This window comes from Triturus cristatus, chromosome 12 (genome assembly GCF_964204655.1).
Source record: "Triturus cristatus chromosome 12, aTriCri1.1, whole genome shotgun sequence".
Taxonomy (NCBI): domain Eukaryota; kingdom Metazoa; phylum Chordata; class Amphibia; order Caudata; family Salamandridae; genus Triturus; species Triturus cristatus.
The window spans coordinates 851,464,491-851,608,669 of record NC_140595.1 but is presented as its reverse complement, the minus strand read 5'-3'; positions in this window follow the sequence as shown (position 1 = coordinate 851,608,669).

The window sequence follows — 144,179 nt, the reverse complement described above, 5'->3', positions numbered from 1 at the left end:
CCCATGCTCGTACCTGACACTTGTAAGAAGATCTTGTCCTCAAATTTGAAGAAATTCTCCTTCATGGCCATGCGTGCCAGGTCCATGATGAATTTGACCGGAGTGATGGAATTGAGTTCTGTTTCTCTCAGAATAGAGGCAATTGTATCTAACGTTTCATCTTGTGGAATAGAGGTGTAGAGTGATTCTACATCAAATGAAACAAGTAGATCTAGACTAGAGTCAAAATCTACAGTAGGAAGCAGACGTAGTACGTCTTTCGTGTCCTGGAGATAAGTAGGCATCAAACACACCAGTGGTCTAAGGAAGAAATCTACAAATGTAGATAAAGGTTCAAGCAGAGAACCAATCCCGGAGATGATGGGTCTTCCGGGAGGTGGTCTCTGCAGCTTGTGTATCTTGGGAAGTATATAGAAGTATGGCATGACCGGATGAGCAGTTTGTAAAAAATCTTTTTCATGAGGTGTAATCCATCCTTCATTGAAAGCTTCCTCTACCTTGTTGGTAATGATTCTACTGATCCTATCTGTAGGGTCTTCCTTGAGTAGTCGGTAGAACCTCTTGTCATCTAGTTGTCTCAAGCACTCGGTGCGATATACTTTCGTGTCTAAAATCACTATGGCACCGCCTTTATCTGCAGGTTTAATAGTGATTTCTCTGTCCTCTGTTAATGCATGAAGTGCCAACTGTTCATTTCTGGGTATATTGCTATAACCACCTCTGTTGTTTTGACACAGGGTATTGACTTCATCAAGAACTGCTCTCTCGAAAGCAAGTACCTGGGGAGGGATAGCATGTGTAGGTGGATTGAAGGTTGAGAGTTTTTTCAGGCCAGTGTTGATGTTGCCTGTTGAGGGCTCAATCTCTTCTTTGTCTTTAAAGAAATGATGAAGCCGAACCTTCCGAAAAAATTTTGCAAGTTCACATTGAACTTGGAAGTTGTCGCCTGTCGATGTTGTCACAAATCCAAGCCCTTTGTTCAAAACTGTAATCTCAGCCTGGGTAAGAATCTTAGTACTCAAATTCTCAATCAAGTCTCCTGTGTGTTCTGTTCGGATGTTGGAGGGTTCTGTTTGGCCCTGCTCCGGGTGTTCATTTGAGGAGCAGTTGGGGTCTGTTGATCGTTCCAATGAACTTGAGCTTGTCGGTTTCTCCTCCTGCCTCTTGTTCTGCCTGGGCCTACCCCTAAAAAAGACTGGTTGTTAAAGTCTTGGGGGTACATCTGATAGGCTGCATTGGGTGGTTGAAACTGCTGTGGGGGAAAGCCCCATGGAGTCGGAGGCCACCATTGTTGGAATTGCGGCATCGGGTACCCCCTCCAAGGGCGTCTCATACCTCTACCTCTAAATTGTTGTTTATTAGTTGTGGGGGTATCTGGGTCACTCAAATCCTCTTCGGAACTGCTTCCTGAGTAAGTTGACCCATATCTTTTGCCTTTTTTATTAAATTCAGCTGGTGTATAACCCTCACTGGTATAGGGGTAGACTACTTCTAGTTTAAATTTGGCCAAGTCTTTTTTGAATTTCTCAATCTTCGAAAGAAGAATGGTCTCTTTGAAGTCTTTATTCGATTTATTTGCTTCATCTTGTTGTTTTTTAAACAGTGTGCTGGTAATAGTTGTTTTGATTTGAGCCTCGTTAATTTGGATCTCGACCAAGATAGCATCCGCTGCACGCTTGGCCGCGCTGATTATGAGAATCAGCCAATCGCGCGTGCAGCGCCATGCTATCAGTGACCAATCCTTTAGAAATTTCTTATCTTGAAGAAATAGTCGAGAGACATTAGTCACGATCAGGCCTGGGGGTGCGCAGTTGCTGCGTAGATACTCTGCCATTATCGCACCATGGATGACCATTCCTCCTCCTTAGACCCTTCCTTAGCTTGAATGTCCCTATGCAGGAGTTTGAAAACGTCCACAAACTCATGTTCCCAAATCTTCTTTTTTGTTTTATCCGCCAGATGTGTCCCCAATGGCATAGCTAAACTCATATAAGGGAGCTTCTTATGGATGGGTTTAACAACAACCGATTCCTGCGCCAAAGAGGATTGAACCACATATTAAACCTGTTTGGCTTGACTTAAAACCTTATTTGACTCTGAAACACCAGTGCTGAAATGTGCCAGCTCTGCTGTTTTCACCACCTTCTCCCCCGCCCGCAAACCCGAAACCTCATTCACAGATGCATCACCAACAACCACAGAACACATGTCGTGCTTCCCGCCAAAGGTTGTAACCAAGAAGCCCAACACTGAGGCCTACCTGACGTCAACTGAGCAGCGGGTTTCTGGCATTCTCGTGGATCATCCTGACAACGATGATCGTGAAGCCGTTCTTGATCCATCACAGTGTCCGCTCTTGACTTCTGCAAAATACTTTAAGAGTTGTTTGACCCCGAAACCCTCCGTGACAAAATCTATCCGTGACCCATAGATCTTGTATTAACATCCACACTTTCCACAAATAACCCTTCATTTATATTTTCAGCCACCATCCCTTGATCTGCATGCGCCACTGGTATTACCGACTCAGCATTGCTGCTGCTCGGCATTTCCCCATCTCCCACCCCGCCATCATAGATAACCCAATTGGTCACAGGCCGCCGCTCGGAGTGCCCGGCCGTCACAGAAAAATCCGCACCTGATCCGCTCTGTGTACTAGCAATCTTACCCAAAGCCGCAACCTGCTTCGCATTCACAAGCCTGAAAACACCAGACGCTAGCTGAGAGACTGTAGAAGATGAAGACTTCCAGCCACTCTTGCCAGGAGACGTTACAAACTTACCAACGCCACCAGCCTGTGCCAAGCTGTCAAGTGTAGATGATGAAGGAGCAGAATGTTCGACCCAGACCCACTGCCCACGCTGTGACCCTAATGCAGAGTCAAAAGAGTTCTGTGAGAAACGAGGGGGGGAGCCAGAATCTGGAAAAATAGACTCAATCCCTGCAGAACAACTAGCAAGGTCAAATTGTGAAGAAACATGTTCGCTGCGGGGCCATACTTCAACATCATCAAACAGCTCCTGAACATCCTCACCCATGGCTGGCTCCGCTAAATCAAAATGGCCAGATGTACCCTGCTCTTGAAGGTATAAACCAGAATGTGTCCCAGGAGGGCCTCTAGGCACAGGAGACAGTACCATCTCGCAAACCGCCCCATCCAATGCAGGTCCCACAACCTGTGTATTACTATGAACATTAACATTGTTAAGCGCGGGGGACAAAATTTGCACCTCAGCATCCTCTTCCCCACTGTCACTAGAATAATCCACCAATACAGCAGAGCATCCCTCATGAGAAACAGGTGGCGCTATGTTAATTAAATTCACACCCTCATTCGAATGTGCACTGTTCCTGAGTGCCTTACCATTTAAATGCGCCCTCTTAGCAGGAAAAGGGGAATCCGGTAAAGCAAATGCCTGAAAAGCCAATTTGCCAGAGTCCCTCCCCTTCTCACTGCTCCCCATGTAACTGAAGCAGGCAGGCTCCTGGAGGCGGTACCACCCTTGCCCTGAACACGCCTCCTTAACCGGCCCACACGAGGGGCAGATACTGCCCCCAACTGACCTGTTTCCACCTCAGAAAGAGAAGAGCAACATGGAGCATGGAGCCTTCCCCCACCGCTCCGACTTGAAGGAAGACCTCGTTCATGAAAATGCAGAGTTACCATGTCAGCGCGAGCCTCCGCTGTCTGCGACCGGCTTCTGGCTGGTAAACATGCCGCCACCACTTCTGTAACCCCCAGCGCCGCATCTCGCTTTGGGCATCTTCTGCTCTCTGCAAAAAACGCTGCTGCACCAGGACACAAAAGGTCTTCACAGCCCACCTCATAAAGAACACGGAGCACGTCCTTGACAGCCGCTGACTCCGACATTACCCCCAAAAAAGGCTGGCAAATAAACAATAATGAAAAAAGGCTGGCGCCAATGAAAAAACGCACGCCTTCAATTCTCCTCAGAATGACGCTCCCTCCAACCGTCACCACTCGAACTATCCGCTCCAAGCCCCGCCCCATACCTGCCTGACCCTCACGTGCTGTGTGGATCGAAACACCCCAGTTGGACACCGGCTCACGTCGCAATCCCCCTGGGTCCCCAGTGCCGGATGCTGCCTTCGTGCACCCAAACACCTTAAACATACCTTAGCGCGCCAATAGCTGCTGGTGTCTCAAACACTCTGTTTACTCTGTAATCCGAAAGACCAGCAGCTTGAGGAAACCACCAGCGTTTAACCACAGTATGACGTCGGTGTCTTATCTAATGAAAACTAAAAACAGACCACGTTAGACAAGTCTGAATCTCGTGCACTGGAACGCACCATGATAGTGCTTATAACCAAATGTACACTGATGCTCATTGCCGAGTCTGCTAATTCACGTTTGATCAAGACTGGACACATGTATTAAGTAGATTCAAATATATGTGTGGAAAAAACATGTAAACAACTGAACAGTAGTGTCGTATTGAGTATCTGGCGAGATGGAACGTTATGAAAACACAAGATGAAGCACAGATATGTTGAGACTTTGACATAACATATAAAATGCATTGGACATACAGCGATATGATAACATAGTCTAGAATTATTCAATACAGTCAATGGACAGTGGAATGTCCTATCAACATATCAAAACAGATAATTGGTTAAGAAGTGTCAGACATAACTCAAGTTTGTAATGTGTGCAGTATGTAAACAAAGCCTAATTATAGAAAGCAGTTCATGTCAATGTTGTCATTGAGACCTTTTGGGGTCAAGAAGGCAAAAGGTTTTATCCAGTATATTTCTCACTGTAGCAACATCTTTGCATTATTATAGCTAGTTTTTAGTGTTCGGTACTTCTATGGCCTGAAAACACAACTGGGCAATTGTATGTCTAAAGTTTACCCAATGAGAGACCAGATTTGAATTCATGCTTTTAGTACGGATTATGCTTTCTTGCTCAGCAATTCATGTTTCAACTTTTCTTTTGGTTTTCCCAATATACATCAGCCCCCATGGGCATTTGATGCTGCAAATCAAGTTGGTTGGATGGTGCACTTCACCCGTATTTGGGTGCATCATGAACTTGCCTGTCATCACATTATTACAATTGATACAACTATGTTGTTTCTTTGTGCCTTCAGTTGGCTTTGTCTCTGGTGGCTTTGGTGATGACAAGATTCCTTTTAGATTTTCAGGTCTAGTGTAAGCATGTAAAGGTTTGTGAGTGAACACTCCTTGAAATTCTGGCTCATTCTTTGGTAGTTCCCAACGTCTTTTGAAATTCTTCTGATTTCTGTTGATCTCATGGAAAATCTTGATACAAAGACTACACATTCTGTGGAAGGTGAAGGTTTCTTGTCTAGTAGTATTCTGCGTTCAATGGCTATGGCTCGAGTTTCTGAGTCATTGAATATCTTTGATGGATATCCCCTGGCTGAATCTTTTTATTTCTGCTCCTCCAGGTTATATTTGCAAGATGTAAAGTTCAAAGAAATTCTTCTGATTCTCAGGCACTGTGAATAAGGTAAATTTGGGATCAGACTGAATGGATGAGAGCAAAGTGTTGTTTCTATCTGTTTGTTTTTCGAACAGACTTGTGGTTGCTCCAATTTCTACAATTTTCACCCAAACATCCAGAAATGAAAGATGAATGTCATTGATGGTTTTGATAAATTGAATCCTGGGATTCCTTGTATTCAACACACAGAACTCGCCTTTAAAACTTTCTTTAGTGTTTTTCCAAATTAGAAAAATGTCAATGTATCAACAATTGGTGATTAAATTCTCTTGCCATGAGGGATCTTCATATATTTAGTCTTGTTCGAATTTCACCATAAATGTATTCGCGTACGATGGTGCTCACGCAAATCCCATGGATGCTGCACGGAGCTGAAGGGAATGTTGCGCATCTCATTTAAAGTAGCTGTGGTGTAAACGAAAGAGCCCAATCTCTAGAAGAAATTCTTTGTGTGCTCTTAGCCTGATTGTTGCACTTGTGCCCCTTCAATGGCTTCAAGACCTTCTTGTTGAGGAATAGAGGTGTATAGGGCTGTGACATCCATTGTACAGAGCCACCATTTTCTACTACCTTTTAGAAGGAGTTCTCTCAACCGAAGTAGAAAATCAGTGGTGATTTTAACATAGGACCTCCGTGATTAAACAAAGGGTTGTAAAAAAACATCCAAATATCTACCCAACTACAGCCAGAGATACTAGGTTGAAATTGCAGATCCAAGGTGCTTTTGCAGATATTTGGCAACATATAAAGCTGTGGTCTTCGTGGGTCAGTGGTGGTTAAGAAAGATTTGGTGGACGTACTGAAGCATTCTAACTTGAGTGCCTTATCAAATATTTTATCAAGAGTTGCACAGAGCATATTGACAAAACCTTCGCTGTGGTTGCTCCAGGTTGTAGACTAAACTTCTGTGAGAAGATTTACTGTTCACAAAGCCTGTGCCTGGAGAGTACACTTGTAAGATGAATCACCCCAAATCAGTTCTGAGAAGGCAGACAGGGGATCTACTCACTCACTTGGCTGATTCTGCTCCAAGCTTTATAGGACCAAGGTAATGAGAGCTCCAAGGAGTACAGCGGGGATTGCTGTGCAAGCAGAGCAGGTGTGTGTCTAATGGGAAATTTACTTTACCATGAAGTCTTACCAATCTATGCCTTTACCACAAAGTCTTAAACCACTGGTAAGTCTTTACAACGCATGACTTTACTATGCATTTACCATTACCACAAATGTCTTAAATACCCATGCCTTTACCAAACATTTTAGGTTTGGACAATTACCATGCATGCCTTTACCACGCATATAATATGTAAGTGTGTAGGTAAGTATGTTGGTAAGTGTACAATATAGAGTTCATATATTAATAGTTATATTAAGTTAGCATTTTTTTAATTTATGAAATAAACAATTCTTAAATTCCAGTGAAACCAAGCTTTTTGGGGTAGAATGTGAGGCTTATCATGGGTAATGCAGATGAAGTGCATTAAAACTCAAGAATTCATTTGAATACCTGAGTATTAATTACAAGGTGTCTAAAACATGTTTAATTTTAATTTCTCCATTAAACTTCAAAAGTATTGAAACTCTTACCTTTAAGGATGGGATACAAGGGACATAGGGGTAATGGGTGGGAAAGTGTGTTAATACCTAGGTATTAATTTTAATACATTGGTATTAATTACTAGGCATTCACATACATGTAAATTTGATATTATCACTCAACCTAATATTTTTATTCTGCAACACTCACATTTAGGGGCAGGATACATGGGATATAGGGGTAATGGGTGGGGAAATGTATTGATCCCAAGGTATTAATTTAAATACCTGAGTATTAATTACTTGATGTTGAAACACTATTTAATGTAATATAATCAATAAACTTAAATATGTTTTTTAAAAACACTACAACACTCACCTTTAGCGATGGGATGCACGGGATATAGGGGTAATGGTTGGGGAAGTGTATTAATACTTTGGTGTAAATTTTAATACCTGTGATTAATATAGACTAATTAGTAACCCTGGGCGTAGGACTACGCTACGCTTGCGTAGTTTGTGCAACTACGCGCTACATGAATTGCACGTAGCACAGTGCAAAAATGCTTAGCGTAGTGTAGCGGACATTTTTTGCTTGCTCGCGGTCCTCAACGTCAAGTTGGCAACCGCGAGCGAGCACAATGATATCCTGGCGAGACTTTTTCCTCGTTTGCGATCAGCTACATCAAGTTGCCGATCGTGAGCATGGAAAATAAACCTCCCGCCGAGATTCTCAACGCGGGGAGGTCAGGTTTCTCATTGCGAGTGGTCGCGCATGCTCGCGACAGCTCGTGATGAGAAACTACCAGTTCGCATTGAGAAAACTGCCGCTTGAATACAAATCTACTCGAGCGGCAGAAAATGACCACTTGCACTGTGCAAGATGCCGTTTGCAATGATTGCACAGTGCGGACAAGCATCCGGCACTGTGCAATCAGTGCGAACAGCATTTTCCCTACCGCACTACGCAGCTCGCGTAGCTTGCGTAGTGCGAAGTGCATTTCGCGTAGCGTAGCGCTACTACGCAAACTACGCCCAGGGTTACCAATTAGCATTAGAATTTTCTTAGAAACACACATGAGCACAATAAATAGTGAGAATATTTTAGAAGATTCAATTTTAAAACACAACTTTAAATTTAAAATAATAATTACAGTGATAGACACTTTACTACACTTAAGATGTATGAGACAAATAAAAAAATTAGGTTCATAATTTTTTAAGTTTTTTACAAATAGAAAAAACTGACAAACATTGAAACAAAATGAAACTTCTTTTAGAAAATATTTTTATTGCAACAAATTACGTTTAAAAAATATGTGGAAAGTTGTTTCCCATGTTTTTACATTGGTTTCAATGGTGAAAATTGTCTTTGTTTCTTTCGGCTGTTAGGCCTCACACATACGTTTGTGCATCTGTTTTCACATCCGTGGAGCATTGAGGTCAGGATCAGAAGCAAGGAAGAACTGCAGTCAGGTAAGAACGATTTTACTTATAAGTCTAATGTAAGGATGGAAGGGGGAGATAGTTACAGTATAGTTAGTAGGAAAACTAATGTCTGTGTTGTTTTTACAACATTTTAATTCCCATACAGGTTATGTTTGCATGCCCACATTAACCCCTTCTGTGCTCACGACGGCCGGGAGCCGTCATGAGTCACAGTGGGTTGTGCTCATGACGGCTCCCGGCCGTCGCAACACCCACCCACAGGGGAAGCACTGGGGCCATTTACTTCCAGCACGTTGGGAAAGAAAGGTGAGTTTTTCACCATGGAGGGTGGGGGTATTTTTAAAAAGGCATCGGAAGAAAGGAAAGGGTTTTCCTTTCCTCTGATGTCTTTTTAAAAAGTATTCCTGCTGCACGATCGCACTGGGGCGCGATCGTGCACCAGGAATGCTTTATTTTTGTATTTTTATTTGCCAAATTGTGTCGGGCAGTGGCCCCTTGGGCAAGGGCCGCTCCCCTTGGGGGTGATTTGTATGTCGTTGGGTCTGCCCCCCCTTTGGAGGGCAGATCCTTTAATTATTTACCTAATTTTAAGGTGTGTATGCCCCACTGAGCCACCAGGGATTTTTTTTTCATTTAAAGCCCTAATTGTGTCGGGGAGTGGCCCCTTGGGCAAGGGTCGCTCTCCTTGGGGGTCATTTGTAGGTGTTTGGGTCTGCCCCCCCTTTGGGGGGCAGATCCATTATTTATTTTTATAATTTTACAGGTGTGTGTGCCCCCACTGGGCCACCAGGGATTTTTTAAAGCCCAATTTGTGTCGGGGAGCGGCCCCTTGGGCAAGGGTCGCTCCCCTTAGGGGTCATATGTATGTAGTTGGGTCTGCCCCCCCTTTGGGGGGCAGATCTATTAATTATTTTTAAAATTTAAAAGGTGGGTGTGCCCCCACTGGGCCACCAGAGATTATTCTTTTTTTAAAGCCCAAATTGTGTCGGGGAGCGGCCCCTTGGGCAAGGGTCGCTCCCCTTGGGGGTGATATTTATGCAGTTGGGTCTGCCCCCTTTGGGGGGCAGATCTTTATTATTTTATATTAAAAAAATGTGTGTGTGCCCCCAATGGGCAGATCTATTTAAAAAAAATAAAAAAATAAGTAGGTGTGTGCCCACTAGGCCACCAGGGATGTTTTTTGTGTGTCGGGGAGCGGCCCCTTGGGCAAGGGTTACTCCCCTTAGGGGAGCAATTTGTTTAGGGTGGTCTGCCCCCTGTGTCCACTAGGCCACCATGGATTTTTTTTAAAAATTAGATTATGTTTTTGGGGAGCGTCCCTTTAGGTAACGGTCGCTCCCCTTTATCGGGATCATTTATTTTGGCCCTTTCTGCCCCCTTTGGGGGCAGATTGGCCTTGTGAGTCTAGGCCCATCCACCCCCACGGGGGGAAGAAGCTATTAGACACCAGGGATTCTTTTGGGGAGCATTTATTTGGGCCGTTTCTGACCCCTTGGAAGGGCAGATCGACTCAAACAGTTTTATGGTATGCCCACTGGGCCACCAGGGATTGTTTTTGTGTTGTTGGGAGCGGCCCCTTGGGCAAGGGTCGCTCCCCTTTATCGGGTAATTATTGTGGGGCTTTCTGCCCCTTTGGGGGCAGATCGGCCATATGTTTTCATGCCCATCTGTCCCCTAGGGGGGCAGAAGCCCGTAGACACTAGGGCTTTTTAAATGTTGGTGTTGGGGAGTGACCCCTTGGGTAAGGGTCGCTCCCCCTTTATGAGGGTACATTTTTGGCCTGTTTCTGCTTCCTGTGGGGGCAGATTGGCCTTATTCTTTTAGGCCCACCTACCACCTTTGCTTGGCTGGTTGATAGTATGTGGACTAGTGCATTATTTGTATATGTGATTGTAATGTCTTATTTTTCCTTTTTATTCTAGTGTAAAGCTTTTGATTCCTGTTTGCGGTTTCGGCAGTGGTTGTTCTGCAGATTTGCATAGTTGCATTTTTTTGGTAAGAAAATCTTTTTTGTTGTATTTACTCCAAATGAGTATTATTGTCATGCATGAATGAATTTTTTTGCAAGTGGTGTCATAATGGCAGCATTTATAGGTAGTGTTTTGAGCATGAAATTCTTTGCAATGTGTTTTGCATTCTCTCGTGTAATTTTCTTTTCTTTTTCTTTTTTAGTGGGATATTGTTGATCCTTACTGTGTCTGTGCAGAGTAGGTGGTGGTGAGTCTAGCTGCTTCTGGCAAGTGAGTGGTATCGTTTTGGAGTATATAGGTATTTCTGATAGACGCATTTTGTCTATTACTTATTTTTCAAAGTGTTTGTTGTTGTTGACTTGTTTGACAAGTTACCTTTATTAGTAAGGATTATGGCTAGCCGTAGAATGACTGCTCAGCAGGTTGTTGGTATGCTGCTTGAATGAGACTGACAGGGCATCTGAGGGAGAGGAGGGAGGGGAAGATTCAGGCAGTGAGTTATCTCTCCACATGGAATCATCGGATGATGAAGATACTCTCAGTGCGTATGAAGGTACTCTCAGTGCGGATGAAGTGCCTGTTTTAGAGGGGGACACTGATGTGCCAATGGTGCAGCAAGAGACTTCGGTATTGCAGCCTGAGGCTGCAAGGCTTCCTACTGGAAGTGCTGGACTCTGGGTTGATCCTAACATGGTGCAGCCGGTGTTGCCTGCCTTTAGTGTGGATGCAGGGTGTAGAGTATTGCAACATTTTTTTGCCTATACAGTTCTTTCAGTTGTTTATGGATGATGTATTTTTGGCTGAGATTGTTGAGCAGACTAATTTGTATGCTGAACAGTGTTTGAGGGACCACAGTGCCACACTTAAGCCTCACTCTAGAGCTACCCGGTGGACTCCCATAAATCTGGATGAGATGAAGAAGTTTTTGGGTTTGACTTTTTTGATGGGCTTGATAAGGAAGCCGTTCACGGCTTCATATTGGTCTACCAGTCCCTTGATGGCAACGGCCGTATTTCCTGCGATTATGACCCATGATCGGTATTTACTTTTGCTTCGGGTGCTGCATTTTGTTGATAATACTTTGGCATTGGCAAGAGATTACCCTGACTGTGACCGTCTTTTTAAGATACGGCCTGTTCTTGATCACTTTGTAGATCGATTTTCAGAGATCTATACTCCAGGGAAAGAAATATCTATTGATGAGTCTTTAGTCCTGTTCAAGGGTCGTTTGGTTTTTAGGCAGTACATCCCTAGCAAGAGGGCACGTTATGGAATTAAGCTGTAGATGTTGTCTGAGAGTTGGACAGGATATGTTTTTAATTTCCGTGTGTACACGGGTAGGGATTCCACCATTGACCCCCCTGGTTTTCCATCCACTTTTGGAGTTTCAGAGAAAAATGTGTGGGATCTTGCTAGAGGACTGTTTAACAGAGGCCACCATTTGTACCTTGATAACTTCTACACTGCTGTGCAATTGTTTAAGGAATTGTTCAAAGTGGACACTTTTGCTTGTGGCACAATCCGCTCTAATCGTAAAGGTTATCCAAAAGAGCTTGTTTAAAAAAAACTTCAGAGGGGGCAGAGCAGTTCCTTGCGTAGTGATGAACTACTTACTGTGAAATTTGTGGACAGAAGGGATGGGTACATGCTGACTACCATCCATGATGAGAGTACTTCACCTGTGGCTGTTTGGGGTCAGTTTGCTGAAGTACGCAAACCGGTGTGCATTTTAGACTACAATAAGCACATGGGCGGTGTTGATAGAGTAGATCAGAGGTTGGAACCTTACACTGCTATTCGTAAGGCATACATTTGGTTCAAAAAGTTGGCCAACCATCTCTTCAATTTAGCAACTTTCAATGCTTTTGTTGTGTACAAGGAGTGTTGTCCTGAGTCAAAGTTGACTTTTGTTCAATTTCAGCAGTCTGTGATAAAAAGCTTTGTTGTTGTGGAACAGGCAAGTGTTCCTAGAGTTGGAGTGGTGGAGGATGTGGCTGGATTGAAAGATCGCCACTTTCCTGATTTAATTCCTCCCACGCCCAAAAAAAACAATCCCTGTAAGAGATGTAGAGTCTGCTTGCGTAGAGGTGTGCGGAAGGAGAGTCGTATGCACTGTGCCGATTGTCCTTCTCATCCTGAGCTGTGTGTGCCCTCATGTTTCAGATTGCATCACACTAAAAAGAGTTTTTGGGAGCCACCGTTAGTCTAATAGTGTACTGCCTGGTCTGCATGGTTTGATATAGTTGTTCAGTTTCACGTTTGGCAATAGAATGATGCCTTTAGTTTCTGCTGTTGTTTTTGTAGTTATAGTTTGGTATCTAGTTGCAATTGGTTTCTGTTTTCTTTCTTGTTTAAAAAAAATTTATGACGTGTGTACGTGGACTGGCGGTTGGCTGGCGGTGTGCGTGGACTGGCGCTTGGCTGGCGGTGTGTGTGGACTGGCGCTTGGCTGGTGGTGAGTGGACTGGCACTTGGTTGGCAGTGTGCGTGGACTGATGCTTGGCTTGCGGTGTGTGTGGATTAGCGCTTAGCTGGCAGTGTGCGTGGACTGGCCTTGGCTGGTGGTTTGCGTGGACTGCCACTTGGCTGACGGTGAGTGGACTTGTGCTTGGCTGGCAGTGTGCGTGGACAGGCACCTGGCTGGCGGTGTGCATGGACTGGTGCCTGGCTGACGGTGTGCGTGGACTGGTGCTTGGCTGGTGGTGAGTGGGCTGGCGCTTGGCTGGCAGTGTGCATGGACTGGTGCTTGGCTGGCGGTGAGTGGGCTGGCACTTGGCTGGCGGTGTGGGAGTAGTGACTAGCTGCTGGTCACTACACACACTGTTAGCCAAATGCCACTCTACGCAATCCGTGAGCTGCTGTGGTTGCTGTGTCAAGAATGTGAGCGTGTGAAAGTGATGGGCCCTTGAATGGCGCTGTCTGCTGGTGTGAATGTTGTAATGTGCTGGGCCCGCGGCTGGCGGTGTGAATGGTTTTGTATGTGTCACACGTATGAAAGGTGTATGAATGGCCTGTAAAGAGGTTGGTGCCTTGTCGTGGTTTTACAGCTCACGAGCTGTGAGTCAGTGGTTCAGTTTCTCGTACGTTCAATTATTAACAGTGAATTTCTTTTTTTGTGAAATCTCTGGTTAATACAAGTAGATATACTGAACCATCGCTCACCCTCGTGCCAAATCCAACCAGTATGTATGTTTGCTTCAGGAATTGATGGTTGTGTAGAAAAAAAAATCTATTCTGTTTTTGTCAAACAGGGTGTACCTTGTCCCTTTTTGTGAATGTTGTAATGTGTTGGTTTTGTGCCTGGTGGTGTGAACCGGCTTGTGTGTATCATGTATGAAAGGTGTGTGAATGGCCTGTAAAGCGGTCGGTGCCTTGACGCGGCTTTAAAGCTCACAAGCTGCGAGTCATTGGTTCAGTTTTTTGTCTTTTCAATTATTGACAGTGCATTTCATTTTTGTGAAATCTCTTGTTCATAAAATTTTATATACTGAACCATCACTCGCCTTCATGCCAAATCCAACCAGTATGCGTGTGTGCTTGAGGAATAGATGGCTGTGCAGTAATCTTTGTCTGTTTTGTCTCTTTGCCAAGCTGTACATTTCATTTAAGAATAACCTAACAACTGTAGTTTTCGTCATAAACTAAACACCCAACGGAGTGCATGGTGAGGTCTCTCTTGTGGATCCCAACAAGTTATCTTACCCACAATGGGGCATTATATCAAGCCAGGCGATAAAATTATCGCCGCTTTAGCGCCAGAAAACTGCCGTTAAAACGGCGATAATGGACTTGATAATATGCTCTATGGAATTCCAATTAAAGCCCATGTTAGATGTGAAGGGCACCTAACATGAGCTTCAATTGGAATTCCATAGAGCATATTATCAAGCCCATTATCGACGTTTTAGCGGCAGTTTTCTGCCGCTAAAGCGGCGATAATTTTATCGCCTGGCTTGATAGTATGCCCCAATGTCCTATAAACCTCAAAATGTGACATTTTCCTTGCATTATTGTGCCCAAATTTTCACGCGGCGGAAAGTAACAACAAATTTCAAACCCCCCTGCATTTCTCCAAGTATCCCAATAGAAATGGTACCTCACTTTTATGGGTGGCGCAAGTACCCACAGCAGGGAAGGGCCCAAAATTGCCTATCGCAAACCAACCTGGTTTTGCAAGGGGGGTCCCAAGAGTTTTTGGTCAGGGGCGCGGCGGCCATCTAGGGAAACCTACCAAACCCACACATTTCTGAAAACTAGACACCCGGGGGCTTCCAGGGAGGTATGGCTTGCGTGGATCCCCCAACGGTTCCTTACCCAGAATCCCCTGCAAACCTCAATTTTAGCTGAAAAAAAACACTTTTTCGACACATTTTTGTGTGGGAAAATTGTGGCATCACCGGGCTCACACAAATTTTACACCACCCAGCGTTCCCCCAGGTCTACTGATAAAAATGGTGCCTCACTTGTGTGGGAGGCCCAAGTACACGCGACAGGCAAGGGCCCAAAACGTAGTGAGGCGACATCAAAATTGCCTATCTCAAAACCACCTGGTTTTGCAAGGGGGTCACCTGGGTTTTTGGCCCCGTACTCGGCGGCCAGCTAGGGAAACCTACCAAACCCACACATTTCTGAAAACTAGATACCCGACAGCTTCCAGGGAGGTATGGCTTGCGTGGATCCCCCAACGTTTTCTTACCCAGAATCCCCTGCAAACCTCAATTTTAGCTGAAAAAATCACTTTTTCCACACATTTTTGTGTGGGAAAATTGTGGCACCACCGGGCTCACACAAATTTTACACCACCCAGCGTTCCCCCAGGTCTACCGAAAAAAATGGTGCCTCACTTGTGTGGGAGCCCCAAGTACCCGCGACAGGCAAGGGGCCAAAATGTAGTGAGGCGACATCAAAGTTGCCTATCTGAAAACCACCTGGTTTTGCAAGGGGGGGTCACCTGGGTTTTTGGCCCCGTACTCGGCGGCCATCTAGGGAAACCTACCAAACCCACACATTTCTGAAAGCTAGACACCCGGCGGCTTCCAGGGAGGTATGGCTTGCGTGGATCCCCCGAAGTTTCGTTACCCAGAATCCCCTGCAAACCTCAATTTTAGCTGAAAAAAATCACTTTTTTCACACATTTTTGTGTGGGAAAGTTGTGGCATCACCGGGCTCACACAAATTTCCCACCACCCAGCGTTCCCCCAGGTCTCCCAATACAAATGGTGCCTCACTTGTGTGGGAGGCCCAAGTACCCGCGACAGGCAAGGGCCCAAAACGTAGTGAGGCATTATCAACATTGCCTATCAAAAAATGTTTCCAAAGGTGCTGGCAGAGCTAGGGTTCAAAAACTACAGCTAAGCACTTTGCCAAAAAAGGGTCATTTTTCACTGCGAAATTGAGGTGTGTCCATGTTGCATTTTGCGAAATGGAGGTGTGTCCATGTTGCATTTTGCACCGTTTCCTGTTGCAGACACTAGGTCGACCCACACAAGTGAGGTACCATTTTTCCCGTAAGACTTTGGGGAGCGCGGGGTGGATGGAAATTTGTGGATCCACGCAGATTCCAGAACTTTCCACCACAGAAATGTGGGGAAAATGTGGCTTTTATGTCAATTTTTTAGGTTTGCAAGGGATTCTGGGTAACAGAACCTGGTGGGAGGCAGTCAAGTGTCCACATCCTGGATTCCCCTGGGTGTCTAGTTTTAAAAAATGTATAGGTTTGGTAGGTTTCCAAAGGTGCCGGCAGAGCTAGGGTTCAAAAACTACAGCTAAGCACTTTGCCAAAAAAGGGTCATTTTTCACTGCGAAATTGAGGTGTGTCCATGTTGCATTTTGCACCATTTCCTGTCGCGGGCACTTGGCCGACCCACGCAAGTGAGGTATCATTTTTCTCGTAAGACTTTGGGGAACGCGGGGTGGGTGGAAATTTGTGGATCCACGTAGATTCCAGAACTTTCCACCGCAGAAATGTGGGGAAAATCTGATTTTTTTGACAATTGTTTAGGTTTGCAGGGGATTCTGGGTAACAGAACATGGTGAGAGGCAGTCAAGTCACCCCATCCTGGATTCCCCTGGGTGTCTAGTTTTCAAAAATGTTTAGGTTTGCTAGGATTCCCTAGGTGCCGGCAGAGCTAGTGTTTAAAAACTACAGCTAGACACTTCGCACAAAAAGTGTAAATCTTCATTGTGAAAATGCGGTGTGTTCACGTTGGGTTTTGAGCCATTTCCTGTCGTGGGCACTATGCCTACCCACACAAGTGAGGTACCATTTTTATCGGGAGACTTAGGGTAGTTCAGATTTGTAAAGTAACTGTTATTACCTATTGATTTTTGACGCATGTCTCCCTTCCAAATGAAAGACATTGAGTAAAAAAAAAGTCATTTTGAAAAATGACCAATAATTCTCATGCTAGTATGAGTATTCCCAATTTCGAAAATGTGCAAATATTTACTGTTTCTAAACTTCATAATTTGTTCTCATTTCAGAAATACATAGGTGTCTTTCATACCGATTTTTGCATGTACACATTTTCCCACAATAATTGGTATATACCCAGAACAAAATAAAAAACCATTACAAATTGCTGCTCAGTTTTTTACTCTGGGTTCGTTGGGTTCTTGGTGAACCTACAAGTCCTATATATCCCCACAACCAGGAAGTTCCACCGTATGTAACGATGTATTGCTTTCATAATTAGAAGAAGTTACATGTGAAAACGTTGACAAAAAAGACCGTTTTTTTTCAACTAATTTTTCAATTTTTCCTTTTTTTAACTGTTAGTTTCTATAAAGAAACCTTGATGGATCTACACAAATGACCCCTTGCTGAATTCAGAATTTTGTCTACTTTTCTAAAATGTATAGCTTTCCAGGATCCATTATTGCTTTCACACACATTTCTACCATTAACTGGAAGGAGGTTGAAAGCACAAAAAATAGCAAAAATAGGCTATGTCCCAGAAAAATGCCAACATTGTGTAAAAATGTTTGGTTTTCTGACAAAATTCTGTCATTCCCTAAAAGCTGGGGAAATGGTGATTTCAGCCCCATAAACCCTTTTTAGATACCATTTGCAGAGAAAAACCCAGACGCTTTGATTTGCAGCCCGTTTTTCCCATTTTTCACAAAAAAAACTAAATGTTGCTGTATTTTGGCTAATTTCTGGGAACCCTCCAGGGGAATCCATAAGCCCTGGGTACCTTTAGCATCCCCATGATGTTGGAAGAAAAGGACGCAAATTTGGCGTCGATACCTAATGTGGTAAAAAAGTTACAGGGGCCTAAGCACGCACTACCCCAAATAGCCCAAAAAAGGCTTAGCACAGGGGGGAAATGGCCTAGCATAGAAGGGGCTAAGACAGTTGTTTTTTTCCAAACGTAGGTTTAAAAAGTGGCTAAAAAAATGTATATCACTTTATAAAACCTATTTCCAATAAAAGTAACATTTTGATTTGTTTTGCAGCTTGTTATTTTACAAATTGAATACAGTTGTTTTCGGAAAAGGAAGGCCATGTTGCTACTTGGGAGAATTGGAAAATTGTACACCATATGCAAAATCACATTTTTTGGGGAAGACCGATACTTTGGATATGTTTAAAGGTATTTTACTTCTGAAAAGGTTGTTAAAAATTCTTTTTTTGGTTGCCAAATTTTGTTTTTTGGTAAAGCGGACCTACCAATGGAGTGAAGATGACAGTGACTGTACAATGTTAGTTTTACTCACTCTGAGGCCCTCATTATGATGTTGTTTGTACCGCAACAGACAGACAGTCGGTTGCATTCTGACTGACATCTAGTGCTGAGGCTGCATGCGGAGGGACTGATTGACGATTCGGACTGGCTCAAGGAGCCCATCTGCCGTTGGTCGGAAAGTAATTCCCTACAATAGGGCAGTGCCTTCTCAGGCACCACCTTAGGGATTACAGTGTGCCTGTCATACAGCCTTTCTATGGTGGTCCGACCGCTATAGAAAGGCAGTCGGAAATAGACTTTGGGGGTGGTATTGTGCCTGGCACACGGTGCATGGATGTTTGTTTACATGCCCTTTGCCATTGTGGCTTGTGCTGCTGCGCTTTTCTGTCCACCAGCACATGTCGCAATAAAAAAAGGAATGGAATTAGTGCCTTCAATATTTTGAGGAACTTTGGTTGTGGGAGTTTTTTACAAAGATGGTTGTACTGGAGTAACTATATTTTTCAGGATTTGATTTTTTTTATTTATGTCGATTTTCCTGTATGGAATGTTGGACTAAAGGCGCCTCTTGGTGACAGGGGTTTTTAAGAAGTCGCCAAGGGTTGAAAAAAAAGGACAGATACAGGTAGGATAACCACAATTCCTTTAATTTAGATAAAAATAAATGCAAAAATATCAAATGAATTGTAGTGTGTTTTTAAAACTGGCAAGAAATGTAGTTAGTTGTTAGCAAGGATTAGAATGTAATATGTATGGAAGTTTGTCTAAGTCTGAAGCTATCAGTACTGAAAATTGTTAAATTTAACCCAATAGTCTCTTGGACATTTCTTTACTTTTGTTTAACACACTTGGGTTCATTCTAACTGACAGTGATTGGGTAAGTCTCATTTCTTGGGAACTTTGTTCCTTCTTCAAGATTTCCAAGAAATTATATAGGTTTGGTTGATGTCTGCCAATTGATTTGTTGAAGGAATTCTGCCATCCCTCTATGCCATTGTTAGTCTTTGCACCACCCTCTAAGCAGATTATGATGCAGTTTCACCATTCAAGGGAAAACCTAGGCTCCCTCCTGTCAACTGACCTGCTTAGACAGCCAATCCATGTATCTTCAAAGTAATTTCTTAAGGATGCCAATTTTTGTACACTTTGTGTAAAACAATTCTGATTCAGTAATTGAAGTGTAGAACTCATAGACACTTTTAAGTGGCACAAAGCATAACACAGTTTATTCTTAACTGATACTGTAATCCCCAACTAAGGCTGCTTTTTGAATTGTTGCCAATATGCCTGTAAAAAGTCAAAATATCTCCTGAATTTGTATATCAGGGTGCAAATTTGTTACTGTACTAATCACTATCAACTCAAAATAAATGATCACTTTTCTAGGACTTTTATTAATTGTTTTTGTATGTAAATACTTTTAAAACTCAGTGCAAGTTGAGGATTGCTTGTCAGGGAGTAAACTCTACACTAATGGAAAAGTGTTATTTATGTTGCCATGAATAGTGTAAATGTGGATGAGCGGATTGGGTGTTGAGCTAAATGTTTCATCCATCATCCACATTTGACTTTTTCTCAATGGTAACCAGGTTACGGGTTATTCTACAAATTAAGATTCTTTTCTGAGGGTTTTCATTGCCATGCAGGAGAAAAAGTTCTTCATAGAAAGTCACAATTAATTTGAGGAATTGGGGGGGTGGTAATATCGCCATAGGTTTGGGGGCTGCACGATGGGGATTACTTGCCAGTTTTGGTCTCTGTCCCATTCTCTTAAGGTTGGGTATGGTGGCATGCTAGTAGCAACATTCACGGGAGATGTGTGCTAGTAGTTTAATGTGCTGTACATTTTCCTGTACTTAAATTTCCATTGCAGAGGCAGAGGGGCTATGCTCAGTTGTCCTAACAATGGCAGCTTCCAGAGTAACTGCTCTGCCTGTGCCTGTGCAATGGGAAGAGAATTACTGCACACACCTCCAATGACTCCTGGGCTCAGGCAATCTCTCCTTTCAGGAGAGATCGCCACCATACTTTAACAGACTGTTTACTCCATGCAACTTTACCAAAGTTGATTGACAAGCTATGGACATTGCTGGTAAATCTGCTGAAATGGTAAAAAAGAAAAATGGATAAGTATATTTGTTTTATGTTTATGCATTCTGGCTACTGGTGTTTTGCCAGGTTAGAGAAAGAGAGAACTTTGCTAATTTTTGTAGCCTGTGGAGAAAAGGAACAGTTGCAAAACTCTCATGAACTTAAAAATGTTATGGAGTGTTGACTCCATTGGTTTGCCAACTATCTAGGTTAGGCTTTTGAATATTTACAGTGTACATTATTACCTGAGGATGAAATGGATTGTGAATTGTTGAAGGAAAGATGGTTGGTTCTCTGAGTTGTTAGTTGTTTTTGAGATAAAACTGGCACTTTTGGATACTCTTTACGTCTGTGGAAGAAGGAAAAATATGATTTTATTTTTTGAAAAGTATGAAAATATAAGGTGGTTTTGTTTTTATACTCTTTGCTTTCGAGCTATGTTTACTTTATTTGTACATTTCCTGTGAAATCAGTTATGGTTTCAGATGCTTTTCCAAATGTATGAAGGTGATCTCTGTTTTTGAAAAATGTAAAATGCTTAGAATCTGTATTATTTCATAATGTAATTTAAAACCACAGTCTCTCTCCAACACTTGCCCTGCGGTACGTACTCAGCTGAGTTAGAATAGTAATTTTGTTCCGGGTCACTATCTATCACCTTGCCTGAGGTAATTACAAAGCAAGTAAGAATAGTAGTTTTGCCCTGAGTCACTAGCCAGCACCTGCCCTGAGGTAAGTGCCCAACAGACATGGAATAGTAATGTTGCCCCCAGTCACTGTCCAGCACCTGCCCTGAGGTAAGTACCTGGTGCAGTTAGAATACTAATTTGTTTCCCCAGTTACTAACCAGCACCCGTCTGGGGTAAGTGTCCAGCAGAGTTCGAATAGTAATTTTGCCTCCAGGCACTGTGCAGCACCCTCTCTGAGGTAAGTGCCCATTGGAGTTAGAATAGTAATTTTGCCTCCAGTCACTGTGCAGCACCCACCCTGAGGGAAGTGTCCAGCAGAGTTTGAATAGTAATTTTACCCTGTGGTCACTGTCCAGCATGTGTATTGTGTTGTAGAAATAATTGGAAGGTCTACTCTGCAACTGACACATCAGGAAACCCGTTTATCTAAATCTAATGTGTATTTGGTCACGTTTCACTGACAAAGTTCAGAAAGTCTTGCTCCTAATTTTAGTGCAAATTTTACATTTTCCTTGGAAGTGGAACTAAAACAAAGATATTTTTTGGGAGGTGGAAGTGTATTACTACTGTATTTTCAATATATGCATAGTATCGGTATGCATGGTAAAGGCATGTGTGGTAATGATATGCGTAGTAAAGGTACATGCAATGTTTCCCTATGTATATGCGAGGTAGAGGCATGCATGCTAAAGACTTGCATTGTACTGGTAGGGTCATTGTAGCAGTTGCATTGTAAATGCATGCCTGGTTAAAGCATTTGTTGGTCTGTCATACAATACCCTTTGCTGAAAAGCTGTTCATCTATCCTGAAATGCCTAGAAGACAGACTGCCTACTCAGTGAGGGAACAGGCCTGGAGACCCTGCAGAAGGAGTAATTGTCCAGGAAGAGTAAAGTGCAGCATGAGCCTGGTGTGGCTGGTCAGCAGAAGCAGAAGACTATGAAGAGTGATCTGTGTGCCCTGATGTCGACAGGCGCCAGACTCCTGCCTGTGATTCTAATTGGAAATTGTGAAGCTGCAGCATGAGCTGTGGTGTTGTGCCAGAAGCATGAACCTGCGGCCTGACTTGAGCTGCTGTGCTATTCTCTATCCTATGGCAAGACCCAAAATACTGTGCCCAAATGTGTAGCTGCCAAGTGGCCTGATCTGCTGTGCCTGAATTGTGAAGTTGTGACATGACTTGATCAATTGTGAAGATGTGCTGTGACCTAAGCCATTACCCACAGTGTGGCATGGACTTACCTGTGGTTCCCACCCCCAGCTAGAGGCCTGAGCAAAGCATTACCTTCTGCTTAAGCCTGGTCTGTAAATGACTACACCAATCCAGATGCAAACAGCCCGAGCAGGACTGCACAGTGCACCTATGGGACTAGTCATGAAAAACCAGCAACAGCTGTTGTCAACCCAGAGTAGCCTCATCTTTGCAGTTGTGACTGTAAAGGAAGCAAAGAGAAACTGCTGACTCACTCTTAGCCCAGAAGAATGGAAGTGGGCATGTCCAGGAGGAGCAAGGCGGCCGCTAATAACACTGTCCCGAACACGGATGGTGAACTTGTTAGATGAGAAACCCTGATTTCAAAAGACTCATATTTACAAGGCTATTGAGGGGGCAATCTGTAGGAGTGGAAAACATTTGCATTATATAGGCTTCACCTTACACAATTTTGGTAATTTTGTAATTTCGCATTAATCTTGGTATATCAAATTTCTGAAATAATGCTATTGACCCATGGTACATAATTTGATGCTGTTGATGGTAAATTGTAGTGCAAGCGCATGAAAACAATACAAACAACATAACAAGAGCAGCTGTTGTTCACAGTGCTTCTGTTTTTTTGTGCTATTGATTAGCACAGAATGCATCTTTAGCTACAAAATAGACATACACACACATTTAGCTCTAAAATCTAGGGGAAGTGCTGTTTTGTCATTTACTAATGTATAATTTATCAGAAATGTCACATTATTGTGCAAATTTCACATACCCTAGTAATCTGCACATAAGCCTAATCTCAATAAGCATTGATCTAGGGGGACTTCAAACTGGACCATAAGGGTGTTTCAGGGCCAATATCGGGGAGGCGCGCAGGCTTATTCCAGCCAAAGACAGTAATTCCATTGTGTACATTTTCATATGTGTAGAATTTAGCTCCAGTGTGCAATAAAGTCCTTTTTTGTCTTGAAAATGAAGCACTGAGTTGGACAGCCGTTATTATCCTAATGTGTGGTTGTTGAGCACCACCATTTTGAATCCATGAGACACCGGTGACTGCTCACCACCGCTACCACAGAGCCAGGTGCTCACAGGGTGATGCTTTCCTCAGTTTTCGGGACCAAATTTGAATGGACAATTGGAGGGTGAGGCAACTGACCTCTATAGTGAAGGTTCAAGCCCAGTCGCATCTGCTGGCCTGCTTCATAGCCCTCCCTCTATGGAGCCTGACTGTGTCCCTTCATGAATGCCCATCCACACATTGAACTCACCTGGAGGCGACTCAGTTTACAATATGCGCTGTATAAGAGTTGCATGTTGCAGGAAAACAAATCTTCAGAGGCACTTCATCTAAGGAAAGGAGATTTTCTCTTTCTAAATGGGCCTAACACTTCTAACACCTCAATGGTGGGAGTTTGGGCTGTCAAAAATCCAAAAGAAAGACATAAGAGATGACTGATAAACCTGAAAACCTCCAGGGCCTGGTGAGTGGGGGGTGGTGACAACAGCAATACTAGAACAGGGACCAGCCTCCTTCCCTTCAGACTCAAGGGGACATGCCCACTGTAAGTCATCTCAAGTTCAGTAAGGTTACATCCACATCTACTCCAGTAGTGCTACAGCCCCCAGCTACAGAGGCAGAGAATAACACTAGCAGCTCAAGGCTCAACATCCAAAAATATGGTTGTATAATGTTATATATTGCATTGAGCTGCATGCATCACATTGTAGAAATATTGAAATATATTTAAAAAATAAACTAAAAAGATAAAATGTATGTAAAAATAGTGATGTCAATCACCCATGCAAATTACATTATCAAATATAAACATAACATAACATAACAATAAACATCTGTTATTCAGTGCGAAAAAACCCTTCACAGGGAGTGTGTACTTTACAAATACACATCCTATGTTATGTTATGCTACATTATGTTATTTACTCAAACTCAAACACAACTCACTTCACATCTAATGTTGCGCTACATACACTCAAAAGCAAAGCCTAATACATTGTGTGAAGGATTGGACAGGATTAGTGGAATTTGGTTCCACAGAATTCAGTGGAATTACATTAAAATCCAGTGAGATTCTTTGGAATTCCGGTAGGGCGGAGAGGGTATTTGGTGGTATTTTCTTAGCACAAATTGCACTGCTGCAGCCAAAAATGTATGTTAGGGTGCTTTTTGTGTTTCGAAATAGCACTGCGAAGTACCAAATGCACTACAGTAGATACCCCTCCATGCCTTTAGAAACTCTGCAGTGTTTACTGCAGAGTAAGAATCATCAGGGTTGTATAGCGTGGCTTGTCAACCAGGGGTTGTCTCCTGGCATTGAGTGGTGTAAGCAATCCTTGGTAGTAGAGAGGTGGACGTTGAAAAAACAGGTCTTCAGCTTCTTGATGTGCGCAAGTGGTGGGGGAGGTCATTCCAGAACTTTGAGGGAAGGTAGGAGAAAGAGCAGCCATCGTATCGGCTGTCACGTATTTTTGTGGGACGTGGGTTAGGGAAGCAGAGCGGAGTTCTCTGGTCGGTTGGTAGAAGGTCAGGCAGTTGTAGATGTAGGTGGGCCTGGTTTTGTGGAGGGCTTTGTAGGCATGAGTGAGGAGCTTTAAGAGGCATATCTTCTGAACGGGGAGCCAGTGGAGGGCTCTGAGGTGAGGTTGAGGATGAGTCTTTCCGCTGAGTTCTGGATGGTTTGGAGGTAACTGAGGAGCTCTTTGGTGATTCTGGTATAGAGGGTGTTGCAATAGTGGAGGTGGCTGGAGATGAGGGCCTGGGTTACCATCTTTCTGGTAGAGATGGGAATCTACTGGAAGATCTTGCAGAGGGTGTGAAAGCAGGCAGAGGATACTACACTGATCTGTTTTTTCATGGTGAGATGGGTGTCCAGGATGATGCCAAGGTTGTTTGTGTGATCTGATACCAGAAGGTGATGGGCCGAGTGTGGAGGGCCACAAGGTGTCGTTCCAAGGGGAGGGTTTGTTTCTGAAATTATGACATTTGTTTTGTCTGAGTTGAGTTTTAGGCAGTTGGCTTTAATCCAGGTGGAGATGTTGGTAATGCTGATTTGTAAATTGAGTCTGGTGGTGTCTGGGTCTTCTAAGAAGGATAGGATAAGCTGGGTGTCGTCAGCATAGGAGATGATGTTGAGTTTGTGAGTGCAGGCGATGTTGGCCTGAGGTGTGTTGTATGTGTTGAAGAGAGTGGGGCTGAAGGAGGAGCCTGGAGGATGGCGCTAATGATGTCTTTGGGTGCAGAGGAGAATGGTGGATGGTAATCACTGCAGATTATGTAAGGGTGCTGAGATATGCTCCTAGGAAAGGTAACCCCCTCTAAGGGTGAATTAGGCCAGGGAGAAAAGGGGGACAACCACAGCCAACATAATATTTTATAAACCTTCCACTTGACCTCTATTTCTTTAACGTATGGGCTAAATCTGCTAAATCTAGCCCATACGTTAAAGAAATAGAGGTCAAGTGGGAGGTTTATAAAATACTAAGGGTGCCAATATATATGTACGGCAGTGCATACCCCTTGGCTCCCTCACATACTCTGCGGTGATTACTGTAGAGTATGTAACAGAGATGAGGCATATGCAAGGCCTTTCATACTCCTCGGTGCCTTTACATACTCTGCAGTAATGACTGCAGAGTAAGTAAGGGCACGGAGAGGTATGCCCCATAGTGCAAACCCCTCAAGTGTATACAGTGGTTACTGTAAAGGGCCAGAAGGGGGAGCTGTTCCTCTATGTTTTAAAAATCATTGAAGATTAAAGTTTAATCTGCAGGGGTTTTTAAACATATAGAGACGGCTCACTCTTCCAGCCCTCTCTAAAACCAAACACTGCAGATCAATTCCACTGGAGTAATTCAGTTATAAAATTCCTCTGACTCCAACACAACTGTAACTTAAGTCTACCATCCACAATATCTTACATCACAAGTTGGAGAGGGCATGCCCAAAGGTGTGAACTTCATTAATGTGCTCCAAGTAGTAACATCTTTTAGCTGTGTATTAGTTTTCTCTGCTTTGTGTCTGTTTTCCTATTCCTACACAATTTAGACCTACATTTGACTGATTTATCCCAAGAATTTGCCCATAGTGTTATTGGAAACTTCACAGTTGTATTTTGCGTTTTAATTGTCCCACCCTATCATGTGAGTGAGAGGGGCCATGAGCTTCCACATCTTCCACTTTGAGGAGTAAATCTCCTGTGGAGTTGTTGATTTGCATTAGGCTGCAATTTACATATAGGCATAGGAGTAAATCTACGGTGTGGGCATTTCTGACTGTGTCTGTCAGTCCAACAGTATGAGGTGTATTTAACTGTCATTCACATCTGAGCAGGCCTGGAATTCTTTGCTATGATAAGTGGCAGCTCTCTCTCCCTCTTCTATATTGTTATTGGCCCAGTGCCTCTAAATCATGTAGGCAGTCTAATTGAGATTGTAATGTCATTGTTTGTACTTCCCTGCATGCATATGTGCATATACTTCTAGTGTCCTCAAATAGTGAAAGATACCTAACTCGTCAGTCTTTAAATCTCCCTTCTGGCAGCTCTCAAATTAACAAAGTGATTGCATTTACATCCTAAAACAGCATTATCCTACATTAATATCTCCTGTTTTTCTTATGTTTGTTCTCCTAGATTGTAGCCATGGCAAAGACAGGCTGCTCAGGAAACACAACTGATGCTGCAGAATTCCTACTCATTGGACTGCAGGTTGTCCCACAACTTAAGACTTTCCTTTTCATCATCTTCTTCATCATTTACTTATTAACTGTTTCAGGAAATGTCCTCATCATTTTAACAGTTTACCTGCAAGCCAACCTTCACTCTCCCATGTACTTCTTCCTTATGAACTTATCCCTGTTGGACGTCTGTGCTATATCCAATGTGATGCCGACCTTACTAGGTGGTTTATTGACAAAAATGCTTATAATTTCTTTTGGCAGTTGTTTAACACAATATTTCTTCTTTTGTTGGACAATAATTGCAGAGTGCTTCCTTCTTACAATCATGGCTTATGATAGATATGTGGCCATATGCTTTCCTTTACATTACACAACACGCATTTCTCAAAGGCACTGTCTTCAGCTGTCTGTGGGGTCCTGCCTCACCTCCTTTTTGTTGGTGGTGGTTCTACACTCTCTAGTAAGTACCCTACAGTTCTTTGGCATCAGTACACTGGACCATTTCTACTGTGACTTAGAACCTCTTCTGAAAGCCACCTGCTCTGATACCACCATGATTAAGGTAGTTATTTATCTTTCCACAACCGGTGGAGCTCTAATACCATTTGTATTCATCATAATATCGTATTCATATATCATCTCTGCAGTACTTAAAATTGCATCAAATAAAGGGAGGACCGCTGCCTTTTCAACATGCAGCTCCCACCTTGTGGTGGTTAGCATGTTCTTTGGCTCCCTGATAATTATGTATGAAGCTCCATCAATGGGTTTGTCTCTAAATTCAAACAAAGTTGTGTCTCTGCTGTACACTGTGGGCACCCCAATGACTAATCCTGTCATTTATGCCCTGAGAAGTAAGGCTATCATGAAGGCCTCCAGTAATCTCTTAAGAAAACTGTTTTAGTCTATACATGTCAAGACAATCTGCTGAACACAGTGATGGGTGAAGTATTTATTAGTTGTTATGTTATTTTGAGTTGCCTTGTGTTGTAACACGGAATGCTATCTTGGCAAAGGATAGTGTATTGCATTTATCCCACCCATATCTTTGCTTCAGACAATGAGCCAACATTGGTTAGAGAAATGAGTATGTGAGGGAGAGGAGATTCAATGAGAGAAACACATTGTAGTGGGGTCTAAATCACAGGCTGCCACTCTCAACTGCATGAGAAGATCCACTATTCTATTTTTGCTAAGCGCTGCTGCTTTTTATCTGGGTGTCACCGAGTTGCCTAATTTCTCTGGAGTGTTCTGCTTTTTTTAGAACATATATGAGCAATGTAATTGGCCATCATCACTGGTGGACAACGAGCTGGCGAACTCCCATCCTGCTTCTTCATACTAGAGATACTGTTGGCTATCTTGTTTACAGCTTATTTGAATCTTCATGTCTCACACAAATGTAAAAATATATAAACATAAAATAAAGGAGCATGGAATCCCAAAGTGTTTGTAAAATCCGATCATGGTAAGAGTTAAAAGGGGCCTTGAGCATGTTTAAGCACCTGCACTGACTTGGCTACTTCGGGACCAGCATTGTCCTTTTCCTTTGTGGACCATAGCTATTTTTATGAGCCACACCCCATATACTATATGCTACTGTCTCCTGGATTATGCAATGTTATGGACTCACAGCACTCTTCAATACTGCTATGACGGTGAGTGCAACATTTATAAATAACTTATTTATCAAGAGTCCCTCTCCCACTTTGAATATTTTAGGTCATCCATGCCCTTGCTGTGAACCCAACCACTAATCATAAGAGCATATTTATTAGACAGTTGTGCTGTGTTTTTACTACACAATGCGTATATGCACAACACAAAGCTCTAAGACAGATTTCTGAAGCCACGCAAATCAACTTTACGTGGCTTCATAAATTTGGAGTTGCAGAATGCAGCACAAATTGCTGCGTTGTACTACTCTGCCCTAGGTAGGTATTCCATGCCATGTAAGTTGTAGTGCATGTTCCCATGCATCTCCCAAGCATTTTGATACATTCCCAGATATACAAGAACGTGTAAACCTGGAAATGTGTCAAAATCTTACTCCTTCTTAGGGGAGACGTAACCAGGGGAAATTCCTTTATTTCTCCCAGTTTCTTCACTTCCTATGTGAGCTGCATTCTGCCCCTTTCTGCACAAAAACAATCCTGCATGCAACACAGGCACTGTTGCACCATGGTACAAGGGAGCCTGCATTGGCATGAGGCGGTCAAAATGGCGCCAACACGGGGAAAAAGGCAGAAATGCAGAGTATTCATGTAAAAGTGTTTCTTTCCTGCCCTTTCCCTGTAACGCAGCATAGTGCAGAAAGTTTACTTGCTGCTTGTGTTACTTTCTCATAAATATGGGCATAGTGTTTGTAGTGATAGGTACACTGTTTAAGGGAATATGTGTCAAACAACAACTTTTAAATAAGGGCAGAGATGTGCTACGATACACACACGGTATGTTATGCGACAACACCTGAACGGCTTTTGACTTTTCATCACCCATCAGTTCATTTCTATAATTTTGCCTTAGGCATCACACCATTTGACTGCAAAGAGACTGCCTCAATCCAGTTTACTTAAACAAGTGAGTGCCTACAGGCTCTTTCCCAAGGTCCATTAGCAGGTCCTTAGAGGGTGGAAATAATTCTGCTTCTACGAGAGCTTAATAATGAATGATCTTCAAATCTTTGTTTCTGTAGCAATCATAGTCTCAAGTGACCTCAAAGAGTAGCAATCAAACCAATATCACAATTCAAATGGATCACTGCCACACGTTGTGTGGATTAAAACGTGGAAACATCTACACTGTACTTTGCCTATTCTTCCCGAGAGCGTACTTTATTGACTTTTGGCTCTGGACACTAGTAACCGACACGCTCCGCCGGTATGTACGCTACCCTCCCCGGGTCCCAGCATCCCAGAAGGAGTCATTTGTGACTTTCGGCATATCTATATATATATATATATATATATATTATCTACAGGCGGTCGCCACTAGATAGTTATAGTTAGGACCGTGTTTCCATAGGAAATCCGCAACATTCTATTTGTAATAACTTTGGCGCTGGTTGACGAATCCTCGCGAAATTTTCAAAATAGGTGGGGCGCTCCGCTCCGCTCCTACTCTGAAAGTCTCGGGGGGATTCGTCAAGCGGGGGCTGAGAAAAAAGGGGGGTCCCAAAACGCGTTTTCCCCATGCAATTTTCCATAGGGACCTTTAGTCCAAGGTACAGCCCGAACGGCTGAACAGAATTACTTGAAATTTGGCAGAGAGGTAGTCCTCAGCTCAGGGAAGTGCCTTTTGCAGGTCTGGTGTCAATCTGTTCAGTAGTTCCTGAGAAAATAAAAAGTAAAATCATATATATATGTGGGCGGAGCCTAACCACACATCTCATCCTGAGATCTGATTGGCTGTCAGCACTTCATCCAAGAAGTGTTGGCAGCCATCTTGGGACCAATATACATGATAGCACCTCATTCAAAAGCATTGCAATTAATAGAAGGTTTTAAGACTTTAGTTACATTATAAATCATTTGTTGATGGTACCATACTCATTTTAGGAATTGTGGTATGTTCTAAGGTGATTTCACCATGTGAAAAAGCCTTCTGCTGGGATATCATGATTGAGAGAAAAATATTTTCTCATGCTTTTCCCACAGAGGTTTGGAAGGTGATCTATAAGCTAAACTGAGAGCTTAATTTCTGTAAATTCACATTATCTTTCTCAGTCATGTGAGAATGAAGTCTGACATTCTCAGTAAAACATGTACATCCAACAAGGGCAGAGACTGTCAGTTGATTCCTTTGTGTTCCACTGTAGCTTCCCAGAGTGTTCCAAAGAACAACAAGAGCGCTAACAGTCCTACTTATGATAAACGTATGGCACACCTGAAGCCATCTTGCTTGGATTAAAGTGGTAACTCTTAAAACATTTAATTTAAAAAGGAACAAAATGAGGGGGTTCATTTTTCCATAACAAGTATGATTAGTGCTGCAGAAAGAAAAACTAGGGCACATTTTGACTTCTGAAATCCTCTTTTATTTCATTAAAAAATTCTGACATGCAGACTGAAACATGCACTTTCAATACCAGCAGCAGTTTTCCCTGGTGAGCAGTAGCTTACTACTACAGTGATCTAATGAGCAAAAAGAGTGCTAACATTCTGAATTTATGGCAAATGTGTGACACATCTGAATGCCTTCTTGATGGAATCAATGTAAAAAGCTGAAAGTATTTCCTACTGAGGAGACTGCAGTAAATGAGGAAATTAGGAAACTTCATAACAAATAAGTCTCCTAAGATGGCCACCAGAGACAAAAGAGCCCAAATGTAGCCCAAATATCACCCAGATGTAGCCCAAGTATAGCCCAATGACAGAATGTCCCAGAGTGTTCTTAAAAACAACTAGAGCGCTTACTGTCTTCATTATGACAAAAGTATGGCACACCTGAAGCCATCTTGATTGGAATAAACTGGTAACACTTAAAACATTTAATTTAAAAAGGAACACAATGAGGGGGTTCATTTTGCCATAGAAATTATGATTAATGCTGAAGAAAGAAAATGAGGGCACATTTTGAGTGACTTCTAAAATCCTCTTCTATTTCATTAAAAAATTCTGACATGCAGACTGAAACATGCACTTTATACCAGGAGCAGACTTCCATGGTGAACAGTAGTTTTACTACAGTGATCTAATGAGCAACTAGAGTGCTAACTTTCAGAATTTATGGCAAATGTGTGACATATCTGAATACCTTCATGATGGAATCAAAGTAAAAAACTGAAACATTTCCTACTGAGGAGACTGCAGTACATGAGGAAATTAGGAAACTTCATAACAAATAAATCTCCCAAGATGGCCACCGGAGACAAAAGAGCCCAAATGTAGCCCAAAATCACCCAGATGTAGCCCAAATATAGCCCAATGACAGAAGTGTGCAAAACACTTATTATTTTGTGTTTTTGCAGTGTTATATAGTGCAGACTTGTCAGGTATTGGAGTGCTTTACATGAGCATTGGTTACATCACACAAGAACAAATTCATTTTGGTTGTAGACATGGGGAGACTAAGTGATTTGACCAGAATCACAGAATGTCGAGCTGAAGCAGAAACTCCAACCTGGTTCCCCAGTTGCAAAGTCTGTAGTTCTGGAAGTAACACCACATCCTCTCCCCTAAGTGCAACATATTAATCAAGTGGTCAACTGGATAAAAAAACATAAAGATAACAAATAATTTAAAAGTGCTTTGTCGCTATTTGAAAACTCAGAAAATATGTCCTAATTTTAGTCTTTAAGAGCACTAACCATAATTTTGATGCCAATGAGACCCCCTCATATATGTAATTTCTAAAGGAAATGCTCTCGGTATTAAAGTTTTGATTACATCAAGATGACGTCAGGCGTTCCACACTTTTGTAATAAATATAGAATGTTAGCAATCTAGTTGTTCATTAGGATACTGTTGAGAGGCAGAGGCCAGGGGCACGGACTCTGAAAATTGAAGGCAGGTAGGAGGGCGCAAAGGCAAGAATTTAACCACACTGAGCAGGCAGGAAGGGCCGTGGCAGCACAACAGACTATGGAGGGCAGTGGAAAGGGGGGCAGGGGCAACAAACCAACAATACAGGACTTGCAAGAGAGGCTGTGGCAATGTAATAGACCATTGTGGGCAGAAGGAAGAGGCAATGGTAGTACAACCATACATGCCAACAGACCCGATTCAGCCAGGAAACGTCCAATGTTTTTAAGCTCAAATGGGCTTTATTTGATCTGTCTCCTGTCTACAATCTCCTCTTTTTCAATGTAACTCAAAGGGGAAAATCAATCCCCAGTTTTTTTCCAAAATCTCCCTCTTACCAAATTCAAAATGTTCGCAAGTATGGTACATTGGATCATGGAAGGAAATGGGGTAGGGACATGGACTTGGATAACAGAGGACAGGAGGGACATGGAGAGGTGCACCAAACTGACCCTGCAGGGCAGGCATCAGGGTTTGCAGCAGCACAATACACCACACAGGGCATGGGGGACGGGAGTGCAGCACAACAATCCATAGAAAGCAAGAGGGAGGGGACAGGACCATGCACATGGACAACAGAGAACAGAGGGGCAAGAGGCAATGGCAGCTAGCTGACCATAATGGACAGACAGGAGAGAAAGCTGCAGCATAACAGACCATAAAGGCAGGAGGGACGGATCAGGGGCATTACAATGGAACAGACAAGCCAGGAGGGAGAGAGTAGGGGTCTGCACATGTAAACAGAGGGCAGGGGGCAAGGGGGCAGGGCAGGAGCAGCAAGATAGCCATGGAGGTCAGGCAGGATGGGCACTAGAAGCAAGACAGACCATGAAGAGCAACAGTGAGACTGTGATGGCATACACACAGACCATGGAGGGAAGGTGGGAGGGGGTCAGGGGCAGGTAACTGACCGCACAGGGAAGGTGGGAGGGGCCATGGCAGCACAGAAGACCATGCATGGCAAGTGGGAGGGTTAGTGGCAGCACAATGGCTATGATGGGCAAGAAGGAGGGTGCAGGGGCATGCACAAAGGACAATGGAGGATAGAAGGGAGGGTCAGGACCTGTGCACAGACAAGAAAGTTCAGGGGAAGGGGCCTCACAACAGACCGCATGCAGCGGGCAGGAGGAGCAGTTGCAGCACAACAGACCAGGGAGGGCAGAAGGGTGTGGCAGTACAATGGACCATGTAGAACAGAAGGAAGAAGATAGGGGCATGGCATGTGGACAGACAGGATGGAGGTGGCAGGGACAGGTTACAGTCATATGACAATGCTAGGCAGGTGGGAGGGGAGTGGCAGCTCAACAGAACACTCAGAGTAGATAGGAGTGGCAGGTCCATGGAACATGGTGGGCAAAAAGGATGGAGCAGGGGCATGCACAAAGACATCGGAGGGCAGGGGGAAGGAGAATAGGGGCAGCAAGCTAAGCACAGAGTTTAAGCAGGAGGTCAATGATGGGGCATAGAATTGGGCAATGGAGGGCAGGAGGAGGGGACTGGTACATCATACTAAATTGAGGGCAGTGGCAGCACATCAGACCATGCATGGCAGGAGGGAGGAGGCTAGTCCATGGATTCACACAACAGAGGATAGGGAGGAGGGGGATGGGGCAGCAAGCTAACTGTTCAGAGAGGGCGGGTATTAGGAACTTTATTGTTTTTAAAACGTGTGTCTGTGCGAACTACTTAAAATATGAACAAGTAGGCAGCATAATCTCACTTTTATTCAGGAAGAAGAGGACGTTTGTGACTGTGACTCCGGTTTCACTTGGCAGAAACACCCCCTGACCCTCCACCTCCTATCGCAAAATGTAATGCCTGTGAAAAGGGTAGGTGAACACAGTGTTATATAGAACATAGTCCTGAGAGCACGATTGAAAATGAAAACTAGATATAGTGTATGGTATAAACTATGCACCAAAAAGTGTGATATAAGATGAACCGGGCGTGAAATATAATATGCAATACATTGTGCGCAATGACAGATTCATTGGAGAGCGCGAGATAGCACAGGCACTAGCGCGTGCTATGCGATGTGCACCTTGGAGTGTAATATGCACAGGGCAGTGTTGTGTAACCTAACTAGTCTCTAAAGTTGTAATATAAAATATGTGCTGGGGAGTGTAACGTTGCATATGCACTGTGACAAAGATGTGGATCCCAGATTGTAATATGTATGGCATAGCACTGTGCGTTATAACATAGGCATCGAGGAAGGCACGTTAGATGGGGCAATATAACCTGTGCGAAGACAAGTGTGGCATGACATATTCACGGGGTGGTGTTACAGTGCACATGGGCTAGAGAGTGTCATAGCATATGCACTAGCTGGTGGAATACAACACAGAGGTGTGTGGCACTCGGCAGGCAATGGTGGGTGTAACACAGCATTGGGCTCTGCCAGGAGCGCGCTGTGACTCTCAAGTGATGTTCCTCCCCTTTCCAGAGAGTAAAATAAAAAGTATTACACAAGTCATTTGACTGTCGTATTAAAAATCGAAAATGGTGCAGCATTATGGGCTCGGTATGAATTATTAAGCGGAGCGTTGATTTATAGAGCTGGTATTATTACCCCACTTGGGGATGTACATACTTATATTGTAGAACACTTATGTCTGCACCAGATTAGAAATACTGATTTTCAAGAATGCCTGATGTAGAAATCGTTTGTATGGAAAGTATGTGGTATAATTTTCTTTCCAATTATCCTTTGAATGTACAATACTCGATGTGATAAAAGTTATATGTAGGTGAATTGTAAATAACAAATTAGCGTTCTGTTATATTAATTTTGATTATGAAGGAGGACGACTGAAACCATTTTAAGATGGACGACTCCTTTTGCATTGGGGAATCAGTCCACTGTTGATGTTTACGCATGTTATGTTGTACGTAACTTTATTCATTTTGTTTATATGTTAGATGTGATGCTGCATTCCCAAAGAACTTGTGAGCAAGGCGGTTCACGCCGAAACGCGTAGGGTGTTTTCATTTCTTGGCTGTTTGCAAATTAAATAATTCATTCGACTAAATCCCGGAGTTGGCGTTTACTTTGGATGGAGTGCACGTGTGCAGTTTTGCATGGTGGAAACTTTAATGATTAATGGGCGACCTCGGACCCCAAGTGCACCACTGCTGAAAGTGTCCCGGTGTCTCTGAGGAGGTGAGGAGAGTATTTAAATTGAAGCCGGTTGACCGCGATATAATAAGGAGTAGGATTACAGGACGCGCATCGATAAAACAAATTTTTCTATTGGCAGTCAATTTTAAACTTGTTGTTCACACACACTGCACTTTATTTTCACCACACTGTAGGCAGCTTCTCTTGTTAGGAGATCTTATCCTCCGTTTTATACCCAAAAAACATCCATGAGCTCCTCATTTTTTATAATAAGCAAAGGAGTTGTAGCTCCTTAACTGCACTAGGTGCGGTTAAAGGAGGTCCCAGATGATGAAGCATGCCACCTCGGTGGGTGATGGGACTTTGTCCTTTTCCTAAGGACTCCCTTTGTTTGAATATGCTGGTTTTGTGTCACTAGTTCTCAGTTTGGCTTTAGTAGACCCGCGGATTTTATGTTGATGCATACAAAGAGTGGCACTCACAAGGAATTTTGGAATGGGACGAATATTCATTTCTGCTGAATCGGAATCCCAAAACTGCAATTCTTTATTTATTACCAAAATTACACAAGGACTCTGTTAAACCTCCAGGGAGACCCATTGTTTCCTTGAGGGGCTCTCTATTAGAGAAAACCTCTAAATATATTGATTCTTTCCTGCGTCCCTATGTGGAGGATTTACCATCATATCTGAAATACAGTAGGGACTTTTTAAATAAAATCAAAGTTATTGATTGGCAGGAAGGTTTTCTGTTAATTACCTTGGATGCCTGCAGCCTTTATACATCAATTAAACATACTGATGGTATTCAGGCATGTCGACAGTATCTTAGTTCCCGCTCCATTTCCTGGCTAAAACACAATGAAATGGTTTTGCAGATGATTCAATTCTGTCTAGAGAATAATTTTTTTATTTTCTATGAAACTTGTTATAGACAGAAGCAAGGCACAGCTATGGGCACCCCTGTTTTGCTCCCAGTTATGCCAATCTTTTTATGGGCTGCTGGGAGCATCAGGTGTCCAGGCCACAAGAGTTATACCACAGCCATGTGAAATTGTGGCTGCGGTATATAGATAATCTCTTTATTGTCTGGGATGGATCTGAGGACCAAGCTAATAGGTTCATCTTTATTCTGAATGACAACAAGGTGAATCTGAAATTTGAGGGCCAAATGAATGATCGGAGTATCGAATTTCGAGATTTACATATTGAGGTGGTAGGCAACAAATTGGTTTCCAAACTTTATCGGAAAACGACTGCAGATAACACTCTGCTACATGCAGATAGTGGGCACCCTAAAACATTAATCCGTAGTATACCTTTTGGTGAGTTTCTCCGGGCGCGGAGAAACTGCAGTACAGATGCGGATTTTAATCTAGAATGTGCTTGTATGACTCTGGAGAGGGGCTATAAGCCCAATGTCATCAAAGAAGCATACCTGAAAGCTGGTAAGTACACACATAGTGAGTTACTGGTACCTGAAGAAAGAGCTGTTGAGGACAGTGATGAGGTGCTAAGATTTGTAACTACTTTCCATTCTAGTTCTTGGCAGATACGTAAGTGTCTCAACAAACATTGGAAAATTCTGGGGACAGAACCCACCTTGAAAGATGTGGTGGGTTCCTTTCCGAATATTACCTTTAGGAGAGCCGATTCCCTTAAAGATACACTTTGCAAGAACGAGATCTCATGTACCAAGAGCTCTAACTTAGACATTCGGGGTTTCTTCACCTGTATGTCATGCAAAGCATGTAAGTTCAGCTCTAACATCAAAAGTGTGTATTACCCAATCAGCGATATAGAGATGGGTATAGAAAAACATCTTACCTGTTTATCGGATCATTGCGTCTATGTTCTGATATGCCCCTGTGCTAAGAAATATGCGGGGAGCACAATGTTTACAGCCAAAAAACATGTTCTCGAGCATATGAGGGCCATCCAGAACAAAGACAAATTATCTCCGGTGGCAAGACATTTCGAGGAATTACATAAAAGTAATCGCAATTTATTGCGATTCTTTGTGATTGATAGAGTTACACCCACTATGAGAGGAGGTGACAGAATTCGAAAACTACGTCAATTGGAGTCCAGATATATTTTGGATCTGGATACCAGGATTCCCGGAGGCCTAAATTCTGAGGAAGAACTGTCCTGGCATTTGGGAGAATAACATTGCCCCTATATAGCTGCGATATAGGATGTTTAAACTGTGAAATTAGGGAACTTATGACACTGTTGGAGTATTTAACCTGTATAGTCTTTTTTTATCTTGTAGATTGTGTGTAAATAGAGAGCAGGATATATAATGAAAATATGATAGAATGAACAATGATTTTCTGACCTGTCTCCTATGCAGCATTTCTGTAGAAAAATGATTTTTTTATTCACACGTTACACAAATATTGTTTTGCATTAAGAGTGCGGCTGCCTTTAGTTTTTCTCTAATGTATTTTTCTTTCCTCCTTTTCCTTCTTTGTTTCTATAACTGGATAAAAGACTTTCCTCTTAAAATCTTTTTGAAATGTACGTAGAATACGTTAAAGAGAAGATTGAATGAATGCCCACATGGGCGTAAATAATGAATTGGCATCTTTTCAAGTCGTATTAAAAATCGAAAATGGTGCAGCATTATGGGCACGGTATGAATTATAAAGCGGAGCGTTGATTTATAGAGCTGGTATTATTATCCCACTTGGGGATGTACATACTTATATTTTAGAACACTTATGTCTGCACCAGATTAGAAATATCGATTTTCAAGAATGCCTGATGTAGAAATCGTTCATATGGAAAGTATGTGGTATAATATTCTTTCCAATTATCCTTTGAATGTACAATACTCGATGTGATACAAGTTATATGTAGGTGAATTGTAAATAACGAATTAGCGTTCTGTTATATTAATTTTGATTATGAAGGAGGATGACTGATTGAATTTTTGAAACCATTTTAAGATGGCCGACTCCTTTTGCATTGGGGAATCAGTCCACTGTTGATGTTTACGCACGTTACGTTGTACGTAACTTTATTCATTTTGTTTATATGTTAGATGTGATGCATTACCAAAGTACCCGTGAGCAAGGCGGGTCACGCTGAAATGCATAGGGTGTTTTCATTTCTTGGCTGTTTACAAATTAAACAATTCATTCGACTAAATCCCAGAGTTGCCGTTTACTTTGGATGGAGTGCAAGTGTGCAGTTTTGCATGGTGGAAACTTTATTGTTTAATGGGCGACCTCGGACCCTAAGTGCACCACTGCTGAAAGTGTCCCGGAGTCTCTGAGGAGGTGAGGAGAGTATATATACATATATATATATATATATGTGTTCCCCAAAGTAGTTCCTTTCATCGCATAATGCCGACGCTCTCTCACGGTGTGGTTTGCCACGTTAGAGCCAAACCATTGTCCATTCACCATAAATCCCTCCTGCTAGGGAACGAAAAAGTGGGGCGTACTCACGTCGGTAAGATTTTGCAATTTTTACTTTTAATTTTTTATAAGTTCATAGTTAGGGTAAAGGCAGGTGATCTATGCGTTTCGGTCCTAGCTTAAGACCTTGGTCATGATCAAGATGGTAATTGACAAAACCAGTACTAATACTTTGAATTTACTGATGTCATTTCCTGTCTCTTTTGTGTCTCAAACTCTAAGCATTATGGGAGATGTAGTCCTCATGAACTATTTTTTAATATAACAGTGCACAGTGAAAAAAACAAAATTTTTAAACAAACTGTGAAAGTGAATTATTAACATTAGAAACATAGAAAGTCATTCATTTTGTCTTTTACATCATTATTATCTCGTTTTTATCACTTTTTATAGGTCAATGTTCTCAATGACCACTGTCATTTGTCAATACCTTTTTTAATGAATCCCTTCAAATGATATCTTTTTATTTTTTGTTGTGAATATTTTCATCAAAACACACAAGATGATGGACCGAATGTTGCACATTTTCATTACTCCCTCTAGTGGGTCTAGATTTTCTTCTTCATTGGCCCTTAATCATCATTCTAATGTTTCCACATGTTGTAATGATAGTGTTCTCTTTTCTTAAGAATTATTTTCATCATTGTTATTTTATTTCAAATTTTCATGAAAATTTTGCAAAAAATTGAGAAATGAACAGATTTTGTTCACAGGTGGATGTACAGCTCTTCGCTCTGATTCAATCTGTGTGGTGTGAGGGTTTTTAAATTTAGAATGTGGCGTGATTCCTTTTGCCGCAATATTTTTTCTCTGTTGCCTCCGCGAATGTTTTGTGGCACTGTCTCTATTCCATAGAATTTCAAGGTTTTCCAGTCACTTGCGTGACATTGCTCCATATGTTTGTTTGGCCACTGCATTCATTTTATCCTTGTTTATCGTGGCTCGTACATGTTCCAGTATTCTCTTTTTGAGTTCACATATAATGCTCCCAACTTACTTTAGCAAACACGGACATTCTATCACATATACCGTGAATTGGCTTTTGCAAGTTATCAGATTTTTGATTTAACATGTTTTGTTGTCGGCTAATCTGATCTCTGTGGTTGGTTTGGCGATTTGACATGCCTTATAGTTATGGCATTTTACGAAGCCCCGAGTTTTGAGCCACTGATTACTTTTTTGGTTGTTTCCTTTATAGTGGCTATGAATGAGACGATCTTTCAAATTCCTTGCTCTTCGATATGTGATATTCGGATGTTTGCCAACTAATTTTCCCACAAATTAATCTCTGGTGGTCTAGTGGGCCACTAAATAAAAAAAATTCAAGATCTGCCGCCCTAGGGGGGGAACAGACAGCCAAAAACATTGCCCCCAAGGGGGAGTAACCGTTGCCCAAGGGGCCACTCCCCACAAAATAATCTCTGGTGGTATAGTGGGCCACTAAATAAATAAATATATCAAGAACCCACTACAGAACTAAAACACAACATTTAATTAAAATTAATGAATAATTCCTAAAAATGATTTCTTCATTAACTATAATTAAATTACTTCCCACCCTATTCCACTATAAACCCACAACCTGCTACAGTACTAAAATGCATAATTTACTTGAACATTTTTTTTTTTATAATAATATTTTTGGTATTGGAAATACATTTTGTGTTAATTATTAATTGGTAATTACTTTTTAATATTTATTATTTTTGGTATTTAAAACTATTTTATTGTGAATTATTTTTTATTTGGTAATTAATTTGTAATACTTATTATTTATTGTTTTTATCATTAATTTTTTGTTAATTAATTATTAATTGGTAATATTTTTTCATTGATTACTTATTGGTATTGATAAGCAATGTATTGTTATTTAGTCATTAAAACATTATTTATTTTACAAAACTATTTTAATTATTAGTATGTTATTCTTGACCTATACACTATCCAACACTTTCCCTACCGTTGCACTCACTGGAGTGTGAATAGTAATTTTTACCCCTACGCTATCCAACACTTTCCCTATTGTTGCACTCTCGGGAGTGGGAATAGTAATTTTTACCCCTACGCTATCATACACTTTCCCTACTGTTGCACTCACTGGAGTGGGAATAGTAATTTTTACCCCTACGCTATCCAACACTTTCCATACTGTTGCACTTACTGGAGTGGGAATAGTAATTTGTACCCCTACGCTATCTAACACTTTACCTACTGTTGCACTCACTTGAGTGAGAATACTAATTTTTACCCCTACGCTATCCAACACTTTCCCTACTGTTGCACTCAGTGGAGTGGAAATAGTAATTTTCACCCCTATGCTATCCAATACTTTCCCTACTGTTGCAGTCTCTGGAGTAGGAATAGTAATTTTTACCCCTACGCTATCCAACACTTTCCCGACTGATGCACTCACTGGAGTGGGAATAGTAATTTTTACCCCTGCACTATCCAGCACTTTCCCTACTGTTGCACTCACTGGGGTGGGAATAGTAATTTTTACCATTACGCTATCCAACACCTTCCCTACTGTTGCACTGTTTGGAGTTGGAATAGTAATTTTATTCCCTCCACTATCTAATATTTTTTGTATTATTTTAGATAATGTAGTATATAATGAATTTGAAAAAGATTAAAAATGATGTTTATATTTTAATTTTTTACATATATTTATTTAATTTTTATTTATATTATTGTTTTATATGTATAGATGTATTTATAATTTATATAAAAAATTAAATATTAAAGTTATTAAAATAATTATTAATACATATTAATAAGTAAGTGTATATATTATATGTATATATTAAGGTGCCGATTACGATCCTGTAAAAAAATTCCCCGTACGACTCGTATCCGGTCTTTTTACCGTACGAATCGTACAAGTGCCGTACAAACTGCCAACTACGATTCGCATGGGAAAAAGTCCATACGAATCGCATTGGGAATTATTCCCCACACGTCCTCGGGTCGGAAAATGTGTCCGACACGTCCTCGAAAGATTTACCGTACAAATGTGAAAAGTGAAGTCCGACCGCGGAAGTACGATCCATCCCGTGCGTCCGATGTTACAACCGGATGGAAAAAACACCGTCCGCACCGAACTCCCATAGCAACCATGGAGACATGTGCCCGCATACGCGCCCAACACTCCCCCCAGCCCTCCTATGTAGGAGTCGAACCCCCACCCGTGTATGTACACCCGTGTATGTACGAGACATACCCTACCCGTGAATGTATGGAGCGTACCCCCACCCCAACCGTGTATGTACGACCCGTACCCTCACCCGCATACGTATGGAGCGTACCCCCACCCCAACCGTGTATGTACGACCCGTACCCTCACCCGCGTATGTATGGAGCGCACCCCCACCCCAACCGTGTATGTACGGACCGTACCCCCACCCCAACCGTGTATTTACGACACGTACCCTCACCCGAGTATGCATGGAGTGTACCCCCACCCCAACCGTGTATGTACGGACCGTACCCCCACCCCAACCGTGTATGTATGACCCGTACCCTCACCCGCGTACATATGGAGCGCACCCCCACCCCAACCGTGTATGTACGGACCGTACCCCCACCCCAACCATGTATGTATGACACGTACCCTCACCCGCGTATGCATGGAGCGTACCCCCACACCAACCGTGTATGTACGGACCATACCCTCACCCGCGTACGTATGGAGCGCACCCCCACCCCAACCGTGTATGTACGGACCGTACCCCCACCCCAACTGTGTATGTACGACCCGTACCCTCACCCGCATACGTATGGAGCGCACCCCCACCCCAACCGTGTATGTACGGACCATACCCCTACCCCAACCGTGTATGTACGACACGTACCCTCACCCGTGTATGCATGGAGCGTACCCCCACCCCAACCGTGTATGTACAGACCGTACCCCCACCTCAACCGTGTATGTACGACCCGTACCCTCAACCGCGTATGTATGGAGTGTACCCCCGCCCCAACAGTGTATGTATGACCCGTACCCTCACCCGCGTACGTATGGAGCGCACCCCCACCCCAACCGTGTATGTACGGACCGTACCCCACCCCAACCGTGTATGTACGACACGCACCCTCACCCGCGTACGTATGGAGCGTACCCCCACCCCAACATTCTAAGTACGGAGCGCACCCCAGGCCCCAACACCAGCACCTTCACACAACATCGCGCATGTACGAGTCGTACCAAGCCAGACACAAGGACAGCACTGTACAACAAAATTCCCGAAGTACACACCGTACACACGCTAAAAACGCACGTACACAACCAGGACAAAGCAAAACAACACAAGAATACAACATTCGAATGGCACAAAGCCACAAAACATGTCCAACAAGCACAAAAACAACACATTCACTGACCTGCAACTGCCAAAATCCCAAACAGCGGCCCAAAACACAACCACTCCTTATAACACACCCACCCAAACTTCAAACACAGCCACACCCACCAATGGACCAATAAAAAGTGCCCACAGACACAAACCATGAGCCTTTGCAACAGACTCACTGCTGCCAGACCCCACAGACAACCTACAGCACCATACTTGAACCTTTACTACACCTTACACTTGCACACCTTCACACACACACCTTCACAAACACCCCCTCATCACATTCACACACACACCTGCACAACCACACCCACACACACACAACCATCCACACACCCCCCCAACCATCCACACCCACACCCCTCACCATGCCCACTAACAAGAATCCAAAGTTCACTAGCCGAGAGTTGGAGGTCCTTGTCGACGAAATCCTCAGAGTCGAGCCACACCTCTTTGGAACATTGGTCAGACAGACCTGCATGTCCGAAAAAACAGCCATGTGGCAGAGGATTGTCGATGCTGTGAATGCTGTTGCGGCCACCAGAAGGACCAGGCATGAATGCCAAGCCAGGTGGTACGATCTGCGGAGGAGGGTCCGAGCCAAAATGACCGACGACCACAACCAGGCCAACGTCACTGGAGGAGGGCCGCCCCGCAGACCCGTACACTACCATCCCTGGGAGGAGAGGGTGATGGCCATACTGCCGGTGGTGTCAGTGGACGGATTAGAAGGACTCCGAGACCCGGGTGAGTACACAAACAAGTCACCTCACATGGGGGGAACGTCATCCACAACCAAAGTCACAAACAGGCATACAACCACCCCAAGCTATCGCATGACTCAACCACACTCCATGAACACGCACATGCCACTGGCGCCACCATGCCCCATGCACCCAGCTGGACAATGCAAAGTCACAGGCCACAGAAAACACCAACACAAGACACGGTATGCCGGATGGCGGGAGTGTGGGCCCCAAAAATCACATAGTGCAACTCAGAAGCAGACAACAATGCCCCCTGCCCATATGGCCTAGGTCACAGCCAGACAAACAGTGTGCCCCCACACAGGAAAGACTTGCCAGCAAATGGCGGACGCCTTGCATTAACACATGGGGGTGACGGCACGTTTTTGCACATGACAGCAGCTAATGAACAGCCAACACTGTGAAAGAGTGGCAGCACACACCACCACAGCAGCAGCGCAGACACAAACACTACACCCAATGGGTGCCTGGAGATCAGAAACAAACTCACATGAACAAGCCAAGGGCCATTCAAAGATCTGCAAAAAGTGTGTGCCTAGGAAGCTGGGCTGAGGTGACAGAGGGTGACACACAGAGGGAGGGAGAGAGGGAGGGAGACACAGGGAGACGGACAGAGGGAGGAGGCTGACACACAGAGGGAGGGAGAGGGGGACAGAGAGGGAGTGAGAAAGGGACACAAAGGGAGCCCAATTCAGCCTTGGGGGGTGTGGGAATGTCTGCTCGTCAGCAGGTGGACTGCGTGCATGTAGACAAGGGTGGCCAGTGCCTGACCCCCCCTCTTCTCCATGGCAAAACACAGGGCCATGTCTCAACCTGTGCACGAGCACAACGCCAGCTACCTGCATTATCTAAGTGTGTGGAACAACTCCATGTGCCCACGTACAGTGCAACATGGAAGGCGCCAATGCATGGCTCGCCACACCTGCTCACTCTACTGCTGACTGCAGTCACAATTGACGCAGCAAGTAAGACTGTGCCACACATAGGTAAAGTCGCAAAAGCTGTGGCCAAGGGACATACCCATGCACAAGTGCACTGTGAGTGGAATGCAAGACATATCCAAATTCCCAGAGGAAATGTGCCAACTTAGAAACGAATGAAACATGGATGTTGCATGGAACAAAATTAACATTGTCTCTCTCACACACAGGTCAATGTCGTGGATCACCCCCAACACTGGGGGGGAAGACTCACAGGACCCGACTCGGCGGGATGATGGAGCCACCGGCAGCGACGACTCTCACCACTCTGTGGACGAACCCAACCCCGACCCCGACCAACCTGGCCCCTCTGGTGTCCAACCACCTGCAGCACCTGCGTCGGGTACAACTGGGCCAACCACCACCCCCACTCCTGCCACATCCCAGGAGACACCCAGGATCCCTGCCCCACCACCACAATGCAGCCAGGCTGGCCAGGAGGGACACGGTGTACCGGGCACCCAGGAGGAGGCAGGCGACAACGCCAATGTCACCCCTCAGTGGTCCCGGAGCCCCGATGTGCCCACAAGGGCAGGCCAGGTGCAAGTGGGCAGGGGTGGTGGGAGTGGAGGACGGCGGAGGCGCGAGCCTGACCGGTTGGCTGCGGAACCAGTATATTCCCATGTCAGAAACATCCTGGACACATACCGGCAGGACACCACGGGCATGGCCCAGGTTGTGTCCATCCTCGAGGAGATCAAGACCCAGCAGGCCCAGCAACATGCAGAGCAACATGCCTGTCTACTGCGACACCAAGGGCGGATGGAGGACAGACAGGCTGAGCTCGTGACGGTGTTCACGGAAATTCACAGTACACTCCGTCGGATAGCTGACAACATGGGCAACCCTCCCTGTGCCACCAGGCATAGAACATCACCACCCACAGGGAGGGATGAGGAGGAGGAGGAGACATCCGACGGAGCATCCCAAACATCGTCACGGCCTGCTTCTGAGGGTCCCCGAAGGAGGGCGGGTCGTCCACGGAAAAGACCGTGAGGGTCAGCGCAACATTACCATCTCCCAGGACACCTGGCCTGGCACCTGACCCACTGGACCAACAGCAGCACAGCAGCAAAAGACATTCTCTGCCACATGGACTTGCTGGTCACAGTCTGACCAATGTTGACAAAGACTGTGGCATGGACTCTCAGGATTTCCAATGGCAAGGACACCAACTCCCCTAGTGAACCTTGGATTCCACACACCCGGAAAGACCCTCATGTCATACCCCCCCCCCCCACGTACCCCAACAAAAATAAAAAGTTACACCATAAAGAGAAGATGCCTACATTTTGCATTATTACCTTACATGTGTCTTGTAAAGTCTAACCATGCCTGAGTTCTCATTTGACTTCAACCATCCACACCCTGGGGCCTGAGTCTGGCACAGGACACACATGGGTCACATTGTATTAGGCAAGACAGACATGGAGCACCATACACACCCGTGATGGGCCCAACCAGCTGAGGGGGTGGCCGCACAACCGTGCCGACAGACATATTGAGTACAGCGACAGCCATGCGCAGAGGTCAGGGATCATGTGGAGTGTCCTGTGGGGCACCCAGGTATGTGTGGATAGGTTGCAGAACCATGTCCTGCAAGCTTGAGTCAGGTGGATGCAGAGAATGGTGGCCTGGCCAACGTTGGATCCATGGGGATGGCACATATCACAATACCCACACAGTCATGGACATCATGCACAATACACAGTCTAATCCTACACAAACAGCTAGCATCTTGCTACTCTACACATAGACACATAGCCACTATCACGGAAAACCATGCCAGACATGCCGGATGCACCGTGGCAACACACCAGCATTGACTGAGAAGAGGCACCTTGGAGGCATAGGGACACCTTTATTATTCATGTATTCGGGAATGCAGAGGCAACTCGGAGTACAGATGTGGAGTAACATGCGGGTCCAACACTGGAACCCCCCTTCTGCAGCACAAATGCGTGATAGCCATGGAACTGGCACACAAGTGTCGACTAACAGCTAAACACCCCCTGCCTCTCATGGAGAGGCTGCCATACACCATTGATCCTCTGATGTGGAAGTCCCACACCATGTCAAGCCAATGCAAACCGTATGTGTCCGAGGGCAGTGTAACACACATTGATGCCATCATCACAATCTACAATCCCATCACAGATGACTGTCAACAAGTCTGACCATCTATTCAGGTGTACCCAGCTGCATGTCATGTGTCCCATGGTGATGCGACATGTCTGCAGAGGAACCAAACATCGACAGGGGCAGTGTGCACACATCGTAAACAACTGCCACACCCAATACACCCCTGATGCATCCCTTACCCTAAGGAGACTTCCAAACTTGTCCGTGCATGTAACGCTGAGTCAGCACACGATGACGTGTCCATGAGGAATAGCAGTGCCACAACAATGCAACCAGCAGACGGCATGCGCAAGTACCTGGGGATGAGAGGCACACAAGAAGTCAGCCACAAAAAGCACAGCCACTTGCATGTGCATGTATTCGACACATGTAAGGATGACAACATGCTAGGTCACAATTATGACTGGGGAAATACACTCATCACTGGCACCATCACTCCAGTGACACATCCACACACACCTCTGACTCACGTGCCATACATGCAGATGGACACACACATCGCAACACATGCCACACGGGGACCAATGCGTGCACACACAGACACTGGTACTCACCACTAAGCAAAGAAGTCGCGTATGAGCCGACTCCGGATGTCCTCTTGCGGAACCACATCCTCCACATCACTAGCCCCATTGCCAAGCCCTTCGTCCTCCACAGGTGGATGGTCCTGATCACCTTGATCCAGGATGAGTGGCACAGCTTTCTCAACTGCCATGTTGTGCAGCATGCAGCAGACCATGAAGATTTTGCAGACCTTCGCCGGGGCATATGGGAGGGCGCCGCCGGTCTTGTGGAGGCATCTGAATCGCTCTTCAGGAGGCCAAACGTCCTCTCTATCACTCGCCTTGTCCGGCCATGGGCGGTGTTGTAGCAGAGCTGGGCCGGCGTGATGGGGTTGCGGAGAGGTGTGATCAGCCATGGCATGTTGGGATAGCCAGAGTCCCCTACATGGAAACCACATGGACATAAGTAGGACAGGAGAAGCGGTCATGCTGGAAGTCTACGCGAAATACAGGACAGACAGAGTGTACCCACCAACAACACATGCTCGTTCGTTGCACAGCTGTGTCATCATTTCAGGCACCCTGCTACGCCTCATGATGTAGGCATCGTGTGCTGATCCTGGAAAACGAGCACAGACATGTGAAATCACCATGTTGGACAGACACACCACAAGGGCATTTATGGAGTGGTAGTGCTTGCGATTCCTGTACGCTACCTCCTGTGCCTGTGGTGGTACCAAAGCCACATGTGTCCCATCTATGGACCCAATGACATGGGGCATCCCTCCCAGGGCATAGAATCCACGCTTGACCCCAGTCAACAGTTCAGGAGTTGGGAAATGGATGAACTCATCCAGGTGAAGCAACATGGCCTCTATGAAATCATGCAGCACACGGCTGAACATGCTCTGGGACATGCCACCAACATGAGCTATGGTATATTGAAAGGTACCCGTGGCAAGAAAATGTAGGGCTGCCATTACCTTCAGCTTGGGTGTCAGTGCCGTAGGATACCTGTGCAGCGGTTGCAGGTGTGGTGCCAGCCTCGCCATCAACTCCTCAATCAACGGTTGGGGGAAGCGGTAGCACCGGATACAGTCATTCTCCTGCATGTCAGCCAAGTCCGGAATTGGTCGGGGAAGAGGCGGCGCTCTGCAGTAATTTGGAAGTGACAAGGAAGAGTGAGTGCACTACAACAACAATTTATTTGTACTGAGCACATGTTAATCTGTCAATACACATATGCGACATACGGAGTCAGGTATGTGCCACATGCCCTGGACACTTATGGCTGCCAGGTGACACTCCTACCAAGACCCAGCTACACACGGAGATTGTGAACCTCCACATGCCATGGCATGGGATTAGCTGTGTCCCAGTGTAAGTGAACAGCCAGACGCAACACAGGAGTGACATACATCAACACATCAGCAGAAGTAGGATGTCGATTGCAGAGACTGGTTGCGGAACACTAGAGCCACAGGTCACATGACATTACACTAGGACAGCCCACACACCTTGCCAATAAGGTGTACATGTAATGACTCATCACACATTCATTGAGAGGATGCAGACATGTCCTTGTTACGCTACTCCGTGTCCCATGCATACATACGCACCTCACATCCGATACCACATGTGGCCTGGTGTGCGTAACAGTGTGCCATGTCCATCTACACACAGACACATGTTGGTTGCTGCAACAGCTGATGCTTTTGAGGGAGCACCAACATCAAGCTAATGCGAACACCCCACACATACATGACATAGACACATCGTGCACCGTGGGTAGTCACATGTCTGGTGTAGTAACCCCTGTAGCGGGCATCAGGGGACACTTGCGTGTGTTGTTGACTGTGCCATGCCAGTGACGCTCATCCCAAGTGTGCAGTACGACATGCACACTTGTCAAAGGAGTTAAGGGCATGCCTGGCACACATTGCACCGTCACACATAACATCTGTACACATCTCATCATACATCTGGTGCCTTCTCGACTCAGGAGTAATGTGCCACATCACAGCCTTTCACACCTGTGCCCCACACATGTAGTACTGCCCAGACAATGCCTTGATGTCCATCCATGGACAAGTATGTCAGCCCTATTCCTTCCTGTGTGCTGCCTGTCACCACTGTGATGTGTGAAAGGCACCGTACATTCGCTCAGAGGGCCTGTGTATGTTCCCTATCACTATGGGAGTGCTGCCGTATGTGTACCCATAGTGATAGTGAGCGTACGCACGTGTGTACGGTCTGTATCACTATGGGTACGCATACGCGAGAACACCCATAGTGATGGTGAGCGTACAGGCGTGTGTACGGTCCGTATCACTATGGGTACGCATACGCGAGAACACCCATAGTGATAGTGAGCGTACGCACGCGTGTACGGTCCGTATCACTATGGGTACGCATACGCGAGAACACCCATAGTGATAGTGAGCGTACAGGCGTGTGTACGGTCCGTATCACTATGGGTACGCATACGCGAGAACACCCATAGTGATTGTGAGCGTACAGGCGTGTGTACGGTCCGTACCACTATGGGTGTTCTCGCGTATGCGTACCCATAGTGGTACGGACCGTACACATGCCTGTACGCTCACTATCACTATGGGTGTTCTCGCGCATGCGTACCCATATTGGTACGGACCGTACACACGCCTGTACGCTCACTATCACTATGGGTGTTCTCGCGTATGCGTACCCATAGTGGTACGGACCGTACACATGCCTGTACGCTCACTATCACTATGGGTGTTCTCGCGTATGCGTACCCATAGTGGTACGGACCGTACACACGCCTGTACGCTCACTATCACTATGGGTGTTCTCACGTATGCGTACCCATAGTGGTACGGACCGTACACGTGTGCGTACGCTCACTATCACTATGGGTACGCATAAGCGAGCACACCCACAGTGATACGGACCGTACACATGCCTGTACGGGCCGTTGCTATGCATTTGGGGTGCCCTAGGGCCCCGGTACGCACCGTACCTGTGTGTGAAACTCCAAATTACATAGGGGACACATGAGGGACAAGTATAAAGGCCTACATGCATGCTGGTTGTCATGGAGACCAAGTTTAAAGTTTGAATTTTTTTCAGCAGGTGCACAGCAGTAGTCAGTTTGAATGAATCTACTTTGTTGCAATGTGGTTCTGGAGTTGACATCATGCTCAAGAAAAAAACACAATAAGAACCCACTGACTGTGCTAGGTTTGAAGGGATTGGAGGAAACATAGGATGCAAATGTGAGTGACCAATCACTCTGTACTCCTGTGCATGAAACAGGCCAGCAAGGCAGATATAAGGCAGCCAGGTCCCATGAGGGAGCACTTGCCTGCACATCTTTGGATTCTACGACCCAGCTGCTGCTACTGATTCCCTGGAACCATGTCAAGGTCTGTGGAGAGGGCACAGCCTTTCACCTTGGAGGAGAACCTGGCTTTGCTGGATGTGATCCTCCCACAGTACCCCCTGCTGTATGGGCGACCAGGGTATCAGATGAGTGCAGAGTCTACTAGCACAGACTGTGTCCCTTGTTTGTGACTGTGACTTCTGGCATTGTGTCCAGGTGTGACACACATGCTATGTACTGTAGGGGGGGTCCCGGGGGGGGAATGCCTGATGTCTCCCAGCCAGTGCATGCTGTGGTGCATGTCTGCCGTCCTCACTTGCATTGTGTTCACTGTGACAATCACTGCATGGTGCATGCCACATTCTGCCCTCCTGTCCTCCTGGGAATGTAGCCTCTACAGTCCTCATTTTATTATGTGGTCAGCCCAGTGTGACAGGTGACTGTACCCACAGATGTGTGTTAGTTCAGTGAACCTGTGCTGAGAGTGTCCACATGATGTGTTCGTACCCTGGACATCGGTGTGTGTGTAAGTCCCCTGTCATGTGGGTGGGGGCATATGTGGAGTGTGGCACCCGGGCTGCATGAGGGATGGATATACCCTGCCCATGTGATGTGAGCAGGGAGCAGTGCTGTGTGTCTGACGTGCAGAGCCAGCCCCACACCTGTGAGCCCCCCCCCGTCTAGTGGCACATGTGCAGAGTGAGGTTTGTCGCTGAATTTGGCAATGGCAGGTGAATGTCCTGTGCCTGTCTGTGTCTGTGTACTCTGCTGCGGTAGAGTCAGTGGCCTGTGGCATGTGACTGCTTAGAGGTGCTGCACATTATCCTGGTGTAGCTTGTGATGCAATCATTGATTGTGTCGTTACCCTCATTCCACCTGTGTACTTTCAATGGCACGTACTGCTTTTGCCATTCCCCAGAGGATCATGTCCCTATGACAAATGTGCAATGCGTTGGATGCATAATATGCCTTGTTGTAAACAGCAAATTTGTTCTAATATGTGTCTCTGTGACATGTGCCAGGTGTATTGATGTAGTGTCACTTGTTCATCCTCACAGGTAGGCGCCTCTGCCAAGAAGCAGATATGGATGAACGCCGTCAGTGCCATGAGGAGGACGGACGGTCGCAAGCGGCGCCTGGCCCAGGTGAGGAAACGCTGGCAGGATATCCGGTGCTGGACGCGGAGGATCGCACGGGTCCTGCTGGGGGACTCACCTGAGACCCATAAGAACCGCGGGCGCCGCCGTCTGACCCACATCCACAAGCGATGCTGGCGGTGGTATTTCCAGACTTGGACAGGCGCTTACAGGAGAAGCAGCAGCAGGAAGGGGGTAGGTACATGTGTGTTTGTTGTGTGTCACCAGCATTTGTAAGTGCACAGTTGCATGGATACACTGCCAGGGTTTAAAGGTGCTGTGCAGATCCAGTTACCCACAGTATAGCGGTGCTCTCCTGCCTCCCTTCTCCTCCTTGCAATGTGTTCCCTGGTCTGTGTGTAGTCACTCCTTCACAAGGTTATGTAGGCTGGCACTTTCTCCACGTGAACTATGCCTGTAGCATCATGTGTGGGGGTGTGTAACAGGTTTTGGGACCTTGCCTGTGCCCTGTCCAGTTCAGTACTTGTGGGTTCCATGTCAGTTGGCACTGATGCTGAGTCCAGACATGGGAGTTAGTCTCTCAAGTGTCATGCCTTACAGCACGCATGTCCTATTTTGTGGCCTGTGACATGATGTGCATGAGTGTGCGATACGCATAGTGCAGGGATGGTGGTGTGTGTTGCAGTCATTCCCATTCAGGACCATGGAGTTGTGTGGCCACTACTGTCCCCTGGGGCATATTTTTCTAGGTGTCATGTGTGTCATCACAAAACGTGGACACTCTCAGTGTCTACAGCATAGGTTGTGCTCTGTGCCATTGTCCCCTGGCACCATGTATATTGACGTAAAATGTAGTACAAGTGTCCACTGTACAACCTGACCTGATTTTCCTTGTTCATATTCACGGTGGCTAGTGCCTGTGTGTCTTGTTACAATCATCTGATGATGACCATTTGTACATGATTATTTGGACAGGCACACCTTGGGTATTTTGTGTCCAATCTTGCATTTATCCAGCCCATGTGTATTTCACACAGACTAAGAGATGTAAGTGCTTCCTGTGTCTCAACAAATTGTCTCATGTAGGGGTGGTTGGTGCAGGCAAAGCCTATTTATTTAAATTTATTTAAAACATTTATAGAGCGCGGCTGTCACCTGGCAGGTATCCTGGCGCTGGTAGCTTACTCCTGGGTTAGAAGCGATGGGAATTGATTAAGTGGGGGCGGGGATGGAAGGCTGGGGGAAGAGCCATGTTTTTATTCGTTTCCTGAAAGGTAGGAGCTGTGAAATTTGTGAAATTTGGCGAATGTCGGCAGGCAGACTGTTCCAGAGCTTGGCGGCAGCTACTCTGAAAGATCTTCCCCCGATCCTGGCCTTCTTAAATCTGGGTACTTTCACAAGGCAGGCGGTCGCGGATCGTAGCGTTCTGGTAGGGATGTACCAAAAGAACAGATGTTGAAGAGGTCTTGGTCCTGAACCGTGTAGTGCCTTGAAGACCAAGCAAAGGGCCTTGAAAGCTATTCGTTGCTTCAAGGGAAGCCAATGCAACTCGGCCAAGGCATCGGTGGCCGAGGATCTCCTGGTCCATCCAAGGGCCAGTTTGTCTGCTGCCGACTGGACTCATTGGAGTCTGTCTAACAGTATCGAAGGAGAATCAAGCAGGAGGGCGTTGCAATAGTCGAGGCAACTCAGAATAGTGCACCTGACTATCAATACTCGGGCTGGAGGTGGTAATAATGGCAGGATTTTGCGCAGTGAGTGCATAAGGGCCGAGCAGGTGGCGACTGTTCTTGTTACCTGCATTTCCATGCTAAGTTTGTTATTTAGCATGACGCCCAAATTGCGAACGCTGGCAACAGGTAGCGGATTGTTTGGGTTTTCCGGGGGCCAGAACTCCGCAGGCAGAAGGCGAGGGATACGGCTCGCAGGACAGAACAGAACCTCGGTTTTCGAGGAGTTGAATTGGAGGGAGTTCCGATTTAACCAGCCTGCGGTGTCTCTTAGGCAGTTGTGGAAGGCTTCCAAGGGAATGGAGTCTTTGCCCTCCCAAGAGAAAAGGAGCTGGGTATCGTCCGCATAGTTTACTGTAGTCATATTATGGGATTTGATTAAAGTGACCAGTGGTTTTAAGTAAACATTGAAAAGGATCGGACTGATAGAGGAACCCTGGGGTACACCGTGAGGGACTGGGGAGAAGGCAGATTGGAAAGGAGGGAGAGATACGGCCTGTTTCCTATCTCTGAGATAAGAGTGAAACCAGAGCAGGGCCGTGCCATCAACCCCAGCCTCTCTCAGCCTCTCAAGCAGGGTCACGTGGTTGACAGTATCGAATGCGGCAGACAGGTCTAATAAGATCAAGGCCACGGCTTGGCCCCTGTCTGCACGCACTCGAAGTTCTTCCATGGCAGTAAGCACTGCTGTTTCGGTGCCATGGGCTGGACGAAATCCGAATTGGAAATCGTCCAGAACGTGATGCTGCTCGAGGTGGGTTGAGAGGCAGGTGCTGACCCAACGTTCTACCACTTTCGCCGGAAAGGGCAGAAGTGATATGGGGCGAAAGTTGGAAAGGCATTCTGGATTCAGAGTTGGTTTCTTTAGTAGCGGGGTGATGAGCGCTTGCTTCCAGGGGTTGGGAACGAGTCCACAACTGAGAGATTGATTGCAGATCCTCCGGAGGGTGTGGAATAGCTCGTTCCCGCATGCTTTCCAGGTTTTCGGGGGCAGAGGGTCAAGGGGGGATCCCGAGGTAATGCCCAGTGCCAGTTTCTCAAATTCTGCTTCAGGGATCTGGGGAAATGCCAGGAGACTTTCCCTAGGAGGGCATGCAGAACTTGGAGGATCAAGGTTAACGGAACCAGGTCCGGGGGGGGGTTGGAGTGTTATGTGATGGGGGAGTTGCCAGGTTGTTAATGATGGTCTCGATTTTGTCCGTGAAAAACTGTGCGAGATTGTCACAGAGGGTCTGAGATGGGGGAATAGACTTCTTGGCGCAATCAGGATGTATAAGGTTATCCAGAATCTGGAATATGCTTTTTGGACTGTTAGCTGCGTTAACTATAGTGGAGCAGTAGTAAGTCGATTTGCTCTCTGCAATGGCAGATTTGTAGTCACGGAGCATATTTTTCCAGAGGGTTTTATTATTGTCACAGTATCCGTGTCTCCACTTTCTCTCGGCCTGTTTACAGGCTGATTTAAGAGTTTTCAGGGAGTCATTGTACCAGGGAGCAAGTGCTCTACCTTTGGGTTTGCAGTGTTTTAATGGGGCAACAGAGTCCGTGATGGAGGTTATTCTCGTGCTGAAGGCTCTGTAGTTGTTTTCAACCGAGCTGGTAGGAGAGAAACTATCCTCCACATCAAAGACTTTGGTGGTAGCGCTGAGTTTTTCTAGGGCTTTCCAGTTTCGGTACATAAATTCAGGTAAAGAGCTATTGTTGGGCTTTCTAATTGTGGTGCTGGTAATGTAGAGTTTGATGAGTGAGTGATCCGTCCAGCTCATAGGCAGAATGTCGCCTACTTGTGTTAGATCAGGGCTCGAGAAAATAAGGTCGAGTCGATTGCCTGCAGAGTGGGTGGGATCCTTAATCAGTTGGTGAAGCCCCACGCTGTCACAGGACAGCAAGAGGTTGTCTAGACCTGTATCTAGGCTGCCGTTTGGCCAGAGATTGAAGTCTCCTAGAATAACTAGTTTGTTGTGGGAGGATGCCATGTTTGTAAAGATAGTAAGAAGAGCTTGCTGTTGCGGGATGGAAAATGCCCCTGGAGGTCGGTAACAGATGATCACCGTGAAGGTGACTCCTGGGTGGCAGTTTATGGACAGACCAAGGAGCTCAATCCCAGGCACTGGGTCTATGTCTATGGTGTTTATTTGCCATGAGGCTCGGAAGATAATGCCAACTCCGCCGCCGCGGCCTTTGGGTCTGGGGAGATGCAGGATGTTGAAGTTTAAAGGGCAGGCAGATGCTAAATCGATATCACAGTCGGCATGTGTCCAAGTCTCAGTTAGGAAAAGGACATCTAGATGGTGGGATTCTATGAGGAGATTGATTTCAGTGGCATGCTTAGTTAGGGATCTGACGTTCAGCAGACCTCCTACGATTAAGCCCTTGTGGGTGAAGTCAGGTAGGGGAAAAGCTGTCTCTTCAAAGGTGAGCTTACCTTCGTGTGCAGACCCTCGTAGATTGAGCAATGCATCCCGGGTGTAACGTGAGGACTGTGGGCCGAAATGGGCATGGTTGGTGGCGCTAGTCGTGTCCTCGTCGCAGACGAGCGCAGACGAGCTTGCCTTAAGCGCGCCTTCGGCACGCAATCGGCGTGCCCGCTGCGCTCCTCCGCTGCGCTTCCGGTGTTGACACATGATTTATAGTGGCAACGAATGACGTGGGAGGGGGCGTGGCCAGCAAGAGATGGGCGTGACTGTAGTCTCCCTCGGCGTGCAATGGCGCCAAAGAAACGAGCGATTCCGTTCAGACAGCTAATATTCAGCTGCTCGGCGAGTCAAGGGTGAGTGCCAAAGTAATAATCAATGTGCAAATAAGCAGGTATTTTAAAAACAGGACACAACAGGTTAAAATGCAGCAATAACCAGCTCCCGGCTTTTCGCCTCAGGAGTAACGCATACAATGGAGCAGCGCTAGTACTCAGCGCACTCTATTTATCTCTGTGGAGGGGGCGTGGCCAGCAAGAGATGGGCGTGACTGTAGTCTCCCTCGGCGTGCAATGGCGCCAAAGAAACGAGCGATTCCGTTCAGACAGCTAATATTCAGCTGCTCGGCGAGTCAAGGGTGAGTGCCAAAGTAATAATCAATGTGCAAATAAGCAGGTATTTTAAAAACAGGACACAACAGGTTAAAATGCAGCAATAACGAGCTCCCGGCTTTTCGCCTCAGGAGTAACGCATACAATGGAGCCTACATGTAAAAACCTGATATCTCCTTGCTAGGTCTGGCCAGTGTGTGATGTTTGTCTGCACATACACTCAAGGTGCAGTGAGCCAGTCATGGTGGGCATGTTCTCAGTATTACCTATGCAGCATGTGCCTCAAGTTCATGGATATGGTCCCTGCTCATCCCTATTTTCGGCAACGCTGTGTGGTGCAGATGCAGTGCTGGATTGTCCCCAGGGCCTGGCTCCTCTGTCAAACTCCATTTCATGTCATTTGCTATTGTGTCATGCTCTCCATAGTTTTTCTGTGGCATGGTGGGTCAACCAACTGTGTGTTGCATGCCCTATATCTGTACCTTGTTTGGTAGATGTTACTGATCTTTCTTTTCAGGCTATGCACTGTAACCTAGGTAGATTGGACTCATGTGACATATGTATACAGGTGTATGATTAATTGCTGTCTCTTCACCTTGCCCACAGCATCGTCGGGGGACACGGAGGGAGACATGAGCACAGACGGAGCGGAGGGACCGAGCACCAGTGCCAGCGGTGACATCGTGCCTGGCACATCGAGTGGAACTGAGGCGGAGGAGAGTGAGGCCGAGGACCTGTCCACTGGCACGACAGAATATGAAGCTGACGGGTCCGAGGATGATCTCTCCGAGTGGGCGGAGGCTGCACCAGCAGCTGACAGCGGCACAACATCTCTCTCCGCCCCCTCCATTGCCATCAGCCGCCTCCCACTTGCTCGTGTCCCTTCCCAACGTGCCCAGTCATCACATGTCTCCTTCCTGCCAGGCACCGCACCCCCTGCCCCTGTCTCCACTGCTGCCGCCAATGCCGAGTCTGTGGACATCCAGCGGCAGTTGCAGGTTGGTCAGGCTGCGATGCTTAATGTCCTCCATGGCCACAGCCAAGTGCTGAACAACATGGAGGCATACTTGGAGGGCATTTTCTCATCGCAGGCTGACCAACACAACTTGCTGAGGTCCATTGACTCGACACTGACTGCAGCAGTGGGTCTCCTGCAGCGCTACGTCCAACCCCCTACCCCTGACCCATCCACACTTCCCACTCCCATGCCTGTCCCACGTACACCCAGACGTCAGCATGCACCCACCACAACAGACACAGGCACCACACCAGCAGGGAAGGTCAAACGCACACCTCCTGGCACGCACACACAGGGTGAAGTAGGCACACCCACTGGGTCGGGGGGCAAACGTAAGCCACGCAGCCAGAGTGGGAGTCCGCATTCCACCAAATCCACTCCCTCCAAATCCCCTCCCCTCAGCTCTCCTGGCCACATATCCGGCAAAGACTCCTTCATGGCCGCTCTGTCCCTGAGCCCCACAGTGACACCACCCCGTAAGCGGTCAAGGGAGTCCCCGGTCAGGGTGGTTGAGTCCCCCCCTGTCCACACCCTCCCCCAGTGGCGCTGCGACCCATCCCTCCCCCCCCCCCCTCCTTGGGGCCTGTGGTTCCTTCGGGTGCAGGGGAGTCGCTGGAGGACCTTGCTAATGTGTGCAGCGCCATCCTGGCCTCCGCCTTTGGCCCTGCCCCACCCCCTGTGGTGGAGTCCTCCATCCCTGCACCCACGACGCCTACCCTTCGCCCTCATGTCCCTGCGTGCCTGGTCCTTCCCCCCCTCATGATGCCCTCCCCGCTCTGGAAGACGAAGGAGTCTGACTGTGCAGGCAAGCTAGGGGACACGCGTCCCACTGTGTCCCCCACCTGGATTTTTAACTTTGGATTGCCCTATGGGCATTGTACATTTTGAACTTTCAAGGGACAGACAGATTTTTGGATGCTGATTAAAGCAATTTATTTTTCCTTAGTACACTACTGTCTGTGTGGTATTGCTGTTGGTCGACCTGCCCCATTATTTTGGGTGGTGATTATATGTTGGGTGTGTTGGAATTGTAGTCTTGTGCTGGTCATAGGGTGTATCCCGTTATCTGTGTGCCATCACAAGCTGTTGGCTACATAGCTTTGTTCATGTAAGCAGTTACTGCATGGTGACATTGTCCCAAGGTGTGTTCCTTCCTCTGTGTAACCTGACTTCTTCCCTGCAGGGTGTTTCCAATATGTGGTGCTGAGCTGTGTCTACATTGGCTGGGTGTGTGACGGACTCGTTAGACTTGGGCCATGCATGCTGAGCGATGTCTCCACCTGCATCATTCGTGGCGCCCTTGGTGGTCACTGTACTTGTGTATGTAGACTGTTGCCATGACTTCATGTGTACATGTTTTCTTTTTGGCTCTATGCATATATTTACTCCCAGCCTCGCACACATGTGGTACATGTACTGCAGGATCTTTGTGCACTTGACTGACATTTGTGGGCATTGGATCTGTGGGTACTCCACCCTTTTCTTTGCAGGGGCACTGCTGTGAGTGTTAGGCACCCCCCCTCCTGTGTCTGGGCACTGCTGGGAGGACTCTGCACACACCCCTCTTGTGACTGGGCACTGCTGGGAGGACTCTGCACACACCCCTCTTGTGACTGGGCACTGCTGGGAGGACTCTGCACACACCACTCTTGTGACTGGGCACTGCTGGGAGGACTCTGCACCCACCCCTCCTGTGTCTAGGCACTGCTGGGAGGACTCTGCACACACCACTCTTGTGACTGGGCACTGCTGGGAGGACTCTGCACACACCACTCTTGTGACTGGGCACTGCTGGGAGGACTCTGCACACACCCCTCCTGTGTCTGGGCACTGCTGGGAGGACTCTGCACACACCCCTCCTGTGTCTGGGCACTGCTGGGAGGACTCTGCACACACCCCTCCTGTGTCTGGGCACTGCTGGGAGGACTCTGCACACCCCCCTCTTGTGACTGGGCACTGCTGGGAGGACTCTGCACACACCCCTCCTGTGTCTGGGCACTGCTGGGAGGACTCTGCACACACCCCTCCTGTGTCTGGGCACTGCTGGGAGGACTCTGCACACACCCCTCTTGTGACTGGGCACTGCTGGGAGGACTCTGCACACACCCCTCTTGTGACTGGGCACTGCTGGGAGTGTTAGGCACCCACCCCTCCTGTGTCTGGGCACTGCTGGGAGGACTCTGCACCCAACCCTCCTATTTCAGGATATGTACGCTTAGAACGTACACGGGTGTGGGTTCGCTCCATGCATACGAGGTGGGGGTACGGTCCGTACGTACACTGTTGGCATGGGGGGTACGCTCCATGCATACGCGGGGGAGGGTACAGGTCGTACTTACACTGTTGGGGTGGGGGGTACGCTCCATACGTACGCGGGTGAGGGTACGGGTCGTACTTACACTGTTGGGGTGGGGGGTACGCTCCATACGTACGCGGGTGAGGGTACGGGTCGTACTTACACTGTTGGGGTGGGGGGTACGCTCCATAAGTACGCGGGTGAGGGTACGGGTCGTACTTACACTGTTGGGGTGCGGGGTATGCTCCATACGTACGCGGGTGAGGGTACGGGTCGTACTTACACTGTTGGGGTTGGGGGTACGCTCCATACGTACGCGGTGAGGGTACGGGTCGTACATACATGGTTGGGGTGGGGGTACGCTCCATGCATACGCGGGTGAGGGTAGGGGTCATACTTACACTGTTGGGGTGGGGGGTACGCTCCATACATATGCGGGTGAGGGTACGGGTCGTACTTACACTGTTGGGGTGGGGTACGCTCCGTACGTACGCGGGTGAGTGTACGGGTCGTACTTACACTGTTGGGGTGGGGGGTACGCTCCATACGTACGCGGGTGAGGGTACGGGTTGTACTTACACTGTTGGGGTGGGGGGTACGCTCCATACGTACGCGGGTGAGGGTACGGGTCGTACATACACGGTTGGGGTGGGGGTACGCTCCATGCATACGTGGGTGAGGGTACGGGTCGTACTTACACTGTTGGGGGGGTACGCTCCATACGTACGCGGGTGAGGGTACGAGTCGGACTTACACTGTTGGGGTGGGGGGTATGCTCCATGCATACGGGGGTGGGGGTACGGTCCGTACATATCCGTACCCACGCTATGGAATGCTTGTGCGGGCCGTACCCAGGCCTTTGCCACGTGGGTACAGCCGTCCCGCCATTGTTGGGGTGACGTAGGTGTGGGCGGGGTACGACTCGTACCCACGCTCTTAAGGCGTGGGTACAGGACGTACCTGTATTGTTGTGTTGCCGGTTCGCGTCGTCAAGCACTTCCGTTGTGGCGGACGCTGGCTTTGCTGGACACGCCCCCACCCCCTCATACTGACCAGGGCCTGGGGGTCAGGTATGTCCAGGGCATGTGTGCTGTGTGACTTTGGTGGGGGGTTTGTGGCCTGCCCCTGGTCCTGCCCCCCCTTTCCCCCCTCCCTTTGTTGTTCTGACCTTCTCCGGCGTCTGCGTCGTAACCTGTAGAGGAGGTCGACTGCTATGAGGGCCGGGATGACACATAGGTTCGGGTCCATGTCTGACCGTCGTGTGCAGGTACTCCTTGTTCGAGTCGTCCTGATTTCCCGGCAGTTTTTGGCTGCCGGAAAATATTGTCCGTGCGGGATGACGTCGGTGCGAATCGTAATTCCTGGTTCGTGAATGGCAGGCTGCGTGCGTCCCGATGTCACGTCGGCGCTTTCCCGGATCACATTTGTATGTTTATTTTCGTCGGTCGGGGTTTTGTACGATTCGTACGGAAATGGTATTTCCGTGTGAATCGTACTTCCATGTTTGTATATTTTTACGACCGGGTACGCGTCGGACGGAGAAAATGCTCCGTCCGATGGTTCGTACCCGGTTTTTGCAGGATCGTGATCGGCACCTAAATGTATTTATACATTATATACATCATTTATAATTTGTAAACATTTTAAAATATTTTTAACTATGTTTATTTTAATTATATGTATTATTTACTTTATTTTATATTATTTTTTTAACTTAAAAAACCCCGATATTTTTAACAACGATATTTTTTACTACAATATTTTTTTTCTCAATATTTTTGTACTTACCATGATGTAGATAGGATGTCAATATTCTCGACTTCGATATTCTTGCTGCGATATTTTTGTTGGTCGATATTTTGACCTTCGATATTCTGTCAGTGATTCCTGTTTGAGCAGTACAAACAAATCAATGACTATGCCATTCAAAGAGGAGGGGATGCAATTGGGAAAGCTATGACCATATATGCAGACAAATAGGGCCTCATCAAATGCCTGACACAGACGCTAGTACCGTTTGAGGTTTTCACACGCAAATTTAGCAAGGAGGACTGAACGATGGTCCAAGCTATCCCATTGTTGCATCTTCTACAGGATCAGGTAAAGAAGGTATCTGAAAGGTTCTCCTCCACAGGTGTGAATGAAAACACAGTAGCGCATGCCTTGGTTGAGACCTTAATCTTTCGCGTGGCTTGTAATACAACTTGAGATCATCTCATCCAAACAGTACATCTGTGCAACACTACTTGATCCACAGTAAAAATAATCTGCCTAATTTCATTCTTTTTTCTGAAGGGGATGTTCTAAAATACAAGATGTGGATTGCAGAGACTTTGAAGAAGAACGGCTCGAAGTTTGAGTCCCCCCCCGCAATTCCAAAGGTATCTCCTTCAACTTTCAGAGAGGGCAGTCTTGTATCAAAGCAGCCAACAATACCATCAACCAGAACACCAGCAACAACAGCAACAGAAGGACTGGACCAAACCTCTGCATTGTATTGGTTTCGATTGGCAGGGCTTAAGTTCAGTGCAGAGGCAATTGCAAAACAGTTTGAGCAAGTCGCAGTACCAATGACCATCCCCAGGATTTGCTTTGGCTGAGCCTCCACATGTGGCCAGGGGCCATTTTCTAAAGTCTGTGTCAATATAGGCCTGCTTCAGTTCATTATTTTGTAGGTCTCCTGCTTGTTGTGAGTGACCATGTTGCTGCTTGTCATTTTGTTGTGGCAGTTATTGTGCTTTTACCATAGGCCTGCATGTCTTTCCTTTGTTCCTCTTGGCTTATTGCTTCTTGTTGTTATGGCATGGCCATGTGGCTGGCAGCCATTTTGTGAAGACAGCCAGTGTGTTTCTGCATTAGACCTGCAAACCTTCTTTCTGGTGGCCATGCCTTGTTGTTGTTTTACATGCAATTTTTCCTTCTTTTAGCCAGCAAAAATGCAGCACAATTCACTACATTTTCTAATACATTTGCAATATTATTGATTTGAATTGATTCACTATGTGTCCTAGTCTGCCAATGGGTTTTCCAACCAATGGGCCCGGAGCTACTCATGGATACATGAAGCAACTGTTTCTGTTGTGTCTGTTGAATTTAAATATAATTTAGGGCATGGATGGCATTGGATTGAATTGCAAAATGTGTTTTCTTTAGGTATTTCACTTTTTCGTGTGTGTTAAATAAATGCCTATGTTGGATGTGTGTGGTTGTTGTGTAATTTGCAAAGCTTTTTGAGCTCTGTGGAATTTCGTTTTTGGAATTGTTTAGCCTACCTCCTTTGTCTGGCCAGTGTGTGAGTGTGGTTGTAATAGTGGGCAGGCATTTGCCTTGGGTGAGCCTTCCCGTGTAGCCGGGAGCCATTTTGTAAAGTCTGTGTCCATATAGGCCTGCTTGAGTTTATTGTTTTCCAGGCCTCCTGCTTGTTGTGAGTGACCATGTGGCTGCTGGCCGTTTTGTGGTGGTAGTTAGTGTGCTTTGTGCTTTTGCCATAGGACAACATTTCTTTCCTTTGTTCCTCTTGGATTATTTCTTCCATCCAATGTCAGCTGCAGCTCCCTGAATGCTGCATCCCAGGTGATGCACAATACCAAACTGTTTCGATTACATTTGTATTTTTGTTGTTCTTCTTCTTTCCTCCCCTTCCTGAGTGTACACAGTACACCATGATAGCCTTTGTTGTCAAAGTCACACACATGTCTACACTGTTGTTATTTTTTTAAATAACTGAGGTGATAAAATGTAATAATTGCACTAACAAGTGTGACCACACACACTAAGTTATATATTATATTTGTGTGTTTGTGCTAGTAGTAATTCATACAAAACAAATAAGAGAGGGAAGGGACAAAAATACTCCTAGTCCCCTTAAGATACTTAAACAAACAAATGAAGGAGTATAGTCAGAAGACCAAACAAAAGGCCAGACAAAAGGTCTCCAAAGCACTGGGAAAACCGGGCGTGAAGAGTTCTCTCCCTTGTAGAAGACCCTTCACTCACCAACCTAGTTGGTGACATGCTTCATCATCGGGGTCCCACCCGGATAGCCGAGTGCCATCCGGGTGTGCTTCGACACCTGAATTACAGTGGAGCGGGTAGTTTTTTTGTGCAAGTGAGTGAACAGTGTATTAAAAATGAACCAGATATACTCACTAGGAAATTTTATTCTGGAGCAACTGGTCAATCTTAAAAACGTTGGTGGGATACTTTGTTTGGTTAAATTGACCAATGGTATCAAAAAGTGAAATGTGATAATAAAAAAGGTCACACAAAGTCACACAAATGTCTACACTGTTGTTATTTTTTTAAATAACTGAGGTGATAAAATGTAATAATTGCACTAACAAGTGTGACCACACACACTAAGTTATATATTATATTTGTGTGTTTGTGCTAGTAGTAATTCAACCACAACAATGAATGCCACGTTTCACTGATGTGCTTCTTTGCTTTTAGGTGCCCAAAAGAGGAGGAGACAACATCACCCATTGTACTACCAGACAGAAGTCCTGCTGCGCACAAAGTGACGTGATGTGTGACCACAGACATCTCTTCAACGTGTACCCCTGTGTGCTGCTGAGATCTTGAAGATAGCCCAAAAGAAAGTTCCAGCACTAAGAAAGTTGCCAGTGACAGTGAGAAGAAGGCACTGCCACTTATTACCAAGAAGATTGGTTTGTCGCCCACAACATTTTGGGGGAAAACAAAAATTGTGCCTGCAGCAGCAGTGTCCGGGGAGCAAGCTGGGAGCAGCACCCCTGCATCAACAGACCCACCCTACCACCTAGGCCCAAGCCTATGTCTGTTGCAGAAGCAGCCAGTCTAATCATGAGTCCAACGCCGACGAGCAGTGATGTTGAAATTGACTTATCGCAAAGTAGTATCTAATTAACGCCGGAGACTCAGATAAGTGGGCAACAACAGCCTCAACAACAGCCACAACCACCGCAGTTGTTCCTCCCGAGGTATGGGCAGTTCAGGAAATTGAACATCCTTCAGAGGAAGAAGACCAAACCACTGTTTCAGAAGATCCGTTGTCTTCCAGATCCCCAGCAAGGAAAAGGAGAGTTAGTGCATCGACTTCTTCGGCAAGCCTCCCTTCTGATAATCTAGATGCCACTTGGAAGCTGCCAGCTCAGTCCGAGTGTGAGACACGTGACAAGTCAAGGCTAGGGAAAAGGAAGGTTCCAGAAAGCCTTAGAGTTATGGAGGTCGAAGGAAGAAGAGGAGGATGATGACGAGCCAGTCATCATGGACATTAGTTCCACCCCAGTGGAGACCGATATTACCCCATCCCAAATTGCAGTGAGGGGTGTGGCATGAATACCACCAACACAGATACCACCAACACCACCTCCAGCTTCCATATTTTCAAAGACCCGTCAGCAATCTACATCCATCACAACCACCACAGTAGAAGAAGGTAGTGGTACTGCAGAGAGTCAAACTCCATGACTACCTACCAGTTCATCTGGCATTACAAGTGGCACCAGCAGCGCCAGAAAGTTGACCTCCCCAGTTTCTTTTCAGTTAGCATGAAGGAGGTGAACATTGCTATATACTCCATTTGTGGACAAGGTGTTAGGCGGGGTAAACTTAGTACAAACTATGGTACCGGATGCCATACACCCATCTGAAAAAAAAAACACTTGATCCAGTGGGAGGCACACCCTAGCAGACAAAAATCTGTACCCATTGTTGTTGGTGGGGTTGAAGAAGTAGAAGATCTGATCATGGTGAAATGTGAACAAGAGGGAGACATTATCTCTGGTACACAAAGTAACCATGCCCCCAGAAGTGCAGTGGTACTGCCCACATCCTCATCAGCATCATTGCAGTGGCAAAAGAGTCAGGTGAGACACCAAGGGATCCTAGGCAAGACTGCACCGCCGCTAAAAAACTTGCATTGAGCCTAACAACATCTGGCGTCAAGATGTCACCTTCATCAGTGTGACCAGAAAAGACAAAAATCCAGGCTACCATTCTCAGCATGTTTAGGTCGGAGGGGCAGTATGAACGCAACCACCCAATGGCACATTTGTACAACGGGAAGCTGGCTAAAATGTTAGCGCTGGACCTCCTCCCTTTTTCTTTTGTGGAAAGGGTGGGTTTTGAGACAGCCATCTGCCAAAAATGGAAGGTTCTCAGCATTTCCTATTTCACCAGAGTTGCTGTTCCAGCAATACATGACGACACTCTGGAATTGTTTGGACAAGCTTTGTATCAGAGCGCTGTTCACACTATCCACCTGACAACAGACATGTGGACCAATTGCCAAGCCACTGATTACTGTGCATCACTGCACACTGGATCTCTTTTGTGGGCGTTACAGAAAAGATATCTGCAGTAGGTGCTGAGTATTTTAATGCCAGTTGGAAACATGCAACTAGAGCCATGTTCGCCATGGAGAAATCTCAATATTTTAGAAGACTTTGACAGCAAGGTCTATGGCCAAGAGGGCTTCACGTTGATTTTGTTGCCACGGACAATGGCAGTAATATAGTTAAGGCCATGGCTGAGTGTGGCGATTTCAGGGTCCTGTGCTTGGCGCACAGCATTAACATCATTGTTCAAGACTTTCTGAAAAAAGAAGACCGAGTCAGCAACTTACTGACCACCTGTAGAAGAATATGCACACATTTCAGCCATTCTTTTAAAGCCCGGAAGCAGCTGAGGATCATTCAACATTAGCATTGAATGCCAGTTAAAGCACTCAGCCAGGAGGTTCCAACTCGTTGGAAAAATCAATAAATATGTCATGCAGAGAGAGGATGCTACTGTTAAAGGCATGATCATTGAGATGGACCAATGGGGCCTAGTTAAATGCCTCACAGAGATGCTACTTCCTTTCAAGCTCTTCACACATGAAGGTAGCAAGGCGGACTGTACTATGGGCCAAGCTATCACTTTTTTGCACATGCTACAGGAACAGATGAAGGGGGTGTCTGCAATGTACGCAGGTGTGGAGGGTAAAAAAGAGGCACATGAGTTGGTGGAGACCTGAACCCTTTGCTTATCTGAAAATACAAGGGTGGAAAGTGGCATTGTGTCATGCAACCATTGCATTTGTGCCACAATTCTGGATCCACAGTACAAAGCAGTACTGAACACATTGATTCTTTTTTCTGGAAGGTATGTTCCCAACTACAAAACTCGGATAGCTGTGGAAGCCAGTCGCTTAAAAAGAGAATGGCCAGGAATTAGAGGCCCGCTACTCCAGGCCACAACAGGCACTGCAGGGCACCTGGTGTCAAGTTCAAATTCAAATTTAGAGCCTGAGGGCAGTGCAGTTGGCTCACAGCAGCATTAGCCCGCCAAAATCGGCACAGGAATGGTTTCTACATCAAGGGCTCATTAGGTCCAGTGCTGAGGCTAAGGCAAAAGAGGCCAAGCAAAGCGGAGCACCGCTGATCATTGAGCGGATGGTCCAGGCCTATCTGGATGACCCAACAGAGGTTGTCTACTAGTATTTAATCTTCATACAAAAAAGTGACTCAAGTCAAATCGGCGTTCAAAGTCACTCCGAGACTCTTCACAGAGGAAGAAGGAGAGGGAGGTGGGCCGAGGTCAATGGGCCAAAATTGAGGACCCCATATGGTTGCGCTGGTGCCTGGCAGAATGAGCTCAGTCTTGCCAGGGTTGAGCTTGAGATGGTTGAGATTCATCCAGCGCTGAATATGTAACATGGTGGCTTGAAAATCAGAGGCTGAATTAAGGCCATCTAACCCACCCACAAAACATTATATCGTATATAAAGTAAGTATAAATAATTTATTCCCCTAACAAAATAAACTAATGGAAAAAACCACAACACCTGAACCACCCCTCTCCCTAACCCCAACCAATGTCCAAAGATAAGAGTCCAAACCAATGTTCACTCCAAAAATCCACTGTCCATAAATATAAACCCCAACTTTTACCCAATGCTCAATTACCACCCATCCCCCAAATTTTTTTAAAGGAGCAAGGTGACGGAGTTCTAGCTGTGGGCTCGCAGTCGCTGGTCAATCGCCAGGACCTCCTTTATCCGCTCCCCTCGGCACACCATCCGGAGGAGCATGGGGCACTTGAATGCTCTACAGTTGCATCCACAGGGGACAGCAGTGTTCAATGGAGTGCGATGGGCGGCAGCCAGACTGCAGCGCCGTACTACTAGGGGGGCCTAGCTGGGGCCCGGGGCATTGGGGAGGCTGCAGCTGCTGCTGCCTCCTCATCTGCCAGAGCCACCAGCTGCAGAAATTCCATACAGATGCCCTCCAGCTGCCGGCGCTGGGCCATGGCTGCTAACTCCTTCTTGGTTGGTTGGGAAGGAGTAGCTATATTAAGAAAAAAAAAAGACAATTGTAACCAATAATCTTATCAAACCAGGAAAACTAAATGTATTATACACTTAGTGGCACACCAGCACTAGCAAGCACAGTACATAACATTTGTGGTATCCTCCCACTTCCTCGACCTCTAACATTTGTGGGAGTTACAGGCATTACTACTACTAGGCACTATGGAGTAGACAAGTCTTTATCTTCTCTCTCTCTTGTTTAGCTAAATTAGCCTTGTAGGCATGCCAGCTCAGTCAGCTTGTGCCTTAGACAGACACGCATGTGTTGCAGACTCACGTTATTTTTTTTTACTACTGTCTGCAGGTTGGGCAGGTGCAGTCTACAACTACACAATTATCTTATTTTTCTATTATGGCCATACTCTGTTATATCAATGGCAATTGCTCAATTTCACTTTCACCCTGACTACTACAACGCGGCAGATTATATCTGATCCAAATGATCATTGATTATATATGGGAAGACGTGTAACCACCATTCGGCCGATAGGCCACCCATGGCTGACACTGTCGAAAATGACATAGGTAGGGAGTGGGCCTCAGAGTCGGAGGGAGGTGCTTGATAATGGGTGGGGATGGGTACATACGTGCACAATATATATATATGCTGAGCTTGCAAACTACTGTGAGTCAAGGGAGCATTCTGAAATACAACCTTAAATCAAAAAACGGGCTATATAGGTTGTATTTGGCACATTTGTCACTATGTATCCCATACAGCAAACCTGACATCAAATCATGCACTTATTCGCACTTTACTTTGTGACCACGGTCACCACCACATAGTTCCAACAAATTAATTCCCTGGGAAGAAAGCAAGGAAAGGAAACTTAATTTACTCTACTGCAGGGGGTAGGGTAAAGGGATTAGACTGGTAGGGTAGAGGAGCCACTACACTGATCATCGAGTCATCAGCGTTGGCTTATTCAGTCACTGTACAAGTCAAAAGGGAATAATATATGTCAACAGGTGTAAAATGAATCTGTTATGGGAAACCATGGAATATATTCTAGAGTCACTTCACTTCACATGGTTATAAAATAAAATGTGGCACATGCCAAGAGAGAATTTTCCAATTTGGTAGGCTGGGACGGAGGAACTTAGGAAAAATAAAGGAGTGAAGTACTAAGAGGTGACTGAGTGGGCAAAGGCAGATAACACACCTTGTGTGTCTGGTTTGCAATGCATTGAAAACATTGTAAATGCCGCATTAACTGAAGCAGAGCAGACGAACATTGTACAGCTAATACTGCAGTCACAAATTGACCGATGCTACACTTTGGTCATAGGTGGCACTTAACAAATACAGCGAGTCAAGGGAGTGGAACAAAAAATAAAAAAATCCTCAACTTTGAACCTCAGCTTTGATAACCCTTCATAATGAAAGTAGGAAAAGCAGGTGAGCAGCAAGTTTCTCATGAGAAAAGCTGTCTTTCCTATTCATCCAAATAATCCCAATATTCATTCATCCTTTCATTTCAATTCACCCAGAGCCATCATGATTAATCTTCTCTCATCCAGCCTTTCACCAAAATATCCAATCCATTATCCATCCATTCAATTATCCACCCTGACTTCTAATCATACTTTCACCCATCCATTCCTTTACCCACCCACGTACTTTCACCTATCCATTCACCTACCCACCCTTTCACTCATATACCATTTCCTCTCTTTTAACATTCCGTTCTTTCATGTTTCCCTCAAGCCATCAATGCTCTAATGAGCTTTTGATGATTTGCAGACAGTGCTTAATTTCTAAAATGCCAATTCTGCGTGGGGTTTTAAGTGAACAGGAAGAATGGGGCTCGTAACAGTTAGCGGTAAGGTAAAATTGTACAGAATAAATACGGTGCTACCAGGTCAGGGGGAACCCAAAAATCCCCTGAAATATGAGGGCACGGGCCCACACTGTAATATTCAAGCTTTATGTCACTTACATTCACGCACTCACATGTCACTTCACCATCGTCGTGTGGTAAATTTAAATTACCTAGACTTAATTTATGCGGTAAAGTTCAATAAGAATAACTCAGGGGAAATAAGAGGCAGAATCTGTGATATTTGAGGTTTTAAAAGGGGTTTTATTCCTTACAAAGGAATTGGTTCGAACCAGGCAATCCGATTCCGTCACCACGAAGGTTCGGGAAGGGAATAGACAATACTTTATTGACAGGTTACCATATATATAGTCAATGCATTACAGTAAAGACAGATGCAGAAGGCGTAACAGCTGAGAGGAGAGATAAGAATACACATACATAATGAAAAAGGCGTTACAATAGGCGTGCATAAGGACGTGTACTAGAAACGTCATTATGAGGATGTCACAGGTGGGTGGATCCATAAGAGAATCCTGCAATGTCAGCAGAAATATATGGCAGAGATGCGCACGCAGCAGAATGACGTGTGATTGACGTGTAACTGGAGGGTGAAGGGGACTTGACATTTATCCCTACATGAGGAGACAGAAGTCTGGGATGTCAGAACAACCTAATCCAAAATTGTATCTAATATCTTGTGTTTAAGGAACTGTATTATCTGGAAGGAAAGGTCTCTCGGGCAGAGGCTATTCTATACTGACTGCTAGTGCGTGTATAAGCGTCTACGTGTCTACATGAGATGCGAGGGGGGCATGGGCCTACCATGGTAACAGGAGCTATGAATTACTTGCACGGAGACAGTGAGGCCGGGCCCTTTGCTCTGCAGCTGGAAGGATGTTTACCTAAACTACTAGACAGGAATGTATTTTTTGAGGAGCGGAGCAGATAACTTGAAGGCGAAATACAGTCTTGGCAGGCAACAGGCCGAGCCAGGCACCGTTAGCCGCGCAGGGAGTAAGACAAAGGTCATGGATACAGATGCAGGTCCAGGCTGGAGCATTCAGAGTCAGAAGGCAGGAAAAGGCTCGATGGCAGAATTCAGGGCCTAACTCGCCAGAGCTGAAAAACGTGAAAGGTGCACCATATAAAGACGGTGGCAAGGCATACTTAGGAACGGAATATTCGACCCATTCATGGTGGATCTGAAAAAGGACATGTTAACGTTGGACGCAAATGTATTTGCGTCTTCATAGCTGGAAGTGGAGGGAACATACATGTACTTGTAGCACGTACATGGAGCCGTTGGGGTCTAAGATAGGGGACACAATTGATCATAAAAATTCATATTTCCTCATTCCCTCCTTGTCCCCTACGGACCCTTCATGATATATCGATCCTCATGAATCTATCAATCTCTTCATGTAACATCATTTGCTCTTCTTTCTTCTTACGGGATTTTGAATGAGAACTTGAATGTGGAATACACGATGTGGCACACAGGCCGCAAATCGCTGGCCCACATTGTAGACACAGGCAGCAACTGAATACTATGAGAAGGGCAATACCTAGGAAGGATAGGACCTTCCATCCCCAGGCTGACAACACATTCCAGAACCAACCAGACCAAGTCCAGGTGCCTGGATTCTGGTGTATCTGACTTGCAATCTTATGAAGACGAGTTATGGCTTTATATACTGATGGCGCGTTTTCTGGAATGAAAACACAGCAGCTCGATCCGATGACTCTACAGGCTCCGCCCCTATCGGCCAGGATGACGTCAAGGACAAGACGATTTTGGAGAACAACAATCCGCATCGCAGACTGCTCCTCCGTTAAGTTGCCTAGGGCAGAAGTAGTTTCATTCACTACTGCTTCAAGGGTTCTGGTTAATTTGCGTATCAGTTTACTATTTAAGACAGCACCTATGTAGGGAAAGAAACCTTTATTGAAGTCTGTGTATTGCTCCCATGCCGTTTCAGTGTAGTCGACAATCGGGAGATCTCTCTGGGGTCTATGGTGTACTAGATGGGTATTTCTATGATAATCAGGAGGGGCAAGGAAAACAGGTGGCAGAAGGAATGCAATGTAACAGGTACCATCCCAATCTAGAGGTAAGTGTATATATGCGGTATGACCACAAAGGAAGTAGGAATGACGGGAAGCTCCAAATGTAGACTTGCCTTGATCACTGAATTCGATCACAGTAGTACATTTACTATGACCCAGCTGTACTGAACCATTCTTTCTTACACATAATTCACCTTTGACTGGTAATACTGACATAGCAGGCAAGACTGGTGCAGCTTCGGATTCAACATTCAGAATCATGAGGTTAAGTGTAAAGTTACCTAATCCATATACTTCATTTTCTAGATCAGTTCCTGTCCTTTTGGGAAGTCCCTCCTTGTTAGGGTAGCAGGCTTTAAGCAAAACTAAGTTCAGGTTTCCCCATACCCAGTTGCCCTGGTAAACTACGGTATTTGAATCTAAAGAATTAATCAAACTAAACCATGCACCACAGGAACCATTGTGTGTGAACGGGTACGGAAAGAGGGGCAGAACTCCCTTGTATTTCTGGTAGGGAGGGAGTCGGCCACATATCCAACAATTTGTAGCATTTTTGGTCTGATCGGAGTGATGTAACATACTAATGAATGTGTTGTTGCGCAGCGCAAGTCTGTAGGACAACTCATGCGGAGGTAATTCGCTAAAAGAGTGTTCGGCAGTAACATTGAAAGCACGCTTGAAAATAGGGTAGTATATGTGCAACAGTATACTTGCAGCAATAATCAGAAGACTTAGAAAAAACATAATCAATAATGTCACTATACAGTGACTACGAAGTGATTTACAATATGCACGTTTCTTGAGCTGCTTCTGTCTATCTCTCTCTCTGTTTCGGTCTAGGGGATACATGTCAGAAACTAATTTAACCGATTCACCTAGGAGAGGACTTAAACAATTAAATTGTCTGACTTGCTAGACCTTAGTTTCAGTTTATATTCCTGGGAAGCAGTTTCTCGACCAGGGGGAGTTTCGAGTAAGTCTGTGGAGGAGGCTGAGAGTTCAAATCAGAAGGCAGTCCGTGAAATTTCTTGATATGGCTCGAGTGCAGCCAACCCTTGCGACCCTCAATCTTCACTGCTGTCCTCGTGGTCAGAAGTACTAATTTCGGCGTTTGCCAGCGGGGCTCCAGCGGGCTCCTCCTGTCGAAATTTCTTATAAACACATAATCACCGGGAACCACTTCATGGGGCTTCACCTCGGTGTTGTCGGGAAAGGCTGCAGCTACCTGTGAACGACAAGATTGTAGTGCAGACATCAAGGAGGCCAGGTAATCTGTCAGCATATTACAATCAACATCAGTGATTTTACGAGGTATAGGCGTCCCCCACATATTTGGTGGCCTACCAAAGACCACCTCGTACGGGGATAGCCCTGTTCGAGAATGTGCTATCATTCTCATGTAAAAGAGCGCAACTGGTAAAGCTACTATCCAGTCGACGCCTTTCTCTCTGCAGATTTTAGAAAGTCGAATTTTCAGAGTCTGATTATGACGCTCCACGAGACCTGCTGCCTCGGGATGCCGGACACAGTGGAATTTCCACTGATAGCCTAACAGGAGTGTAATGTGTTTCATTAGCTCGGATGAGAACGGCTGACCGTTATCTGAGTACACGATACGGGGCAAACCATACCGTGGGAAGAATTCACGAACCAGCTGCTTGGCAGTGGTCGGAGCAGTGTAATCTGGGACTGGATATGCTTCTGTCCATCGGGAAAGTGCGCATACAACTACGAGGACATATTTGAATCCTCGACAACGTTCCATCTGGATATAATCCATCTGGAGGACTTCAAAAGGGTGATCGGGAGGTTGAAATCCACCTTGCTCTACAGGAATACCTTTACCTGGGTTGAACTGACAACAAATCATGCAAGTACGCACTTTCTGTTTGGCTGCTGCTCGTAAGTGTTTATTGAACCAAATGTTTTGAATACTGTCTAGCATAGCTTTCTCTCCTAGATGCGCTGGACTATGTATTGTGTTAATGATAACTTGAACCATGGAGTCGGGGGGAAACCATGTGGATTTTCCCTTCGTCATCCATCCCTGATCTGTTTGGATCCCTCCTAGTTCAGTCCATTTCTTGATTTCCTCTGGTGTAGCATGTGTCTGTATATCAATTACATCAAGGGCGGGATCCCTAACTGTCATGCAGTGTGTCGATGTCGGAACTATTGTCTTTGTCAAGTCAGTTGCATGAGTCCGATTCTGAGCTGTTTGCTTAGCTGTTCGGTCTGCCAGGTCGTTACCCTGGGAAATGATATCGGTGACCTTTGTATGGGCCTTGCACTTCATGATAGATATCGCAGTAGGCAGATGTATTGCATCTAACAGAGCTTGAATGAGGGGACCGTGTTGAATGTTGGCACCGTGAGAAGTTAAATAACCTCTCTCTCGCCAGAGGACTCCGAAGTCGTGTACAACTCCGAATGCATAACGTGAATCTGTGTATATGTTAACTCTCTTATTTTTGGCTTGAATACAGGCTTGTGTCAGAGCGATGAGCTCTGCTGCTTGAGCTGACAAGGTGTCAATACAATTCGTTTCAATAACTTCGGTGCCTGTCGTGACTGCGTAAGCGGCCACTAACTCTCCTGTACTTGTTCTCATGCATGAACCATCCACATAAAGTGTCAGGTCTGGATCTGGTAATGGAATGTCTGTCAAGTCTTGTCTGGGTTTCGTCGTAATAGTAATGACTTCAATACAATCATGTGCCAATGGGTCTGTTCCACTTAATGGCAAAAGTGTGGCAGGATTTAATGTACTACAGCGTCTGATTTCTATGTGTGGCTGAAACAATGTCAATTCATAACCTGTCAGTCGTGCTATAGTCAAGTGATGGGTCTGTGTTCGGTTTAAAAGAACTTCCACGGAATGTGGAACTTGCACTGTCAATTGATGTCCTAATACTATGGAATCGCTTTGTCTGATCGCTAAAGCTGTCGCTGCGACTGATTTCAGGCACGCAGGCAGAGCCTGAGCTACTGGATCTAATGTGCTAGAAAAGTAAGCACACGGTTTGTGTGAACCTGCTTGTTCCTGAGTGAGTACTGACAAGGCAGTACCTTCACGTTCTGTAACAAAAAGTGTAAAAGGCTTACTGTAACATGGTGTCGCTAAAACAGGTGCTTGACATAAGGCTTTTTTTAAGTCTTCAAAAGCTTGTGTATGTTCCTGAGTCCAAGGGAGGACAGTCGATGTCGCTGCCTCCTGGGTTGTCAACTGAATGAGTGGCTTGGCTAGAAATGCATATTGGGGAATCCATTGTCTACAGTACGAAGTGAGGCCTATGAAGGCCCGTACCTCCTTTTGTGTCTTGGGTGGTGACATGTTTATAATTAACTGGATGCGGTCAGGTGTGAGCTGTCTCCCCCCTTTGGACAGCAAGTGCCCAAGGTACACAACTTGCTGAACACAGAATTGCAGCTTCGAAGGGGACACCTTGTGCCCCTTGTCGGCCAGAAAATGTAAAACCGTCAGTGATGCTTTTTCACATTCGGGTTCGCTTCGGGCGGTGATCAGCAGATCATCGACATACTGAAGCAGGGCAGTGTTAACAGGCATGTGGATACTGTCAAGTTGTCTTTTCAGTGCTTGGCTATAGATGCTGGGGCTTTCTGTGAATCCTTGAGGTGCGCGTGCAAATTTGAAGCTTCGTCCATTTAAACAGAATCCGAACAAATATTGACTTTCCGGATCGATTGGGACGCTAAAGAAGGCGTTTTATGAGGTCAATTACAGTAAAGAACGTTGCTTCTGAATCAATAGCTGTCAATAATGAAGAGATGTCTGGAACCACGGGATACTGTGGTACAATGCATTTATTCAATTCGCGCAGATCAATAACTAATCGATAAACTGGGGGTGCATTTGGATCAGTACGTTTAAGAATTGGAATGACAGGAGAATTACATACATTGGAGTCGGTTTCCACAACCACTCCTTGTGCAATGAGCTCGTCAATGATTTGCAGCAAAGCCACTACAGCATCTGGAGGTAACTTGTATTGTCGAATTCGTGGTAATACCACTCCTGCTTTGAGTGTGACTCGATATGGTGTAATGTGCATACAACCTACATCAGTGGGGCCTTGTGCCCATAAATGTGCAGGTACATTCTGTAACCGGTGATCCATGTCTCTCAATACGTAGTGACCTTTAAAGTCACGCAAAAATAGTCGTACTCCTTCCGGAGAACAACATATTACAGCTCCTAGAGCTTTCAGTGTCTTTATACCTAACAAGTTTTCTGGGCATGATTTTGTAAGCAATAAATCTGTAGTCCGTGTCAATGGACCAACTGCAAGAGGAAGAGGTTGCGATACTTCGTTAACAATAGGCTTTCCTGAAAATCCAAGGGAAATATTCTGTGAGCCTGAGAGGGGTGCCCCTGGAACCTCGTCGTGACTTATAGTTGTTCTGCTTGCCCCTGTATCAATTAAAAATTTTCTGTCTTTCCCTAATACTTGACTATGTACATAAGGACCCTCTTGATCTACAGGAACCTCAATAAGGGGTAAGCCAACCTCCCTCTCTAGGCTGTTTCATGTGTATCGCTGATAATCGGGATAGTCATTTTGTGCATACTGGTACATCTGTTGTGTCGTGTTTTGTGTTGTGGCAATAGGCTGTGGCTGTGGTACTGCTACGGTCTGTTGTGAAGCTTGCATAGGCTGTACATTCTGAGGTACTTGTGGTTGGATCTGATCCTGTCTAGGTGGACGCGGTCTCTCCTTGGTTTTACCCGTAGAGATATTGTGTTTCAGAACTGCACAATCGTTTATATAATGACCTGGCTGTTTACAATAGTTGCATGTCCCTTTAACAGGAACCGCTGAATTACTGGACTGTGTCGCACCCTTTTTATGACCGTCAGCTGGAACTGACTGAGCAACGAGCATTTTCATTTTCGTGTCTTTCATACGTCTTTGTTCGTGTTCTTGTTCTTCTCTAATTCTATTCTGGTGGTACTGTAACATTTGTAACATTTGTGAAGGGGTATTAGCTTGCCAAGTGCTCTCGACTTTCAATACTCTGTTCTTAACCTGGGGCAGGGAATTCTCGACTAATTTTGTTACAAAAAGATGTGGATATGAATCGCTACTTGCTTTCAGGCCGCTATTAATACCAAAACATTTTTCAAATCGGGAATAAAAATCACTAGTGTCTTCATCGGGTTTCTGTTTGCAGGCTGAGATTGCACCCCAGTCTTCCTTTTTCGTAGTTAATAAACGTGGCAATACTTGTACTAACAATCCTGGTAATGCTTTAGTTTTGTCCCCAAGCCCTAGGCCTGCAGTTCGGGCATTTTTTTCGTATTCTAATGCAGCCCAATCAATCTTTTGCTCTCCCACCTCCCATTCTTTTTCTTTGAGTTTCTCGTAAATACCGGCAGGCAATAATACTTTTAATATTTTCATAATGTCAGGATAGGTATAATCACCCATGAGTAACATGTCTTTTATTTCACGGTGAAAACCTGCTGGATCTTTGTCATGGCTGGGCACTAATTTTTTCATTTCCAATAGTTCTATTTTAGTTATGGGCGTGTACACAAACACGCGTCTAAAAGTATCATCATCATTTTTAACTGGGTGCACTTCGCGTAAGGGATTCTGTCTGTCTATGTAATACATTTTTCTCTCCATGGAGGGAGCTGGGTCAAGCTCTGGACACAGGAAGGCACTGTATCTGTGCCGATGTTCTAGAATTACTTTAATTAGATCGGTAGCTAGACCTCTCCATTTCTTCATGAGTAGTTCTATCAGTATATCAGATAGGGGACCAGGATCGGAGTGTTGGCTTTTATACAATATAAGGAGGTGTTGTATCATGTATATACCAGCTAAACGCTGTTCGTCTGGTGAAAGATTCAAAAACGTGTGTGCTAGCGCGTCATCACTATATTTATCAGAACTGTCAGCCCATTGTACTGCTGACCTGGCTAATTCTTGTTCATCCATAGAATCGAGTACATGGTACCCCATTCGTTCTTGAAGTATTTTATCAGTAGCCTGAAATAAGTGTTCAGGGGTCTTTGGATTTGACATGGCTGCTTGAAACATTCTCTTACTTTCTGGACGTATCGGACGCATTGAATTATTAAAAAATCTCCCCTTACCTACATAAGCTATCATTTCTCTAGCTGGTAATTGTAATTGTCCTGTTGTCGTTTCTGGTTGTTCCTCCTCCTCCTCCGAGTATTCAGTCTTATCTGCATCTATTCCTCTTTCATGTATTTGTTCTACTGTTTTTCGGATCCTTCGGTACATATTTTCTATACTCTTCTGTTTATCATGTTTTCCGTCTGCTATATTCTGACCCCATTTGTTAAGTGCTTTCATTTCTTCCGGGTCTACACCAGGCCTATCTCTGTTTCTTATCAGGCAGTTTATGAAGAAGCGTAACAACAGTTTTTGCGTGTCCACTTTCTGGTATGCCATGGCCTCGCCAATACTTTCAGGACCTTGCCCTGTTTGGACAAAGTGATATATTTTGTCTAGATGATCAATCATTCCTGGTAGTATCATTAAATAGTTCGCAACTCGTCGTAGACGTACTGATGATAGCATCATTCTGTCGTCTTTACCGGGTACTGGATCATATCTACAGTCCGTAAGACGCTCATTAAGTATGTCGTAATTCGCTGTTTGAGGTGTACGTTGGTGTGCTAAATCCCTAAAAGTCAATCGATGTGTCGGTGGTGGCGTATGAAAACCTCCTGTCGCACCTCCTGAGGTGCCAGGTCCAAAAGGATTTGTTGGGTGTAAGGTAGGGAGAATAGGTGCAGGAAGGAGTGGAGGAACAGGCGGAAGGTTTGGAACGGGAGAAGGAGTATGTTGCTGCGGAGGTGAGGGCAGATTATCTCGGGGTCGAGCGCCGTTAGCAGGTGGTGTGCGTGGCGGCGGAACATTAACATATTCGGGGGCTGCATCGTCTAAATAGGAAGAAAGGAAAATGTCCTTTGCGGTCTTGTGGTGCAATTTAGTCAGAAGCAATGAAGGTGGCAGATCTTTTGGTTCTTCCAGAGTGGCCTTAGGTAAATCCTCAGCCAGAAGAGGATACATACCATTCATAAGAGTGTTTCGTTGTCTGTCTACTTGTTCTGCTTTTAATCGGATACCTTCCTCAACTAATACGTTTTCTCGGGCTTTGTCTGAATCCTCCCTACTTTTCTCTTCTTTTCTGAACGCTTTCTCTGTGCGTCTATGCGATTCTTTACGCCATAATTCAATGGCATCTTTCTGTGACTGTCTAGCTTTCTTTTTCCATAATGCTTCTTCTACTCTCATGATGCAATCTGCATCCCATGTCCCAGCAGCGGGCCATCTCTGATTCTCTGCTAAATCCTTGGTGTAGTCCACCCACAAATCGAGATATAATACGGCATCTAGGCCATGTTTATGGTACATAAAGTACCCTGGAGTGTCCCTAGGTGGAATGGGAACGGCTTCCTCGAGTATCCCTTTTCTAGTTTTTATCTGTCTTAATTTTGAGAATAACGGCATCTTAAACCTTGCTACTTGATTCTTACTCGGACTTGAACACAATTAATACAATAAATACAGTAATGAAGATCGAACAATCACTCATACCACGACATTTAAAACACATTAAAACATTTTAAAACGAACAACGATAATTAGAATAAAACTAGCTAACTTCATAATACTGGATGTACTGCTAAACAGTACAGATACACCGCTAAAACAGTGCAGACCGTGTCTGTGTACCCAAACCCGTCTTGACCGGCACAAACTAATGCGCACGTCTAGATGCGTCCCCAGCAACGGTACTCACCGGGAATCACGGAACGGAAGGCCTCGGAAACTCTGAACTGGACTGGACCGGACTGGACTCGACTCGACTCGTGACGTAGGTACTTCGGAACTTCGGGACCTGGTGGGCCTCTGTATACCTCGGATCTTGCTCTCTCAGCTAGGCTCTGGTCGGGATCCTCCGCACTCCTCACCGCCTCGTCTGGGTGTTGGTCGCAGCCTCAGTCACCTCCGTTGGCCTGAGGGAGGTACAGGAAATCCTGCGGGTACGCGTAGTTGTCCATCCGGCTGTGGTAGGAGACCGGGCCTGCAATGCACCTCCGGCGCGTGGGGTGGGGGAGGAGTCCCTGTTCGGGCGCCAATTATGTGATAAATTTAAATTACCTAGACTTAATTTATGCGGTAAAGTTAAATAAGAATAACTCAGGGAAAATAAGAGGCAGAATCCGTGATATTTGAGGTTTTAAAAGGGGTTTTATTCCTTACAAAGGAATTGGTTCGAACCAGGCAATCCGATTCCGTCACCACGAAGGTTCGGGAAGGGAATAGACAATACTTTATTGACAGGTTACCATATATATAGTCAATGCATTACAGTAAAGACAGATGCAGAAGGCGTAACAGCTGAGAGGAGAGATAAGAATACACATACGTAATGAAAAAGGCGTTACAATAGGCGTGCATAAGGACGTGTACTAGAAACGTCATTATGAGGATGTCACAGGTGGGTGGATCCATAAGAGAATCCTGCAATGTCAGCAGAAATATATGGCAGAGATGCGCACGCAGCAGAATGACGTGTGATTGACGTGTAACTGGAGGGGGAAGGGGACTTGACATTTATCCCTACATGAGGAGACAGAAGTCTGGGATGACAGAACAACCTAATCCAAAATCATATCTAATATCTTGTGTTTAAGGAACTGTATTATCTGGAAAGAAAGGTCTCTCGGGCAGAGGCTATTCTATACTGACTGCTAGTGCGTGTATAAGCGTCTACGTGTCTACATGAGATGCGAGGGGGGCATGGGCCTACCATGGTAACAGGAGCTATGAATTACTTGCACGGGGACAGTGAGGCCGGGCCCTTTGCTCTGCAGCTGGAAGGATGTTTACCTAAACTACTAGACAGGAATGTATTTTTCGAGGAGCGGAGCAGATAACTTGAAGGCGAAATACAGTCTTGGCAGGCAACAGGCCGAGCCAGGCACCGTTAGCCGCGCAGGGAGTAAGACAAAGGTCATGGATACAGATGCAGGTCCAGGCTGGAGCATTCAGAGTCAGAAGGCAGGAAAAGGCTCGATGGCAGAATTCAGGGCCTAACTCGCCAGAGCTGAAAAACGTGAAAGGTGCACCATATAAAGACGGTGGCAAGGCATACTTAGGAACGGAATATTCGACCCATTCATGGTGGATCTGAAAAAGGACATGTTAACGTTGGATGCAAATGTATTTGCGTCTTCATAGCTGGAAGTGGAGGGAACATACATGTACTTGTAGCACGTACATGGAGCCGTTGGGGTCTAAGATAGGGGACACAATTGATCATAAAAATTCATATTTCCTCAGTCGCTATAAGTTGGAATACACTATGCGATACTTACTGCTGTAGCTTTTTCCTTTGATGATTTCTTTTAATGCACTCGCACCACTTTTGGTGTCTTCCCATATTTTGTGGAGTCACATATTTTATGTCCTTTTCACGATTCTCATAGGGTTTCCACACACACTGAGGTGCCTTTCTTAGCATCACCTCACAGACGTCAATTCAATTATCCTTTTGATTACTTGCTTTTTACTTTGTGCTACATTATACTTATTATGTTATCCTCGGCCCTGAAGAGTCACCGGTGAATATCCGAGTGACGAAACACGTGTTGGCTGGTTTTCCTATGATGTTACTGTCTGAAGAAAGTCACTAATACATCCCAAAAAAGCATCCACTGGTGTCGACCTTTGTTATTATTTTTTGCTTGCAATACGATTGTGATTGATTGACAGTCCTTAACATTACCCTAAACGTGTGTCCAGGACTTGGTCTTAATTTGTAAAATATTAAGTCCATGTGCTCAAATTTTTGTAGGAGGCCCACCCACTTTTTCCGCCTCAACCCTCTTCCTCCACTGGTTCCAGCCACTTACTCTATTTGCTCCACACACATCCTCAACTGGCACTGGTGAAAGCCAGATGTAATACACAATATGAAATTCAGCAAGGGTTGCCTTCGTTAAGTAACGTTTTAACAGGAGGTGGCCCCGCTCCTTGAAAATTTTGAAAAAGATTAACTCAAAAGTGCTTTTAAAGCACAGTTTTTGAATGAATTGTCTAAAATGACTAATGCCTTGGAATCGAACATATGAAATATTCCAGTGCTCTATGTGTCGATTTGGGAGAAAGGACAATACTGGGATATGTGCAAAGGTGCTTTGTGTTGTCATTTATGGAAGAGTCTAATTGTGTGTCACAAGTTCAAAGATACTATTCTTACATATCTTAGATGACAAAATAAACCAAAAGGCTCTGTCAGAGAGCAGAATCTCACCATCAACGAAACAAGAGTGCAAATGATGGGTGCAAAGTATTTGCCATAACTACACCCTCAAGTGCCTCCTTGATTTTATCTCATGGGCTTTTGAGAACATTTTCATGTGTGTTACACAAATTTGAATGAGCTGAAATGACAATAATGTTTTGTGAACTTAGATTTAAATATATTCACTAACATCTTTGTCCCATCTAGCACAGGATGTATGTGCCATGTGTCCTTAGCAGTGGGCAGTACAGAGAGCAGGACTCACAAGTCAGTTGTACCATTGGTGCAGTTCGGGTTCCTCAATTTCCCTCTACTACCAAGGACAGAGTTATTTCGCAGTCACACACACACACACACACATCACACGCTGGTGGGGTCAATAACACCAACATTCATTCTAATCAATCTATCCGCACCTACCCACAGAAAGAGGGTGAAAACCATCAGTTTTCGAACTACACTGCTTTCCTTGATGGGAATTTTATCACTCTCCCTATTCTATCAAAACCATCAAGAAAATATATTTCGGTCAATAGGTCAATGAATCATTTAGTTGGGATTAGCTTAATGACTTCTTAATTCTCTGAAAATTAACCAATAATACATTTCAATGAAAGAACAACCCGACACATGAATTCAATTAATATATCTTTATCTAAATCAAATGCAGGTTAAATCCTAGTTAATACATTTCATCTTTTGTCATATTTACCTATTCTGGCTATTTGTCGTTTTCTAAGTCAGAATCTGGTCCTCATCAAATCGTCAAAGTTCTGTTCAATCATGCACCGTCCTCTCCGTCAGCATAACATCAGGATTAGGCCTGGGCGGTAAAATCCGTTCCGCTCGCGGAATTTGCGGAATTTGGGTAATTTCGCGTGCCGGCAAGAACGCGAAATTGACCAAAAATCTGTGTTCCGCGACTTCGCGAAATTTTTGGCTTGTTCGCGTTCTCAATATGCGTGTTCGTGAGATATTTCACCCCGAGCACGCAAATAGCGATCGCGAACAGGAAAAAGGATCGCGAACAAGCAATTCCGCGTGTTCGCGGAATTTCTGCGTGTTCGCGGAGATTTTTACCGTTTCGCGGAGATTTGCGTAACGCGATTACGCAAATTCCGCCCACCCCTAATCAGGATACTGGCAATGACGTTCAAGAAGTCACGCAGTCAGAGACGACCCTCTCTAGTCTACTATTATTTATACTAAAAATTACATTCTAAATGTTACAATTGATATTTTCAGAGCTTCTCATTGGGCAACTGAAATACATTCTAATACATCAGGAAACATTCGCTGTCGTTCCCACATATAAAAAGTTCCAAAACGAATGTATGGGAACAATAGTAATCCATAGTTCAGGTTGCAACAATTTTTGTAGGGTTGGCCTTTCGCCCAGAGCAGCCTTGATGGGCACAGCGATGACAGTTCACCGGCAGGTCGCAGCTGCTGAAGTTTGCGCAGGCGCATTTCTCCTTTCCCTTCATTGATATTACTTCGTAAATGTCTGATTCAGTCGGCGGCCATTTTATAGCAGGCCCAAATGGTCAACTTAAGCAAAGAAACACAAAAACGTCATTAATACATTGAAATGGTTAAACAGTGTTATTTCCCTTGCTAATACCCATATGTGTGTGCATTTATCTAGCCATATGCAACGTTCAAAGCCATTAGTACTCGTTTAATTAAGCATAATTCACGATAACATCACATAAGCAACGTTTATCCTATTAATATGCATACGAACTTAGTTTACATGTTATTTTAGCCATGCAAAGCAATCCCACGTGTATTCTCTAGGTTTATAAGGTTGATTAGTTTTCCATACAGCACATTGTTAATTATTATGATTAATCATTAGTCGTTTTAATACAAACATACATAAATGGATTGGGTATATAAAAGGAAAACATTTTACCCGCTCAATCAATCCCCCCTTTGGTGATTTTATCACCATAAAACAAAACCCACAAAAATCAATTTATTTTCCCTTTTTACGGAAATTCAAAATGTTTTCTTGCTCAATTTTAAATCTGTTTCCCCTCATCTTCTCTTTTTGTTCTGTCATACGTACTCTCCTTCCATTCTTCCAATTCTATCTCCTCAAAATCTCTTTCTTGTTTCTTTTCCTTCTTTTTAATAATTTCTCGTCTAATTTTCTTTTTATTTCTTTTATGTCTGCAACACATACATCCTAATCTAAGTATTAATAATATGAAAATTATACATGTTAATGGAAATAATATTTTCCCTAATATAGTACTACCTAATTTACCTAAGAAAGTCTTAAGAGCAGCCATCTTATTACTAATTTTAGTCCAGATACTTTCAACCTCCAGTGGTACTATTTCATCATGCAATTCAGTAATATTTTTGATATAAACCATTAGATCTTTGCTTTCATCAGGAATGTAAGTACAACAATGTTGAACTTTCAGCATTCCACAGAATCCACCCTTGTTTGCCAATAAGATATCAAGGGCAAGTCGATTTTGCATTATCATAGCACGCATAGCAACCATTTTGGTGTTTACCAAAAGAAATCCTCCAGCGGTGCTTGTTGACAAGTGATCCACTATGGTTGACAATTTCCGAATATTATTTGCATTCAAAGATATTCCCACTGCTGGTATCAAGGCTCCAAAAATGTCACCTACAATTTCTAACCATGTTTCTCTTCTACTACGCATTAATAGGTTATTTTGTCCATTATTTTCTACTCTATCCATATGAAACATCTTTGGAAAGACCAGGCCAACATAACATGTGCCATACCAATGGTCGGGCAACCTGTAATAAGCCTTGTTCCCACAAATGTAGTACAATCCAGGGAAAACTGGATCCTCTCCGCCTCTAAATCCCCATCCGGATGCAATAAAATATGTATCATGGCACTCACTTGTCCCTATATAATAATAATCATATTGGGATCTTTCTCTCATAATACATAATTTGCCTGTCTGTGGTGTATCTATAGCTATTGTTGGTCTAACTTCACCTTTCAGCTCCTTTTTCCCGTCTATGTCCCAAACATTTTCTCCTACTTCATGTCCTTCTGCCTTTTTATGCATGTTCAATCTCCTTTCTTCAACCATGTCTAGAAATGTTTTCTCTTCTCTCTTCAAACTGCAAGTTAAATCGTTTCTAAAAATATATTCTAAGGTTAGTTCTTTAGTTACTATAAAAATCTCACCTAATACATTAGCAGTTTTAGCAGGATTCAATTCATTATTCATGGGCAATTGTCCAAGAATGCTATCTACATTTGACAGATTTTAATCTAATTTCCCTACTTGATAAAATATACTTGTTAAAACACTACATGTTATTCCATAAGTTGCTGGGAGGTGATGATAAGTCACTCCTTCTGAAACAGAGGCAGGCAACTGCATGCATACGTAGCAATCCCTTACGTCCATTGTTTTTACATATTCATACAATCATTTTGAAAATACATTGCTAGAAAAATCAGTTATAGACCTATCCTTGTGTATATGTTCAGTGCTTGTTTTAAATGGAACTACCTTTTGTGAACTCTTCACTACGTTAGTCCTATTCTCTGTATGCCCTTCTAGTGTATCTAAAGTTACTTTGAAAGAGATCAATCGAGCGAATACGCTCCAAAGAAGCATTAATAATCCTGTACAACAACAACACATTTTACACCATCTTCTCATAAAGGTACATCTACTCTTGTTATCATCTATGTTAGCCATCTTGTTAAATTGACCGTGTCTTTTGACTTAGCCTCTTCTACTCCACTCCTTCTACTTTCACCTGAAAGAGCTAAGCACTTATCAGGTTATCCCAGTCCTTCAATTTCTTATTCAATCATTTATATTTTCTACAAAGACCTTCTTGAAATTACTCAGTTTGGCATCTCATCGTTTTTCACTTCCTTCTCATCATCCACATACAGAAGTTCCTGAATTTCCGCTTCTTCTCCAATATCGGATAAGATAACTCTCAGGATTTCTGCTGTTTCTTCTTCTTCCACCACTTTCAGTAAAGTTTCCTCTGGATTTCCTTGACTATCTACCTCTTCTCCTTGTTCAGGCAGTGCCATATACGTCCATTCAGGTGACTTATACTTCTGGTTTTCTTGATCGTTTGTTTTCTTCAGACACTTCTGTCTCTCCCTCCTTTTCTTTGTGCTGACTTGTCACTTCGTTCACTTGTTCAGCTTTTGATGGTTTAACTTGTGTCAATCGATATCTCAGTCTCTTTATTTTGTTTGGCCAAAGGTCTCCTTTAGCCTTTCTTCTTGGTTTGCCTTCTTTACTGTTTCTTTCCTCGATCCAAGTTCTCTTTCTCAGAACTCGACCTTCTGGTTCACTGTCTTCAGATTCTGTCTCATTTGGCTTTTCTTTTCCACCAGTTTCCTTTTCCACCTCTTGTGTTTGCCCTACTTCTGTCCCTCCTCGGGTCTCCAACACGCAATCTTTCCGCTTGCTGCTTGTCCCTTCACCTAACTCAGTGTTGGATGTCCCTACACCTCCTCGGGGGTTTTCCGCAGAAATCTGTCCCTCTCTCTCTATTTCTGTCCCTTCTTCTCCTTCAAGAATTTTCTCAGGTGAAACTTCTCTTACTCTTTCATCTGGTGTGAATGTCACTTCTGTCGAGACGTTCTTTTCTTTTCTCTTCTTCTTTTTGTGCTCATCACTGGCGTTTTGCTCGTCTCCAGAATCAGAACTATCTGAAATCTGCAATCTCTTCCTCAGGATTTCTTCTCTTGGAGTTGGAACTAGTCTTGGCTCCTTCTCCCCCCTTTCGGGATTTTCTTTTGTCTTTGAATTCTCGTTGTCTGAATCAGCACTCAATTCTAAATCATCAAAATATTCTTTTCCAATGCTGTCTGTTGGATTTGGAACTCTCAAAGTGTGACTTGCATGTATCCAATTTTTCAGTCCAGCACATTTCACAGCAGTTGTTGTGGTCAGGATAACTTGCCTTGGCCTTCCCCACCTTGGAACCAAGCAATTCCTTCTTCTGTGGACTTTTATTCTCACCCAGTCTCCTGGGCTCAGGTCATGGGCTGGTTTTCTTTCAAGGGTAGTGGCATCCGCTCCAACCTGGTGAAACACAGAATGGACTGCGTCAGCCAGGCCTTTACAGTAATCCAAAATCATGTCATCAGTTATTGTCATCAATTTGTTGACTGGAACAAATACGTGTCTCATGGCCCGTCCCATGATAATTTCGTGGGGACTCAAACCTGTAGTTCTGTCTGGAGTAGATCTGATTGTCATCAAGACTAGAGGCAAGACATCAGGCCATGTCATTCCTGTGGCTAAACACATTTTCCCTATTCTGTTTTTGATCGTACCATTCATTTGTTCAACCACACCAGAAGCCTTTGGTCGATAAGCACAATGTAGTTTTTGTTGTACACCCAATGCTTCACAAATCAATCTCATGATCTCATTGTAAAAGTGTCCTCCTCTGTCTGATTCAATGGTCACTGGGAACCCGAACCTTGGGATGAATTCCCTTAACAATAGCTTGACCACTGTTTATCCATCATTTCTTCTAATTGGGTATGCCTCCACCCACCTGGAGAACAGACAAACTACCACCAGAACATACCTTAACCTGTTATAAGGGGGCATTTCAATGAAATCTATTTGCATTCTGGTGAAAGGTCCTCCCTCTCGGCCTATTGTGCCTAGGCTCACCACTGTTTTCCTTCCAGGATTGTACTGCTGACATATCAGGCATCTTTGACAGAGACTCTCTGCTATCAACCTGAATTTTGCATTGTACCAGGTTTGCTTAAAGGCCCTTATCATGGCATCTCTTCCTAGATGTCCTTGGCCATGATACATCCGTGCCATGGTTGACATCATGCTATCAGGCATTACTGGTCTTCCATCCCGATAGACCCACACATGATCTTTCTCCCTTGGTGCACAACCTGCTTTTACCCACTGTTTCCATTTCTTCATCTCCTGCTTCATCCTGCAACTGCCTCACTTCTTCCCATGTTCCCACAACGTTAGTAAACATTATGGAGCAAGAAAACATTTCCTTTTCCTTTGCCCTATTGATTGAATACTGGTTTCGGGCACAGTACTGAGCCATGTTATTGGCATATCGGTTGTAATCATTACCTTGACTATGAGCAGCACATTTTACCACAGCCAACTCTTTGGGCATTTGTATTGCCTCAAGCAATTTTCCAACCACTTCTGCATTCTTTATGGGAGTTCCACTTGAGGTCAGGAAACCTCTCTGCTGCCAAAGTTGGCCAAAGTCATGGACAACTACATAGCCATACTGGCTGTCAGTTATCACAGTCACTCTCACATTCTTCCCAATTGTGCATGCCCTTATCAATGCCACTAGTTCTGCTACTTGAGCGGATTTAACTTTCAAGTGTGATGCTTCTATGACTGCTGCAACTGTGCATATAGTATATACTGCACTCAACAATCCTTCATCCGTTCTCAAACAAGATCCATCCACAAACACATAATCACTTTCTGACAATGGTAAATCTTTTATGTCTGGTCTGGGTTTCGTGCAAAAATCAAGCACATCCAAGCAATCATGATCAACATCATCTCTTACCTCCACTCTCTCTGCATGTGGCAATAGTGTGGCTGGATTCACATTCACACATCTTTCCAGACTCACATTAGTTGCACCTAGAATGACCTTCTCATACTTAGTCAGCCGACTATGTGACATGAACTGTGTTCGGCTCCTTGTTAAAAGGATCGCCACATCATGAGGTACAAACACTCTTACTGGATATCCCATCACAATTCTTTCACTTTGCTCTAGGCTTTGGCATGAAGCAGCTACTTCTTTCAGACATCCTGGCAAACCTACAGCCACTGGATCTAGCATTGACGAGAAATATGCAACTGGTCTCCTTAATCTTCCATGTTTCTGTATTAACACTGAGAGTGCACATCCGTTTCTCTCACTGCAGTACAACTCAATCTCTTTCTCATAGTCTGGCATACCCAGAGCTGGGGCTTCACAAAGGCTGTCCTTTAATTGTCTAAATGCTGCCAATTCTTCTTTGTTCAATTCAAGGGGGTCTTTAACCTCACTTTTTGTCAACCTTACGAATGGTTTGGCAATCAGGGAAAAGTTACTTATCCACTGACGACAGTAGCCAACCATCCCTAGGAACATTCTCACTTCTCTTTGTGTCATTGGGGCTCTCATTCCTTTGATAATTCTGATTCTGTCTATTGTTACTTTCCTCAGCCCTTTTTCAATGTTATGTCCTAGGTATTGTACTTCCTTTCTACAGAATTGCAATTTTGTTGGAGATACTTTTAGTCCTCCATCTGCCTAATGGTTCAGCAAAGCTATCGTGTCTGTCTCACAAGCTTCAAGTGTTTTCGATGCCACCAGTAGGTCATCGATATACTGGACCAAAACTGAATTTTCAGGCATTGTTAGACTTTCCAGAGATTTCTTCAGCAACTGATTGAAAATTGAGGGGCTCTCTGTGTACCCCTGTGGGATTCGGCACCAGGCCAAAATACGCTCTCCAAACCGAAATGCAAAAATCGGCTGGCTGTCATGATGCAACGGAATGGAAAAGAAAGCATGACACAAATCAATTACTGTGTACCATTCTGCATCATGAGGAATCTGATACAAGATCACTGATGGATTTGGAACAATAGCACAACATGACACAACAATTTTGTTAATCTTTCTCAAATCCTGCACAATCCTGAAATTCCCATTAGGCTTCTTCAGTCCCATTATAGGTGAGTTACATGGACTGCTCATTATTTCCCTCAAAACTCCTTGTTGAATCATTTTCTCAATTAAAGGTGTCACTCCTTCAATTATTTCAGGTGTCAGTCTGTATTGTGGAATGTTTGGATAAACTACTCCTTCTTTTAACATAATTATTACTGGATCTATATGTCTCATAAGGCCTACATCTTCTCCAGTAAAATCCCAGACTCCTGCTTTCACAGACCGTTTCAATTCTTTGGGTAATTCATCAGGGTTGAATACTGCATAAGTTCCTGTAATTTCATTCTCTTGGTTGGCTATTGCCATTTTATACAGTACGTCCTCGTCTGGTGTCTCAAATGCTATTCCATCTGGGGTACAGAATATAGTGCAATTCATCTTGCACAAAAGATCCCTTCCTAGCAAATTCACAGGACTGGTGTCGCACACCACAAATCGGTGCATGTCTGTGAATTTCCCTATTTTAACCTTTATTGGTTATGTAAGTTATGTCCTAATCTGGGTGTTTGACACACCAACTACTTGGATTGTTTCATCCGAAAGAGGAAGATTTTTTACATCTGCTGACCTGACAGTTGATCGCGTAGCTCCAGTTTCTACTCGAAAAGTAAGGTTTTCATCATTAACTTTCCCATCCACATATGGTCCTGTCTGATCTATTTCTAGAGTTGCGCCAAGCACGCACTCTTCTTCCTCCCTTCGGCACCGTCAATAATTCTCCTCTGAAACACTCTCGTCATTTCGCAGCCAATATTGTGAAACAGCGTTTATTTACCTGTTCTTCAATGTAGAATCCCACTTCTTTGCTATATTTCTGGGTATTTCTGCTTTGCGGTAATGGCGGTTTTGGCACCTGATTCTGTGGATTAACAGCCTTCTGCTGTTGCTGCGGTTGGCCACTCACCTCACACTGCACCTGTGGATTTAATGATGGATTTTCATTATTAGTACTTGGTGGATATTTACACTCGGATTTCCAATGCCCTAACCTTCCGCAATTGTGGCATTGAAACTTCTTTTTAGCTTCTTCTATATTACCTTTGCCCTTTCCTGGGCCAAATCTCGGTTTGATTCCTGGGTTATTGGCTTGTTCGACTAACTGAGCTTCCTGTCTTTCTGCAACCTTCACTTGTGCCCACATTGCCTTTTCCTTTAGTTTTCGCTGCTTTGCCTCAATCTCATCACTAAAGTATTTGGCATGTCTCAGGATTTTATCAATTTTCTTGCTTTGCCAATGAACAGTGTGCTGCTTAATCATTTCACTAATTTCGGGACGTAAACCATACACAAATCTGTACACAAAATGACTCAGATCCTTCTCTCCAAGATTCTCATCTCCACTAAACTGCTTGAAGGCTAGTATTAGTCTTTCATAGTAAGCATGAACTGATTCTTTCACTTCTTGATGTGTTTGATCTATTTTTACCCAATCTGTTTCTTTGGGAGGCACTTTTTTTTTCAAAAATACCAAAACTTGTTCATATTTCTTCATTACCTCGGGGTCTGGTGCTCCTGTTTTGGGATCTCTCGGGTATTCTTTAGCTGGCCAATCTATGACTATTTTGCATTCTGCCCATAAGTCTGCTGGCACTATTATATCAAATAGGCTATTTAGATCAATCCACAGTACCTTTGACAGCTCAACAAATCTGTCCACCTGTCTGTTCCACTCGACGGGCTTTTCTCGCAATCGAGGTAAGTCATTTGTAAATGACAAAATGTCCTGTCTTGTCCATGGGACATGCACATATCCTCCTCCTGGAATCTATCTCATGGGAAACTCTGTCACTACCTTCTCTTTTTCTCTCACAGGAAATGCTGGGAAAGTTCTATCTGAGGTATCATCTCGCTTTCTATACCACCTACTTTTCCATTTGTCCACATCTCCCCATTTCCTTAACAATGTGATTATGTCCTTAATCTGCCCTATTCGTCCTTCAGTGTTCAGATTTTCAATATCTTTTTCCGTGAAATCCACTCGGTAAGGCTTTTGTAAAGCTTTCACCTTATCCATGTCAATTCCCATTTCACTTGCTATTTCTTCTAACCTGTCATGTAAATTCTTTGCTCTCCAAGTGACACTCTTGCATAAATACAACAGCTCTTCATCCTGGTAATTTTTCAGCTTTTCTGTGGGGATTGTCCCTACTATTAATTCTTCCAACACCATGCGTAATCTTTCCACATCAATGGTTTGGGATTCTTTCTCTCTCTCTTGGAAACCCTTCAGCCATTCGCTCAATTCATCTGTAGTTATACCTACTGATTTTTCTACATTCCCTGGTTCTGTCATTCTCTGTGGTTCTAATATTGTTCCTCCTACCATTCTGTTTCTTTCTACAGAATCAAGACTAAAAAACGGGTTATTCGTCACATTTAGTTCACCTTCATTCATTGTGTGTCTCCATGGATTCTCCCTTGCTCTTGTTAGGGGTTGTTCCACTTGTCTATTTGTAATGACAAACCTTAGATCTCCCCTGGACCAAGGAATGTACCGTCACTTTCCCAGGGCGAGAATATCAGTTCCAAACTTATGGAATATAACATATACACAGCACTTCCTAAGGTGGGCAAACTTTCAACACTCCCCCAAAGGCAAGGAAAGAAAACAATAATTTGCGCATCACTTGTGAGGAGTAGCACCAACTTCCTATAACACAATTACCTGCTAGAAGGGAATTCACCCATCCTTCTACAACAGAATACTTGGCCAAGAAGAGTCCACACCTCCTGCTACAAGGAAAAGACGAATTGGTATATCTGGGATGTATTTATTAGTAAATAGCATCACACAGTAAGCCAAATGCACCTAACATAGCAGACTCTAACATATCAATAGTATGATTGCAAATATCAATCAAGAAATATATATGTATGGATATAAGAATCAGAAAATAAGAAGGAAAGGAAAGAATTCAGAAAAGAATCAAGAGACATTAGCAGAGACACCTCACCTAATGCTCCATTTCACCCCACTTTGTTCAAGGGGAGTCCATTGCTTGAACCGGACGAAAGCTCAGAGGTGACACCAGCCTCTACTCTTCCGTGGCAACACGTCTGTGCCACGGATGAACTTCCACCGAGCCAGTGTGGACTCCCTTTTTAATACACATTCAAAACACAGCGAAGCTTCTAGCAAGCCACGCCCCCTAGTTCTCTTGAGAGCCAGTACCAGCCTGCTTCAAGGTCAGACCAAGGGTTGATCAGGCCCCTGTTATGACTAAAAGTCAAACCATGTACATTCCTCTGATAAGAACCAGTTCTCTCTAGTCAGTAAAATGCGAAAAACAGCAGGAAAGCAAAACATGCCCTCTTTTTCACAGAAAATGGCTTCGGAGTTAGTTAAGCCATGCACCCAAAGGCCCAAAGCAAGATGGAATCAAAAAAGCAAGGAGCACCTATAATTCTCATCCACACAACTTACAAGCACCACTGTGCACACAGAAAAGTTTGAAGCAAGGTAAAGTCAGAAGGCAGAATGACATTAGACCACGTCAAAGCCAATAGGTCAAAGTCATAATTCACCTAACCCAAATAACATTATACACTAAATCCCTCAGTATACAACATTGAGCACATGTGTGCACCACCACCCACAAGACTGCACCTCAACATCCCATACCTTCTATTCTTGGAAAGACTATTCCACTAAAAGGCAGAACACACTTAAGTCAGTACAGAATGGTGGTGGTTGAGGGTCATCATAGGGTGTCAGACCACAAAAGTGGCTGATTCACTACATTATTGCTTACGTACGGAACTGTAAGACCATGCTCGCTTTCTTTCTGCTTTTCAAAAATGGGCATAACCGGACCTATGGTTACAGGGACTGTAACTGCTTCTAGATTTTTGGTCAATTGTCCTATTTTCTCCGTTAGTTCTAACGTGGTTTTTTTGTCAATTCCCTGGAATTTTGCACTCTCAGCCTTATTTTCCATCTCTCTTTCCCTAAGAGAATTCCTTCTCTTCACCTCTGGAGTCATAACCTCTGTTTTGATGATTCGCAGGGTTTCACTGGAGTACCTGAGGTTAATGTCTCTGATTCCTGTCTGTACGGAGGTGGGCTTTTGTAAAACATATCATCTAGGACATCATCCTCTGATTCATTTGCTCCATACCTTCTAGGTTCTACATTATGTCTTTTCCCTATACATTTCCTTCCCTCATTTTCTCAAGCAGCTCTTATGGGAAACAGTCCTTCAGTCATACTTGCGTCTCGCCACCTTCTCATTCGATCACAATGAGTTTCGCGATCGTTTGGCCGTCCAAACATATATCTATATCTACTGCCATTTCTCTGTTTTTCTCGCTCATGCATCTCATCTTCCCACTCAGTCAAAGCCTCAAACTGTGTCGGTCTAGGCCGCGGATCTAAGTTCATCATTCTCTCTCTTAGGTTCCTTAAAATTGCCAAATTAAACGAACCATTTTCTGGGATCGCTAAGACTCCGTCTTCCTTTGTGTACTTTGCCCAATTGCCTAACCAAATGCAAGTATGGTATCTATATTTCGCAACCATGAAGGATGCGGGCGTTTTCGTCGGAGGAAGTAACTGTCCTTCCCTAGTCACAATCTCTTTGTCTTTCACAAACCATCCTTTTATTCTTCTGCTCGGCTGAATGATAATACATTTTCCTTTCTCCCGTGAACTTCTAGTCTTTTTTTCAACTGTACGATCTTTAGTCCAATAGCAACGCGACTCTCACTAACAAACCAATCCTGGCACGTCTACGTCACTGTCATAATCCTCAAATCCCAGCGCGACTCACACTAACGCACCAATCCTGGAGCGTCTACGTCACCCTGTACTTCTCCAATCCTAGCGCGGCTTTACACTAACGTACCAATCCAGAGCGTTTTACACTTCTGACTAGCTGTCCAATCCCAGCGCAGTCTTTATGACGTCAGCAGTCGCTGCGGCAGCTCCTGCTCCTGACTCCTGTCTCCAGTCTACTCCTCCTTTACAAGGCTATTCAGTAGACTTTTTTTCAATTTTACTACACTGTTAGTTACAACATATAAACATCTCCATTGTCTGCTTCGCTAACCACAGAATAGCAATAGACCTTTCTCACGAGAATCCTGTATTTCCGAGAGCAGCGCTTACCTCTACCCTACCACAGAATCGTTACTTCCGTTGATAAAGTAGCACATCCCTCTACTTCACCCTTCTATCAAGCATCAATTAACTGTTTCTCCAGAATTAAGACACATAGTTGGAAACGCAATGCTGCTGAGAAATAAGACCAGAGTTTCACAATTAACCTGAATGCTATTTCATTCATGCACTTTCACACAAGAAAATGTAGCACATTCACACAGAATCCTGTCTTTTCCGAGAACAGCGAACAGTCTGTCCTACTACAGAATTATGACATACATTAACAAAGCAGCGCTTACCTCTACTTTGTCCTTCTAACAAGCTCAGAGAACACTTGCTACCTTTTCAGTGATAAGCGTTATTGGTATGCCAAAATGGTTTCCTGGTACTTAAAGACCAACATTTCACAGGTACCCTTCGCTATCATTCACACTTCTCTCATACAGAGAATATCTCTAATGGTAACACACAGCGATGCTACCGAATCTAACCCAGACAATGCGCCGTGCAATTTCAGTTGTCAAACGTTTTTTCCGTGTACCTACGGGCAACCACAATCCCGTCTTTCCCGAGAGCAGCGCTTACCTCTGCTCTGCTACGGAACTGTTACCAATTCCCGACTTCCTACATCCCAGAAGCCGTGCAGACAACATAAACAAAACTCAATACGACTTCAACATATAGTGTTAGTACATATATCAATACCAATCAATAATCGATAAGCTATATACATGCAAAAAATCATTAAACCAAAACAATAAAAACCATCTCTAGCTACCAGAAAAACTGGTGCAGTTTGGGTTCCTCAATTTCCCCCTACTACCACGGACAGAGTGATTTCGCAGTCACACACACACACACACACACATCACACGCTGGTGGGGCCCATAACACCAACATTCATTCTAATCAATCTATCCGCACCTACCCACAGACAGAGGGGAGAAAACCATCAGTTTCTGAACTACACTGCTTTCCTTGATGGGAATTTTATCACTCTCCCTATTCTATCAAAACCTTCCCTTCTCTTCCCATCAAGAAAATATATTTCGGTCAATAGGTCAATGAATCATTTAGTTGGGATTAGCTTAATGACTTCTTAATTCTCTGAAAATTAACCAATAATACATTTCAATGAAAGAACAACCCGATACATGAATTCAATTAATATATCTTTATCTAAATCAAATGCAGGTTAAATCCTAGTTAATACATTTCATCTTTTGTCATATTTACCTATTCTGGCTATTTGTCGTTTTCTAAGTCAGAATCTGGTCCTCAGTCAAATCGTCAAAGTTCTGTTCAATCATGCAGAGTCACCGTCCTCTCCGTCAGCATAACATCAGGATACTGGCAATGACGTTCAAGAAGTCACGCAGTCAGAGACGACCCTCTCTAGTCTACTATTATTTATACTAAAAATTACATTCTAAATGTTACAATCGATATTTTCAGAGCTTCTCATTGGACAACTGAAATACATTCTAATACTTCAGGAAACATTCGCTGTCGTTCCCACATATAAAAAGTTCCAAAACGAATGTATGGGAACATTAGTAATCCATAGTTCAGGTTGCAACAATTTTTGTTGAAGGGTTGGCCTTTCGCCCAGAGCAGCCTTGATGGGCACAGCGATGACAGTTCACCGGCAGGTCGCAGCTGCTGAAGTTTGCGCAGGCGCATTTCTCCTTTCCCTTCATTGATATTACTTCGTAAATGTCTGATTCAGTCGGCGGCCATTTTATAGCAGGCCCAAATGGTCAACTTAAGCAAAGAAACACAAAAACGTCCTTAATACATTGAAATGGTTAAACAGTGTTATTTCCCTTGCTAATACCCATATGTGTGTGTGCATTTATCTAGCCATATGCAACGTTCAAAGCCATTAGTACTCGTTTAATTAAGCATAATTCACGATAACATCACATAAGCAACGTTTATCCTATTAATATGCATACGAACTTAGTTTACATGTTATTTAGCCATGCAAAGCAATCCCACGTGTATTCTCTAGGTTAATAAGATTGATTAGTTTTCCATACAACACATTGTTAATTATTATGATTAATCATTAGTCGTTTTAATACAAACATACATAAATGGATTGGGTATATAAAAGGAAAACATTTTACCCGCTCCATCAGTATAACAAACCATAATGTGTCTGAGGCACCCATGAAGTCACACTGAATGTCTTGTTGTTAGGAATACCTCCACTACCGCAGCTCTTTGTGGGTATTGAGGAGGGAGAAACACACCTGGGTTGCCCCACGTGCAAACTAAATAAAAAACGGTGCAATTTTTTTCTTCAGAAGCCCCTCCTCCCAAAAATAAGATCCTATATTCGTAGTAAGTCTTGACTGTGGCAGAATCCTTCTGCATAGTATATGGTGAATGCAGGCATATTCCATGAAGCTGCACGTGGGGGAGTGGGGGTAATGACAGCCATCAGTCACTTTATAAAAGCCTTCATCCCCACACCATGGTGTTCCGCTTTGGACCACTTTCGCAGAAACCAACTCCAGAGACTACAAACTATGATCCCACATAGTAGGTTTCACAATACTACTTACAATTGTTCAAGTCCATGCAGGCCCTCTACAAGTCTTACACCCTCACACAACTTCAAAGTGGCATAGCTATCACGATTCCAGTGGGTGCAGTGGCAGTGCTTCACATGGGCAGGTACTGTCTGCTACTGAGGACCTGCACTTCATTCATTGGAAAGGGAGTGTGCCTGCACCTCTCAGCACTCCTGAAGTTCCATGTCATCGGAAGGTACTGGCACTTCTGAGGAGCAAACAAGTTCACTCAAGTGAGTACCTGCACTTCTATATTTCCATTTAAAGTTCTGTGCAGTGGCATTGTGCTCCCAGGGTTGGGAGGGGTCCACTGCACCCCTATTAGTAGCATGGCTGCTTTTTTTACTACCTAACCAGAGGTTTGGTGCCCAATTTCTTTCTTTGCTGGAGAGCCCATGGCACCCTTGCTGTGCCACTGCAACATCACTCAACCCTGGTTCTTGGCTCTGAATATGGAAAAACACAAGCATAACCTTTTATTCCTCAAGTCAACAATCAGAAATGGTCGATATTAGACATTGTGTGCTAACTTATCGGGTCCAGTAGACAACGGTGCAGCCCCCACAAACGTGGCCCTTGTCTGTGTCCAATAAGGCTCATTTAATGGCGCGCTTTATAGATGCAGCAGAGGAAACGCAAGGCGGAATGAAAGACACTGTGTGGCCAGCGAACCGAACGCAGCACGCACCTTTGCTTTATCCGGCTGCACCCAGCCTTAATGGCTGTGCCACCAGAATGGCCCGGGACTCTCTGCGGCTGGATCCGCTCACGCCGGACTCCTATCTTAATTTCAAGGGTTTCCAATCACTACTGGAGCAGCTTGATCAGCGAGAGAAATGAGCAACAACGTTTGCCTGCTAACCGTGCAGGTAGCAGTCGATGTCGGAGATAATATTTCTGGAGTAGACTCTGCAGTGCTGCTGTGGGCATGAGTAGAATGGTCAGGCATGCTGACCACTGCAAGTCTAAGTGCCCACGCCCATATGCCCGTACAGTAGCAGTGTCCAAAGCAGGCCCAGAAGAGCTGGCTCCATCCCAGAAGAGCCAACAATTACCAGTGATTATCTAAATGGGTTCCTTTTACAATCTTTCTTTGCAAGTCTGTCTTACATTGATATCCTAAAATTGTAAGCTGGCTCCAGCCTTCATGGACCAATATTGGACACCCTTGTGATATAAGCTAAATCCTGAACAGCATCACAACAGAGGTAATGACTACCTGATCCTGGGGTGGGGGAGGCCATCTTAGAATAAAGACATGAAGGATATAGGTCACTTTCATTGGAGGTTGTATCGCCTTGGCATTATTCAGCAAGATAGTGTCTATCATTAACAGGCAGAGGGGCAATTTAGTTTCCAATGTGCAGGATGTGAACGGTCAGTATTAGTGATCTCAAGCTCCCCTTCTGCATCTCATTTTATCAAACAGAGGTCGAGGCTTAAAAAAAATGCTTCTAGTCTTTCATAGCCGCTCTCAAAACTAGTCAAGTATTTTAACAAACTCGGTCGCTGTTACATTATGAGCACTTTGAGTATCCCTGTCCTACATTTGTGACTTGACACCCCTCTAATCAGACAGTTGCGCCTGGGTATAGAGTGCTAAACTGTGAAAAGGAACAATATTCATGGTTGTGTTTGCACACAAGCAGGCAGTGGCTGCTGAAGGTTGTGCAAGATGCTCCTAAAAAACTCTGCCAGAACACCAAAATCTTACCTTTTAGAGGGACAGATTCCCTCGACCCCACACACACCTATCACTGCCTGATGTCATTGCTTGGTGCATTTCGCTTACTGATGAAGTATGAAGCCCATTAAAAAGCTTTGTTTTCAAACTCAAAATGACCATTACAGAATTGTTTTGTTGTTCAATGAGGAAATGTAGCATCCACACACTAGCAAATTACATTGCATCGGAACGGGACAAGAAAGTCCCAGCCCAAATAGGGGTGGGAGGAATTTGCGTAGTCGTGCCACACAAAGCTCCACGAAACGGTAAAAAATCTCTACGAGCATGCAAAAATTCCGCAAACACGCGAAATTGCTTGTTCGCGATGCTTTTTTCCTGTTCGCAAACACTGTTTGCGTGCTCGGCGGGAAATATCTCATGAACACGCATTTTGAAAAATCGATCAAGCCTAAAATTCTGCGAAGCCACGGTAAGCAGAATTTTGGGCAATTCCACGTTCTCAGCGGAATGCAAAAGTACCCAAATTCCGTGAGCGGAACGGAATTTACCGCCCAGGCCTAGTTTCGATTTCTACTCTCCATTAAGCCCTTAGGCCAAGGCCACTGCCGGCTCCTTTGCAGCCGCTGCCAGGCCCATCTTTTGACGTCCGTCTGTGCTATGGCTGTGCCATAGCTAGATGATAGAGCCAGAGTGGCTATGTCAACAAGCCTACTGGTATTAGGGGCTGGTTCTTGGTGGGCATTGATGACTCAGCCAGTGCCAGCTGCAGCACGGTGCCATAAAAGTGATACAATAGCATGTCTTCAGAAAATGAAACATAAGACAAGTATACACCAGGAAGCTGTGGCTCAGTCGTCCTTCCCAGAGCCTGTAAAGCAAGGGAAGCACGCTGAGCGCTTCAGTCACACCCACAGAAAAGGCCCACCGCGGCAGCACCTGTGGACGCCTCCTCTGACAGGAGCAGCACCGTCAGCTGCAGCATGGTGTGGCCTTGAAACGTATGCCTTTTATTGGGTGTGTTAAATCTCTTTAGTTTCATAATCGCCACAGACTAGTAATAATGCGTGGAGATGACCACGCTGGTCTGTATGTGCTGGAGGCTCATAGCATTACCATTGTTCATTTTACTCGCTACCGACCATCTTTCCACACATAGCATAACAACGTAACGCTATGTGATGGTTATTTTATCTGCCCGTGGAAAAGAGGCATTACTTTTACTTACTGCCTTTCAATCTGATTCTGAGGCCCGCTGCTGTTACACGACGGCACAACGCTTGCTTCTTCAACTGACTGAATAGCACAGTACAGGGTCTGCGCAGTATGCTGGGGCGGCTGGCGGTGCGTCACATGCGTGTGCCTCATAAGAAGGCGGGCAACGTTGAATTTAAAAACGGTTACGCTGCCGCACACAGGACCAAATCCAGCCCAATCAGTGACTCACTGCAACACTGACTGAAGGCATGGATTTCCCATGTGATATCGGCTTGCCCTTCAGGGGGAGACAGTTAAGAAGTGCTGATATTATGTGACTTATGTTGCCACCACCATGTGAGTTAGCACTCTCAGCTATGTCAATAGACCCCGCCCTGAGAAATAAGTGCCGGTGCTAAGCACCGGAAAGCACCGGCACAAATTAAGCACTGGTTGCAGATAAAAGAGGCCATAATCTCAAACACAGCTGCAGTTCACGGTCATGTGTTGAGTTGACAATGCTCTGGTACAAGCGTGTGAGTATAGCAATTGCAAGAAATTATGTGACTTACCAGTGCCCGTCCGTGATGCCGCTTCTCCCCCTCCAAGTGACTCCTCCTGCAGCGGCACTAGAGCTGGCATCACTGGTGCTCTGTGTGGCTAGAAAAAAATATTAAACATATTTTATATGTCAGTTAAGCCACCCCAAATCCAACTACAATACATCACTACAGTTCAGTTAGCACTGCAGTATCTTCTAACAAAAAATATCACTCTAGGCACTTGATTGGGTGGAATAATAGTCAATTAAAGACACATGGTGTTGCTTGGCAAATGCAATGGGAGTGGGACCTCATACTTTTTTCCAGTCTTGCTTGCATCGTCATGGAAACCTGTTGGTATACTGTATAAATAAATGAGACAGCAGCACACTACATGGGGGGATTGGTCCATGATGACAATGGCCACTTTCTCATGAACTCAACTGTATTTTTAAACATGAGCAGGAAAAATAAAACCTTTTCAACAAACAAACACACATGGTGAAATGTATTTACAGTACTAGCTTACTTGGGCCTGCAATCTTCATGAGAGACAGCACCAACATTCTAATAACCCAAGATTCTACCCTAAGTCCAGAAAAATCTTAAAACCCAACCCAGGGGAAGTAATAATAATACATAATAGGACTTATTGGGGTCAGTAGAGCCCTCAGAAGTGGCACTGGTGGTCTTTGCCGGCTGACCAGCTACTCCATGGCCTGTCTCCTGAACGTCCCTCTTCTTGCCCTGGGGTGCTGATATAAAAAATGAAGAAGATTAAAAAACGATTAGTGATTCAGTTAATAATCTCCACAAATTTTTTATGACAAGCAAACACAGTCACATTGTACTTCTCTAAAATCGATCGCCTTTAGTACTAGTTTTGACTCAAGTCTATCGACTATCGTTCAGTTTCCCACATTAATCTTAAAATTCTTATTCCAAATTTCCTTAATAAAAACTACATTTGGAACTAATGCATTGCAGTGAATGATCCCTTATTCTATTACCATATATCAACCCCCTTGATGGACCAACCCAGTCTCCCTTTTTTGCAATGCAGAGATGAATACTACACATCGCTATGAAATAAATAACTTAGAACTGTACAAACGTTTATAAACAAAGTGACAGAGAGAACATGCTACTCGCTAATATCACTGGTATACTCTAGTTACAGGAGAACAGTCTGCAATGGCTTCTTTATTAATCAGCCAAAGTGGGCGCCAATGAGAAGTACGATTAGGTACCACTGAGCACCTGCCTAGCAGAAACTAGAAACTGGATCACACAATAACATACCAGTGTCAACTAAATGTAGCTTACCTCTGAGTGTGAGCAGCTTGCTATTCGGAAAAAGATGTTAGCATTGTAGAACACAAAAACAACAAATAATTATTACTTACCAAGCCCCATAATCTCGAAGCCTAGGAGGTCGAGAAGGTCCTGTTCATGGTCCAGGATGTCTGCCCAGTGGTGCAACAGCTGCTAGACGGTGAGCCAAACCTGGCTGGTGTACCACATCCACGGGTTCCCCCATCCCCCAGTGAAGCCCATGCTACCGCAGTGGGTATCCGCCACCGGGCCTGCCGCCTGCTGGCAGCAAGGAGGGGAAGTAGCATTGCACAAAAAAACTGCTGCTACCTCCTCCTTACCACAGATTGCCCAGGGGTGCACACTGCAGCAGTGACACCACCCGCAACGTAGAATCCCTGCCTCTGCCTTGGCGCTGAGTGGGTTCAGAAAAAAAAGGAAAAGTAAACGAAAGGAAAGGAAAGGAAAGGAAAGGAAAGGAAAGAAGAAAGATAAGGAAGTAAGGGGAAGTAAACTAAAAGTCATGAAAAACACTAATCATTTTTTCCCTAAAACATAAAAACTGGTCCACAGCACCAGCCAAGGGTTAAGAAGCACTGGTTTGCCTCTTGATGTCTGGGGCTTCAACTCCCAGAGTGCACTCGGTCAATCAAAGTAAAATCCAGGCAAAGCTTGTCAGCTGGAGTTGTCCGTATTGTTGATGTTGCAGGTATACTGTACAGCAATTGTTCTACCTGTTGGTGATCAGGGAGTCCAATCCTTATACTTTAAGATAGGCAAAGTCCTTTTGTTGTGAAGCCTTGTGAGTGCAGCAGGTGCAGTCATTATGAGTGCAGTCGTCTTGTTGTGCAGACCAGCGATTCAGACGGGCAGTCATTCTTCTCTTGATATTTCCAGGCAGGGATATGAGTTGTTGGACAACTCTCTCAAATTTATCCAGGTGTCTGGGTTGGCGAGATGGGGGGGTACCCCTGACAAATGGGGTGCAGTCCTCTGTAATGACCACTTCACCTAAAATTAGACCTTTTATTTGGCCAGAGAGCACTGTTCCACGAAAATCAAAACGGAGAACATCTCTATTGAGATTTCGGTCTGGCTAAACCCAACCACAGGTGTGGATAACTCTCATCTACACTCGCCTTCCAGCCTCTCTCCTAACTCAATTACACAATCTCCCATCTGGCTAGGGGTGCAGGTGGCGGGGGTGTCTCTGGCTCCTGTCTTCACTGTCTTTCTCCCTTTTAAGACCACTTTGGCTCCCCAGCACCCTTTCTGACCTGGTATCTGCAGGCAGCAAATCATCTCCAACCAGATGTCTCCTTTGTCTCAGTTCAGACCATTTCACACCTCATTAAGGCAGCTTGGCTCAGCCTGTCAAAGATGACCAATCAGAAGAAACTGCTACAGAGCTGAATTGGGTAATTTTAGGAAAGTAATGCTATAACTTATTTCCTATAATAGTTATAATAAATCCAACCTTATCAAACTGCTGGATGTAGTGCAAATATTATTGTCGTACTTGGAAGCGTTATTTTAGCTCACTCCTGTCAAAAGAAAGACTTTATGAATGTTAAATAAAGCCTTCCCATGTTAGCCTATGGAGCTAATGTGCTCAATTGGGAAAAACAAAGTTGGCAGTTTTTCTCTCACCAGGGCATATAAATCTTTTAATTTTGTCCCTGCTTATTTTAACATTGCGCCCCACCCTTGGGACACCTACGGCAGACCTTAGGGGTGACATATATGAAAAAATAAGGTTGTTTAAGACCTTTAATTCCAAAGTCTTGTTTGGTCATAGTTTTACCTTAAAAGCAGCCTTCAAGGCAGGGCTGGATTTTAAAACGACAACAGACACCACAGCAGTGCACACTTAAGTGCATTAAATCTACTGGGCTTCTAAACCTACATACCATACAATATACTAGGGACTTACAGGTAGTTTGTCAGTACCATTTGTAAGCACACTCAATTCCCATGTACCTTTCAAGCGGAGCACTGGCCCTGTGTCTACTTAGCAGCAGCCAGGACACAAAGTCAGAAAACCCCAATATAAGCCAAAAATGGGGGCAAAAATTGGGGGGACAGCTGCAAGAAGCCTAGTGTTCTCACACTGCTGCATATATATGGCACACCAGCATATGCAAAGCCTTATGAAGCCATCACCTCTGGTAGGCCGTATAAGTTCATAGATCCTGATAATGCACCTACTGCTATTGCTACTGGACTGTTAGAAGAACTTAGGTTCCAGAAACAACTTTAAAGGCAAACTTTGCTTGAATTTTAGGTTCCTATCATTACATTCTGTCCATCCACCTCTACTTTTTGAATAGACAGTGTAATGGCCAAATCTAAAACTAACTGCTTCATGAAAAATTATAGCATTATTAATATATGTTTTTTTACAAACAAATATTTGTCCAGCTTTAAAGATTGTGATCTCAGTTTCTAATTTACTGCCATCTGATCTGCATTGTTGTAGCATTAAAATAACATATTCGCCACTTCTTGCTATATGTATACTTGACAAAAGATCTGTTTGGCAGTTTGGGCATATATTCTTTTGTGTAGCTTGTCTCGGCAATCTGTCCAAAGTCACACATCGCAGTCTGGTAACGTTAAATAAATAAAACACTCCAGATCAGTTTCTATACTTGATGTGTATGAGTAATCTTCACATTTATGGTTCTGTGAGTAAGTAAGTCCAATAGGAACTTCCTCATCTTTTAAAATGGTAAATATCACCATTAAAAACTTAAGTGCATCCTCTTGAGTGTTTGCAGTAAACTGTACAGATCCACTACATATATCAACAAGGTCTCAAATGTTTGACACACAGTGTGTTCTAGTTCTCTCACTATGCAGACATTGCACAAAACACAGTGCAGAATACCATGCATTTTGTTGTTTGTGTTCAATTTTATTTACAACACAAGGTAATGGAAAAAGTATATTTAGCACAACATTAGCAGTGACATAGGCCTGAAGTTCTTGAGGTCCCTCAAGTCTTCGGAGGGCTTTTTAAGGAGGGAGTTGACTTCGGCTTGCTTCCAATTGTCGGGGAATGTGGCTGTCTCGAGGGAGCAGTTTATAGTTTGGCATAGCTTCGGTGCGATGGCAGTGGCAGCCCTATGGAAAACGTGCGGTGGGAAGGGCTCAGAAGGTGCTCCGGAGTGGATGCTCTTCGATGTCTTTAAGGTGTCTTCTGTGGTGAGAGGGGTGCAGGTGAGAAGGGTCTGTTGAGTGGCATTGTTGGGGGTGGAGGTTTGGGTGGTGCAGTGGTCTTGGTCATCAAAGTTGTCGTAGAGCGTCTTAATCTTGAGGTGACACAGTGAGCTGAGTTTGTTGCAGAGGTCCTGGGAGGGAGGGACATCGGTTGATTCGCTGTTGGGTTTTCCTGTTTTATGATGAAGAGTTCCTTGGAGTTGTGGGCATTGAAGAGTATTCTGTATGAATAAAGTTTTTCTTTGTTGATTTGATGAGTTGGTGGTGTGTTTTGAAGGCTGTTTTGCTTCTGGGGTTTTGCTGTTTCTCCACGTCTTCTCTAGTCATCGGTAGGAGGTGAACCAGTTGGCTTTCTTGTTGTTTCTCCCTGTGGTGTTCTGGAGGGGGGTGAGATTGTTGGTGGAGTTTCTTGCCACTGTGTTTGTGTTTGTTGTAGTTAGTGGTGGAGTGTAGGTGAGGGCAGAGGTGAGGTGTTCTTCAGAGACTTTGTTCCACCTTCTGTGTGGGAGGCGGTACGGGTGCTTGTGTGCATTGGGTTTCATAAAGGAGAAATGGATGCAGTGGTGGTCGGTCCAGAGCAGGTTCATGGTGTGGCTGAAGCAAATGTTGTTTCCTCCGGCGAAGATGGGGTTGAGTGGAACACCCTCCCCATTCCAGAGCCATGTGGTAGCCATTTCCCTCCACATTTCATCCATACAGGTAGGCAGCCATCTTACTAGGGAGGGGGTTGTTTGGACATGAGATTAACACTACAACTTCCATAAGGCCCTCTGGCCTCCCTCCCAAACAGCATGGAGCACCCTCCCCATTCCACAGCCATGTGACAGCCTTCTCCCTCCTCTGCTACACCATACAGGTAGGTAGCCAGCTCATGTCCTCCAGCCTCCCTCACAAACAGTATGGAGCACCCTACCCATTCCAGAGCCATATGGCAGCCATCTCCCTCCTCTGCTTTACCTTACAGGTAGGTAGCCAGCTCATGTCCTCTGGCCTCAACCCTCAAGAGCTTGAAGCAATATGACCACCACATCCCTCACCTGTTAGTCAATTCTTCAATGCTCCATATGTTACATCGAGTATGCACACAGCTAAGTTCATGTATATGTCACATAAATCACACTTTGAATCACCAAGTCCCATGTTAAGAAATGCAGAGCCCAATAACGATATGAGCAACATGCTATGTGTAAGTCCCACTTTTGGAAAGCATGAAGGCTCATATGCACACATTAACATGCTGACAATGTAACGTCTGTTCAACAGGTGAATCGCAATCAACAGCTGGCGAGACCACCACCAACCAGCAGAGCCAGTCTCACCCCCGAGCATGAACTCTCAGTTGCAGATTCTCTCAAGTTCTCAGGTGAGGAGCACCAACCTGGCCCTTCAGGTCTGCCAGGGTGTACTCAGGCTCAGGGCCTCATTGGCCCCACCACCACCATCACAACTTCCAACACATCAGCAACAACAACAAAGCTGAGCCCTGCAACAACTACCTGTGTAACTGTGAAGCAACCACCTCCACCCTCACCACCGCTGCCTGCAACACTGTCCCTATCTCAGTGGTAAACTACACCACCACCCACGCTGAGGATGCTCGGGACAGTGTGCAGGTGTGTGTACATCATAGGCCACAGGTCCGTGTGTGCAGGGCAGGTGGGAGGGCAACTGGGGGCCAAACACAGGAGGACACTGAGACCAAAGCCCTGCCCACCGTCACAAGAGTCCTTGCACAACCAGGGACAGATGGGCCAGGTTGTAGATGAACTGCGTGAGCTCTGCCTGATGCAGAGATCCATGGACACCCGTATGGGACAACCAGTAGATCTCATGGGCCAGCTTGTGGGTGTTCTGAGGGTCATACGTGCAGCTCAAATAACAGCTCACCCCCTCCAGTGGCCAGCCTGCTGATACTCCCACCACCTCAGCAGCTGCCACAATCACAACATAGACAGGACTGTTGAACCTGTTTAATGCACAAGTGACATTCATAAACACCTTGATCCCCTGTAGTCAATTAGGTAGCCATGTTGCACAAACTAACTACTGTCAATTCAAAATGAGACTATGTGTATGGCATATGGTAAACTGCTAAATCATGTGGACCCTGCTCTGTGGGTAGATGACACAGCACTTCTTGCAAACAGCATTGTTGTATGTAGCTGCTGTCACTACACATATCCACCTTGAGGCCCACAAATGACAACATCACAACAAAATGCTGCCAGTGAGTGTAAGCTGGACAGGAATCCATAAATATACAGCACTGTGTACAGAAAAATATGCTAATTACGTGGGCTAACCATCATGACTGTGGGAGGATTTTGCATTGCACACATTGCAATGTTCCCAACAATGAAACACAAATCCACAGGAAATGTGCATACAACAAGCCCACATGAATGAAAATAACCTGTGGTGATGAACAGACCAATGCGTTTTATCGAATGTGTACTTCCTTTTACATGTGTGGAAAGACAAAAGTCAAATGTCACACTCCAAAATCCCTTTACAAGGTGCAGTTAATTTTTGATAATTGTTTTGGCATTAGTGATGAAATTTGCAACTCGAGAATGCAAATGCGCAATGTGTTTACAGGTGCGGTTGTTGTCAGCCACTGTGGGCACAGGCATTGGCCCCAATTGAATGATACAGGGTAGCGGTTGAGACATCCTGACCCCCACTGTGTGAAACGCCTATGCGAATGACATAGCAGCCAATGGGAACCGCCATCAAGGTAGTGCCTTATATTTTTTAACATCGTGGTAAGCGTGCTCTGCCACATCGGGCACAGGCATTGGCCCCACTTGAATGATGCAGGGTAGAGGTGGGGACAGCCTGACCCCCGGGGTGTGACACGCCTATGTGAATGATATAGCAGTCGAAGGGAACCGCCATCGCGGTAGCGCCTTACATTTTTTAATGTTGCGGTAGGCGTGCTCCGCTACTGCGAGTACAGGTATAGGCCCCAATTGAATAATGTGACCATTCTCGGACCAATGGCATTAGCAGAGTAACACTGAAACAACCCTAGGGCCCTTTATATGTGTGTGAAATGGCCACACTGTCCCTTGCCTACAGACACTGCTGCCTGCCATTCCGCTACACCAAATGCTGCTGTATTTCATCTCTCGAACCAGTCATGGCTCGTACTGAGAACAGCAGCGCCTGTCCCTTCACCTCAGAAGAGATGGAGGCCCTTGACCAGTACGGGCAGCTATATGGTGCTCCAGAGGTACTGGTAAGTGAATGTGTCACTTTTTTTGAGTGATTCGAATGCTCACCCTATGTAACTGTACACTAGTATGTGCCTCGGAGTGCAAGCCAATATTAATGCATTCAGAGTTTGACATCTGCATGGGCCATACATAAGGTACAAGTTGTTGCACTTGAGTATGTGAGGAGGATGGTACCATTGTCACTGGGGCAGCTCCCTTAAACACTTACATCACACATATTGTTGTCTGAATGGGTAATGTAAATGAATGAGACTCTGCCTAGCAAAATGACTTCACAGTAATAGTGTGTAGAACCTTTTTCCACTGATCCCTTACTGCATGCAATGATGAATTGTACCTAGCGAAGTTTAGCAGTTGTACAGTTCCACTGATGACTTGAGCAATTCTCACTTTGTACACATATTCCCCATGAAATGTAATGTAAAACTCTGTATTTTAGAATCCAGTTTATGAGAAATGGGCCGGAAACTTCCAAAGCTGTATAGTGATGCTGTTACAAAGAAGGAAATTAAAGAAAAGAAGGAAGGTGTTACCTCTTGACAAACCGTCTGACATTCACGCCCTCCATGACCAAGGCCATAGAGCAGCCCTAATCCTCCTGGACCTATCAGCAGCCTTCAATACCATCTCCCACTGCACACTAGCCACCAGGCTCCACGAAGCTGGCATCAAAGGAAAGGCCTTTGAATGAATACGATCATTCCTCTCAGGCAGAACACAGAGAATAAGACTCCCGCCCTTCCTCTCAGAACCAACTGAGATCAGATGTGGAGTACCCCAAGAAGCCTCCCTCAGACGCACACTCTTCAACGTCTACATGGTCCCCCCTCGCCACCATTGTCAGAAACCACAAGCTCAACATCGCCTCCTAGGCCGCTGACACCCAGCTCATCCTCTCCCTCAACAAGGAAGCTAACATCACCAGGCACAACTTCCAAGAAAGGATGAAAGCCATCGCGACCTGGTTGAAGAAGAGCTGCCTGAAGCTCAACTCTGAGAAAACATAAGTCCTCATCCTCTGTTCCACCCCTCAGCATGACACAACACCTGATGGCCTCCCGCACCTGAACCATGAAAGTAACATCGGCATCATACTCGACTCACCATGAACCACCAGATCAACATTGTTTTCTCCAGATGCTTCAACACCCTCCGCATACTCTGCAAGACGTTCAAGTGGATCCCCCCCTGCTGACGCCAGGAAAACTGTCACGCATGCGCTCCTCACCAGCAGATTGGACTACGACTTGGCTCTCTATGCCAGAATCAACATAAAAACTCCTCTGCATACTCAAGACACTCCAGAACACCGCAGCCAGACTTATCCTTGATATACCACGGCACAACAACATCACCCAACACCTCCGTGACCTCCACTAGCTCTCTGTCAAAAGAAGAATACTGTTCAAGCTGATCTCACACACCTCCTAGGTCCTCCACAACACCGAACCCAATACCTCAAGACCGAATCTCATTCCAAGCCCCCAGGAGAAATCTCCACTCAGCCGACCTCTCCGTAGCCACTGTCCCACATTTTTACAGGACCAGAGCAGGTGGAAATCCTTCTCCTATCTCGCAGCCATGACCTGCAACAAGCTCCCCCTTCACCTCCGACGAAGCCCAACACGGCACCAATTCAGAAAGGACCTCAAGACCTGGCTCTTCGACTGAACACAACGAAGCTGCTCACACCCACCACTAGCTTCTTGGGACCCTCATGGGTGAGTAGTGCACTTTCCAAAAAACCTAATTGATTGATTGATTGATTGATTGATTGAGACTCTTGTCTCTGGACAGGGAGAGAAAGGTGTACCCAGGGATATTGCTTGCCACATACAGTTTGAGACACACAATACACACTGTCACTGTGTTGCTTGTGGCTTTCAGGTGCTCAGTGGCCTTTTATGACATTGACCCTTCATGTGTTGGGCGGGATCTCCCTTTGTTCATATCATATTGCTCTGCCTTGGCCCTTAAGACTGGTGGGCACAGTGAAAACTATACATGGGTTTTCACACCCCTTGACATGCCCTTGTTGCAGGAGGCACCTTGAGGTAGTAAGTCTGAAAAGCGGGAGGACATATGTAGTATAGTCATAGGGAGTGTAGCTAATCCAGGGCATTGAGTTTAATCAATTATCACAAATATGAAGATGTCAGGACTCAGTAACGCAGTGCATTTAAAATGTGTTAGAACTGGGGGTATCTAGTTGGCAGAGGTAGGCACCGTTGACCAAATAGGGAACCTTGCTTCTAGTCAGGGTAAGGGCTACACTTCTAAAATATACCCTGCTCACCCCCTTGGTAGCTTGGCACGAGCAGACAGGCTTTCTCAGAGGCAGTGTTTAAAGCATTTGTGAACACATACAGTAACACAGTAAAAAACACTACAAATGGACACCACACCGGTTTAGAAAAATAAGTAATCTTTACTAGACTTAACACAAGACCAAACAACAAAAATCAACAGTACTGTAATCAAAAATAGACTTGAAAATGGTAAAAATAGCTTGGATGCGTCATGCAAAACAAGCAAAAGGGTTGCAGGGAAGTTGATGCGCCGCTCCTTACACTCAGGGGAGTGGATGCGTTGGTTCCTTACTGCTGCGAAGGAGAGTTAAGGCTCGCTTCCTTACTGTGTAGGGAGTTGATGCGTCGTTTCTTACTGTGGCCCGGTGACGATGCAACAAGATGGCACCTTGATTGGATGCGACGATCCGGTGCGATGCGACAAAATGGTGTCCTTGATGTGATGCAACAACGTTGGATGCGATGTGTGCACGCCCGACGGCCGTGCGGGGAACTTGGTAACTTCTGAGCCACGACTGGCCTGCGACATGCTTCTCCGGTGAAGCGATTGCGACCTCTGCGGCCGCAACACGCTTCTCTGGGGATGCGACAGCAACTGCTGCGGCGGCAACACGCTTCACCTCGTTGCGTCATGCTTCCAGCTCCCAGCAACACGCAGTCTTCTCAGAGGGCCCAAACAACAGCAGGCACCTCTCTGCAGGTAGAATTCCCAGCAAGGAAATTCAGGGGGAGCTGGTGGTGAAGTCTTTGTGTCCCTGAGACTTCAGAACAGGAGGCAAGCTCAGCTTAAAGCCCTTGGAGATCTTACTCAAGATAGTAAAAGTGCACACAAAGTTCCTTTTCTCCTTTCCTTGGCAATAAAGTAACCACTGCAGGCCAACCCCAGAAATAGCAAAACAGCACAGGAGCAGTCTCCTCCTTCAGCTTCCTTGGTTCTTCTCCTTGGCAAAGGTTTGACTTGATTCCCAGAAGTGATCTAAAGTTCTGGGTCCCAATATTTATACCAGTAAATCCTTTGTCCTCTGAAGGGAGAGGGTGCCTGTGCCCAGCCAAAACCAGTTCTGTGCAGCTTCCTGGCAGGAGGTGGAGACAGCATTGTTGAAAGCAGACCTGGCCCAGGTAGGTGAAAGGAAATCTCTCCCCCTACTCTCTATTCTGTGAAGGCTCAGGTCATTGAAAGGAAATCTCTGCCCCCACTCTCTATTCAATGCAGGTCCTATTCAGCCCAACCCTGACCCATCAGACTGCTGGAGCCAAGGCTCTCTCCAGACCCCTGTCACTCACAAACCAGACATGGAATACAAAAACCTAGCAGAGGCATGCTGGATGGTTAGGCAAGAAAATACCTACTTTCTAAAAGTGGTACTTTCAAACACAGAATGTAAAAATCACCCACATTAAAAGATTAACATTCTGAGTTCAGGCATCGTAAACTTTATTTTCCTATCTTGTTCCTAGGGTCAGTTATGATTATAAGATGTTATAATCAAACTGACCATTCTGGCCTACGGGAACAGATAGCCTTGTAATAGTGAAAAACTAAATTGGCTTTAATTCACTATCAGGACATGCCACACACATCAGGGTGTGTCCTTCCTTTTACAAACAATGCACCCTGCCCTTGGGCCTACCTTAGGGGTGACTAATATATAGAAACAGGAAGGTTTAGGGACTGGCAAGTGTGTGCATGGCAGCCCCAGGTTGCACACAGGCCATCCAATGGCAGGCCTGAGCAACATTTTACGAGCTGCTTCTGTGGGTGGCACAACCAGTGCTGCAAGCCCACCAGCAGCATTTGATTTACAGGCCCTTGGCCCATATGGTGCACTGTACTAGGGTCTGACAAGTAAATCAAATAAGCCAATCATGGAGTCACTAATCCATTACAACAATTTACACTAAATAGCAGTGACAAAGTGCCCAAAGCATCTAGACCAGAAAAACACATAGCAAAACTACAGGAGGGAACAGCAAAAAATGGATGGGTGACCCACGCCAATGGTGCCAGGTCTAACACAAATGTAAATGTGGCTGTGTGTAATGTGACATACTAATGTCAAGGCTTCCACACGTCAACACACTTTTTTGAATTCTGAAGAAACTTTGCTATATTTTACATGATGTTTTTGTATGATTTACAATACAAACATTTTCAGGGCTCAACTCGTGCACAGGCTCTAAGTTCCGAGCCAGAACCTGGGCTCTGACCCGGCTCTCCCCAGGAATGTATAGGCTTGTCCACCTCTAATAATGGATAGATGGATGGTTGAAGTCTGGAAAGTGAAAGAACAAAATAATTGAGACATGTGTTGAAGGGTGAAAGAACTCTTCTATGGAAGGATGGGCTCAATCCTGCTATCAGGGTTGTTGTGTATAGTGAGGTATTTTCATTTTCTGGATGCTCTGCTGCCATCACACTCTATCTGTGTGTTTGCATTGCTAATGCATTGAATGATACACACATCCATCTCTCTTCTAAGCAAATGTCACTTTGTAATCGTAGACTCAGTCCTTTGTGTTTATCACGCAAACTCAAAATGGATGCTGCGGTTAAAACATTCTGGTGCAGTTCCAATGTAGCCTCCCTGTGTCCTCTCCTGTGCGCAGAATTTATCCAAACTGAGGGCCTCATTTATGAAAAGTTTACAATTTTACAAAATGACGCATCATGTCGCAAGGAGTCACAGATACGTCAGTATTTCTGACGTATCTGTAGGCGCAAAAGTGACGCATCGCTGGAGTGTGTCACAAAAGTGACGCAACTCCAGCAATGTGTCCTTTCACATGGGGCAAGCAGTCTTATGCCTGCTGTGAGGCAGGCGCAAGAAATTGACGCATTTGCACACTAGAAGTGGCGCAGTGAAATCTCGTAGATTTCACTGCGTCACTTCTACGACCCTTTTTTGCGTCAAAACGCCCCCCTTGCATACATTATACCTGGCGCAGGTATAATGTGGCGCAGGGGTTTACAAAGTGACGCATCTACCTAGATGCGTCACTTTGTAAATATGGCACAACATGGCGCATGTTTTATGCCACTGGTGCGTCACAAAAAGTGACGCACCGGCGGCGCAAAAGTGACGCAGGGGCTCATAAATGAGCCCCTGAAGATGCAAAAGCTGTGGGAAAAAACATATTAATATAAAGCTATCACACAAATTATCCAAATGTAATTATGCTAACGGTAAACAAGAGTAGAGCAGTCAGCGTTGAGTGTACGTTCAGATGAGTCATAGTAAATGATACCTACAGAGCAACGGGTAACTTACTAAGGGACAGCCTCTTGAGGTTTCTGCCTCAAAGAAAGACTAAACTTAATAATCAATAAATTAACCACCAACCTTGGTTTCCATGGTAACGTGCTAGCACTTGAAGGGTAGTAAGCTCTATATAAATACAATCACACCATATTCCATGAAACTGTAGAAAATGCATGTGAATTACCATTTCGTTCATCAATATCTATTTAGTTCGATCCCATTTGGGTTATGCTTATTATATGTTGGAGGACTTTAGAAAGGTCAGGCTGCTGGTTTCCAGTCCAGGGAGTCCCTGGCCTGGCAGTTCGGGCTGGACTATTCCCATTGGACGCAGGGTCAAGACTGATTTGCATATGACTGAGTCTAAACTGGAATGGCATGGGGAGCAAAAAACAATGGGGCAGATTTATGAAACCCTTGCGCCTCATTTACGCCGCCGTTGCGTCACTTTTGTGACGCAGCAGCGGCGCAAATCCTGCGCCATGGTGCGGGGTATTTATAACGTGACGCATCTGGGAGATGCGTTACGTTGTAAAGCTCTGCGCCACATGTAGGCGTTCCAGGGCAGGGGGGGGGGCGTTCCGGCGCAGGAACGCCTCCTAAAAGTGGCTGAGTGAAATCTACAAGATTTCACTCAGTCACTTTTGAGCCCATGCTGCGTCAAAACCCTGCGCCTGCTTGAAGCAGGCGTATGGATTGACGCAGCATTGTGCAGATAGGGCACCCCCGAGCCTTGCTGGAGCTGCGTCGCGCTTGCGACGCAACTCCAGCAATGTGCCACTTTTACGGCACAGATGCGTGACGCATCTGTGCCGTTTTTGCCCCAAAGTGCGCCGCATTATAAATGCGGCGCATCCATGATGGCGGAGCTGGGGCGCAAAATAACTGGCGCATCCCTGCTGATATGCAGGAATGCGTCAGTTATTATAAATATGCCCCAATGGATTTAGGCCCAGATCTCTGAACTGGGGTGAATGTTTGACATTTTCGTTTTTCATTTGTCACCTAGAGTGGGACAGGTATGCCCAGACTTGGGTTCCGTTCTCTCCATGTCATTGGAGTCAAGCTAGCCTGGCTGATTCCTATTATTATTAACACTTGTATCGCGCACAGCTACTCCAAGGAATGTCCCTGCACATGCCTTCCAGGTACAATGAACAGCTCGAGGGAACTTAGTTAAAATAGAAAGGTCTTCAGCTTCATCCTAAAGTCACTCGGAGCACGGAGAGCTCGATGTTCACAGGGATCTGCCACCAGCCCTCTGTTTGAAGACCCTGGGAACGCATGCCATTAGCTTGTTAGAGGAACTTAGCTGCCTGACCGGTGAGTAGAAACTAAGGGGCAGATTTATGAAGCCCTTGCGCGTCATTTACGCCGCCGTTGCGTCACTTTTGTGACGCAGCAGCGGCGCAAATCCTGCGCCATGGTGCGGGGTATTTATAACGTGACGCATCTGGGAGATGCGTCATGTTGTAAAGCCCTGCGCCACATGTAGGCGTTCCAGGGCAGGTGGGGGCGTTCCGGCGCAGGAACGCCTCCTAAAAGTGGCTGAGTGAAATCTACAAGATTTCACTCAGTCACTTTTGAGCCCATGCTGCGTCAAAACCCTGCGCCTGCTTGAAGCAGGCGTAAGGATTGACGCAGCATTGTGCAGATAGGGCACCCCCGAGCCTTGTTGGAGCTGTGTCGCGCTTGCGACGCAACTCCAGCAATGCGCCACTTTTACAGCACAGATGCATGACGCATCTGTGCCGTTTTTGCCCCATGGTGCGCCGCATTATAAATGCGGCGCATCCATGATGGCGGAGCTGGGGCGCAAAATAACTGGCGCATCCCTGCTGATATGTAGGAATGCGTCAGTTATTATAAATATGCCCCTAAATCTTGATGGCCATATAATCTTGAGTGCGCCATTTCCAGTGCAGATCATGGAGATGCAACCTGACATTCACCCTCTTGGGGACCCTAAGTAGTAATCTGGCCGCTGCATTATAGATCACCTGACGTCTGTTGAGCAGATAGACCAACATACAGAGTGTTGGCATAATCGATGCGGAATGTAATCAGATCTTGGATGACAGTTTTTCTGGCAGTAATATGGAGGTGGTAAAAAAGTTTTTCATCAAACCATATCCCCAGATTTTTTACATGACCGATGTGGGGTGATGGCATGGGGAACTCATCTGGACAGAAATAGCTCCAGAACTGTGGAGGAAAATTCCCAAAGTGAAGAATCTCTGTTTTGTCCTAATTGCATTTTAATTGGGCCTCCACCAGCCACTGGAAAATTGCAGAGAGGCAGACTTTAACATGTGCACTGTTAGCCTCTCTGTCTTTGTTCCAGGAAAAAAGCTGTGTATCATCTGCATACAAAATTACTTTGGCCCCAAGATCTTCCACTAACTGAATAAGGGAGATACATAGATGTTCAACAACAAGGACTCAGTTCTGAGCCATGGACGACCCCAGTGTCCAGTTTCTGGGGGGACGCTGATAAAGGCAAGATCCAAATTAGTTGGGTTCTGTCTGCCAGCTATGATTTAAGCCAATTCCAGGCCGATATGTCCAAGTCAAGATCCTGAAAATGGGTGAACAACAGGGCATGGGGGACCGTATTGAATGCTGCTAAAAGGTCCATCAGGACCAGGGCTGCCCTGCCTCCCACCTCTAGGATCCCCGAATAGCTTCAGATATTTCAGTCAGCGCCTTTTTCCGTGCTGTGCATAGTTCTGAAGCCTGATTGGGCCAGACGGAGATATTCAAATCCCTGAACAAAACCTGACAATTGAATATTAACCTGCTTTTTGAGGATTTTAAGCACTGCATGGAGAAGTGAGATGGGGTGGTAATTGGAGGGCAGTGAAGGATCCAGAGTCCAGACCAGGTTTCTTAAGCAAGGGAACCCTGGCTGAGGATAAAGATAGATTGAGTAGCGTGTTAACTGCAGGATTGATGATCTCCGCTGCAGCTGCAAGTAGTTGAGTCGGGCGAGGATCATTAGGAGAGCCAGATTTGAGTGTTTTTAGTTCCGCAAGAGAACCTTGTAATTAGATGGCTTCAAAGATCATTAGTTTGTGTTGAGGAGCAGATCACTTATACTAGAGAAGTCATCCTCTGGCTTCTGGCTGTCAGCGTCACCTAGGTTAGCTCGAATACTTCTGACCTTGTCAGTAAAGTAACCAGCCAGTTCATCGCACCATTCCTGTGAGTCTCAGCTTTAGGGGAGATAAAGCCCTTGACAATTGAAAAGATTTCTTTGGCCTTGTTGCCTGAGCAGAAAACACACTCCTCATAATACAGCCTTTTAGCTTTGAAAATGGAGGAACAGCACTTCTTTTGAGCTTTTTTAGAAATCTCTTTATCCTGTGAGCTGTAATTATGCCTCCATGTACGTTCTAGTTTCTTACACTTTTGTCTTTCCAGTTTAAGATGGCTGGAGAACCAGGGCTTGGAGGGACATTTCCTAGTCCCCCTCAAGTGGAGCAGGGGAGACAGATGTACAACCGCGTTATTGAACCAACTATTACGACTGACCAATGCCTCTTTGATTTCACCCGAGAGCATGGGAGTAAAACACCTAAACCGGTCCTAGGATGCTTCTATCCAGTCCAGGGAGGACCGGCTTGGCAGCTCGGGATGGACTGTTCCAATGGGTAACAGGGTCAAGACAAATTTGCATATAGCTGCGTCTAAATTGGAATGGCATGGGGAGCATAAAAACGATGGATTTAGGCCCAGATCTATGTACTGGGGTGAATGTACGATATTGTTCAGCATTCGGTTCATCAATTGTTCTTTTTGCATTTGTCACCCCAAGTGGAACGGGTATGCCCAGACGTGAGTCCTGTGCTCTCCATGCCACTGGAGTCAAGCTAGCCTGGCTGATGAGGGGTGAAACCCCGAAACCGGCACTATGATGCTTGTTTCCAGTCCAGGGAGGACCTGGCTTGGAAGTTCGGGCTGGACTGTTCCCATGGGAACAGGGTCAAGACTGATTTACACATGGCTGGGTCTAAACTGAAATTGCATGGGGAGCAAAACAACGATGGATTTAGGCCCAGATCTCTGTACTGGGGTGAATGTATGACATTGCTCAGCATTCTTTCCATCAATTGTTCTTTGTGCATCCTTCTCCTCTTCTAGGCAGAGGAGGGCTCTGTGTGGGAAGGGAGGAGAGGTTGTGCTCAGTGCAGTGCAGCTGCACCTGTCTGCTCGGATCTCCCTGCCATCAGGGCCCTATAATACCCACAGCACTGTCTTGAGCAATCAGGCTGCAAGAGCTTGAAGTTGAAGGGGTTTCCAGCTTGAGGAGGTGTGCAGCAGCCACAATGAACTCTTCGGTGTTTCTTGTTATCCTTTGCATGTCTTTGTGGCTTAGCTCCATAGACCACAAGGACTGACGCCCCTGCACTCTGGACAGCTGTCCCCCATTGCCTGTCAAGTGCCTGAACTCCTGATGAAGGATGAATGCGGGTGCTGCTAGCAGTGCCTGAGTGTGGAGGGTGAAGAGTTCTGCAGTTGGGGCAGCGCAGAGCAAGCAGTAGCCCGGGGCTAATGCGCTGAGCCAGTCCAGAACAGGGCAGAGGCACAGGGCTCTGTTTGTGCGAAGTGGACAGAGCTGTGTGCGGCTCCGACGGGATGTCTCAACAGAGCATCTGCATGCTACATCTGCACAGCTGGGTGGCAGTGCACTCCTTCCGCTACAGGATTCACAACACAAGGTGCACAATGCAGAGAGAGGAAGGGACCCTTTAAGAGCTATACTTTCAACAATAAAAAATATGGACATCAATCTAGAATTGATTTATTTTTGATCAGTTGTATCTTAAAAGAACAAGTTGAAAGGTGTCAAAGACATCACTATGTCTTTGACACCTTCGAAAATGCAGTACAGAAGAGATGGTAAATGGATCGCACTATACTATTTGATGATGAGATAGTAAAAAAGCTTAGACTAGAAACCAAAGAGTTCTTTGAGGACAATGTGGGTACAGCTTTGATCAGCATAGTATGGGACGCATACAAAGCTTTCTTGAGGGGGAAAATAATCTCTGTACAATCCTATAAAAATAAACAAAGAAGGGAAGAGATAGCGAGTATAGAGAGAAACATCTGGATTCTGGAACAACAGATGTTAAATAAAGAACTTGCTCAAGAACCTCTTCCACTTTCTATTCAGACGCTAAAAAATGATCTGGCAGGTGTATTGGAAGGTAGAGTACAAGAAAGGTGGCAAGCAAGCAAACTTGCTCATTTTAATTATAGAGAAGGTTCTGGCAAATTGCTTGATTGGAAGACAAAAAAATATCAGGTAAAATCTTTTATAAAGGAGTTAAAGCAAAAAGATTCAGGAATTCTGATTGAGACAAGGGAGGGTATTGAGGAGGTTTTCTCAAACATTTTGGAGAGGTGTATATGGAGGATTTGAATACAAGAGAGGAGGATGTGGAAGAATAGCTGGGACAGGACCTTCCAAGGAAGATTCCCGATATCCAAAGGGAAGCTATTAATAGCTCCATTACAGTAGGAGAAATAAGGAAATCTATAAGAATAGGGGGGCATATTTACAAGCTGGCGATAAAAAATTATTGCTGCTTTTGCGGCCATTTTCGGCCGAAAAGCAGCGATAATTTTATCGCCTAATTTACAAGGCCACGCTAACGCGTGAAACCTTGCTTTTGCGTGGGGATTCCTAACGCTCAGCTTTGCATCTCTACTGAGATGCAAAGTGGGCGTCCCTAACCTAACTTGACAGGAGAAATGTCGCTAAGCGATATTTCTCCTATTATCAAGCCCCACGCTATGAAGCATAGCGGCAGGAAAAGTAGCGAAAACCTCTGTTATCGCTACTTTCCTTACACCTGCTTCAGGACTGACTTAGCCATGATATCCTATGGAAGGTGGATATCATGGCTAAGTTTGTGAGTCCCTATCAGCAAGCTAACGCCACACTACGTGAGATTATCGCTGGGTTTCCATCGATAATCTCATGTTAGGCAGTTAGCGTGAGGATTTTTATCGCTGAGGAGATGAGCGTTGCTAATAGCACGCTATCTAAGCGATAAAAATCCACGTTACCCGGCGATAATTATCCTCACGCTAAGAGCGCTGAGCGATAATTATCGCCAGGTGTTGCTGATATGCCCCAGGGAAATGTAATAAAGCAGCGGGACCAGATGGTCTCCCTATCGAGTTGTATAAAAAATGTGAGGATTGTTTGGCACCTGTAATGTTTAAATTATGTTTAGCCATTTTTGAGAAGGGTAGTGAGATCCCACCATCCTGGAATGAAGCTCTAGTGACGCTGATATTAAAACCGGACAAACCACCAATTTCCTGTGACTCCTACAGGCCTATCTCGCTACTCAATTCAGATTATAAAAAAAAATTGAAAATTTTGGCAGACATGCTTAGCGGAGTGGTTGGGTACTTATTGCATGAAGACCAGAAAGGGTTTGTGCGAGGCAGGGGAATTAACGATCCCACATATAGTTTAATCGGTGCCATAAATATAGCTACTTCATATAAGCTACCATTGGCAGTGATAACAGTTGACACTACTAAAGCCTTCAATAGGGTTAACTGGTCCTACCTGCAGAAGATCTTAAAATGATCCAATCTTGGCGAGAATTTTTGTACTGCAATAGATCTAATATATAGAAACCTAGTTAGGACCTATTTTTCATAGGAAATCAGCAACATTCTATTCCCAATAAGTCTGGCGCCGGTTGACGAATCTTCGTGAAATTTTCCAAAATTCTGGCCAGCTCAGGTACGCTCCTATCCTGGAAGTTTCGTGCTGATTCATCAAGAGGGGGCCGAGAAAAAAGGGGGGTCCCAAAACACATTTTCCCCATGCAATTTCCCATAGGACCTGTTGACGCAGCTACAGCCCGAACTGCTGAACGGAATTACACCAAATTTGGCAAAGAGATAGTCCTCAGTTCAGACTAGTGCCTTTAGCATAAATGGTGTAAATCCGTTCAGTAGTTTCTGAGAATGTTAGAGGAAAAAAGATATATCTATGGCCTCAGAGGATCCACGCACCCTATGCGCACCCTAAACGCACCCTCTGCGAACTGAGCACGCACCCTCCCGATAACGCGCTGAATGCTAATTGGCTGTCAAGTGTCTGTCTACATTCGAAACCAGGAACTGTTGGCAGCCATTTTGTGCCTTGGTAGAAGCGAGGTTGATTAAGAAGGGAAATAAGTGTGTGAAAGATTTATAGTGAATGGAAACTTGTCAAAACCGTTTCAAATCTTTAGGGGAACTAGCCACGGGTGCCCCTTATCTCCCCTTCTTTTTAACTTATATATTGAGTCCTTGGCAGCAAAGATTAGGAGACATGAGAATATCCCCTTTTAAATTTCACGGGTGGGAGAAAAAAGCGAGATTATATGCTGACGATTGGTTGTGTACTTCTCAGAAGCAGATTCGTCCCTTGCGGTGGTATATGAGTTGACAGCACACTTTGGGGCTATCTCAGGATACGAGATAAATGAAAATAAAACAACGGTAATGACCTGGAATATTGACACTCAATCAGAGTGTATTCAGGAGGAGATGAGATATTTGCGTTTCAAGATTGTACCAAAAGTAGAGTTAATCCCGGAAGCCAACTTTGAGAAAGTAAATAAAGATATGGGGAAACTGTTGTTAAGCTGGTCCCATCTTCCATTAACACTATAAGGCAGTATAAACTTGGTCAAAATGTCCATCCTCCCCAAATATACTTTTCTGTTTCAGAACATCCCATTAGCTTTCAAGGAAAGTTGGCTTACTAAGGCTCAATCAAAAATCTCCAGTTTTATTTGGGCATCAAAAGGGGTTCGTATCTCAAGAAAGAAGTTGAGGAGAAAATATGATAAGGGGGGTTACGTTTGCCAGATTTATTATATTATGCATGGGTATTTCTTTTAAAAACAAGGAAAATGCTCTTTGGCTCTCCGGATTCCTCAGACCTTGGGAACATGTTTAAAGCAATGTTGCTAGATGTGAAAGGGGGTGATTAGAATTTTATCCACATATATGGAGATCCGTGTTTCTTTAAAAAAGTGAGACTTACATTTTTGCAGTCTTTTGCAGAAACATGGTACAAAATTAGGAAAGAGCTAAAGATGAGTTACTATAGTGGTATGGCTCCTATTTGGAACTCCCCCGGCTCACCAGAATGGTCCAAAGATAGTCTGGCTCTTCCTCTGAAAAATGTTAACATAGTATGCTGGAGTCATTTGGTAGTGGATGGTACATTGATTCCATGGGAGGAATGTCAAGAATTGACTAATAATCAGCTTTCAAGATTCAAATACCTCCAAATAAAAAGTTGGCTCCTTTCCGTCGGGGATGCAGCAGGAGTATCAAATGAGTTGGAAGCAAAGATGGTGACAAATATCACCCGGAAAAAAGAGGTGGCGAGCTGGTATTGGCTCTTATTGGACCTGGCAGACGGAGTCTTAAATTTACCATCACTACTCTGGGAGAAGATCTTGCTTGGAGAGCAGCATGAGGATTTATGGCAAGTATCTTGTAATTTTCTATACTCTACGGTTCGTGCTGCAAATTTAAGGCAGAACCACCTTTTCTGTCTCCACAGAGTTTATTGGTCTCCATATAAACTGGCGAAAATGGGGAAAGGTCCCAACCCGAGATGCCCAAAGTGTGGTAAGGAAAAAGGAGATGATATTCATTTGTTTCTGGAGTGTCCTGCTCTCCAGGAGTTTTGGGAGGCTGTGAGTAGCACAATATCTTCCATACCTGGAGATCCACTACAGGTAAGCAAAATTCTTGCATTTTTTGGGATGTTGGAGAATGGAGAAGCCATGACAAATAATGTTAAAAAATTGATATGAGAATTGGGTGAAACATTGCAGTTTGAACATCGTCCAATGAGTAGGCCTCTATACTATATTGCTGGAATCCTCCTTTGGTGACTTCGCAGCTTTTTTCTTAGCTGGAAAGAAGATTTCCTATGGTTGGAGGTTAATCAGGCATGGTATAGAGTGATCCATCCTCGTTTTTGATATATATATATATATCTCTGGTTGGACCTAAACAAAAATGGAGGCCCCATCATTGGTTGAGAATCGCGGCTAATGACGACTACAAAAAAAAAACAAGGTGCACAATGGAGAATACAAACTGGGGGCACGATTCACAGAAGTAATCTGAGACAGAATCCTAACTTTACAACTTTCAATATTCACAAAGGGCATTTAGAAGTAATGAAGTTAGGATTTTGTCTCAGTTAAACTTAAGTTTTTGTCTTAAGTTTAACTGAAGACTAAAACTTAAGTTTAACTGTGACAAAATCCTAACTTTACGACTTCGACTTTTGGTATTCACAAAGGGCATTTAGGAGTTGTAAAGTTAGGATTTTGTCTCTGGTTACTTTTGTGAATCGGGCCCACTGTGAGTAAGCAAAGTAGGATAAAGGTGCTCAGAGATTTAGTCAATTGTCAGTAGTCACTTGCACTGTTGCAGCTCCATGCCCACTCAAGTTTACGGATGGGTGGAACTCTGAAGATTTTCACTGAGTTTTTATGTAACTCCGTTGAATTCCACAGAGTAAAACTCAGTGAGCTCAGCCCACACCTAGTCACGGTGCATGCCTTTTTAAAATGGTGAGTAAGTCCCTGCTGATGCCCTTCCTCTCCATGGCCCAAAAAAGATAACCCCATTCAACAAGACCAAAGACCTTGTCTGCAACCAGGGAGAGAAGGACTTTTTCATTTCTGTCCTCCTGCATTTGCCAGACTATGTGAGAGAGAGTGTGCATGTGGAGTAATCGCCCACCTGGGAGGGGTGTACTAGTGCCGTATTTACTTGATTTAGACGTGTCACCAGAATCATTGCCAAGATTTTAACATCCACATTGATTAGTAATATTGGCCTGTAGATAGGACTTTTGAGGGGTTCTTCCTTGGTTTTGGGATCTCCAAAATCCAGGCTCTACCACAAACTGGTGAAAAATGCCCTCGCTCCAGAGCCTTTATTTGCTTCAGGATTAGCCTTGTATTGAGAGGTGTTTAGGCACCACATATCTAATAGGGGCAGTCACTGCCCCGTGGTGAGGTGTAAATCTATGAGGTTGTGGTCTGACACCCTACAGGGAGTTATGGGTGCATCAGTGGGCTGTTTAATCAAGAGGGACGTGCAGAGAAAATAATTGTAGGACTGTAGGATCTTTGTGCATGTGTACCCCCACTTTTTGCCTGGTCCTAAGCTGATTTTTGACTAGTCTGATGGGGATCCTGCTAATCAGGACCTCAGTCTATCTACTTTCTCCCTAAACTGTTACAGCATGTACTTAGGTACACTCCACATTGGATACCGAGGTACCCTTATCAGTCCCTACTATATGGTACACATGTATCCAGGGCATAGGTTCCCCAGAGGCCTCCCTTGGGCTGAATCATGTATTATTACCACCCATGAGAGGCCATACAAAATGAAACTACAGGTCTGCCATTGCAGCCTGTGCAAGTTGGTGCCTGCACCACTTTCCTAAGATATAGGTTTACTATATCTAAGGGTCACTGCACTTAAAACCTATAAGTCACCCCTATAGCAGGCCTTGACAATCCTGAAGGTAGGGTGCGGGGTCTTACGTGAGAGGGTGCCCCTGCATGAGCAGAGCCCCTCTGCAGCCTTCGGAGATCATTCTCCCAAGTTGTCGGTGACGCAGCCAGACATATAGTTAGAGGTGCATTATATGCTCGCGTAAAACGGCTTAAAAAAACATGTGTTTGGTCTCAAACACCTTAGTATCATACCTCCACACTGGTAACCGGTGTGGGAGGTATGATTCCACCCTTCTGTAGCAAGCTTCGTGGGGTCACTGGTCTTTCCGATACGAGCCTTGTCGACCCGAGCAGCAGAAAATGGCTGCTGCCGACCAGAGACACATTTCTGCCACCCTGCTGCTGAACCAAGCTCGAGCAGGGTGAGAAAATTCGATTTTCGATCGTGATCGAATCGACCCGCCATTTTGTGCTCCGCCGCCGTTTTATGTTGCCCTCACTCAGGCAGCACGGCGAACAAAGTCTATTCTGCTTTTTCTGCAGCTTCGTGTCGAAATAAGCCTTCTGCCTCTTTTTGCAAAGCTGGTGTTAGGACTGGCCGAGTACACTAATCCCTGTCTGGTTTTTCTAATCCCCGTCTCAACTATCTGCTGGTTCACTCTATTCTCTTCTGACTTTATCTTATCGTCTAGCCTTCACTGTCCTCTGCTAGCATTCTCTCATTTCACAACTGTCCTCCAACACACACAAACGTATATCGCCACCTGCAAGTTAGTTGCAGATCTGTTAATGAATTAGTTTGAGGGAGGGGTGACAAACACAGTTGGAGGAGAGGTTTCTTCGAGTCATTTGATACTTTGTTTTCAAACCTTTCCTATTGGTTCTGTCCTGTTTTCTAACTTTTTTTATTGGCTCCTTCCTATATGTTCTGGGTGTGTATTTGGTTAATGTATATGTCACCTATATACTATAAAAGATTGTGCGCCACGGAGTGAAGTTGCAGTCTCCTGAGAACCTACCTTGTGTACTTCTGGGATAACTGTACTAGCTGCAGCTAATAAATCCGATCTTCTAACGCCTAACAGAGTGTCCCGTGTCTCTGTGTAGCTGAGCAGGAGAACCCCGGAGATTAAGGCGTACCCTGCGCCGCCAGGCCCAAAAGGTTCTGGTTCTTCAACTGGCGCCCAACGTGGGACGGCTTCAGTGGTACCGGTTCTGCCTGAAGGTCGTGAGGAACCCCGCAAGAAAATTCCGGAGGATTCGCGAGCCACGTCAAGCAACCCCTGTATGTCGAAAGTGGTCCGAAGGTCTTTTGCAGCGTGGTTACTCCTTCCTGACAGCTACTGACGACTGCTGCCCTGACTACCGCCCTGCCTTGGCCCTTCCTTTGGTGATGTATGGTAAGGCGAGACGAAAGACGGGCCTCTGTTGGCATGAGAAGACGTCCTTAGTTAAGTATTTGGTGGGTCGCTCCCACAATTTTGTTTCTTAGTACCTTTGATCCTTTGGTTCTTAGATTCGACTATTGCAATAGCCGAAGCTGAGGGGTAAGTGTATTTGTGCTGCGTAAACTGAGTTTTACCCCCTTGAAGTTTGTGAACAGTCCGATGAAATCACGAGATGCCTGGTCTGACTACGTTTGTAAAACTTTGTTGCTTTGGTTGTAATAGGGATTCCCGGATTGAGGACTCTTGTCCGATTCCTTCGGTTGGAACTCCCACATATGAGCTCTATTCAAAACATGGTATTGGCCCCATTGCCTTTAACGAGGCATGGACCCGATACACGAAGAAAGATGGTGTTCTAAAATGGCCAGAGAATGGTAGCTTTAAGCCTGATGTGCTAGATAATTTAGAAGCAGTCTTATTCAAAAGAAAAGCCCAGCTGGCAATGTTTGACTCTTTCCGCCTTTGGCGTAAGGAAGCCAAACAGAAAGGAATTAAGCAAACAAAACGAGATAGGAAAGCACAGGGTATGACAATTATACAGGCTGCCCAACGATTTAAAGACGATGAAATTGATAATGCAACGGAAATCTCAGAGAGACAGCATTGTATGGCGATAGATAAATGCTATCCGGTGTTGCCTGTTTCCCCTTCCAAAAACAAGAAATATTTAGAAGAAGATCCCCTAATGTCTCATTTATTGAGATTGCCTCCGCCCTATGCACAAGGTGCCAATGCACCCCAGTTGTTACAGCCTGTTCAGCCGCCAGCGGTACCTCCGCCTGTTCTGGCTCTTCCGCATTTGCCTCCTCCAGTGTTACCGCCTCTGCCAGTTTTACCATTAACTTCGACTTCTTTGCCCTCATCTCCTGATCTTCGATCTCCTTTGCCTTCTGCACCTCCTGCAATTATCGGTTCTCCTTCTGTTAGTTCGACTAATACTTTGTCTCCTATTCTCATGTCCAATTCTCCATCTATGCGTAAGCGACTCACGGACACTGTCACTGGTATTCTATCTCCTTTCTTTGAAGCTTTAAATGTGTCTCCGGCTTTTGCTCGAAGACAATCTCGTAGTCAGTTCCCAGATTCTGAAGAACGAGAAAGGTTGGAATCTCTCGCACGAAAATGGATCAAAAAGGGTCCCCAATACAGTGTGCTCGATATTATGCCTACCTTCTCACAATGGAATGCACCCACTCAAAGATATGTTTTCGATGTAATGTGTGATACTCTCATTAAAGAATGGGAGGATGTGAATTTAAATTCGGTTCCACAGGGCCTGCTAGATGTTCAGGCTGACTTTGATAAAGGACTTATTGTGGGTTCCAAAGTTGAAAACGCTGTAACAACACTTATTTCCTTTAGAAACTTATTGTCCTCTCAGACTTTCCTTAATTCCGACCCATCGGTTAGACTGACACTGAAAAATTATCCCATGAGAGAGGTTCCTCCAGTATGGAAGGAAGAGGTTGCAGCAGTAGGTGCTAATCCAGCTATTCCCGCTCATTTTCAGCGTATATGGGTACATGTCCCCTGGAAGAGATCTGAAGTTTTGGCCCTTAAACAGACTCTACCGGAGCCTCGTAAAAACCCTGTGGGTTATTATAAAGAATTATCACATACAGATGACGCTTGCATCATGAACCTAGCTGATATCGATATGTTGATGGGAAATGTAGTCCCACAGACATTATGGGCAAGGATTCGTAAGGAGAATCACGCACAGGAATTAGGTGCGGATTGGGATGTTATAACTGCCGCAGATAGAGACCAAGTGGGTGGTGCGAAGCCTGACGCTTTGATCTCAGAACTCCCTGGTAGGATTATTACATTAATGAAAACGATAATGCCTGCATTGAGAGTTAATTGGGATAAATTAGCAGCATGCAAACAAAAGAAAGATGAAAGTGTCTCTGATTTCTTCACTCGTTTGAGGAGACATTTATTGATCACAGTGGTCAAGATATGGCTACAGAGGGTGGACAGCGATTATTTGTGGACAAATTTGTATTTAATTTGCTTCCCGAGCTGTCACACAAATTGAAAGATTCTGAAAGTTCATGGGCTGTTTCTTCTTCTGCCCACATATTGGCTACTGCACAATATTATGAAAACAGAGATAAAGAAGAAAAAGAAAAGCAAGAGAAAAAGACGAACGAATTGAAAACGAAGGTTCTCTTGCAACAAGCTTATCCTCCTCGCTATGCTCAGCCTCAGTCTCAACAGCCTCCGCAGTTTCAGAGGTTGTATCAAAAACCTGAGCCATACATTCCGCGACCTTTGTTAGGACCTAATCAATGTGCCTATTGTAGAGAAGAAGGTCATTTTAAGAATAGTTGTCCGGTTTTATTGCAGCGCAGTGGAGCATTATCTGCTCCACGAGGTCGTGCTGGTCTCCAGTCAGCAAACAGAGGTAGAGGTCGAGGTGTGTTGACTCCAGAACAGCGTGCCCTTCCTCCTCCCAATTCCATGAATTACTTCGATCAGCAAAATGTTAGGTCTACACAGTACTACCATGAAGACCATTATATTGAAAGCGGAAATGAAAGTCTTCATGCTAACTAGGACAGCCATGGACAAAGTAAGGGAGTTGTGTCGGTTCCAGTAGATCAGAATGGACCTTATGTTAATGTCACTACAATGGGTGTTTTAGAGCCATTTCTTCTAGATACTGGGGCAATGAGAAGTTCTATCATTCATTCTAAACTCCCTGGGGCACCTTTGTCTGGCTTAACGAATGTATCTGTAGGATTTTCTGCCGCCCCTGTTCGTAATCCGGTTTCTTGCCCTTTGCCTATTTTAATTGGGCCTTATGATTTGGAGGCCCCACTTCTTTTGACGAATGGTTGTGGTGAGAATCTGTTGGGTTTGGACTTGTTGAAAAGAATGCATGCTTCGATATATTGTTCTCCTTCTGGTGTACATCTTACTTTAGGACAGAAACTGATTTCTCCAATGTATTTGTCCAAACATCAGTTTCCACCTGAATTGCTTTCTCTTCCGACAACCCTTTGGACCACGGGTCCGAATGATGTGGGGTGTCTTGAAATTCCACCTTATGTTGTCACTCTCAAGCCTAATGTTGAATTGCCGCGTATTCCGCATTATAGAATTTCCACTGAAGGTGAAAAAGCGCTTTTGGAAATCATTCATGATTTGATTCAGAAGGGTGTGGTTGAGGAAACAAGAGGAAACACACTGCAATAGTCCTATTCTTCCTGTTCTTAAACGCACTGATCCTTCTCAGCCACCTGTATATCGTTTCGTAATTGATCTTCGGGAAGTAAACAAAATTGTTGTACCACAATTTCCTGTCGTTCCAGATATCACTGCTTTGTTGACAATGATACCCTCCACAGCGACTTGGTTCTCTGTTATCGATCTAAAGGATGCCTTCTTTAGTATTCCCATTGCAGAAGAGAGTAGGGACATTTTTGGCTTCTCTCTTGGAGGCCGAAGCTTCCGGTTCAAGCGCGCACCTCAAGGCTATTGTGAAAGTCCCTCCATTTATAGCCAAACTTTAAAATGTCATCTTGATACTTTTCACTTACCGTCTGGTGCTGCTCTTATATAATATATGGATGACTTGTTAATCGCTGCTGATTCAGAAGATATCTGCAAAAATGTCACTGTTGCATTGTTACGCCATTTGTTTAATCTGAATCACAAGGTTTCACCTTCCAAACAACAATATGTCTGTCGAGAGGTTACCTATTTGGGTCATCTCCTATCAAAGGAGGGACGACGATTAACGCAAGAACGAATTCAGGCGATTACGCAAATGTCTGTGCCATCCACACAAAGGGAGGTACATGCCTTTCTGGGTATTACTTCTTATTGTAGGCAGTGGATCCCTAACTTCTCTCTGTTGGCCAAGCCCTTGTTGGCACTCACTTTGAAAGATACGCCTCAGCCCCTTCCTTGGACTGACGAATGTCAGAGGAGTTTTACTGACTTACGTACTGCTCTGTGTTCCGCTCCTGTACCAGGTACTCCTGATTACAGTAAGCCTTTTACGCTCTGTGTTCATGAGAGAGAGGGTTGTGCGTTGTCAGTTTTAACACAGCAATTTGGAGACAAACAGCGGCCATGTGCCTATTTTTCGGCTACGTTAGATCCCGCAGCGAAAGCATTGCCTAGTTGTCTTAAAGCGACAGCAGCAGCAGCAATTTCTATTCGACAGTCTGCTGGAGTGGTGCTAGAGAATACTCTCATTGTCATGGTGCCACATGCAGTGGATACTTTACTAAACAGAACAAAAACGCAGCATCTTACGAGTGCTCGCCTAACTGGATACGAGCTGACGCTTTTGGCTAGTCACGTACACATCAAACGATGTAATACCCTAAATCCAGCTACTCTGTTTCCCCTTCTAGATGAGAAAGGTGTTGAGGAGCAACATGATTGTTTCCTCCGTACTGAGGAAGAGACAAAAGGAAGAATTGACTTGAAAGATACGCCGCTAGAAAATCCGGATGGAATTCTATGGGTGGATGGTTCTTGCTTTAAGCTTCCTAATGGAGATACAGTTTCAGCCTATGCTGTAACTACTTTACATACAGTTGTGGAAACGACCCGTATCAGACACAACTCAGCTCAAGCAGCAGAACTGATAGCATTAACGAGAGCATGTGTGTTGTCAAAAGGCAAAAGAGTGAACGTGTACACCGACAGTCAATACGCCGTTGGTGTAGCGTTCAATTTTGGGCGTCTTTGGAAAGAAAGGGGATTCCTTACTTCACATGGCACTAAAATACAACATGGTCAGTTGGTGACTGATCTTCATGAGTCACTTGCCATGCCCACCCAAATAGCAATTGTGAAGTGTAGTGCGCACAAAAAGATTACAGATGATGTTGGCCTAGGAAATGCATTTGCAGATGAAGTAGCGAAAAAGACAGTGAGAGACGCTACAAGTCGAATGTATGTGGCGGGTCCTGCGAATTGGGTCAGAGAAAGAGGAATGTATGAGAATACAGTAGAAAGTGTAAAGTCGATTCAGAAAGAGGCTACAGAGAAGGAATTGAGTAAGTGGAAAGAAAGTACGGGAATGTTAGATGAGATGGGTTGTTGGGTGGAATTATCTGAACACCAACGTTGGCTGTTACCAGATGCCTATATACTCCCAGTGGTTACTATGGCACATGGTCCAGCCCACTTAAGTGCGAAAGGTATATGCAAGTGTGGCAAAATGAAGGAATCCCAAAATGCGCAGACAATGTAGTGAAACATTGTATTGTTTGTTTAATCCGGGAAAGGGAACCCCAACTCCAGCGGGTCACTTTGCTTCTCCGACATATCCATTTGAGGTGTTGCAGATCGATTACATACACATGGAACGATGCAACAATCTCAAATATGTTCTGGTGGTAGTATGCGCCTTCTCTAGGTGGATAGCAGCATACCCTCTAAAAGACAATACAGCCTTATCCACAGCCAAAATTTTACTGAAATAATTTTTCCCTAGGTTTGGTTTGCCGCACATTGTCTGGAGTGACAATGGGAGCGAATTTGTGGGCCAAGTCATGCAAAAAGTTTGTGCAGGTCTTGGTATCAAGCAAAAGTTCCTTGCGGCAAACCATCCACAATCAGCAGGTTTAGTGGAATGTTATAACGGAGCTAGTACAGGACTTAATTGGCCCGATGCTTTACCACTGGCTCTCCTGTCCACCAGAACTGCTGTGCACTCTCGTTTGGGACTTAGCCCTTACGAAGTGGTCTTTGGGCACCCAGCTAATATATGGGGAGTCCCTCGCCCTAAGAAATACTCAGACTTGCCATATCCAATTTTGATTGACTACTTGCATGAACTTTCAACTAAATTGCGTGTTCTCCATCAACAGGTTCAGAGTGCTTTACCGGAGGCTTCCACAGACCCAGGTCATTCCATCCGACCAGATGACTGGGTCTGTACAAAGAATTTCCAAAGGACGAGAAATTTGGAGCCCAGGTGGAGGGAGCCTTGTTTAGTACTTTTAGTAACGAGAACAGCAGTCAAAGTCGAAGGAAAGAAGAATTGGATTCACGGCGTGCATTGTAAGAAAGTGCCTTTGCCTCTACCCTTCGATCAATGGGTGCGTAGGGGCATTGGTGACTCTGAGAGTGAGAAGGTTCCATGATTCGTACCTTTTAGCGATGCACACCTGAATGGAACACTATCTGAGAAAGAGGACAACGACATTCTGCAGGAAGCGATAACACCACATCGTCGCTTGGATACGTCAAATCCGCGAACATTCTTCCGAGATCAAACCGTACCTGATAAAGAACATTATAATCTGAGACCTGAAACAAAGAACACTTAAGATTTTTCTCTCTCTTGTTTAGTATTCTATCCCGGTTGCAGGGTCACGGTAGGAGTCTTGATTGTGACCTGAGTTGTGGCAATAGGCCTGCAGGACTTGCAGTGTCATAGGACGGCAGATAATCATAATTAAGTGATCGAGGAAGATTGCCGTGAGCATCGATTTAGAAAGATGGAAACTACACTAGGCAAAAGAGAGAGAAAGGATGAAAAGAAAAAAGAATCCTGTAGATTAATGTACAGTCGTTTTAGTATAACCTTATGTATTATTATATTATTGTGTGTCCTTTTGGCGTTTATAAATTGGATTATTTATGCTCTGCAGCAAAAAGTTGTCTCTCCTTTTTCCTCTTTGTCTTCTTCTACTGTCTCTCCACATCTATTTCATACCCTTCCTCAACATGAACTCATTAGAAGAACTGAATATTATAACAATTCCTTTGTCCAGTTATTACATCAACACCAGTTAGTGGTCAATACAACTGACTGTTGGGTGTGTGGACTTATGCCACATACCACAGAAAAAGGAATGCCATATTTAGTTCTCCCGTTTTCTTATGAGGGTTCTGCTTGGGCTTATTTTGTTATTTTCTCCAATGCCTACCAAAGCAAATTCAAACGATCCGTTAGTTCACATATTGGTGGTCCAGATTTTAGTCATAGCTCATTGATAAAGGGAATGGTAGCTATGGCTAAAATCATGGAAAATAGTAAGATTTCCATTGACGAAAGGAAAGCGTATACAAACTGGAACGTCACCCATTATATGTCACTAGCCTTAGTGATAAGGTCAAACAAAGAAAATCTCCACCAATTTGGACTATTCCTCATCAGGGAAATTTCCGTCTGCAAATAAATGATCGGTCTTCTGACACCATACAAAGAAACAATTGTTCCCACACATACATTTACTCCTCTCAGAACTCGCCGCCTCTAGTGCCATCTCAAGGCACGTATTTTATCTGCCACAATAGGGCTTACACGTGGTTGCCAACTGGTTTTTCTGGTACCTGTTATATAGCTTTCCTTCTTCCCCCTACATACACCGCTTCTGCAAACTATCATCGAAACAGGTATGGCAGAGGGATTATTGATTCAAAAGACACAGCAGGACAAGAGGGAGGAGATTTCCTCAAAGGATTTCTTCCTTTTTGGGATCCAATGGCCAACAGCAGAAATATAAGGCAACTGGTTCGTGTCGTAGAAACCACAATAGACATCACTGTAGGAGCCTTAAGTAATATCATGGCAGAACTACAGGCGGATCGTATTATGACCTTACAAAACCGAGTTGCCTTAGATTTTGTTCTTGCGGATCGTGGTGGAGTGTGAAAATTGATTGGGTCAAGTTGCTGTATTTTCATACCTAATGACGCTCCGACAGTATACCAAGCTATCTCTAAGTTGCATATAATCTCTGAGTCGATTCATCAGGACGAAGGAGATTGGTCATTATCGGAGTGGTTTTGGGGACTACTGTCAAAATGGGGTTGGAAAGCATTGACATTCCTTGGAATAGTTTTGACCATTATTTTCTCTTGTTGCCTTTGTATGCACTGTGGTCCCGCCATCTGCGACCTTTGTGCTACTATGTGCATCCCTAAACCCAAATCACAAAGAGCAGAGAACATAAGAATGATGTTACAGCAACAGCTCGATGACCTCATGGCCATCGACATTAACTCAGATTAACACGAGTCTATCTAGCAAAAGGAGGGTCTGAGAAAATTCGATTTTCGATCGTGATCGAATCGACCCGCGATTTTGTGCTCCGCCGCCATTTTATGTTGCCCTCACTCAGGCAGCACGGCGAACAAAGTCTATTCTGCTTTTTCTGCAGCTTCGTGTCAAAATAAGCCTTCTGCCTCTATTTGCAAAGCTGGTGTTAGGACTGGCCGAGTACACTAATCCCTGTCTGGTTTTTCTAATCCTCGTCTCAACTATCTGCTGGTTCACACTATTCTCTTCTGACTTTATCTTATCGTCTGGCCTTCACTGTCCTCTGCTAGCATTCTCTCGTTTCACAACTGTCCTCCAACACACACAAACGTATCTCACCACCTGCAAGTTAGTTGCAGATCTGTTAATGAATTAGTTTGAGGGAGGGGTGACAAACACAGTTGGAGGAGAGGTTTCTTCGAGTCATCTGATACTTTGTTATCAAACCTTTCCTATTGGTTCTGTCCTGTTTTCTAACTTTTCTTATTGGATCCTTCTTATATGTTCTGGGTGTGTATTTGGTTAATGTATATGTCACCTATATACTATAAAAGATTGTGCGCCACGGATTGAAGTGGCAGTCTCCTGAGAACCTACCTTGTGTACTTCTGGGATAACTGTACTAGCTGCAGCTAATAAATCCGATCTTCTAACGCCTAACAGAGTGTCCCGTGTCTCTGTGTAGCTGAGCAGGAGAACCCCGGAGAATAAGGCGTACCCTGCGCCGCCAGGCCCAAAAGGTTCTGGTTCTTCAAGGGGAAGGCAGGACAATAGGCAACCTGTCACAGGGAGGTGAGACCACCTCCCAGACAGGATTTAGTGTATTGGGGCTGGGTAGGTGCACTTCCAAAGTGCCTGAAAGTCTGCATCTGAGGAACACTTGGTGTCCCTGTGCATAGTCCAGTTCAAACCAGTCTTGGGAACCATTGGCTCCTGCTCTGGTGTGAAACTGGTCAAAGGACATGGGAGTATGTACCACTTACTTTAGATATAGGTTTACTATATCTAAGGGTCACTGCACTTAAAACCTATAAGTCACCCCTATAGCAGGCCTTTACAATCCTGAAAACAGGGTGGTTGGTTCTAAGTGAGAGGGTGCCACTGCATGAGCAGGACACCCCTGCAGCCTATGGAGTCTATTCTACCGGGTTATCAGTATAGCAGTCATGCATATAGGTAGACGTGCATTATGTGACCACGTGGTGACCATCTAAAAAATGACTGCACGTAACCCTATCATGTTTGGTATTGAACATGTTGAAATCATACCAGGCTTCTTGGGGTCCCTGGTGTTCCCGGTACCAGCCTTCTAGTCCCGGACAGATCAAAATGGTTGCTGCCGACCAGACACACATTTCTGCCCTCCTGCTGCTGAGCCAAGCTAGAGCAGGGGATGGCAGAACAATAGGCATCCTGTCACATGGAGGTGTGACCACCTCCTAGACAGGATTTAGTGTAGTAGGGTTGGGGGGGTGCACTTGCCAGTGACCGAAAGTCCACATGAGTGGAACATTTGGTGTCCCTGTGCATAGTCCAGTTCAAACCAGTCCTGGTAGCCGTTGGCTCCCCCTCTGGCATGAAACTGGACAAAAGACATGGAAGTAACCTCCCCCTGAGAGGGTCCCCTGAATCTGTCCAACCCTATCCCATGGGTACCTAAGGGCTTACCTGGCTGTAGGACCCTAGATTCGATGTGGACAAGATTCTGAACCAGAAACCACTAAACGTCAACTGTCTGGGCACTCTGGACTACGCTGGACTCCGTTTGGGCCTGACTTTGTCTCCCTCTCAGTCTGAAGCATCATCTGTGCCCATGCACCATACAGGCTCCATGCAGGACCTGTGGAGTAACAAAGCCAACTGAAGATATTTCCCTCTGAGGTTCCGTGTGAGACGGAACCATACTTTCTGAGTGGTGATGAATATGGATGAGTTTGGTGTCTACGAACCGCAAATGACGAGTATAGTGGGTGTACGCAGTTTCGCTACGCAACCACGTATGGTTCGTCTTATTTTTGGGTTTGTTCATCCGAACCCTCGGGTTCCATTTTAGATACGGCATCCATTTTGTTTCTTGCCCTCAAGTAGCCAGCGAACGGACTTTGTGCGCTTCGTGACCCTGGGACTCCCAAGCTTACACGAGGGACACGTGTTTCTTTGAGGGTGACTTTTACGATAAGGGAAATGACACGGCGAAGGCAGATGGCCCCGCTCGAGACTCATCTTGCCGTGCTAGTCCATTGTTTCAGTCATGCATGCATTGGACACGAGGTCTTTGATCCTGTCATCAAGTTTCCTTTATTACTCCCAACACTCTTTTCTAACCTGTTGTGCATTCTTGTCCTTTCTTTGCATCTGTTTTTGTCCCCTCTTCTAATGTGTTTACGGTCAGAATGGAATGTATTTTATTGCGGGGTAGAGATGTTTTTACAGTTGGGAACCGGCAATGCTGCTGTAATTATGTTCCGGCCTCCTGAAACATGAACGCGACTCTTTTGAAGTTTATTGTGGGAACTGAGTTATAACCTTTGTTCGCCATACTGTGCAATGGCAAAAACGTGTATAAAAGGAGCGATCCACTTTTGCAATTTGAAGCAGTCTCCGAGAACCTACACGTTGTGTACTTCTTGTGATTTCTGTATCCCTGCAGTAAATAAACGCTGATCTCTGACGTCGCTGGAAGTGTCCTGTGTCTCTGTGTTTTGTACGCCAGAACAGGTAACCCACGAAGGTTTCAGGTGTTATCCCCTGGCACCGCTGGGTCTTAGAATAACCCAGTCCTTCAGTTGGCGCCCAACGTGGGGCGACATCAGTGGTACCGGTCCAAAGCCCGACGATCGTGAGGAACTTCGTGTGAAATCTCCGAGGGAAGGTGCACCCCGCTTCATCGATCCAGTTGTCGAAATAAGTGGCCCGACGTCTTTTCCCGCGAAGATCCCCGCCTCCTGACGGCTGCGACGGACTGATGCCCTGACTGTCGACCTGTTTTGGTGCCTGGCGTAGTCCTTTGTACGGCGAGACGATAGACGGGCCTTCCTGGTGACGCCATTGCTCTTTCAGTTAAGTATTTGTGGGTCGCTCCCAGAGTTACTTTGTTGTTTGCATGGTTCCATTGCATTTGTGGTTCTTAGTCGTTGGTTCTTAGTTGTTGGGTTTTATTTGACGATTGCAATTGCCAAAAACCGAGGGTCTTGCATTTTTGTGCGAGGACATCATAATTCGATAGCCCTTGAATTTGTAAACTCGGTTAGTGTGCACGATGCCTGGCCGTAGTACTTTGTTTGGGTTTCTTAAATGTTGCAGAACGGATTCCCGGCTGGAGGATTCATGTCCGATACCTCCGGTTGGAACTCCAATTTACGAGCTCTATAGTCGCCATGGCGTGGGTCCTATCGTATATAACGAATATTGGGTTCGTAACACTAAAAAGGATGGTGTTCTTAGTTGGCCATCACATGGTAGTTTCGAAACTGCCGTTTTAGATAATTTAGAAGCTAAACTGTTTAAAAAGAAGGCTAGGCCAGCCATGTTTGATTCCTTCCGGTTATGGCGTAAAGAGGCCAAGCAGAAAGAAATCAAACAGAGTAAGAAAAATAAGAGAGAAGGTGTCATTACGGTGATGCGAAATGCTGAACAGTATCAGCGAGACAAAGATGAGAAAGAGCAGGAAATTAGTGCTCGACTTCATCATATGGCGGTGGATAAGTGTTATCCGGTGTTACCGTCTAATGTCGATAAAACGGGAGAAGAAGTGATAGAAGATTCGCTATTGTCCTATCTGTTGAAATCGCCACCTCCCTATGCTCCAGATACTGTGGGTCCTATGATTCTTCCTATTCCTCAACCTGCTGTTTTGGCAGCTGCTGGTCAGCCCGTCGCTCCTCCCGCTCTCCCGAATCCTCTTGTGCCGCAAATCGTGCATCCTCCTTTACCGGCTTTTCTTCCTACTGCGCCTTTCCCAGCCCCTCCTCAGTCTGCTGTTCCTGCTACTCCTAGTGCCGCGTCCATTTCTACTGTCTCCACTCCTACTGTCGCTGCTCCTGTGCCTTCTTCTTCTTCTTCTTCTTCTCCTTCTGTTCGTAGCCGTCTCCTGAATGCTGTTGCTACTCTTTATTCTCCGCTTTTTGGGCCAATACTTGGATCGACTCTTTCTGATGTTGCCCAGAGGCGCAGCCAGCTTCCTGATGATAGGGAACGTGAATCGTTGGTAAAAATGGCACGTAAATGGATTCGTAATCCTGTTAAGTACACTTCGCGTGTAGTGTTTGAAACATTTTCCCAGTTTAATGCGCCCACGCAACGATTCGTGTTTGAGGAAATGTGTAAATCGTTGAAGGAGGAGTGGGATCATGATGTAGTCGACAATGTACCATCTGAGGTTTCCGAGCTCCAGCATCAATTTACAACTGGTGTGATTGTAGGTGATAAGGTTCGAGCTGCTCTAGAACGCCTGTTATCCTTTCGATGTACAGTGCAACCTCGAACATTGTTTAAAGAAGAGACTGCAGAGTGGATGGCAAAACCTGGTCAATATCCTATGCAGGAAGTTCCCCCAGTGTGGATGCCAGGTGATCCTAATGCTAATCCTGCTGTTCCAGGACGTTTTCAGAGGGTGTGGATACACCTCCCTTGGAAGCGATCGGAAGTTTTACAGGTGAAGCAAACTTTGCCCGATCCCCGTAAAAATCCTGCAGGCTATTATAAGGAGTTGTCCCAATTAGTGGATGCTACTGTTATGAACCTTGCTGATATCGACATGTTGTTTGGCAATGTAGTGCCTCAGCCGATTTGGGCGAAAATTCGTCACGAGAATCACGCGGCTGAGTTAGGCGGTGATTGGGCTGCCCTTACGGCGGCAGACGCCCAGCAAGTTGGTGGGGCTAAACCTGAACAGCTTATTGTGGATTTGCCCCAGAGGATAATTAGTCTTATGAAAAAGCTTATGCCAGCAATGCGCGTCAATTGGGACAAACTGTCCGCGTGCAAACAAAAGAGGGATGAGAGTGTCTCCGATTTCTTTACGAGATTTGAGGAAGCATTTGTTGATCATAGTGGTCAGGACATGAGTTCGGAGGGTGGTCAGCGGTTGTTCGTTGATGAATTTGTATCGAACTTGTTGCCCGAACTTAGCAACAAGTTGAAGAATTCTGAGAGTTCGTGGGCTGTTTCTACCACTGCTCAAATATTGGCTATGGCCCAATACTACGAAAACAGAGAAAAGGAAGAAAGTGAACGTGCAGATAAGAAAACGAAGGATCTTAAAACTAAGGTCTTATTGCAGCAAGCGTATCCTCCGCGCTCAAATTTCAATGACTCGCAACAGCCAAATAGATCACAATCGCAGTTTTCCAGATCACAGGTGCGCAATGACTCTCCCGCACCCCGCTTTGTGTTGGGATATAATCAATGTGCATATTGTAGAGGGGAGGGCCATTTGAAGTTTAATTGTCCAGTTCTCCGTGATAGGAACAATGGTGTGTCGGCTCGAGGAGGTCGTAGTGGTCCTCAACAAGCTTCACGTGGTAGAGGTCGCGGAGTTACTCAGAATCAGGCCGAGCGTCTTGCCACTTCCTCAGACTCGCAGAATTGTTTTGATCGACGCGATCTCTCGTCTGGTAGATCTGCACAGTATCATGTGGACGACTATTATGTCGAGCGTGACGTTGATGCGGACGGTATCTACAAGGACAGCCATAGACAAAGGAAGGGAGAAGTATCAGTTCCGGTTGATCAGAGAGGGCCTTATGTCGCAGTTGCCACATTGGGCGTCGTTGAGCCTTTTCTGTTGGACACTGGTGCAGCAAAAAGTTCCATCATGCATTCGAAACTCCCTGGCGCGCCTTTGTCTGGCTTAACGAATGTTTCCGTTGGATTCTCTGGCGCCCCCGTTAGCAATCCAGTTTCTAGCCCCTTGCCCCTTACGATTGGGTCTCATGAGTTAGAAGCTCCTTTGATTTTGACTACTGGTTGTGGTGAGAATCTTTTGGGCTTGGATTTGTTGAAAAGGTTACATGCGACTTTGTACTGCTCTCCTACGGGTGTGGAGCTTACATTGGGTCAGAGTGTGATTTCCCCTATCCATCTGTCGATCGATAAGCTCCCACCAGAATTGAGTTCTCTTCCGGCTTCTTTGTGGGCGACAGGTCCCAATGATGTGGGCCTGCTGGATATACCACCTTATGTTGTTCAATTGAAAGTTGATGCGCGATTACCGCGCATACCCCAGTATCGTATCTCCCTCGATGGTGAACGGGCACTATTAGCGATCATTTACGATCTGATCGATAAAGATGTTATTGAGGAGACACGAGGTAACGTGTGTAATAGTCCTGTGTTGCCTATTCTGAAGCGGACTGATCCCTCCAAGCCTCCCGTGTACCGTCTAGTTATTGACTTACGGGAGGTAAATAAAATTGTTGTCCCGCAGTTTCCTGTGGTGCCTGATATTACAGCTTTACTGACTCTGATTCCAGCCTCTGCATCATGGTTCTCGGTAATCGATCTGAAGAATGCGTTCTTTAGCATTCCGATTGCTGAGGTAAGTCGAGATTTGTTCGGTTTTTCATTAGGTGGTCGTAGTTTCCGGTTCAAACGTGCACCTCAAGGCTACTGTGAGAGCCCATCGATCTACAGCCAAGCTCTCAAGAGCCAACTTGATGCATTCGTGCTGCCAGCTGGTGCGGCCTTGATTCAGTACGTTGACGATCTGTTGGTAGCTGCAGACACTGAACAAGTTTGCAAGACTGCTACTGTGTCACTGTTGCAGCATCTATGCGACTTACACCACAAAGTGTCACCTTCTAAATTGCAATATTGTTGTCAAGAAGTTACCTACCTAGGTCACTTATTGTCAAAGGCGGGAAGAAGGTTGACCCCTGAAAGAATCGCAGCAATTGCTCGAATGACTGTGCCGATGACTCAGAGAGATGTGCGTGCCTTTCTAGGTATCACGTCATACTGCAGACAGTGGATTCCAAATTTTTCACTGTTAGCGAAGCCATTGATAGCTCTCACGTGCAAGGATGCTTCGACTCCTTTGCCATGGACGGAGGAATGTCAGAAAAGTTTTTCTGAACTTCGTGATGCGTTGTGTTCGGCTCCTGTGTTAGGTACTCCTGATTACAGCAAGCCATTTACACTATACGTCCACGAGAGGGAAGGTTGTGCGTTGAGTGTTTTAACGCAACAATTTGGTGGCAAGCAGCGCCCATGTGCATATTTTTCCTCGACCTTAGACCCGGTAGCTAGAGCGTTGCCGAGTTGTTTGAGGGCGACGGCGGCAGCTGCGGCGTCTATCCGACAATCCGCGGGTCTCGTCATGGATAATATGCTCATAGTGATGGTTCCGCATGCAGTTGACACTCTCTTGAATCGTACAAAAACTCAACATCTGACGAGTGCAAGGTTGTCTAGGTACGAGCTGACCCTTTTGGCAAGTCATATACAGATCAAACGTTGTAATGTACTGAATCCGGCGACATTGTTGCCGATTAATATGGAATCAGATGATGTACCACCGCATGATTGTTATTTACGAACTGAGGAAGAAACAAAGGGTCGTGTGGACCTGAAAAACACTCCTTTGACAGATCCCGATGGTACTTTGTATGTTGATGGTTCTTGCTTCCAATTGCCGAATGGCGATGTGACGACTGCGTATGCTGTAGTGACGTTGAGCACGGTTGTGGAAACTGCGAGATTGATTCAGAATTCAGCACAAGCGGCAGAGTTGATTGCATTGACAAGAGCTTGTGTTTTGTCTAAGGGAAAGCGAGTGAATGTGTTTACCGACAGTCAGTACGCATTCGGCGTTGCGCACAGTTTTGGAAGACTGTTGAGAGAAAGAGGATTTATGACATCGCATGGTACGAAGATCCAGCACGGCCAGCTCGTGAATGATCTTTTGGATGCACTCACATTGCCTAAACAAGTGGCGATCGTTAAATGTAGTGCACATCGGAAGGTGACGGATGATGTTGGTCGTGGTAATGCATTTGCGGATGAGATTGCTAAGGAAACGGCTAGGAATCTTACAACTCGAATGTACGTGACAAGTTCAGTGAGATGGCCGACGGAAACTGGTATGTGTGAAGACACTGTTGAGAGTGTGAAAGCAATTCAGAATGAAGCCACTGAAGCTGAGAAGATCAAGTGGAAAGAAAGTACGGGAAGGTTGGATATGCATGGATGTTGGGTTGACTTGACGGAACATCAGAGGTGGATGTTACCAGATGCGTACGTATTAGCTGTCGTGACGATGGCTCATGGGTTGTCACATATCAGTGCAAAAGGGATATGTAAGTTCTTGTCCCCTGTATGGAAGAATGAGGGTATTACTAAGTGTGCTGAGAGAGTGGTTAAGAATTGTATGGTGTGTTTGATGCACAATCCTGGCAAGGGCACCCCCACTCAACCTGGTCATTTTGCTCCCCCTGTTTGTCCCTTTGAGGTTATCCAACTGGACTTTATCCATATGGAGAGATGCAATAACCTGAAGTATGTTTTGGTTGTGGTTTGTGCGTTCTCTAGATGGATTGAGGCCTATCCTCTTAAGGATAATACTGCTCTGTCCACAGCAAAAATCCTGCTGAAGGAATACTTTCCTATGTATGGAATGCCACGGATCGTGTGGTCGGATAATGGAAGCGAGTTTGTGGGAAGTGTGATGCAAAGTGTGTGTAAGGGCCTTGGAATTCGTCAAAAATTCCATAGCGCTAATCATCCTCAGGCAGCGGGTTTGGTTGAAGGGTACAATGGTACCCTGAAACTGAAACTTGCAAAGATACAAGCTACAACTGGTCTATCATGGCCTGATGCCTTGCCTCTGGCTCTCCTATCAACCAGGGCGACTGTACACTCTCGAGTAGGGCTTAGCCCATATGAGATTGTGTTCGGTCGCCCTGCGAACATTTGGGGAGTCCCGAGACCTAAGGCCTTTGATAGTCTTGAGTATCCAATGCTAATTGATTACCTTCATGATTTGACCACTAAACTACGGTTAATCCATCAACAGGTCTTTGAAGCTCTACTGGCGCAGACAGAGGGTCCTGGACATCAGCTCCGGCCAGGCGATTGGGTCGTTACCCGAAATTTTGGTCGGAAACGTAACTTGGAGCCAAGATTCGTAGGACCCTTTCAAGTCTTGTTGACAACGAGGACTGCGGTTCGATTGGAGGGCCGGAAAAACCGGGTTCATGCCAGCCACACGAAAAAGGTACCGATCCCCTCACCAACAGACGGTTGGGTGAGAACTGGGATTGCGGCAACGGAAACTGAGACTCCTTTACAC